Genomic DNA, 144179 nt, shown 5'->3' with positions numbered 1-144179 from the left:
TTAGCCTAGATATTAGTAGTGCCTATAACAATATACCTTATAAGCGTCTCCTATATATCCTTAGGGTAAAGGGCTTCCTAGAATGGATTATATAATTTATCTAAGGGTTTATAGGCTAGAAAGAAATATCACTAATCTTTAGCGGATACTAGAGCCCCCCTATTGCAGTTATAATAGGAATACTATAAGGATTACCCCTCTTGCCTATACTTTTCCTTTTCTTTATAAGTAACCTGCTTAACTCCTTTAAGGAAGGGGCGACCTAGGAAATAGGCTTCGTTAACGATATAAACCTAATTATATACGGGCCAACAGCCGTAGAGAATTGTAGAATACTAGAGAAAGCCTATAATACTTATATAGAATGGGTAAAACGTTATAAAGTCTAATTCTTACTAGAGAAATACCAGCTAATCCATTTCATAAGAAAACGTAACTAATTTACAGATCTCTAGCATATAATTTGCATCTAAGGCTTTAGGGGTTAACTAGTTTAGGGCCTAAGGGTATTAAGAGTATAGGTAGACAGCAAGCTCCGGTGGAGCGTATATGCGGCGTAAGCGGCCTATAAAGGCCAAGTATAGTTTATTGCTTTATCTAGGATTATTAATTCTATATAGGGTCTATACTTCTAAAGGTCACGCCTACTATATATAGCAGTCGTCCGGCCAACCATAACATATAGATCTAGTATTTGGGCCATTAGAGAAACTAAGAAGGGCCCCCCTAAATTACTCCTTAAACCACTTCAAAAGGTTTAGATAGCCTGCCTTTGGAGTATTATAGGCGGGTATAAGCAAATGGCTACAGCACTGCTTAAGAAGAAATCTAATATTCCCCCCCTATAGTTATATATTAAAGCCGCTGCAATATAAAGGACGTAAAATAAACGTAACTCTAATATTATAAAGTATATTAAGACACGCCTAAGTAAACTATGGAGGGACCTTAGGGTGCCCTATAGGAGAACAAACCAATAACCCTAAAGTAGGGAAGAGATATTAAAGAAACAGGTAAAGAAAGTAGAAGAAGAATGGTGCCGCTTTAGGGCCTAGGCCTATATAGAGGAGGAAGGGAGATGTATAAGAGGTTAGTAAAGATAATAGTAAGACAGAGAAAGGAGCTAAAGTAGAACACGCAAGAACGCTAGGAAACTATCTACTATAATATAATACTGGTTAGACTAACACTAAAGAGGTAAATAGGAGTTAAAGGTATAGAGGCTAACTTAGGCAAGACGAACCTAAGCTATAGTATAGTTAACGCTATAGGGGGTAAATACCTAAGGGCTCTAAGAAGGCCTAATAAAGGTAAAAAATATAATAGCAACACTTTTAAGAACAGGAATAATAGGACTAAAAGATTGGCTTTACTGGGCGGGTGTTCTAGTAGGTAGCCTAAGATGCGAATATAGCTGGCTAAAACAGACACCAAAATACGTAATACTGCTATGCCCCCTATACACCAATTAAGAAATAATACTCTTAGCAGCTGGTATAGAGAACTATAATACACTGCTCTTAATATAAAAAGGCCTTAAGGCGGTTACCTAGTGGCTTATTAGTTAAAATGTGCTAAATTAGTTCCGGGTTGTAAGGGAAATGGTAATAAAAGGCAAGGGGGCGAGTAGCAGGTGCCCCCTAGTAACTCTATAGTAGTAGAGTAATAGTTTATAATACTAGCGCGTCCGTAGGCTTATTACGGCAGCAGTAGTTTCCAAGGAGGTTAAATAGTAAGGTAGTAGAGCACTATAGGCGACTCGTAGGCGCTAAGTAGGCGAGTCCTAAAAGGCAGGGAGATAGATCACGGGGTTTTCTCATTTTTCTTAAATAGAGTTTTCTCCCTATATGTAAATAAGGAGTAGTCCGCGTGGGCCCAATAGAGATCCAAATCGGACGTTAAGCAATAAATTATTATTATTATTATATAAATACACTTTAAGGTTATATAAAAAGGGGTAAAGCTACTAATACCTATAGATTGAATAGTATATACGGGACTATTCCTATTAGGAAGGGCACTTAAGTAGTTTAAGTTTTACCTTACGGAAATATAAGTAAATGGCATAATAACCACTAATTAAGAAGTACGGTTTATGTTTATAAGCTAGGAAGAGTTTATAAAACAACTTATATAGATATTTAGAGACCTAGAGGCGGTAACTATAGCGGAAAAAAAACTCTAAGACATTATGTAATAAACCTTAGTAATTAAGTATATAATGCAGTTTTAGACGTTAGCAATATAAGTTAAGTGGAATAATAAGGCATTTATAGCATAGTATAAACAGGAACTTAAGGCTAAAGTCTAAGACGTAATTATCCTAATAGAAGATGTAGACACCCTAAGGGAGTTAATAGATTAAGTAATTAAGATTAATAATTAGATCTACCAAAGGGAATAAGCTAAGAGAGGTTAAAATAGAGTTCTATAGTTATATAAGGCGTAAAGTATATAATAACTAAAGCTAAGTTAAAAACTATAGTATAGCGCAGAGCTAATAGACCTAAGTGGTATTAAAGAATCCAGAAAATAAAATAAGAAATTATAGAAACCTAAAGGATAAGGATTAAGTAATTAAAGGTCTAAGAAGTAGAGGCTAAACTAGGGATCTTAGCAGCAGAAGATATTTAGGCGGACTCTATAGCAAGAAAAATGGTTTAAAGAGGGAGCTTATATAAATTACAGAAAACAGGGTTATTATATTAGAGACTATAAAAGTGGGTAGAGTTACTATATAGTAAAAGAGATAAGACTAGCAGACGATATATATATATAGAGGGACAATAATGTGCTATAAGGAATAAAAGAATATTTAATTAAAAGTTTTACGTTTTATTATAATAATATATACCAAATTTATAAGGACGCTAAGTACGGTATAAGCTATTAGCCGTAAGAGCTAGTACCTATAGGATATAAAGGAACCAATAAACTAGTTTATAGATCGGATATTAAGGATAATAAATTCAATATAGGCGAAACATTTTATAACAATAAGGCGATAAGGGCCGCTTACTAAGAGTAAGTAGACCTCGGAAATGTCATACTAAAGGTAGAGGATAATTCCACTATAGAATAGGGAATATTAGTAGGGATTAAGACCCCACTAGATATAATATCTATTGCTTTATAAGACGTAAGAGAAGTAGGACAGCGAACTACTTCGGCACTTAATAAAGGCAAAAGGCCAAAAGCTTAAGATTCTTAAGATGAGATATAAGATAACTAAGATTCTTAAGACAAGATAAGGCAAGCTTAAGGACCTATAACGGACAATAACCAATAGAGCAGAGTAACGGCTTAGTTTAGCAATATATAAATAAGCTTAGGACGAAGTTTCCTAACGGCATAAAACTCTTAAGATAAGGTAAGTAAGATTTAAGATTCTTAAAACAAGATAAGAACACTAGTAAAGCCTAGTAAGACTAAGGCTAGAGTAAAGCTTAAGAAAGAAGCAAGCTTAGGATTAAGAATTTAAAGTATAAATAAGGACACCTATAAATAAGAGGTAAGAGGCTTTTTTATAGATTAGAGAATCTATAGCGTAAATAGCAATTAAACTAGGAGACAGATATATAAACCTAAAAGACTTACTAGGAGAACGCAGTATTCGGCCTAAAGATCAAAATGTTAATACTAAGATTAAGAAGTAAGAAGACTTTAAAAATCCTAGCGTAAGACACAAACTAAAAGAAACCATAGAAGAATTTAGATAGAGAATTATCGCATAGCAAGAACAGAAACTAAATAAGAGATTTAGTATATTAGGACGTATAAGGGATAAAGCGCTAGTATAAAAAATCATTAATAGGCCTAGGGTAGGCATACTAAGAGCTAAGTAGCTTACTAAATTAGAAGACAAAGAGGATTTAGGGATCCTTATTAGGTTTAAAGAACAACATATAAAGGGCTATTATAACGTAGTAATAAGAAGATACTTCCTTACGGACAAGCCGTATACACTCTAGCAGCTATACTAAAAGTAGTATAGGCAGCGACATAACAACGAGTAGGAAGATTTCTATATATAGTTGGATAAAAGAGTTATTTAAGACCATTTAATTACAGAGAAGGCCATAACGTATATTAAAAGAGCCTTAATTATAACGTTAAAGGATCTAAAGGGATAATTAGAGGATTAGAAAAGCGAAAGACGTATCTTAGTGCCTATAAATAAAGTCGCAACGTTTAGATCAGTATAATAAAGGTTTAAACTTAAGGACGAAAATAAGCTAAGAGTTAACCTAAAGCACCTAGTATACTATACGCTATTATAGATTGCATACGTAGATAAAATATACAAGATACACAAAAATCTAAAAGAAAAGAATTGGAAGTACCTTATAAGGATATACTAGATAATAGATAAGCGATAGTATAGGAATGCTAAGTATATATATAGATGGCATCCAGCAGAAACCTAAGAGGAAGGAAGTTTAATATTTTAACCAGGAAGATTTCTTATAGAAGAATGCTTAGATGGATAATAGTAGTAGAAATGCCTAGAGAATACGTGTCTATAGTATATTAAAGACAAAAAGTAAACTAGGTATTAGCTAAAGAATAAGCTAAATATAATAGGATTAAGCAGCTAATAGTTAGAAAAAGTAAAGGCCTATAAAACTAGAGGAAGCTAGTAGTAGAGCCTTAGACCCTTAAAGGAATTTAAGGATAACACCTAAATTTATAAGTTAATTAGTAAGATTAACAGTTTAAAGCGCTAATAAATAGTAGAGTAACGCGAAACTATATCTTACTAGCAGTAATTAAGAGAATAGGATTACCTTATAGACAGAAGGAATAATCTTACCTATTAGTTATAATTTTAGGAGATCTAATAGCCTACAGAGGAAGAATTATTAACCTTAAAATAGGACCTATTTAGATAACCATTAAAGGAAGACAAATTAAAATATCTTTTAATATCCTACTATTGGGACGGGATAAAGTAGTATTAGGAATGCCTTAGTTATAAAAATACAATCTAAGAATTAATTAGATTATAGGTTAGGTTAATATTAGAGATACTTAACGCTATAAAATATAACAGCAAACTAAGTTAGTATAGTACTAGGTCGGAGCAATATATAAAGAAACTAAGCGAGGCTTAAGTTATATACTAAAGAGATACTATAAATATAGCAAAAAACTATAGAGCCTAAAAAGTAAAAAGCTAGTAGATTATATAGCATAGGACTATAAGATAGAGTTAAAACCAGGAATAAGTCTAAAGTTCTTTCTAACCTATAAGCTTACTTAAGAGGAGGCGAGCGCACTTAAAGAGTTTATCTAGGAAAACTTATAAAAAGGATATATTAGACCATTATAGTTATCGGCAGGATATCTAGTATTATTTATACTAAAGAAAAATAGAAAGTTTAGGTTATATTAGTATGGACCTAAAGAAGATTAAAGCTATAGTAAGTTAGTAAGAACTAGAGAATATAACGCAGTTAAGGTTATTTTTAAGGGTTTTCAACTACTATAGAAGGTTTCTAGTATAATGGTTAAAAAATATTAAACCGTTTACTAGGCTTATAAAGAAAGAGAAACTATAAGCATAGGGAGACAAATAAAAGAAGTTATTTAAGGAACTTAAGGAATTGTTTACCTAGGAGCCAATTTTTAAAATCTATTAACTAGAACTAGACACGGTTATAGAAACGGACATATTAGACTATATATTAAAAGCATATTTGCTATAGAAGTATAAGAATATATAGCATCTAGTAGTATACTATAGTAGAAAGATAATACTACTAGAGTTAAACTATAACGTATATAACAAGGAGTTATTAGGTATAGTTATAGTACTTAAGAAATAGAGAGCGTTCTTATAAGGCGTAAAGAAACTATTTATAGTTAAGATGGATTATAAGAACCTAATGGGGTTCCTAATAATAAAAGAACTTAATTAAAGATAAGTTAAATAGGCAGAGATGCTTACGGAATACTATTTTAAAATTTAGTATACTAAAGGAACTAAGAATATAAGAGCAGATATACTTAGCAGAAAGGCTAAACTATAAAATAATAAGAAACTATTAGGAGTAATACTACATAAAGATAAGGATAGATTAATTAGATACAATCACCCTAAACTAGTAGTAACTTAAGAGGATAATAAACTAGAAAGAGTCTATAAAACACTAGAGAGCTTTTAGGTATAAAGAATTCTAGAAGTATAGCTAGAAGATCTATAAACGGATATATACGAAAATTAAGAAGTAAAGTACATCTTAAGAAGTATAGTAGAGCATTTTATAGAAGATTTCTATAAGGAAATAACTTAAGGATATAATAGAGCAATAGGCTTAGTATTAAGACTTTAAGAAGAGTATATTATTAACGAAATCTAGAATATCGTAAGAAGAGTAACAAAAGAGTATCTAAATTACTAAAGAAATAAACTAATAAGGTATAAGCTATATAGAGGGCTACAACCTATTAAAATACTAGAGAGACTATAGGAGGTTATATTATAGGACTTTATCATTAAGTTACTAAAGTTAAAAGATCCTATTACCGGATAAGATTATAACGCGATCTTAGTAATAGTAGATAAGTTAACTAAATAGGGCTAGTTTATAGCATACACAGAAGAAATCTCAGCAAAAGATATCGCTAGAATCTATATTAAGGAAGTATTTATAAGATATAGAGTACTAAGTAAGATTATATCGGACAGAGATTTAAGATTCGTAGTAGTATTCTAGAAGGTATTCTTAGCGGAGCAAGGAGTTTAAGTAGTAACTTCTACCGTATATTACCCACAAATAGACAGTTAAACGGAAAGATTAAATTAGACGCTAGAATAGTATCTAAGATATTATATCAATTATATATAGAATAATTAGGTATCACTATTACTAGTTATATAGTTTATATACAATATAATACTATAGAAAGGAATAGGCATATTACTATTTAAGGCAAATTATAGATATAAGCTAAGAATATTATTACTAATAAGATAAGCGAAAAAAACGAGTAATATAGCCAAAAAAAGAATAAAGACGTTAATAAATCTTTATGTAGACCTTATAGAATTAGTAAAGAAAGTATAAAAGAGAATAAAAAAGTACTATAATACTAAGAGATCTAAGGGACTAGATCTTAAGGAGGGAGATAAAGTATAGCTACTACACAAAAATTTTAAAAGTCGATAACTAAGTAAGAAGTTAAACTATGTTAGACTAGGACCTTTTAAAATTATATAAAGAATTTCACCGGTTACGTTTAAGTTGGACCTACTAGCTAAGATAAAGATCTACCCTATATAGTATATTATAATACTAGAGCTAGCATATAAGAATATTAAGCTATTAGTTTATAAAGCAGACATATATAAAGGATAAAAAGAAGATAAATAGTAAGTTTTAAAGATTACTAGTTATAAGGACATTAACAATAAAATATAGTATAAGGTTAAGTGGATAGGCTATAATAAAACCACCTAAAAACTATTAAAAGATTTAAAGAACGCTATAAGAAAGGTACAGGAGTATTAGAAGAGATTAGGTTAGGTAGTATTAATAAAAAAGGATCGCTAAAAAATAAATTACCTAAGGGGGACCTAAGAAGAGCAGTTACTAAACTACTTAAATCTATTTCCTTCTTAGTTAGAAGAGAATCCGTTTTTTTATTACTAAGTTCCTATAAACCCTATTCTATAAGTTTCTACTCCTTAAAACGGACCTTTTTATAAACTTTCTTAAGACGGATTAACTAAGCTAACGCAGTAAGACGAGAATTAAGGGCTCTTTACTAAGCTTTAGTAGCCGCTTATTTAGCGTTATAGGAATAATATAACTTAGTAAGGGCAATAGACAGTTTATTATCTAGCCGCACAATAGCAGATTAAATATAAAACTTGAAAATAAATTGGTTAAGGAACTAGACGACTATTAAAAGTAATAGGTTATATATATTTAGTATTAGAGACGGAGTAAATGTTATAGGACAAACGAATATTTACTTTAGTGCACTCTAAGTAAGAGGACGGTTATCGCGAAAATAGACTTACTAATGTAATATAGACTAACCCCTCTTTTAAACAGCAAGAATATAGAGACGGTATAATCTCACTAAGAGATAATATCGTAGCAATAGTATAAGTACGACGTTGCGCTTACGAAGAGGAAGGAGCCTTAAGTATAATAAGCAATAATATTAACTAAATTAATTAAATAGATATTATACCTCTAGTAAATAACTTAGAATTATTTTAAATCTTTAAGAATAAAGATAAAAAGAAGGGAGATGGTGTTATGGACGCTTTAAGTATAATATTATAACTACTTAAAGAGGAGTTGGAAGAAGCTAATTAGTTAATTTAGGCACGGTCTAAAATAGAACTAGTAGAGCTATATAATAAGGAATAGTAGCTAAGGTTATATAACGTTATACGTAATATACGCAGTATATAAAGGGAACGTATATATAATATATATAATACGTACCTTATATATAAAGGGGATTTCTTANNAGTANGGTTGTGTATTTAAAGGACTATAGTCCCTACCTAGATAGTTCTCTCCTTTGTAGTAAATCTTAGAATATAATTAGAGTTAATCTATTAGGCAACTACTCTACCAGTTATTATTACGTTATTAACTTCTTATTTACCTATATACCTAGCCCATTAATAAGTCCACCGTAGTTCCTACTATAAGGCTTTGTTATAGGGGTAGCAGAAAAGCACCTTTAGGTAGGAGAGCACCTCCTAGTAGAAAAGTACCTCTAGGTAGGGGATTAGCATTTTAGGGGTTTTAATATAAATTAAAGTTGCCTTCTAAAGAATATAGGTTGTTTTTAGGTTTCTATAGTTAATATATAATCTTAGCTTCCGTCTATACTAGTTCTTCTATACTAATAATAACAGCCTAAATATTACTATTTTTAGCAATATATACCCCATTCCTATAAAGGAAGTCTTAGAAATCCTAAATAATATTAATATTACTAAGTGCCTAAGTGTTGGCGGTCCATCCTATAAAATCCTCCCTAAAATATTCCCACAGTTATAAATTGGCGTAATGTCTACTTTAGTAAAATAGGATATAATATAGGAGAAAGCTATTAACTTATTTTGCGGTATAAGTTGTTATATTAATAGTAAATTCATTCCAATTTTCATTAATAAATTTCGCATACGCAGCTACCCCTAGTAGTAAGAAGTCTTCCCAGTTGTTTAAAGTAGGCGTAGCCATGTTTTTAGAGGGAGGAAAGTGTTATTAATATAGGGATTATCATTTAGTACGCGTTTGTAATATATAATTATTATTTAGTACGCGTTCGTCGTTTGGTACGCGTTTATAACGTATATTTACAATTATAGGGCTTAGGACTAGTTCTAGCCTTAAATTACAAAAACTTATAAAGCGTATTGTTTTATATAATAGACGTAAGAATCTATAATCTTAAAAAGGCTTAGGACTAGTTCTAGCCTTTAAATCCTTAGATTTATAAAAGAGTTCTATTTAAGGTTTAGGACCAGTTCTAACCTTAAAAGACAGCTTCCTCTAGCACGAGTAGTACTGGTATAGTGGCTTTTTCTTCTTAGTGGAATACCTAGCTATTCTATAGTATAACAGTAAAGTTAACTACTAATTAGTGTTAGTTATATAAGGTAATATCACATAGCTACGGTTCGTAGATAGTATAATAATTGTTATTTTTTTTCCTTACTTAAGGAAGGGCGAGGAGCTTAAGGCTCCTCGCCACGCTAGTGCCGCGGCGACACGTAATGGTAACGTGCCTTACGTGACGGCAACTTACCTATATTCCTAACACAATCCTTAATATTATCTAGCTATATATTATTAAACTCTATATTATATAAAGCTAGTACCTATTTTCTAGGTCCTTAGGTATAGTTATAGCCTAAATATATTAAGGTTATATTATAGTTATATACCTATTATAATAACTTACCATTATTATCTAATTTTTCTTTTCTATATTTTACTACTATATAGGTTTCTAAGGTACCCTAATAGCTTTAATTAAGTAAATCTCTTAAATATTAAAAAAAAAGTATCTTAAAACTAAAGAAAGAGACTTGATAAGCTGTTTACTTTATATATTAAGCTATAAACCTAAATAGGCTAGCCGTTTTCTCTTTAAGATTATATTATAGCTTCCTAGGTCCGTAATAAGGAAGGGGATATTATACTACCTTTATCTATAAATATAAAGGTAAATCCGCAATATAGTTGTAATAGGTAGCCCTATCTGTCCGTTATACCTATAAATAAGAATTAATTTAGGTAGTTCTTTAAGGGGTATATTTAAAAAGTTAGCCAGCTTTATAACGTACTAGGTATCTATTAAGGTAAAAATATTTACTTTATAGTTCGCTAAAGTAAAGGTTAAAACTTAATATTTATTACAGAATAAAGTGTAAGGGATAGTACAGCTTTTTCTACTAACTAGCTAACCTAGATTAATATATAATATATTAATCCCTTTTAACCCTAGAGAGAGGTCTTTCTTTAGGGTTCCTCTTTTTTTAACTTCATACTATTCTCCTAAATTAATAAAACTTCGTCCCTTTTTATATTTATTAGGTAGTCTTTTATAATATAGCCCTTTTAGCTATAAGAGAAGTAGGCGTCTTAATTACTAAGGGCCTATATATAGGGGCCGCTATATATAGGCTAAGTATTTACTAGACCTACGGTAGGACTGGCCGCATAGCTAGTTACTATATTAGCGGTAGGCTATATAGCTAGTACTATAGGAGTTGCTAATTATGCTAGGGCACTATAGGACATTCTTATATTATTTATCGTTTAATTTAGAGGGTTTCTAGCTTTATACCATTTAGCGCATATCTTAATTTAATAGAGGCCTTAGTTAATAGCCAAGTACTAATCTATAAGTTCCTTTAGCGTCTATATAGTAGTAAAAACTAGTAATGCGGCCCGCTATAGGTCTAGGGTAAGCTTATTAAATAGGTCTAGCATTAAATCTTCTTAGAGAATTTAGGCTTAGCTAGTAAAGTATAAAAAGCGGGTCTAAAAGACTAAAAAGGTCTTCATTGTTTTTATATTTAGGCCTTTATAATTAAGGCAGGTATTTTATACCTTAAAGGGGTCCTTATAAATAGAAGATAAGTAGTTAATTATTTCTTCTTTAAAGGCAAAAGGGTTTATTAAGTCCTTGGTGTATTACAGGCGTAGGTACGTTTAGGTATCCCTACTAGTACGGCTAAAGATATAGGCTATTTAGGCCTAAGGGGTAGGAAAGTAGTTAGTATTAACTTTAAGCTTATCTTATAGTTAGAGCTTCTAGTTATTAAATATAGAGTATATTCTATCTATAAGTAATAAGGGATCCGCGATCTTTATAGACCGCGATAGTGCTATATAGGGCTTAGTGGGTCTACTAAAGCACTAAGATAGGGCCTTAAGGACCGTAGTAAGTCTTTAGGTATTTAATAATTTATTACTAAATATAGAAGTAGGGGTATCTCTAGCTTTAAGCAGCTCTTATAATTATTTAATCTTAGTATTAGCTGCTGCTAGCTCTGCCTAGGGGTTTAAGATATTAACTATTTTATTATCTAAGGTATTTAAAGGTCCTATAGCTGCTTTACTAGCTATTGTATTTCTTAGCATAGTGGTAGAGGTATTAGATAATTTTACGTAAATTCTTTAGGGGTTTTAGTCCGTGCTTATCCGATTTTAAAGGTTTATATTCTTTTTATATTTTTTAGTTCTAGTTCTTATTCTAGTTCTTAATCTAGTTCTTAGTCTAGTTTTTAGTCTTTAGATATATTTAAGTTCCTTCTTAAAAAGAAAGGGTAGATAAGCTTTAGATAATATTAGCAACTTATTTAATTAAGGCACCAGTTGTCACGGAGTGAGCATAAGCGGTAATAATATATAGCGAAGTAGGTATTATTAAGCTATGTATATAAACTGCGTAATAAAGTCAAGACGTTGCGTAAGGAAAGAAGGTAGGAAAACGGGAAGAAAGGGTATATATTGTTAACTTAGTTGCTTAGTTAATACGTATATAGGTAGAATAGGGTTCAGGTCGTGGTCCTAGTAGAACTTAGTAGAATTTGGTAGAACTTGGCAGAATATGGCAGAATGCTGTAGATTGCCGTTAGATTGCCATTTCGCGGTTAGTCTTTAATTGCTAAGTTGGTAAAAACAGGTAGACGTGTATAAGGTGTTATGGGGGTGTCCCATAACAGTACCCCCCCTTTAAACTCAAGCTTCTGCGAGATGGGGCTGTGGTAGTTCTAGGTAGAGTTTATAAAAGTCTTCTACGGCTTATATAAGTCCTATAGAGTTAACGGGTTCCCATAAGGACTTAGTAAAGCCTCTCCATTTTATAAGATATATATATTAGCGTTTCCGTTTATTATACTTAATATCGTTAATTCTTTTAACAAAGTACTTGTTCTTATCATCCACTTCAACTAGTAGGGGAGGGTCTTATATCTGTCTAGGCAGGGCGTCTAATATAGGGGTAGTAGGGCGGAGGACTGACATATAGAATACGGGGTGGATTTTAACTGTATTAGGGAGCTTTAGTTAGTAGGCATAAGGAAAGATAACCTTTTTAACCTTATAAGGGCCAGCGTTCTTCTAATTAAGTTTCTTAATAGGTCGTTTTATATTTAGATTTCTTATATTTAGCTAGACGAAATCACCAATTTGGTAGGCTAGTGCTAGGGTTTATTTCTTATTTGCTGCGGCTTTATAAACAGATTAAGCCCATATTATCTCATTAGTAAGGAACTGTTGTAGTTTCTCTATCTTTTTTATAAATTTATTTGCTTCTATAACTTATAAGGCGTAATAAGTAGGGTAAGGGACATTACTAAAGGGTTTAAAACCTATTCGCGGGTGCTAGCCGTAATTGGCTAGGAATAGGGAGACTTTCGTAGTTTTTAAGACGGAATTATTTATAGTAAACTCGGTAAATGCGAGCTAGTTAATCCAGTTATCCTATAAATACGACGTGTATATCCGAATATACTGTTCCATTATAGCATTTACGCGTTCTATTTAGCTATCCGTTTTTAGGTAATATATGGTAGACAATAGTGCTTTAATACAGAGTTAAGTAGTTAGTTCCTTTTAGAATGCTAAGATAAACTAGCTGCCTTTATTAGAGATAATCGTTTCAGGGAGTCCGTAGAGTTTCTATATGTAATCTAGGAATAGTTAGGCAATTAAGTGTCTTATTTTAAATAGTCGGTCTATAACTACCATAATATTCGTATAGCCTTTACTCTTAGAAAGGTTAATAATAAAGTTAATTAAGATATCCTTCTATCTTCGGTCCGGAACGGGTAGTAGCTTTAAAAGACCGTTATACGTCTTATATAAGGCTTTAGCTCATCAGCAGGTATAGTAGCTAGAGACGTACCTTCGTGTTATATTATATATATTCGGCTAATAATACTCCCGTTAGAGTAGTTCTAGGGTTTTTTCTTAGCCTGGGTGGCTGGCGACAGGTAGATTATATACGTATTTAAGGAGTTTAAGCTTAAGCTTATTATAATTAGGGATAACTAGACGGTTCTAGTAATATAAGCGATTTCCGCGGGCTTTATATTTACTTAGAAAAATCTTTTTAGAGCGTTTAATGCTATTTTATATTAGCTTAAGCGTCTCTTAAATAAACTTATTATTTAGGTATTCGTTAACTATAATCTATTTAATTAATCAATTAGTTATTTTAAGGATGTGTACCGTAAGATCTTTAGTGGGAGGGTTAAATAGTTTAGGGCGAAGCAGGGTCTGATTTCGGTAAGAGCGCGCTTCTTTTAGGGCTGGCGCGTCTTGCGAGCGTTAGGTTAGGGTATTAGGCTTCTAACCTTAGATGCCTAGGCGGTATATAATTAAGAATCGGAAATAAAACAGATATTCTAACCAGCGGGCCTAATAATAACTTAGCTGTTTTGTGGTTGTGAAGTACTATAGGTTCTTATAGTCGCTAAGGACCTTAATTAGAAATCTAGCGCCTTCTAGTTTGGGTTGCTATTATTTAAAACACCTAATAATAGCTAATAATTCTTTATCGTAGATCTCGTAGTTGTATTTAGCTGGGCTTAGTTGTTTTAAGAAGTATGCTATAGGGTATAATACTCCATCCTTATTATACTAAGACAGGATGCCTCCGGTAACGTAGTTAGATAAGTTGGCTTTTATAACACTTATTTGGTTTAGGTTAAAGTATTAGAGTACAGGCGCAGTAGTAAATATAACCTTTAGATAGGTAAAGGCCTTCTTATATTCCTTATTAAAGATAAAGACTTTATCCTTTTGGGTTAGAGCTATAAGGGGTAAAACTAGGGCGGAGAAGTTATTAATAAACCGTTGGTAGAAATTAGCAAATCCTATAAAGGCTCTTACGTCCTTAACGTTCTCGGGTTCTTACCAGTTTATAATTGCTTCGACTTTTTTTAGGTCTATTTGTATACTGTTTATAGAAATAAGAAGTCTAAGGTATAAGACTTCCGTTTTATAGAACTTGTATTTATCTATATCTAATTATAGACTAGCTTTATACAGGGCTTATAGAATAAGGTTAACGTATTTTTGATATTTGGTCAGATTATTACTATATATTAAGATGTTGTTAATATAAGTAGTACAGAAGATGTCCAGGTAGGGGCGTAGGGTGTTATTTATATAATGTTAAAACGAGCTCGGAGCGTTTGTGAGGCTAAAGGGTGTTACTAAGTACTTAAATAGTCCATATTGGGTACAAAATGCAGTAAGCTATTTGTCCCCTTTTGTAATGCGGAGACGGTTAAATACAGAGATAATATTAAGCTTTATGTAGTAACGAGCCTTACTTAGTTCGGTTTAGCATCTCTTATATTAACGGGATTGGATATTAGTTCTTAACGGTAACGGCGTTAAGAGCTTGGTAGTCTATACAGAAGCGCAAACTACCGCTGGGTTTCTTAACGAAGATTACTAGTACGGCTATAGGCGACGAGCTTGCTCTAATAAATCCTTTGCTTAAGTTCTTGTCTAAATACTTTTATAGCACTTAGAGTTTATTTTAAAATATTCCGTATAAGGGTTTAAATCTAGGCTGCTTTCCTTCTTCGAGTATAATCTTATGGTTGTATAGTTGGTGTTCTAGTAGCTTATCGGCTTCCTTTTGTGAAAATGCATCTAGGCGATAATAATACTCTATTGGTACCTTCGTAGCAGGGTTAGTATACTTTTTTAATGCTAAGGCCTTCTTAATATTGGCCATTATAACAGCGAAGATTGTATACTCAGGTTTCTTAGTAAGTTGCGCTAGTGGGGTAGCTCTAATTATGCGGATATCTAGGGTGCTGAACTCGCTTAGGTTGTCTATAGTTTTTTATTCGGGTTTAGGTTTAGTATTAGGTACGGAGTTAGTATTAGATTTAGGTTTGGGTTCTTTAAGAATCCTTTTTATAGTGAAATACTAGTCCTTTTAGTATTTCCGTGTATAGAGCTTAAGCTTTTACTTAGCTCGGGGCGGTGTAGTACTTAGTAATAACTTATAGAATTTAGTGAAGTTTTCGGGTCCTTGGTGGATGTTAGTAGAATTCTTAGGCGTAGAGTAAGCATTGGTGGAGATCTTACGTTAGTGGAATTTAGTGGAATTCCTAGGTTGGTGGAATTTAGTAGATTCCTTAGGTACGGGGTAGACAGTTGTGGAAATTTTAGACTAGTAGATTCTAGTGGATTTTTTAGATTTTAGTTTTGGGTCTAAGTGGCGAGTTATAAGGCACTTCTACTTATAATAGGAGGCAGTAAATAGAAGCTTAAGATTGTCTTAATTAATAGTTACCTTATATAGCTTTATCTAGGGTTATTTTAGGATTACTAAGTAACTAAGGGTAGTAATAAAAAGTTTAATTAATTCTTTATAGTTTAGGTATTAGAGTTTTAGGAATACTATATAGGTAATACGGCCTAAGATGGTGCGTTTGCCATTAAATCTAAATATATTAATATGCCGGTTAAGGGGGGTTAAGGTAAAATTATTATTTTATATAAAGATCTTATTAATAAATCCTATGCCGCTAGCTCCTATGTTGATTAGGATTTAAGTATTAGCCTATTAACTATTTTGCCAAAGACGGCAGTTAATAGTTATGCTATAGTTCCAAGAGTTGGAGTTTATAACGTTAAATGCGTTTAACGAGATCCTATAGCAGAGCTGTCCTAGAGAGCGACTTAGCTCTAAGACCTTCCTTTTAGAGGTAATTGGGGTGGGGTTCTTATAGGACGTCGGCTGTAGCTTCGTCCTTATAAATGGTGCTTACTAAATATAGGGGTAGAACTAGATAAAGATCGGGGACGGTAACTGGAAGATTAATGTGGTAAATAGCTGCCAGTGCTAGCCGTTTATAAATCGTTTCGGGGTATAGAGATGAAGTAGTAGTTTAAGAGGTAGGAGCCACTTCTATATTTAAAGTAGAGGCCTAGCTTAATGCGTTATTTTTATTTAAAGGACCCTAATAGGGCGTATTTTAGGGTCCTAGTGTTAATATCTATGGCGTTAGGGTGCTTAGGTTAAGATAATAACTTAATAAATATTCGCGGGGTTATTGTGTTATACTAATAAACGGGCTTTAGTATAAGGCGTAGTATATCGTTATACCGTTTATTAATAACGTTTATATAGGCATTAAGAGTTTCCGGAAGGTCTACGCCTATTAGGGAGGTTTTTAGTTTAGGGCTTAAAAATTTAATAAGGCTGTTAATTAGTGCGGAGTTATTCCAGCCTGTTTCCTTTATGTAGTAGTTAAATTTAGAGAAGTATACTGGGAAACTTTTCTTTTCTTAAGTTATTTGGTTTATCTTTCTTTAAGCGGTAGCTTAGCGGTTTAGGTTACTATACGTGGCTTTAAGAAGTGTAACTAGGCTTTATACTAAGTTTGGTTAAAGAGGTTTAATAAGGTTAGCTGCGTCTTCTCCTAGTTAACTTAGGGCGTAATAGAGTTAGTTAGCTTTAGTTAGGTAGCGATTAGCATTACTAGTTAGCTTATTCTTAAGCCGGCTTAAAAATAACTAAAGCTCTTATTATTTACTGGTAAATACTAGGGGGTCTAGTAGTTTCTTAGATTATTTTAGTGCAGTAGTCGGCTCTATAGGGTGAGTAACTACTACTAATTCGGGGCTTATGTTCCGCGTATTCATCTCTAAAGATGGCGTTTAGTCTTAAGGCCTTAATATAGACATCTTAAGGATACGGACTTCTTCTTAAAGTGCTTTAATTAATTGTTATTATCGTGCTTTTTATTTAGCTTGCTATTAAGTTAAAGTAGCTTAGTACTGTGCAAGGGCGTCTATAAAGGACTTCTGTATACCTACTAATTATTCTTAAAGTGCAGCTATAATAGCGTCGGCCGTTGCGGGGGCTTTAGGGTCGTTCTGCATTTTCGGAGGGTAGTGTAAGTTTTTAATATAACGTAGTATTACGGAGTAAGCATAAGCGGTAATAATATATAGCGAAGTAGGTATTATTAAGCTATATATATAAACTGCGTAATAAAGTTAAAACGTTGCGTAAGGAAAGAAGGTAGGAAAACGGGAAGAAAGGGCATATATCGTTAACTTAGTTACTTAGTTAATACGTATATAAGCAGAATAGGGTTCAGGTCGTAGTCCTGGCAGAACTTAGCAGAATTCGGTGGAACTTGGCAGAATATGGCAGAATGCCGTAGATTGCCGTTAGATTGCCATTTCGCGGTTGGTCTCTAATTGCTGAGTCGGTGAAAATAGGTGGACGTGTGCAAGGTGTCACGGGGGTGTCCCGTGACACTAGTACGGTATAAGGGACACGTAAGCCTATATAATTAGATTGTCTATAAACAAGGATCTGAAGCTAGGGAAAGGGAAGGAGAAGAAGAGTAGCGCCGCTTAATGTTTTATAAGATCTTCGTGTTACGTGACCGTAATATGTGGTAATCTATAGCAACTTGCTAGTGTAAAGTTCTGCTAAGTTCTGCCATTTTCTGCCAGTGCCGTAACACTTTAAGCCTAGCTTAAGTAGGGCGCCTTAGTTACTATAGGAGATCTTTACCTAGCAGTAACTAAGGCGCCTTAATCTTACTACTACTTCTAAATTAAGCAAAAGCTCTATATAGAGGGGTTCTAGGGGATCTCTTCTTAGAAACCTTATCTCTATATATATTAATTAAAGTCTATATAATAAAGCTCTAAATTAAAGCTTTGGGTTAATTGATTGACTTATTACTTATAAACTCGGGTCAAAATTTTCGTTAGGGGGTACTATCGATCCGCATGTTCTATCTAGGGGCTGGGCTACTGCAAATTTTGTTGTGCCAAGAATACACTACAGTCATCACCGAAATATCGGTAACTCGCATCTCCCACCTTATCAAAACGATATACCCCCTATAACCCTACCAATATAGCTTTATATTTTATAATAGGACCCTATTTTTAAAATATAAAGCTATATTGGTAAAGTTATAGAGGGTGTATCGTTTTGATGGGGTGGGAGATGCGCGACGTTCGGCTCTTCTCGCTTGCAAAAGTGTTTAGAAAAATCGGGGGCTTGGCGCCCACAAAAAAAAGTCGAGTTCGACAAATTTAAAGCTCACCACCTATATTACGCACTGGTAAACCGTTGCAGGGCTTAAATAAGCTTAAAACTTAAATACCTAAGCATTAGAATAAGGGCAAAGCGTTACTATAGAAGGTAGTACAGCCTTTGGCCAATTAGTTCCCTAGCAGTAGCTAGCTCAGAATGCTTGAACTCTGCGAGGGATAGTCAGCGATACGAGAAAACCACGAGCCTCGCTAAGTGATTTGACTTGACGCTGCCCCCTTCTCCAAGTGCGACTATCCCGTGGGTTTTTCTTACACGACCAAATAATTTTGCTCTCATCTCCTAAACTCCACCAGCCTCTCCCTCCAGCCATATATATCTTCGATCTTTGATCGAAGGATGCCTGCATTTCAGCGACACGTTGGGTTTCTTCGCCTGCAGAAGCCGATGTGTGGGGAGTCTCCCAAGGCATTTGAAAGGTATCCCACTTGTTGAGTCGAGCACGATCCCACATGACATATCCCCACTCGCGCAGTGGTTTTTGTGAGTCAGAATTCAGGAAATGTGCGCACGTCTCGTCTTGATGTGCCCAGCGCCATGCGTCAGTCGGGCCTGTGTCAGAGTCCTGGACGAACGGGGATGCGATATGGGCGAGCTCTTCGTCCTGAGTGTAGTCGGAGAGATAAACTCCGTCGTCGTGTTCATTGGCCATTTTCAAACCTTCGTAGAGGAACTTGCTGTTATGCGGTGGGTAGTTGGAATACAAGAGCTTGTATCGCGCTTCATAGGTTTCCGCTAAGACGATTCGATGGAGATGTGCTAAACCAAGGGACAGAAGGTGCTGGATGAACTCCGAGTCGATTCTGTCACCGTATTCAACAGAGAACTCGCCCCATGCGATGTCGTGCTCGGCAATATCGTTGAAAGCTAGTCTAGTTAGCAGTAAAGCATAATAGCGACTGTAACTAGTTGCATACCTGGAGATACGACTCGGAAGAGATGGTCGTGAATACATGCCAGCTGTTCGTTCTCCCAGGGTGAGAAGTTAGAAAAAAATATGTCCCGCTGCTCTCGGACGTTGACAGTGCGCTTTAAATCGCAGAATATGTTACAGTATATCTCAAATCGGTAGAAGGCGCGTATAATGCGAGTCATCTCATTTTGTGACAGCGGCGCTTGGTCAGACTTGAGATATGTCGAGATAGGGGGTTTGACCAGCGTTTTAGAGGCAAGATCTGCCGCAAAGTAATGGACATGATCGTAGAGCTTGCTTATAAGGAGAGCGTCAGATAACGTCCACTTCCGCGGTGGAGGTCCTCGACTATGGAGATGCTGAAAGACGAAATCTTGTATGCGTTGTCGGGTCCAGGGCTTTAAACGAGAGGTTTCTAATGCTGCAGCGGCTTCAGGAAGCACGTCGAATTCCACTTCGTTCAGGAGGACCCGGCTCGTGATTAGCACCTCAGCACCGGTGAAGGCACGGTACAACGGGGAACTAGTCAGGGCTATCGACTTCAAGGACCAAACGTCTGGGAGGGTAGACATTATAGCCTGCTTCACCTCAATAGGAAGCACTTCCAGCGCGGACTTGGGATTCGCAGCTTTTTGGTCCATTGTACAAATGCCATGATGAGGTTGGGTTGGAAGCAGATCGAAGTTGGAAGGAATCAGGATAGAAGAATGGCGAGTTACAGTCATCACTGAAATACTAAGCGAGCCCCGCTCGCACAGCATTAAATTTGTCGTTTTCGAAACGAATGACAATCCTTGGCATGCAGATCCCCAATTTTTGCGCCCAAACTTACCTGTAAAACCGTGAGATACCCCATTTCCACGTTTAACGCGCCTTATTGTTAATATAACTCCCTACCGTTAGTCAGTAAGTTAAAGCCGACGTCGCCCCACTATTTGCCCTATCTTAACGCGTTTCCTGGTATTATAGTACCCGCGAAGAAGCCCATAAAGAAGCCCGCGAAGCAGGCCTTAAAGTTAACGCCAGTAACGTTAACGCCATTAGCAGCTCCTTTAGCTAGCAGTACTCGCTCTATTAGCAATACCCGCGCTTATTTATATACTGCTAGTATCGCTCCTAAGGCTTCTGCTATAAATAAATATAGAAAGCCGTCTACTTCTTTTCCTCTAGGGCCGCCTAAGCCTGGCTAGCGCGCTAAACTAATAAAGGTAACTCGGGTAACTCGTATAGAGCCACCTATAGACCGTAGTTAGCGTATACGGTTTTAGAATAAGGAAGTTAAGGAGGTTAAGGAGGTTAAGGAGGCTATACCGTATTAAGCGTTAGAGGGCTATAGCCATCGCAGGCACTATTACAATAAAACTAAGGAGGAGGTTAAGGCGAGGAAGGAGCGTAGGAGGGATAAGCTTTATGCTAAATGGGCGCACGATATTAAAAGACTTAAGGGCCTAAATTTAAAGGTTCCGTTAGATCTAGAGAGGCTTAATTTAGGCCCTTATAGTTTAAATATTATTAATTAGAATAATAAGGACTTTAATATTAGAGATGCGTTAAAAGGGTAGGTAAAAGATCTACGTTAAAGGCGTTAAATTTAAGGTTAAGGTGTTTATCTTAAGCGTTAGACTAAGTAGGTAACCGTTAACTATCCTATTTACGGTTAGTTTAGGCTCTATATTAATGGTTCTAAGGTTACTATAGACTATCTAGTTAAGTAAAAATAGCAGTTATATAACCTAAGCCTTGTTAAGAACGCTATTACAAGTCAAATTAACCTTTAACTTAGCGGTAAAATCTACACCTAAGTTAAACGTCTTATAGTTATATAGTACGTTTCTAGCCGCGGCAGATGAGCTAACTACTCTATTAACGACTTCTCTATTAAACAGAGTGATCGCCTGCTTAAAGTCGTTAATATCCAGCAGGCGCATAACCTTAATAGCGACATTTAGTTAACTTTTAAAGTTAAGATTAACTATAAGGCGTTTACAAAGTTAGGAATAAAGAGGAAGGTTATTAAGGATATTAAGGAGTCCGTTAAGATTCCATTTTCCCTACTAGTTACCCTATAGTCTAAGAGTCCTACTCTTATATTAGGCAAAGGCGCGCCTATAAAATTACGCCTAAAGCTATTACTATAGCAGAATTTAAGCCGTTAAGTAGTATATAAGAATATTACTAACTTTTAAGCTCGCCTAGGGAAATAGATTAAATGTATAGATATAAACTGCGGTAACTATTAGAACTTCTATTATATATTTAATGGTTAATACTATGCTATTAATGCTGCTTAGCATAAGGCCTGGGCGAACTCTATTATCTTTAGTAACGCTTAGTATAAGGAGCCGCCCATAAAGGTTTTCCGCGCTCTTATAGCGGACGGTTTAGTTAGCTGCCTAGGTTAACGATCTTATAAACCTTTAGCTACAGCTAAGCTTTGTATAGCAACTAACTGTATAGCTAAGCTTTAAGAACTGTAGATAGAGGCCTATAGACGTTAATTAGAGGATAGAGAGGAAGAAAGGGAGGAGTGCTATAAAGAACGACATAAGAAATAAGAGGAGCGTCGCCGTCTAATTACTATATAGAAATAATAGTAGTAGATAACAATGTTTCCATATAGCTTTAATTAGCAGCCGCCTACGTATTCTTAACACTACGCCGGCCCTTCCTATACACAGTATCCGTAGAATTAAGTGTCTTATTATCTGCCACCGTAGTAGCTTTAACTACCTATACCGCCGCCTACTTAACTGCCTATTTAACCTTAGATCCGAGCTGCTGCTCCTACCATTAGCCCTCTACTACTACCGCCGCCTCCTTCTACCCCTATATATAATATTAACAATCACCCACGCTTAAGTCCTATATTAGTTAATAAGGAGGATACGGATACTATTTAGTATCTATTTATCTAGAAGCTAAAAAGGGCATATAACGCTATAATATAAGAGAAACTAAAACAGTTTAGGGATATTATATTAGAACAATAGTAGAGTCTAGATAATCTACATACTATAAAAAATAAAAACTTACATAAATTTTATAGGGCTTTAGAATTAAGTGCTGCTAACGGCTTTATTAGTAATATAGCTAGCTAGCTCCATAAGTATAAAGTGTACTATAGGTAATAAAAGGCCGCCATAGCGGTGAATGCCCTTATAGACCTAGCGGGAGGCTTTATATATAGGTAAAGGGTATATAAGCTAGGTAGAAGGGGGTGTTTTCTATAGTAATTTAATATTAGACGATTTCCTAATTAGGTAATTAAGTGCCTATAGCAATATTAAATGCCGTAGTTAACTCCTCTAACCCTTAAACCTTAATACTACGCTTAAATTACTCTAATTAACGCCGTAAACGCTCTAGCTCAGCCTATTCTATATATATTCCTTCTACGGCGTATTAAAACTACTCCTAGGCAAAGAAATCGCACCTACTCTTACGGATAGCTTATTTAAGAAACTTACTATAATTATAGTGGAATTCTTAAGTATATAAGTGCCAGTGACGGATCTACGCCTTTAAAATAGCCTATATAAGCTTAATTAGATTAAAGTCTAGTAAGTATAGCGGCAGGTAGCAAACAATATAGCCCTCCTCTTTAATAGCAGCTGGAATTCGCGCGTTAACGTAAACCCTAAGGTTATCTATTATAATTACTATAGTTTAATTTAGATATTGCTTATAAAGCGCAGAAAATAGGTAGCCGTATAGCCACCTAATAAAGTCGTTAATATTAAAGTAGCCCTTACGGGCTTAATGGTAAACCTAGCTATTAATTATTATAGCCGCGCAGATACTCTAAGTATTACCTCTTTAAAGATCGCCCTAATAGCACGCCTCCTTACTAACTAGAGCTCGCCCTCTTATCCACCAGCTAGTCTTCTTATTAAAAATAGCCTTATTAAGGAATACTATAATATTTACCGGAAACCATCTTATATTATTATAATAGAGCTCCCTTAGCTATAAGTTACGGCCCTACGCTATACGCCTAATTACCTTTTTAAACTACCCTTCCTTCTTTAAGACACAGTGGATTATAGTATAAAAAACGTTAAGATTACGTTTATAATAGAGCCAGTATTAAATTTTATCTAGATATTTCCAACTATCGTGGAGCAGGAGTTTAAGGAGGGCCTCTTTATTAGCTTTTGTTAACGCCGCCAGCTAGCTAGTCTTTTATACATAAGGCCTAACAGGCTGGCCATATTGTATAAGGTAACGTTCGGTTCTATATATGGTAGCTTAACTAACGTGTAGCTATTCTGTAATAGCATTTAGCCGCTAGCCCAATTTAAGCAGATGGACTATATCCGTGTGACGAGTAGGGTTAATACGAGGCACTACAACACTAGGAAACGCGTTAAGATAGGGCAAATAGCGGGGCAACGTCGGCTTTAACTTACTGACTAATGGTAGGGAGTTATATTAACAATAAGGCGCGTTAAATATGGAAATGGGGTATCTCACGGTTTTACAGGTAAGTTTGGGCGCAAAAATTGGGGATCTGCATGCCAAGGATTGTCATTCGTTTCGAAAACGACAAATTTAGGTGATCTCATCATACAAATCGTATGACTACCACGCATATTACGCTTGCAACACTTATATCTGCCTCTAATGCCTAAAAGGATTCCTGAATAGCAGCTCCATCAAATTTTAGTATCTTTTCTATTTAATTAAACAGTTAAATATATCGCGGCAGCTACCAAGTTACACCTTTTAACTATATACTGTATCCAGCTTAACTTAGACCTCTATAGAGAGCTATACCCCCCACTAAATATTAAAGATTAGGCAACTAAGTAATATATAAGCGGAATATAAGCGAGTTCGTAATATATAACATTATAGTATTAGGTATACTAATCTCGTACATAAGCGCTTCTTACCTACTTAAATAATCGCCCTACTGCCTACTTTAATAAAATGGCCTAGTTCCTATAGGACGATTGCAATATTATAGTATTAATATCGTTAATATAGAGGGCTCTTAAGCATAATAGGCGGAGTAGGAAGGTTATATAGCGTAGAGCGCAGGAGTAATCTAAAGATCTTTATACTGTTTAGAAGAGACGCTAATATATATAGGACTCTAATCGCCCTATATTTATTAATAAGTTAGGCGCTAATAAAAGGACTAGCTATAGGAAGTTTAGTTAAAGTTTTATAAACCTTCCTGCAATTAATATAGTATTAATTAAGCGCTTAGAATAGTGGAGTATTCTACCTATATATTTACTTAACAGCTTTCTCCCTAAGACTCTTATATAGTAGGGCTTAATTACTTTTAAAATATTTAATGCCTAGATTAAGTCTTCTATTCTGCCGCAATATATACCTAGTTATACAGTCTTAGTATTAGATAACGCCTTAATATATAACAGAGCCTTATAGTAGGAACTACGGTAGACTTGTTAATGGGCTAGGTATATAGGTATTGCCGGAGGTCAATAACGTAATAATAACTAGTGGAGTGGTTGCCTAATAGATTAACTCTAATTATATTCTAAGAATCACTATAAGGAAGGAACTATCTAGGTAGGGATTAAGGGTCCTTAAATACACAACCATACTCCTAAGAAAGTCGTTACTCTATTTACTTTGTCTACTCTATTCGCTCTATTATAGATCTTATAAATTACATAGATTACACAGATTATATTACATAACTCTGCTTACTATTCCTTATTATATAGTTCCACGGGTTCTATCCTAAACTATGCTTATATTAACTAACTAGCTTCTTCTAACTTCTCTCTAAGTAGTTATAACATTATACTTAAAGCGTTCGTAACACTATCTCCCTCCTCTCTATTTTTGTCCTTAAAGATACCTAATATCTTTAAGTCGTTTACTAGAGGTATAATATCTGTTTAATTAATTTAGTTAATATTATTACTTATAATGCCTAAAGCACCTTCTTCTTCTTTAACTCTTTATTATACGCGTACAGTCTCTTCTATACTATTACTTAGTAAAGTAATACTATCTCCGTGTTCTTATTGCGCGAAAGAGGGGTTAGTTTATATTATGTTAGCAAGTCCTTTATCTTAATAGCCCTCTTTTTATACAAAGTGCACTAAAGCAAACGTTTAATCGTCCTATAATATTCGCTTAATTTCTAACGCTAAGTATACGCGTCTTATAACTCTTAATAGTCTCTAAGTTCCCTAAGTAATTTATTATAGGGTCTTGTATTTAATCTACTGCTATAAAGCTTAATAGTAAGCTATTCTTAGCGCTGTTTGCGGTCTAATATGCCTTAAAAGAGTCCGTATATATTCTTAAAGCTTAGCGTCTAGCTTATGCCTATCTTTAGCGTTTAGAACATATTTATAAAAAGGTTTATTTAAAGAAGTAGAAACTTGTTTAATAAGGTTTATAGGAACTTAGTAATAAAAAAACAGATTCTCTTCTAATAGAGAAGGAAATAACTCTAAGTAGTTCGGCAGTTGCTCTTCCTAGGTCCCCCTTAGGTAACTTATTCTTTAGTAATTCCTCTTTATTAATATTGCCTAACCTTTTTTCTTTTAATACTCTTATACCTTTCCTATAGCGTTTTTTAAGTTCTCTAATAGCTCCTAGGTAGTCTCGTTATAGCCTATCTACTTTACTTTATACTATATTTCGTCGTCTATATCCTTATAATTAACGATCTTTAAAACTTGCTATTTATCTTCTTCTTATCCTCTATATGTATCTACTTTATAAACCAGTGGCTTAATATTCCTATATACTAGCTCTAGCATTGCGATATACTATATAGGGTAGATTTTTATTCTGGCTAGTAGGTTTAACTTAAATATAACTAATAAAATTCTTTACGTAATTTTAAAAGGTCCTAGTCTAACGTAGTCTAACTTCTTGCTTAGTCGTTAACTTTTAAAATTTTTATATAGTAGCCATACTTTATCTCCCTCCTTAAGATCTGGTCCCTTAGATCTCTTAACATCGTAGTACCTTTTTATCCTTTGCTATACCACCTTAGCTATTTCCGTAAGGTCTATATAAAGATTTATTAAACTCTTTATTCTTTACTTAGCTATACTACTTATCTTCTTTACTTAACGTAGCAATAATAAGGTTCTTAGCTTATATCCATAATTTGCCTTAAATAGTAACGTGCCTATTTCTTCTTGTGGTATTATATTATATATAAACTATATAACTGGTAATAATAATACCCAATTATTCTGTGTATAATTAATATAATACCTTAGATATTATTCTAGTATCTAATTTAATCTTTCCGTTTAACCGTCTGTCTATAAATAATATACGGTAAAAGTTACTACTTAAACTTCTTACTCTGCTAAGAATACTTCCTAAAATACTGCTATAAATCTTAGATCTCTATTTAATATAATCTTGCTTAATACTCTATATCTTATAAACACTTCTTTAATATAGATTTTAGTAACATCTTCCACTAATATTTCTTCTAAACATGCTATAAAGCATTCCTACTTCGTAAGCTTATCTACTATTACTAAGATTATATTATAATCTTACCCGGTAATAGGATCTCTTAACTTTAGTAACTTAATAATAAAGTCCTATAATATAACCTCCTATAGTCTCTCTGGTATTTTAATAGGTTATAGCTCTCTATATAGCTTATGCCTTATTAGTTTATTCCTTTAGTAATCTAGATATTCTTTTATAACTTACCTGGCTAGTCCCTAGATTCCATTAATAATTTATTAATTTATTAATTCTTCTTTGATTAACGTCTGATACGGATGCTATCTAGCCCCACGCAGACTACTCCGTACATAAGGGAAAAGTAATATTGACGGGAAAAAACCCTTGCTGCTGGGGGGAGGAAAAACCCTATGAGCCACCTCAGTAGGATGAAAAACCCCGTTTGCTATATCCGCACATAGCAGCGGCCCTGCGGGCCTATAGCTATGTCCTGTCCTCCTTAGATGTTTAAACTCCTTGGGAACCACTACTTCCTTCTCTAGCTTATCTAAGCTAGGGTTTACTACGTCCCAGCTAGGCCTTGCCACTTAATTGCTATGTCTTGCTGTTGTCTCCTATATCTTGGCCATCCCCTATATGCTATCTCTTATTTAACCATTGCCATATACGCCATGCCTCCCCCCCCCTAGGGCCTATCGAAGGCGTAAGGGGGATTTATCCGTTCTAACCACTATAATACTGATAAGCGAGCGGGATATTATGTATTTGGGTATCTTTTGTGCCTAGGCCCCAGCTAGGCCCTTTCTAAGGGTCACCACTCCGTTGAAAGAAGATAGGGAAAACCGTAGGTCGCAATCCAGGCTACTAGGTAGTATTTGGTAGAAAAAACGGCGAGTGACCGCATGCTCCGCGGGCGATCGCCCTAGGGGTTAGGAGGGGCCGTATATTTACTCGTTGCTCGTTCGTTCGCGATCGCTCGTTCGTTAATATAAGAGGTCATTAATGCTTTCTATTGGGGGTCGGGGGATGCTATTAAATGCCGTTTATCCACGTTGGATTGTATAGGTGCCTTAATAGGAGAATAGCGTAGCTAAATTGTAGAGGGCCATAGTAGTGGTTTTTAAGATCTCACTATCTGAAAATTTTTCACTACCGCCTATAACGCTCACAACCACGACCACCAGGTCCTATCGCACGCTGTACGACGTCTCTGCGTTAGCTCTAAGTCTGAACTTCGAAGACCTAGGTTTGTAGCCGTCACCACGTACAGGTGCAGAGTCCGTTTTCGACGGCCTTTCCATTAATAATATACTTCTCTTAAAGTCTTAACACTAAGCCTATAGCTCTGTTGTGTCCTTAAGTTAGTCCTTTATAAAATAACTTAATAAACTCCTTTACAATAGATCTTGGTACATACGTCGCTTCTTAATTCTTATACTACTTTAAGTCTAGATCCTCTGCCTATATATCTTAGATCTTTTATATCCAATTACTCTCTGGTAATTTATAGGTCTTTTCTTCTCGTATTACTGTAATCTTTAGATAATTATACCTAATTAGTTTATTTATATCTTTTCACAACAAAGCCCCTAATGGCTTTTTATTGTTTTATAGTTTAGCCTTTTTACTTAGAGCGTCTGCTCATACATTCTCTATACCCTTAGTATGCTAAATCTTAAAATGGTATTCTATAAGCATCTCCGCCTATCTAACCTATCTATAATTAAGTTCTTTTATTATTAGGAGCCTTGTTAGGTTCTTATAATCCATTTTAACTATAAATAGTTTTTCTATACCTTATAAAAATAATCTCTATTCCTTTAGTGCTGCAACTATACCTAATAACTCCTTATTATAGATGTTATAGTTTAGTTCTAGTAGTGTTATCTTTTAACTATAGTATGCCACTATATGCTATCTATCTTTATATTTTTATAAAAAGCACGCTCTTAGTGCATAGTTTAATATATCTATTTCAACTACTGTCTCTAATTATAGTTAATAGATTTTAAGAACTAGCTCCTAGGTAAACAACTATTTAATTTTCTTAAATAGTTCCTTTTATTTCTTTCCCTATACCTATAGTTCTTCTTTCTTTATTAATTTTATAAGTGGCTTAATATCCTTTAACCATTAAGCTATAAACCTTCTACAGTAATTATAGAATCCTAAAAATAACCTTAACTATATTATATTTTCTAGTTCTTGCCAATTTACTATAGCCTTAATCTTCTTTAGATCTATACTAAGTTAGCCTAGTTTAATAATAAATCCAATAAAATCTATCTTCTTGGTAAAGAATTCGTATTTCTTAATTACCACTAACATCTATTCTTCTTATAGTCTCTTTAAGACCTATTTAATATATTTTCTATATTCTTCCTTACTTATCAAGTAGATAATAATATTGTTAAGATATACTATAATAAATTTATCTAAGTGTTCTCTTAATATATTGTTAATACACTTTTAAAACATTGCTAATGCGTTTATAAGCCTAAATTATATAACTAATAGTTTATACAGTCCTTCCTTTAACTTAAAGGCTGCCTTTTATTTATCGCCTTCCTTAATCCTAATCTAATAGTACACCTATCTCAGATCTATCTTTATAAAGATTTGCGCGTTACTAATCCTATTTTAAATTTCGCTAATTAAGGGTAAAGGATACCTATCCTTCCTAGTAATGCTATTTAACTATTTATAGTTAATATATAGCCTAAGTTTTCTATTCTTCTTTAGTACGAATAGTACCGAATATCCCACTAATAACTACAATGGTCTAATATATCCTTTTTAAAGATTTTCCTAGATAAACTCCTTAAGTGCCTATAACTCTTTTTCTGTTAACTTATAAGTTAGGTAGAACCTTAAACTTATTTCTAGTTCTAGTTCTATTTTATAATCCTATACTATATAATCTAACAGCTTTTTACTTTTTAGTAACTATAGCTTCTTACCATATTTGTAGTATCTCTTTGGTACGTAACTTAATCCTTAATTAGTCTCCTTATATATCGCTCCAACTTAATACTATACTAACTTAGTTTATTATTACATCTTATATTATTATATATCTTTAATATCGACCTAATCTATAACCTAATTAATCTTTAAATTATATTCCTATAACTAAGGCATTCCCAATACTGCCTTATTATTCCCTAATAGTAATATATTAAAAGACATCTTAACTTATCTTCCTTTAATGGTTATCTAAATTAGTTCTATTTTAAGATTAATAATACCTCCTCTATAGGCTATTAAATCTCCTAAAATTGTTACTAATAAATAAGGATGCTCTTTTTGCTTATATAGTAGCCCTATCCTTTTAACTACTGCTAGTAAGATATGGTTTTATGTTACTCCACTATCTACTAATACTTTAAACTATTAATCTTGCCAATTAACTCTTAGGTTTAGGTGTCGTTCTTAAATTCCTTTAAGGGTCTAAGGCTCTACTACTAGCTCCCTCTAGTCCTATAGGCCTCTACTTTTCCTAACTATTAGCTGCTTAATCTTATTATACTTAGCTTATTCTTTAGCTAATGCCTAGTTTGCTTTTTATCTTTAATACACCATAAATAGGTATTCTCTAGATATTCCCACTATTATTATCTATCTAAGCATTCTTCTATAAGGAATCTTTCTAGTTAAAGTATTAAACTTTCTTCCTCTTAGACTTCTGCTGGATGCTAGCTATATATATACTTAGCATTTCTATACTATTATTTATCTATTATCCAGTATGTTCTTATAGGGTATTTCTAGTTTTTTTTTCTTTAGATTCTTATGCATTTTATATATATTATCTATGTATATAATCCATAATAGCGTATAGTGTGCTAGGTGCTTTAGGTTAACTCTTAACTCGTCTTTATCCTTAAGTTTAAACCTCTGTCACACTAATCTAAACGTTATAACTTTATTTACAGGTACTAAGACGCGCCTCTCGCTTCTCTAGTCCTCTAATTATTCCTTTAGATCCTTTAATATTATAATTAAGGCTCCCTTAATATAATTTATCGCTTTTTCCGTAATTAGGTGTTCTTAAATAACTTTTTCGTCTAACTATATATAGAAATCTTCCTACTTATTATTATGTCGTTGCTTATACCACTTTTAGTACAGCTGCTAGAGTGTATATAGTCTATCCGTAAGGAAGTATCTTTTTATTACTGCGTTATAATAGCCTTTTATATATCGTTCTTCGAACCTAGTAGGAATCCCTAGATCCTCTTTATTTTCCAGTTTGGTAAGCCACTTAGCTCTTAGTATACCTATCTTAAGTCTATTAGTAATTCTTTATATAGGTGCTCTATCCCTTATATAACCTAATATATTAGATCTCGTGTTTAGTTTTTTTTCTTGCTATAAAATAATTCTTGCTCTAAATTCCTCTATAGTTTTTTTCTTTTCGTGTTTTACAAGTGGATTTTTAAAGTCTTCTTGCTTCTTAATCTTGGTATTAAACTCTCGATCTTTAGTCTGAATATCTTATTTAACTAATAAGTCCTCTAGGTCTATGTATTTGTCTCCTAATTTAACTGCTATTTATATTATAGATTCTCTAATCTATAACGAAGCCGCTTACTTCTTACTTGTGGGTGTCTTTATTTATACTCCAAATTCTTAACCCCTTGGATTCTTTAATCCTAAGCTTACCTCTTTCTTAAGCTGCGCTCTAGCCTTAGTCTAACTAGGCTTTACTAGTGTTCTTATCTCGTCTTAAAAGTCTTAAATCTTACTTATCTTATCTTGAGAATCTTATGCCGTTAGGAACACTTGTCCCGAGCTTATTTATATATTCTTAAACTAAGCTACTACTCTGCTCTATCGGTTTGCGTCTATTATAGGTCCTTAAGCATGCCTTATCTCGTCTTAAGAATCTTAAGCCTTTGGCCTTTTACCTTTATTAAGTGGTAAGCTAGCACTAGCAGTCGTCTGCTTGCTTAATCGTCTTTAAATATTACTTCTTCCGTCTTATAAAGCGATGGATGCCGTATCTAATGGTGTTATAATACCCGTTACTAAACCTTACTCTATAGCGGTCTCAGTCTCTACTTCTATTACGTTATTGAGGTTTAGATACCCCTAATTAGTTCCTTTACTATCCTCGTCACTATTAATTAATAAGTACTCCAACTCCATTATTATTATTACTAATCATTATCCGTATATTGCTGTAATATCTTAATCTAGCTTATAGAGTCGATCTTATTCTTTATCTAACTCTTTAGTTCCTTTAAGTCCTCTTAACTCTAGCTCTTATAGCCAATAGCTTACACCATACTTAGTATCTTTATAAATTTAGTATACGTTATTGTAATAAAACGTAAAACTTTTAATTAAACATTCTTTTATTCCTTGTAGTATACTATTATTCCTTTATATATATATATATTTTTATATCCGTTGTATTATACTACGTACAATACTGCGCATGCAGCCTCTGGGCTATGGCGCTATAGTTCTATATACATGAATCCTTTCTAGGCAGCTTAACATGTACTAGTAGCTATGTCCTAATAGTTTATAAACCCCTAAGGGTTTATAGCTCCTTAGTAAGATACTAAGTTGCTACAACTACTAGGGAATGAGAAAACTGTAGGAAAAAACCATAGGAAATCCTAACACCTGTCCCTGTCCTTTTGCAATTTATTTCTTTTCTTTTGCTCTCTATTATCTTTTCCAAGAGCCTAGTAGGAGTTACCCCCTTCTAGAATCCTATCTGTTTTATTCATGTACTAGTTTAGCTACTTTAAGATTCTTGCAGTCTTTACTATTAGCAAAGTGTTCTTCCTTANAATTAATGCAAAGAGGGGTAGTGTGCTTGNAAGGCCTGCCTGATATTAAACAGGTAGGACAGCAGTGGTCTTTAGATAAATGTGNAGCCGCACAGAATCTACAGGCTCTAGTAGAGCATCTGTCTCCTATATGGCCAAATTTTTGGCAGCTAGTGCACTGCGTAGTAGGAGAGACTTCGAGGTATTTTACTACCTTAGTAGCTGTACCTGCAATTGAGATCTCTTTTTGCTTAAGGATTTCTTGTCTTTTTTCCTCGTTCTCTATAGTAAAAACTATAGAGCCAAATCTAGTCTGCGGATCGTGTCTTTTTACACTAGATGAGATCCATCTAGGTAGTCCTTGTATCTTTATAGGATTAAAGGTCTCAATTTCTTCTTTTAGAAGCTTAGAGCCTCCCTCTCCTAGAAAAGGTAGGGTGGGATTTATATATATATATTACATACTATTAGTCTAGTTCCCTTTATTACGTAATAACTCTAACCACTTCTACAGTCTCTAGCGAAATAATTCTATTTTCCGTAATTTATGCAAGCTCCCTTTTTAAACCATTGCTTTTGCTATAGAGTCCGCTTAAACGTCTTCTGCTATTAAGATCCTTAGTTTAACCTATGCTCCTTAGTCCTATAATTACTTAATCCTTAACTTCTAGGTTTCTATAGTTGCTTTCCCTATCTCTTATAGGTTTCTTTAGTACTACTTAGGTCTATTAGCTCTACGCCATACTATAGTTTTTAATTTGGCTTTAGTTATTATGTACTCTACGACTTATATAACTATAGAACTCTATCCTAGCTTCTCTTAGCCTGTTCCCTTTAGAAGATCCTATTATTAATCTTAATTACTTAATCTATTAATTCCCTAAGGGTGTCCGCATCTTCTATTAGAATAATTACATCCTAGACTTTAGCCTTAAGTCCCTATTTATACTATGCTATAAGCGCCTTATTGTTCCATTTAACCTATATAGTAAGTATTTAAAACTATATCATGTACTTAATTACTAAAGTTCGCTGTATTAGGTCCTAAAGCTTTTTCTTTACTATAGTGGTTGCTTCCGGGTCCCTAAATATTTATATTAATCGTTCCGCGAATTCTGCCCAGCTAAAAAACACAAATTATACCTCTTAATTGGTAGTAGTTATTCCGTTAGTCTATATTTCCGTTAAGTAGGGTTTAAACTATTTAAGTGCCCGTCCCGTTAGGAATAGTCCTGCGTAGGCTATTTAATCCATTATTATAGCTAACTTGGCCCCTTCTTATATGACTTTAAAATACATTTACGTTAGGAATCCTTTAAGCTTTAATCTCTCCCCTAAGAATTGTTTAATTAAAGGTAACTTAACCTTTACTGCTCCGATCCCATTAAGTCTTTCTTTAAGTATTTAGTTGTTCTTATTTAACCTATTAACGATTTCCTATAACTGCCTAACCGTAACTGGTTGTGAGTTAGTATCTTATATACTTGTATCTCCACTTAACCTTAAAGTAGTTGCTGCCGTTAACGGCGTTATGGTAGCTGCTTTTAGTAGCATGTTGTTTAACTTCTTAAAACCGTAACTATAGTAGTAATTATATAACGGAGCCTTATAGCAGAAACTACGGTGGACTTGTTAATAGGCTAGGTATATAGGTATTGCTAGAAGTTAACAACGTAATAATAACTGGTGGAGTGGTTGCCTAATAGATTAACTCTAATTATATTCTAAGAATTACTACGAGGAAGGAACTATCTAGGTAGGGATTAAGGGTCCTTAAATACACAACCGTACTCCTAAGAAAGTCGTTGCTCTGTCTGCTTTATCTACTCTATTCGCTTTATTATAGATCTCGTAGATTATACAGATTATACAGATTATATCACGTAACTCTGCTTACTATTCCTTGTCATATAGTTCTATGGGTTCCATCCTGGACCGTGCTTGTATTAACTAACTAGCTTCTTCTAACTCCTCTCCAAGTAATTGTAATATTGTACTTAAAGCGTTCGTAACATAATATATAAAAGTTAAGTAAGAGAGGAATTATATATATATTATAACTAGATAATTTAACTAGGTATAAAAATTTATAGAGCTCTATACCGCCGCTAACGTCTCTATTAAGTATCTTCCTTTATACTACCTAGAGTTTAACCTAATTAAGCTTTCCTTTCACGACTTAAAGGCGTAGATTTAACTAAATATTTACTTAATTTAGAACTATAAGAGCTTTAGTACATTTTTATAATTTAGGGTATAGTGTATAGGAATCCGTCGCTTAGCTTAAGGACATTTTTAATAGGCTAGCTACCTAGTAGAAAACTAGTTAGGAGTGCGATTTTTTAGGTTTAGGTAATGCTCTTATAGAAATTAAAAACTTACTATCTTTTTTAGTTTGCTTAAAAGGTCTTAAGCTTATGCCTTAATTAAGGTAGGAGGCCTACTATCCCTTAACCCGTTAAAATTCGTCCACACGTTATCGATAAGGGCTAGCTAATAGAATTAATAAGATTAAGGCTCCGTGACTATACGCATACTTTCGATTCTATTATTCCGTACGGATTACCTACTTTATAGACGTTAGCGGGTTAATATAATAAAGCCTTGTAGGAGATACTACGGTAGACTTATTAATAGGCTGGGTATATAGGTATAAAATAGTTAATAACGTAAATATAACTAGTAGAGTGGTTACCTAATAAATTAACTCTAATTATATTCTGAGATTTACTATAAGGAGAAGAAAACTATCTATAGAGACCGTACGTCCTTAAATATATAACTCCTCCTATAGTAAAGGTTAAGTACGTTAATACGTTAGTACGTTAATACGTTGCGTTCCTACGTTCCTACGTTCCCACGTTTTAAACTTATAATGTAACTGGCTATATAACTTAGCTACCCCTTATTCTATAGCTTGATTAGTTCTAGCACCTCCTATACTATCTTAACTAACCCATTTATATCTATTCTTAGTAGTTGTACTACTGCCGATATAAGGTCCGTAACACTATCTCCCTCCTCTCTATCTTTATCCTTAAAGATATCTCCTATCTCTAAATTGTCTATTAAAGGTATGGCATTCCTATCTTTAATTTAATAACCTTTATTATTCCTAATGCCTCCTATTAAATCTTCTGCGTCTAATTGTTATAACCGGCTAGTGACATTTATTTTATCACTTGGTAAAGTTATACCGTCCTATTCTTGTTATATAAAGAAGAAGTTAGTATATATTACGATCGCGTCTCTATCTAGTCACCAACCTTCTTCCTATACTAAGTATACGCGAGTAAATATACGGTCTTTCTATAATATTCGATCCGTCTCTAATGCTAAGTATATACGTCTTATTATTCTTTATAACCGTCTAGTTTCTTATCTAATCTCCCTTAGGGTTACGCGTATTAATAGCGGCCGAAAGACTAAAGGGTAAGCTAGCTAAGGCTTTAGCTAAAGTTTAGCGTTATTTTAATAAAGCGTCTTAAGCTCTAAAGGCTTAACTAGATACTTATACTCGTCTAAGCTATTTAATAAAGGTTTATAAAAAGGTACACTTAAAAGAGCTTTACTTAGTAGAGTAAGGTTTATTTAAGCTTAAGGCTAAAGAAGCTAAAAGGGATTTTAATTAAGGTGAGGCGGAAACAACTAGTACGCTAGTAGTAAATCCTTTAGATAACTCAGCTTGTTTATTACCTTTAACTAATTCCTTTATCTTTAGCTCTTTTTTAATATTACCTAACCTATTTTCTTCTAATACTCCTATACCTTTCCTATAGCATTCTTTAGATTTTATAGTGGTTCTTAGGTAGTCTTATTATAGCCTATCCATTTAACCTCGTACTATATTTTATTGTTAATGTCCTTATAACTAATAATTCTTAAAACTTGCTATTTATCTTCTTCCTATCCTCTATACGTGTCTGCTTTATAAACTAATAGCTTAATATTCCTATATACTAGCTCTATTATTATAACGGTGCTATCGCACATTACCTGCCAAATTCTGCCATATTCTGCTAACCTATAATTAGCCCACCTAAAGCTAGCGCCTTGGCGGCTCACCCTATATATTTGTTTATATTGGTTTTAGCAACCCCTTTTCCTTCTTTTTAGCTTAGTATCTTTGTAATATAGCATTCTATAAGCTTTGGTTTAGAGGTATTTATACAAGCCGTAATATTATACTAAGCTTACCCTACCTTGCCTGGGAAGGCCTTAATAATATTCTACCCTAAAAAAACTTCGTCTGCAACGACGTATTAACGCGCTATACTTAGACACTAAAACAACTCTATATTACCTGGGAAGGCCTAAATAATATCCTACCTTATAAGCTAGACAGGACTAAACCTATACCCCCGAAATTAAAACTAAAGCATATAATACTGATAAACCTTAGGAAGCTAACAATGGCACCTAAAGTAAGCTTATTTAAGAGAGCTGCCTTTACCTAAGAGGAACCTAAGATCCAATTAGGATTAGAAATTAAAGACAATAATAACGTTATAGATATACGCGAGTAGATTTATACCCTCGCAGCTAGCTAGGAAGCCGATTATCTTAAAGCGAGAAATATATAAGAGACCCTATAAGAGATCCTAAAAAGCCTCGCGGCCCTATAAAATAGCCTAGCTTTCCCTTTTTAAAGCCCTAGCTGACCTATTTACTCTACTAAATATAATATACTAGGGAGTATAGATATAATAATAAAGTAATTAAAGTCCGTTAAGCTCCCTAACCCCCTACTACTATTTAATGGGATAGACCCTACCTTTAAAAATTAGAGGATTTAAGTATAAGGAAAGCTCCGCGTTAACTATAACTATTTCCTTTCTAAAGAAGCCAAAAGACTCTACCTCTTTAGTTAAACTACTGGGGACGCCTAACGGCACCTTTAAGCTAAGTTTAAGGATAACTCCCCTATTTAATTTATATCTATTAATAAGATAATACGGCACCTAGCGGCTATTTATATTAACCCAAATAAAGTACAGGATACCTATTATAACTATAATCGCCTAATAATAAAACTAAACTAACCCTTTACCAAATTCTAGACTTAATTCCTATACCTTATAGGAGAAGGCTAGGTTCCCCTTAAGAACTACTAATTAGACCTATATAATAAGCTAATAATCCAGCTATAAGAAAAGATTATTATAACCTTAAATAACCTACTAACCTACAAAAGACTTATAGCTTATTACCTATTATTAGACTTAGAACTAAAGCGGATTAACGCCTACCCTAATTAGTAGAAGCGACTCTATAGTGATTAGAACTCGCTAGCTATACCTATAGGAGTAGAAGCAGGAAGATAAGCTATAACTACTCTTATACTAAAGGCGGTTATAACTACACACCGGTAAGCGACGCCTAACTAGCTATATACCACGCTATTAACTAATATTCGCTATAATACTCTAATTAACCCTACCTTGGCTACGTGCTATAACTGTAATAAGGAGGGTTACTTTACCTTATCTTACCTGGAGCTAAAGGATATAGGTAATATTAAGGAAATAGAGGAAGAAGAAATGTCTAATAAGTTGGGAAAAAAAGAACCCTAGAAAAAGACTCCCCCCTAGGGTACCCTATTAATCTTAAAGAGATTAATCTTAGTTAGTTAATAGGTGGAAAGTATTTTATAGTTCTATATATAGTATCTTAAAATAGATATAGAGTTAATATAACCGCCCTTATTAATACTAGAGTAAATAGCTTTGCCTTTATAAATACTACCTATATAAATAATATTGCTAAGTTTCTAAATGCAGAAGCCATCTGACTAGAGAAGCCTGTTTAGGTAAAAGGCTATAACGGCTAAGCCAGTTAGCCCATTACTTATATCTTAAAGTTATATATTGCTCTTAACGGACGACGCTAATATAGTATCCCCTTTTATATCCTAAACCTAAGGTCCTATAATATAATCCTTAGACAAAAATGGATGTTCTATTTTAATATTTAGTTAAATATATAATAAAGACAGTTTATTTAGCTGGAGGATAAACCAAGGTTGCCCTCCTTTATTAGGGAGATCCGAACTAACTATAAGGGCTAATCTTACCTACTAGTAGGATATCCTAGCCTATAATCTAGCCTTTACCTAAGAAGACGCCCGCCGCGAAGCTAAAAAGAACTCTATACTAATAAAGATACTCTCCTAAAGCGCTACGTTTAAAGAGGACTCTATATATAAAAGTAGGACATATAGTGACGTAAATAATATCTAAATCGCGTAGATCTAACCGGTATGGAAAATAACGCATTAATAGGATATAAGGGATAACCTCCAAAAGATGTAATAGGAGTTAAAAGGAGTAATAATAACGTTAATACCCCGGAAGTTTATAAAGTTACTTACGCCCCTATTATTATATAACCCCTCTGCCGTAAATATCACCGTAATTAGCGCTATAGTATTCCACTTTAATATATACTAAAAGGATAATAAGGTCTTTATAATAAGCCTATATAAAATTAACTAAATTATTAATAATAGGGAGGAAGAGCTAGCTGCGGAAACTAATAAGGAACTAGTTAAATACCTCCTTCCTACTATTTATATAAATTATAAGGATATATTCTCAAAGGCGGCTTTAGATAAGTTACCCCCTTACTAGACGTATAATTATAAGATTTAATTAAAAGCCAATAACTTGCTAGGTTATAGCCACCTCTACTAATAATTAATAAACAAGCTAAAAGCAATAAAGTAGTACTTAATTAATAACCTAAATAAAGGGTTTATCGAGCCAAGTTAAGCCCCTTTTACTTCCCCTATTCTATTTATAAAAAAGCCTAATAGAGGCCTCCGCTTTTATATTAACTATTAAAAGCTAAACACTATTACTTAAAAGGATTAGTATCCTATTTCTTTAATTAATAAAACCCTTACACGTTTAAGCCGGGTAAAGATCTTTACTAAACTTAATATTCGTTAAGCTTTCTACCAAATTAGGATAGACCCTATATCTAAAGATTTAACCACGTTCTGTACCCGTTATGGCTCCTATAAATATAAAGTTCTTTCCTTTAGACTAATAAACGGACTAGCTATATACCAAAGGTATATAAATAACGTTCTTTTTAATTACCTAGACGAATTCTATACAGCATACCTAGATAATATTCTTATATACTTAGATAACGAACTTAAGCATTAAGTTCATATTAAGAAGGTCCTAAAGAGACTACAAAACGCGGGCTTATAAGTTAATATTAAGAAATATAAGTTTAGGGTAAAATATATAAAATACCTTAGGTTTATTATAACTATAGAAGGAATTAAGGTTAACCCTAAGAAGGTAAAGGCAATCCGTAACTAGAAGCCCCTTTATATAGTAAAAGGAATCCAATCCTTCTTTAGCTTTTATAACTTCTACCGCCGGTTTATCTATAACTATAAAATTATAGCAAAACCTCTTATATAATTAACTAGGAAGGATACGCCCTTTATCTTTAATAATAGCTATATAGAAGCCTTTAAAGAGATAAAGGATTAGCCTATCTCTTCCTTAATCCTTTATTACTATAACCTAGACCTTAAATTAATGCTAAAAACGGACGCCTCTAATAGGGTTATAGTGGGAATCCTATTACAATTATATCCAGACGGTAAATAGTACCCTACAGCTTTCTTTTTAAAGATAATAGACCTGGCTAAGTATAACTATAAAGTATATAATAAAAAAATACTAGCTATTATTTAATTACTCTCCTAATAGCGCGTAGAGCTTAAAGGTATAAACTCCTAAATTAAGATATATACAGATTATAAAGCCCTAAAGTACTTTATAACTATAAAGCAGCTTACTAAATAATAAGCCTAGTAGGCTAAAATACTCTCCTAATTTTTCTTTATAATTATATCTCGTTTTTAGTAAGTAAAACTCTAAGGCTAATGCCCTAACCCAAAGAAAACAAGACGTAGGACCCTAGGATAAGCTAAAGACCTAATATTAGACGCGCGCCCTCTTTTATCTAGAATAGCTTAACCCATAAATCCTTAAGGAGCTAGACTCCTAGTAAAACAAGCTAGCACTAATAAAGGAATCCTTAGATAAGCTAATAGGGCTAATTAACCGCCTCCTAACTATAAACCGTACGGCTAACGCCTTAAGGGCCCTTTATAAATAAGCTGTAAAAGAAAACCCCAATTTTAAGATGGAGGAAGGATTGCTCCTATACTAGGAGCGGCTTATAGTCCCTAATATTAATAATCTATAAACTAAACTAATCCGCAAAGCTTATTACTAAGTCTCTATAGTACACCCTAGTAAGAACAAGACCTATAAAATTATTAACTACTGCTACTACTGGCTAAGAATAGTTGCGGATATTAATTAATAGTATTATATTGTATATAAACTATATAACTAATAATAGCGATACCCAATTATTCTATATATAGTTAATATAATATCTTAGATACTATTCTAGTGTCTAATTTAATCTTTCTATTTAACTGTCTGTCTGCGGATAATATACGGTAGAAGTTACTGCTTAAACTCCTTATTCTGCTAAGAATACCTCCTAAAATGCTGCTATAAATCTTAGGTCTCTATCTAATATAATTTTACTTAATGCTCTATGTCTTATAAATACTTCTTTAATATAGATTTTAGCAATATCTTCTACTAAGATTTCTTCTATATATACTATAAAGTAGCCCTATTTAGTTAACTTATCTACTATTACTAAGATCGCGTTATATTCTTATCCAGTAATAGAATCTCTTAACTTTAGTAACTTAACGATAAAGTCCTATAATATAACCTCCTATAGTCTCTCTAGTATTTTAATAGGTTATAGCCCTCCGTATAGCTTATACCTTATTAGTTTATTCCTTTAGCAATTTAAATACTCTTTTATTACTTTCCTTATAATATTTTAGATTCCGTTAATAATATATTCTTCTTAAAGTCTTAATACTAAGCCTATTACTTTATTATATCCTTAAGTTATTCCCTTATAGAAGTCTTCCATAAAATACTCTGCTATACTCTTTAGGATATACTTTACGTTTTAATTTTTATATATATCTATCTATAGATCTTCTAGCTATATTTTTAGAATTCTTTATACCTAAAAGCTTTTTAATATCTCGTAGACTCTTTCTAATTTGTTATCCTCTTAAGTTACTACTAGTTTAGGGTAATTATATCTAATCTATCCATTCTTATCTCTGCGTAGTATTACTCCTAATAGCTTTTTATTATTTTATAGTTTAGCTTTTCTACTAAGTATATCTACTCTTATATTCTTGGTTCCTTTAATATACTAAATTTTAAAATAGTATTCTGTAAGTATCTTTGCCTATCTAACCTATTTATAATTAAGTTCTTTTATTATTAGGAACCCTATTAGGTTCTTATAGTTTATCTTAACTATAAATAGTTTCTTTACGCCTTATAAGAATGCTCTCTATTTCTTAAGTACTGTAACTATCCTTAATAACTCCTTATTATAGACGTTATAGTTTAACTTTAGTAGTATTATTTTTCTACTATAATACGACACTAGGTGCTATACGTTCTTATACTTTTATAGTAAGTATACTCCTAGTATATAGTCTAATGCGTCCGTTTCCACAACCGTATCTAGTCCTAGTTAATAGATTTTAAGGATTGGCTCCTAGGTAAATAACTCCTTAAGTTCCTTAAATAGCTTTCTTTATTCGTCTCCCTATGCCTATAGTTCCTCCTTCTTTATAAGCCTAGTAAATGGTTTAATGTTTTTTAACCATTATACTATAAACCTTCTATAGTAGTTGTAAAACCCTAAGAATAACCTTAACTATGTTACATTTTCTAGTTCGTACTAACTTACTATAGCTTTAATCTTCTTTAAGTTTATATTAATATAACCTAGTTTAATAATAAATTTAACAAAATTGGTCTTCCTAGTAAAGAACTTATATTTTTTAATTACTACTAGTATCTGTTCTTCTTATAGTTTTTTTAAAACCCATTTAATGTATTCTCCGTGTTCTTCCTTAGTTATTAAGTAGATAATAATAATTATTAAGGTATACTATAATAAACTTATCTAGGTGTTCTCCTAATACACTATTAATCCTCTTTTAGAATGTTATAGGTGCATTTATTAACCCGAATTGTATAACTAATAGTTTATATAGTCCTTCTCTTAACCTAAAGGCTGCCTTCTATTTATTACCTTCCTTAATTCTAATCTAATAGTATACCTATCTTAGATCTATTTTTATAAAGATTTATACGTTGCCTATCTAATCCTAAATTTTGCTAATTAAGGGTAAAGGATACCTATCCTTTTGAGTAATGCTATTTAACTATCTATAGTTAATGCATAACCTAAGTTTTCCGTTCTTCTTTAGTATAAATAATACTAGATAACCTGCTAATAACTATAATAGTCTAATATATTCCTTTTATAAGTTCTCTTAGATAAACTCTTTAAATACTCTAGACTCTTCTTTAGTAAGCTTATAGGTTAGGAAGAACTTTAGACTTATTTTTAGTTCTAACTCTATTTTATAGTCCTATACTATATAATTTACTAGCTTTTTACTTTCTAGACTCTATAGTTTCTTGCTATACTTATATTATCTCTTTAGTACGTAACTTAAGCCTTACTTAATCTCTTTATATATCGCTCTAACTTAGTACTATACTAACTTAGTTTGCTATCGCGTTTTACGCCGTTAAGTATCTCTAATATTAACCTAACCTATAATCCAATTGATCTTTAGGTTGTATTTCTATAACTAAGGTATTTCTAATACTGCCTTATCCCGTCCTAATAGTAGGATATTAAAAGACATCTTAATTTATCTTCCTTTAATGGTTATTTAAATAGGTCCTATTTTAAGGTTAATAATCCCTTCTCTATAGGCTATTAGATCTCCTAAAATCGTAACTAATAGGTAAAGTTACTCCTTCTATCTATAAGGTAATCCTATTCTCTTAACTACTGCTAAAGAGATATAGTTCCGCGTTGCTTCACTATCTATTAGTGCTTTAAATTACTAATCTTACTAATTAACTCTTAAATTTAGGTATTGTTCTTAAATTCCTTTAAGGGTTTAAGGCTCTACTACTAGCTCCCTCTAGTCCTATAGGCCTCCACTTTTCCTAACTATTAGCTATTTAATTCTATTACGCTTAGTTTACTCTTTAGCTAATACCTAGTTCGCTTTTTATCTTTAATATACTATAGACACGTGTTCTTTAGGCATTCCCACTACTATTATCTATCTAAGTATTCTTCCGTAAGGAATCTTCCTAGCTAAAGTATTAAATCTTCTAATTCCTAAACTTCTATTAGATGCTAGCTGTGTATATACTTAGCATTTCTATACTATTGCTTATTTAGCGCCTAATATATCCTTATAGGGTATTTCTAATTCTTTTTCTTTAGATTTTTATGCATTTTATATATATTATCTATATATATAATCTATAATAGCGTATAGTATGCTAGGTGCTTTAGGTCAACTCTTAATTCGTTTTTATCTTTATGTTTAAACCTTTATTATGCTAATTTAAATGTTACGATTTTACTTATAGATACTAAGATATATCTCTTACTTCTCTAGTCCTCTAATTATTCCTTTAGATCCTTTAACGTTATAATTAAGGCTCCTTTAATATAAGTTATGGCCTTTTCTATAATAGGGTGGTTCTAGATAACTTTTTTATCTAACTATATATAGAAATCTTCCCACTCGTCGTTATATCGCTGCCTATACTACTTTTAGTATAGCTGCTAGAGTATATATAGCTTATCTATAAGGAAGTATCTTCTTATTACTGCATTATAATAGCCCTTTATATATCATTTTTTAAATCTAGTAGAGATTTCTAGATCCTCTTCGTTTTCTAGTTTAGTAAACTACTTAGCTCTTAGTGTACCCGCTCTAAGCCTATTAGTAATTCTTTATACTAGCGCTCTATCCCTAGTATAACCCGGTATACTAGATCTCTTATCTAATTTTTACTCTTACTATGCGGTAATTTTTTATCTAAATTCTTCTATAGTTTCTTTTAGTTTGTATCTTGTAGATAGATCCTTAAAGTCTTCTTACTTCTTAATCTTAGTTTATTTAATAGTCCTTATTTATATCTAGAAATCTTAATCCTATAGGATTCTTAATCCTAAGCTTGCTTTTGCCTTAAGCTTCGCTCCGGCCTTAGTCTAACTAGGCTTACTTAATATTTTTATTTCTTCTTAAGAGTCTTAAATCTCACTTATCTTATCTTAAGAATCTTATATCTTTAGGAAACTTTATCCTAAGCTTATTTATATATTACTGAACTAAGCTATTACTCTGCTTTATCGGTTATCGTCCATTATAAGTCCTTAAGCTTATCTTATTTTATCTTAAGAATCTTAGTTATCTTATATTTTATCTTAAGAATCTTAGTTATCTTATATCTTATCTTAAGAGTCTTAAGTCTTTAGCCTTTTACCTTTATTAAGTGCCGAAGTAGTTTACTATTCTACTTCTCTTACGTCTTGTAAAGCGATAGATATCGTATCTAGTGGGGTCTTAATCCCTACTAATATTCCCTATTCTATAGTGGAATTATCCTCTACCTCTTATATAATATTTTTAAGGTCTATATACTCCTAGTAAGCTGCCTTTATTACCTTATTGTTACGGAATATTTCGCCTACATTAAATTTATCGTCCTTAATATCCGATCTACGAACTAGTTTATTAGTTCCTCTATATTTTATTATTTTAGGCCCTTATAGCTAATAGCTTGCGCCATACTTAGCGTCTTTATAAATTAGTATACGTTATTATAACAAAACATAAAACTTTTAACCAAATATTCTTTTGTTTCTTATAGCATATTATTATCCCTCTATACATATATATCATCTACTAGTTTTATTCCTTTTACTATATAGTAACTCTAACTACTTCTATAGTCTTTAATATAATAACCTTATTTTCCGTAATTTATATAAGCTCCTTTTTTAAACTATTTTTCCTACTATAGAGTCTGCCTAAACGTCTTCTATTACTAAAATCCCTAGTTTAGCCTCTACTCCTTAGACCTTTAATTACTTAATCCTTATCCTCTAAGTTTCTATAGTTGTTTATTTTATTTCTTATTTTTTTTGTACTACTTAGGTCTATTAGCTCTGCGCTATACTATAGTTTTTAACTTTAACTTTGCTGTTACGTGCCCTGCGCCTTATATAACTATAAAACTCTATCTTAACCCTTTTTAGTTTACTCTCTTTGGTAGATCCTATTATTAATCTTAATTGCTTAATTAATTAACTCCCTAAAAGTATCCGTATCTTCTATTAAAATAATTACGTCCTAGACTTTTGCCTTAAGTCCCTATTTATACTGTGCTATAAGCACTTTATTGTTCTATTTAACCTATATTACTAATATTTAAAACTACGTCGTATATTTAATTGCTAAAGTCCTTTATACTAGGTTTTAAAGCTTTCTCTCTACTATAGTAGTTACCTTTAAGTCTCTAAATATCTATATTAAGCGTTTTATAAACCCGTTCTAACTTAAGAACATATATTATACCTCCTAGTTAGTAGTCGTCATACTATACTCCTATACCTCCGTAAGGTAAGGCTTAAACTACTTAAGTGCCCTTCCTATTAAGAATAATCCTATATAAGCGACTTAATCTATAGGCGTTCCTAGTTTTACTCCTTCCTATATAACCTTAAAGTGCATTTACGTAAGGAATCCTTTAAGTTTTAACTTCTCTCCTAAGAATCGCTTAATTAAGGGTAACTTAACCTTAGCCACTCTAATCCCGTTAATCCTTTCTTTAAGTATCCTATTATTGTCTATTAATTAATTAACTATTTCTTATAGCTGTCTAACAGTAACTAGTTGCGAGTTAGTATCTGCTATACTAGTGTTATTACCTATTCCTAAAATATTCGCCGCTGTTAACGCCGTTATAGCTGCTGCTTTTAGTGGCATATTGTTTAACTTCTTTTACTATAACCTTAGTAGTAAATATATAATTAAGCCTTATAGGAGATACTACGGTAGACTTATTAATGGGCTGGGTATATAGGTATAGAATAGTTAACAACGTAAATATAACTGGTGGAGTAGTTACCTAACAGATTAACTCTAATTATATTCTAAGATTTACTATAAAGAGAAGGAAACTATCTATAGAGATTATACGTCCTTAAATATATAACTCCTCCCATAGTAAAGGTTGAGTACGTTAGTACGTTAGTACGTTAGTACGTCGCGTTCCTACGTTCCTACGTTCCTACGTTCCGAACTTATAATATAACTAGCCACGTAACTCGGCTACCTCTTATCCTATAGCTCGATCGGTTCTAGCGCCTCCCGTACTATCTTAACCAACCCATTTATATCTATTCTTAGTAGTCGCACTACTGCCAATATAAGGTCCGTAATAGTTAAGGGATAAGACCTAACTTATCTACTTATACCTGCTTAGATATTCCTAAGTAGAGCGCCTTTAAGTTATAGAAGTTATTAATAAGTATATTAAGAATAGTCTTAAGCTCTATTATAAACTTTAAAGTTACTTAGCTAAGTTACTTTTTTACCTAATTAAAGAATTTATAAAGCCTCTTTTTAGAATCTAAGTTACTATTAATAGGGCTAGTTAGCGGCGCTGCTAATATTACCTATATAGTAGCTATAGGTATTAGAGTTACCGGAGGTTATTAAGGTGCTTATATAGGTACCTAGTATAGATTTTGTTACACTCCAATAGTTATATAATAGGTAGGTAGTAGCCCTTAAGGGGGGTAGCTAGGTTGACTATAGGGAGAATAGTAGCTAAAATTATTAGCTCCTGCTTAAAAATACCCCCTAGGCCCATACGCTTACCATTCCCCCCCCCCCNCTACTACTACTACTACTACTACTACTGCTGCTACCTCCCGGGGCTCCATTCTTAGTTAAAAGGCGTATAGTAAGCGGCGTAAGAGGCGTCTTTTTAGAAGCCTTGCTATCCTTAATTTACTTACCCTAGGCCTTTAATGCGAAGTAGTTAACTAGGTAATAGAAATAGGGCAGCTTTACGTTCCTATTTACCCAGTAGGTACCTCCATTATTTAAATAGATCTTTAATTAGTAGGGCTACTAAAGGCTATTAAAGGAGCTAGATTTCCTATAAAAACTTTTAATAAAATATTATTAGGTAGAGAAAGGTATTAGGCAATAGTAGTACTTAATCTACCCTTCTTCTTAGGTGTACTAGATATAGCTCTAGCCTTAAAAAATTTAATAAAAGTATACTTACTAGTAAGGCTCTCTAAAGCGTCTTAATACTAAGGGTGTAAAGAGAGGCGTATATTAATATAGTTTCCGGTATAGGCTTTTTAGTTAATATAACTACTACTTTTACGCGTAGCCCTTTCCTACCCTCTATATACCACGTTCTTGTAATTTAACTAAGGTTATAGATATACCTAGTAGAGTAACTGTCTTATAGTACTATATTATAAGCCATAATGCGATTATAGGAAGCTGCTGTCCTAATAGAATACTTACCCTTAAAGGATCTACCTACTATATTGGCTTTAACCTTATTAATCTAAGAACCAATTTTGTTAAAAAGCTCTTTACTAACTATATGCTATGTAGAAGTAAAAGTAAGATCTTTTTCTCCCACCCAAGCTTTCCAAATTGCTATATAGTATTAAAATACTACCTTAAACTCTAAGGGAACTGGCGAGCTTAAATCTATTATAATAGCTTCCCTAGGTGCATTCTTTTGTCTTAGTAAAGGCTTTAAAGCCTTTACTAATTTAGTAGGCTTCTTCTTAGAGGTTAACTTTAAATTTAAACCCTTTTAACTTAAACGCCTAGTAGGCTTCTAAATACGCCAAGTCGACTTAAAGGCCTTAGTGGCTCTAGTAACTTATATAATTTCAACAGCTTTAGGGGCTTCGGTAGCTCCTTAACTTAGTTAAATAATACGCCCACTTACTATTCTAAAGCCCACTTTATTATCCAATAGCTCTTAAAGTGGCTGGTAAATATTTAAATTGACTAGGCCTATATTATCTTCATCTTTATCGTCTTCGCCTTAATCTAAATCCTTATCCAACTCTTAGGCCTCCTCCTCCTCGTCCTCTTTCTCATCCTTATCCTTATCCTTATCCTCTTTCTCCTTACTAGAACTAAGTGGCTAAAGTAGGTAATAAGCTAGAACGGTACGGAGGCCTATAATAAGGTAGTATTGCGCTTAATTACCTAAGGAGACTCTATAGATTAACTGGCAGCTTGTTTCCGAAAGCTATTACGGTTTACTATTATGCCTATAACACCAGAGAATCGAGCTATATAAGCGATACAATGTAATACTTAAGCCTTATAAGTAATTAAAGAACAGCAAGCGTTGTATACGTGGTAGTTATTACGGCACTAACGCGCGTAACCTGGATAGGGCCTAGTCAGGGGGGTTCGCTTACGTCTTGGCTCCATGTATATAGACGTGTCCTTTCCACGACCTTCTTCTTCTCCTTATCTTGATATCCGGGTCAATAGACTACCAATTGTACAGGCTTGCATACGTTCTACGGCGCTCGTGCCTCGATTAACTGAGTCGCTGTGACATTATATCAAGATCCCTCAACCGATCGCAGGCTGTTGTATCCCAGGTCAAAGAAGCCCTGTAGCCTAGGGTAGTTAATAGGTGACGGAGCCCTATATACTAGCAGGCAAGGAAGGAGAGCCTAACTTCTATAATAAAGAAGGCAGGAGACGCATACTCTAAGACAAAGTAGGAATCATTGTTATTGTCATTAAAGCCCTATAATCGTAGGAATTATTAAAGTTCTACAATCGTAGACACACTCACCGTGGTCCTGTGGTGGCTGGGTATGGAATCCCTACACTTATAGGTACCCTCCCTTATATTCTCTTCTTTTTTTCTTTTCTCTTTACTAAACGGCCGCCTATGCTATGGGGAAGCACGTGCCGAGCGGTAACCTCTTTCCGACCGTACGATCTCGTCAACCGACCGAGCAACGCGTATATCTGTCAACCGAACGCGTATACCTACCGACTAATTAATCAAACGACGACCCTTTAAACGACCACCGTACGTCTCTATCGGACGCTTGCACCATACTGCTACCTAAATAGTCCTTTTTAATAGATACTAAGCTACGTATACTGTGAGGAACGAAATCGGTTAATACTGAGACTAGTGCTATGCACTAGCTGCGAAGAACGACCCCAACTAATACTAAGTTGTACAAGCTGCGAGGAACGAAATTACCAGGACTATCAACGCTGGCACTACTCTGCCACTGACCACAACTGTGCTGATACGCCTACAGTCCCACCGACCGTACGATCGTGCCGTTACGCCTGCGATCCATAACTTCCGCTTACATTATACTGCTACAACAAATGACTGCCCTGCCATAGTCGACGAGACAATAATCGTGCCTCTACGCCTACGATCACTCAACCAATTAATAGCCCGAGCTCTACGTTCGACCTGCTATCACAAGACAACTAATAGACGAGCTCTGTGCTCGACCACTATCGTTACCGCCGCTAGTACCGTACTACTACCCGAACATAGCTGCTCATGCCTGCAGCTAAACCTTAATTCGACCACTACTGCTCCTGCCTACGTACCACAATTGACTTCTGCTGCTACGCCCGCAGCACTACAATCGACCCTCGCTGCTCTACCTGCAGCATTCCAACTAACACTCGCTACTCTGCCTGCAGCATCTCATCGACTACTGCTGCCCCACCTGCAGCAAATAACTACAACTATACAAGAGGTAGAAGACAAGCACCTAAGAATAAAGCTTAAGGGCAAGCTTTTTTAAAGGGGGGGGTAATGTTACGGCACTAACGCGCGTAACCTGGATAGGGCCTAGTCAGGGGGGTTCGCTTACGTCTTGGCTCCATGTATATAGACGTGTCCTTTCCACGACCTTCTTCTTCTCCTCATCTTGATATCCGGGTCAATAGACTACCAATTGTACAGGCTTGCATACGTTCTACGGCGCTCGTGCCTCGATTGACTAAGTCGCTGTGACAGTAGTCATACGATTTGTATAGTAAGATCACCTAAATTCAATACTATGCGGGCGGGGCTCGCTTAATTGGATTTTCGCAATACTTTCGAAAACGGTACTACTTGAGTAAAAATCGCCAGGCTGAAAGAGCCGCATCGCACCCCACTAAAATTTGTATGTAAGGTTATACTTTTAATTTTAAATACCTATAATACGCTAACCACCTACTATAAGTGCCTAAATATTAAAGCTAACGTCTTACCTGCTTAATTTGATTGTATAGAACCGTTAATATCACTGTTTATAGCCGACCCCCTTCCTCCCAGTAGGAAGTTAAAGTAGGAAGTATATATAAGCAGATTAGCGGATCCGGCTAAAATGACCGTGGGCTAGCCCCTACCACTCTCCCGTTTTCCTAATGTGGGCTATACTTTAGGCCTAATAAGTTAATGGCCTAATAATTAAACGTAGAAGGACTAAACTAAAGGAGCCTATATAGCGGAGGACGTAAAAGGGCAGAGAAGGGCTAATAAAAATTTTCCCGTAATTGGGGGGGTTTTTTTTCATATCCGTTGTATTGTACTACGTACAATACTACGCATGCAGCCTCTAGGCTATAGCGCTATAGTCTTATATATATGAATCCCTTAAGGCAGCTTAATATGTACTAGTAACTATATATTTAGGTTTTTTTATATATATAACACGACACCTTATAGGAGCTCGGAAGTAAGAGGGGGGTACTATTACAGAAGTCACCCGCGTACGTTTATCCCGTAACACCTACACACGTCCTATAACTACCCCTATTTCTTTAACCACATTAACTTAACCTATTCTATTTCCTTATCTAAATGTCTTTATATTAACTACGCATAGTTATACGTATATAGCCTTCTTAACTACTACCCTATTTAGTATATTGTCTTCTAGGTTATGCCTACTTCTATAACATCTACAATCGATACTTATTTATAATTATTTAATAAGTATATAAACGCCTTCTTTTTAGGAGTATCTTTTATAATTATTTAGTTTATATATATACTTAATATAACTCTAAATTTATCTATATTCTAGGTATTTTTGCCCTAAGCTCGGACCCCTAGAACTCGGTCGCCTCCCGAACTCAATCGCCTTACTAAAATTAACTCTCCGACTTACCGATCTATTTTCTTTATAACTAGCCAATTAATACAGACTAAACTAAGTAAAATTTATAAATAGCTATTATAGATTTAAAATCTAGTGCTTATAAGTTTGCGCGAGAAGCTATGCTTATATATAGTGTCCCTTTATTAATTTTAAGCGATCAATTAAATGGCAAGCTACTATAACAATTTACACACTAGTATAAATAGCAATTAACTCCTAAATAGAGGGCCTTACTTATTAATTAGGTACTTAAATAGGACCTATAAAGATTTATGCCCTTATGTATCTAATTATGAAAAAATAGTAATCTAAATCTTTAATTAAAATAGTAATACTAAGCCCATAAGCAAAATATAGGTAATTAGCTATTTTAAATAAAATTTTTATATAAAATTTTTATTTATATAATTAATAGAAAGTATATAAATTAATAAGGTATAACTAAAGTAAATTTTAAAATCCTATAACCTTTATAAAAAAGCATAAAGGGAAGTTAATATATAATTAAAATATACCTAAAATATAAATTAATTTAGAGTTATATTAAGCATATATATAAACTTAATTACTATCTTAGATGCTTTTAAAATAAAAAATTTTATACTATTACTAAATAACTGTAAATAGGTATTTATTATAGAGATAATATTTACTCTAAATTAATTGGTTAATTTCCTTACAGTTTTTAAATAAAAGCACCTTTACTTAGTGTAGTTCTACTAGGGCAAAATAGTTTATTAATGTTTGTATTAACTTAATAATATAAGTGAGTTATATCCCGGGGCACGAAATACGTATAGTATCGTATGCTCTTTGGGATGGTGGTGACTGTCGATTCTATTGAGGTAGACTACGTGGTCTATATACTGACGCGCCTCCCCCTAATTAGTTAGCACCTAAGTGGTTGGTGCACCAAACGCGTAACCACGCGTTTGGTGTACTACGTGCTATAATCATATACTGGCGGTACTTAGAAATGACTTAATTGTATCTAACCTCCGTAATTGCTTTAATAGAGCCGTAAAATACAAAAGAAATATATAGGAAATCCCTCCTAAGGTGCCTTCTGGGCTGCCTTCTAAACGGTGCTCTAAGCTGGTCGTAAGTCCTACTTACGGTCCGTAAAGTAGACCGTACGGCCTTCTAACGGGCCGTAAATAAACCATAAGTGCTCCGTTAGTCTCGTTCCACCTATTTTATAACCCTTAGGTTAAGCTTATTTGTGTTAATTAGGGTTTTAAGAGCTTAGTACGGCTTTACCTTAGTTATAGCGTCTGCTAGGTTGTCTTTAGTGCTAATCTATTTGACCTCCGTAATCTCACGTCGTTTATAGGCCTGATGTAAGCACATTAGGTCGACTATAAGCCTCTTCTCCTATGTCGTACCTAGTTTAACTAGGCAGTCGTAGAGGGACTTTAAATTGGTGTATAAAACTAGGGGTAGCTGCTCCAATTATAGGATCTTCTAAATTATTGATTTGATTGCGGCTGCTATATTAAAGCTATAGGCTAGTGTATATAGTTTAGAAGCTAGTACGCTGCGGGTTACTCGTTTGCATTTAATTAAAGACTAATATAGTATATTTGCGTCCTAATTATGGTCTATAAGTACAATTACGAAGCCGATTTGCGATAATAGGTCCCTATTATTAGCAAAGGAGGCGTCCGTAAATACTATTACGCTAAAGGAATTTAGGTCCAGTGGTATAAAAGTAAGTCCTCTTATTGTATTGTTAATTTGCCACTAAATACGCTTATTTAGCTGCTTAATATTTTCCTTTTACGGATCTATTACCTAGGCCGTAAAGGATAAGTTATAAGCAGATTTAGGTTAACAGACTATAGTAATATAGGCACCTCTTACACGCTGTGCGACGTATTAGTCCTTTATATTTACGGTCTTGCAGGTCTCTCCGCGGGAACTAGTAAGGTCCGTAGGCTTTGCTATAACGAGCCTTAGGTTTTAAGTTTAGCGTTCCTAAGTTAACTAGATTAGGTTGCCCTTTTGTGTAATTAAGCCTCTATTAAACTTAACTAGGGTTTACTTAGTTAACTGCTCTCGCGGCTTTACTAGGAACTTAGCCTTTTATAATTTATTCTCTTTAGTATCTATAAAAGTCCGGTCCGCTATAAAGAGGGTATTATCCATTTAGAGTCCAATAATACTAAGGCCGTTTAATAGTGTATATAGAAGGTAGGGGTTATAGGTTAACTATTCCGTTTTGAGTTTACGGATGTAATGCTAGTGGTATGTCTTAAACCAGTGGTTTCTAGCTTCTGGCACTCCATAAAGGGGTTTTATAGCCTATAAAATTATTCCTAGTTATAAGTTAAGCTTAAGGGGTGGTCGTATAAAGATGTCCCTACTTAGGTAGGTATTGGATTGTATATAGGCTTGTGAGATATCCCGTAAGTAGAGGGCTATAGGCTTAGTTTGCTGTAGTCTAGGCATAAGTGCAAGTATAATCCGTTGACTAACTTATTGAATTATAGGCAATTGCGTAAGAACTAAGCCCTTTCCCTGGTTGTTGTAGGCTTGTATAATAAGCCTTAACTTCTTAAAGGCTTTGTTAGTATTAGGGTGCTTAATCTTGTTAACGAAGCGTAAGTTAAATATACGGACGCCTTGCGAAACGTCTTTCTCTATTACAACCGCAAAGACGCCCTTCTTAAGTAGTCCGTTAATCTCTTTACGTCGTGAGTCCGTAAAAGGGGTTTCCTGTACTAGAACTAATATATCTATAGGCGGAGATTGCTTTACGGATATGCCTACGGAGGTTAGGTAGTTCTTCGTTATAGGATTCTCCATTATAGGGTGCTTTTAGAGGCGTCCTCGGCTACGCTTTATAGTAGGTTTAGTAGGTTTACGGGGGACTTCCGAAGTAGGTAGGGGTGTTTCTAGTTTATCTAGTTCGGCAGGTGCTTCTAGTTTATCTAGTTTAACAGCATAGGTATTTTTGGACCGAAAATAGGGTTTTACGGACGTGCTTCTGAAGTTAGTTAGTCCGCTAGGGAGTTATATGTAATACGTTTCATCTTCTATAGCTAGTAAATGGTAAGGTCTAGTCCAATTACCGCTCTTACGCTATATGAGGACTTTAGAATTAAGCGGGAGGTTATAAACTAAAGTCGTATTAGGTCCGTTGCGGTAATATAGAGCGCTATTAACGGCTTATTTGGCCCATAATTTAACTATTTCAGCCATTGCCTTCTGTATTGTAGCTACTCGTTCCGTAATAGACGGGGCAGTAGGGCCTAGGTTGCTTATCCTTGGGTAGGCTCCATAAACTAAGAGGGTAGGTACTAGTCCGTTAGGGCCAGCGGTGTCATTAACGGCTTTTACGGCTATCTATAAAGCCAGTTCCTTTTAGATATCCTTATACTCGTCCGTAATAATCTGGTAAGCTCTTTATAGGGCTAGGTAAGCTCGCTTAATAAGCCTAATAGACTAGTGCGCCTTAACTGGAACGGCTTTTATTAAAATAGCCATGGCCGTAGTATACTATTAGAATTCCTTACTGATAAAGTTCCTACTAGCGTCGTGGGTAATATACTTAGGAGATTTAAGGTATATATTAATCCAGCAGGTCTATAAAATATCCTAAGTATGTTTTATGGATATATTTTGCAACTAATGGGCGGCTTAATAGCGGGTTGCCTTATTAATTATATATAATACTAGACTGCCGTTAATATACATAATGTCCACGTATACTAAGTGGTTAAAGTTAAGGTCCTTATAAAGGGTGAACTTAAATCTACTTAGGGAACGTCCGTATTTCTGGTAAAAAGAGCAGTATTTAGTTAGGTGGTTAATTGCCTTCCTATTAACATCATCGTGTTTAGAGTATTTAAGGACTCTATATAGCTTTTTGGCTAATAGGTGGCCAAAGCGGCGGTGTAGTTAGTGAATTTTAGTACTAGTAAGGTAGTATAGGTTATAGTTAAAAGATTCCTAAATGTAGGTCCGTAAAATCTCTCCCTATATAAGGAACGGGTGTCCAAATCGTCGTATAATTGGTAGGGTGATATGCTTGCTTCCTAGGGCAGTTGCGGGGCTAATTACGGTGTCTGTAACATTATTATAGTAAACTTATAACCTATCCATGTCCGTAAGATAGAGTAGAAAAGGGGTGTCCGCTTTTACTATATAGAAATTAACTAGGCTAATTAGGGTCTTAACTGCCACTAATCTAATTAATATGGTTGAGCCGATGCCAAGTTAAACGTTTACGGCCCCAGTTTGCATAGTATTAATGTCCGTATTATTATTTATAGTGGTCTTATATACAAGGTATTGTCCGTAACCTACAGTAGATTTCTTAAAGGCACCTATATTAATTATAACGCCGTAGAATTCTTTAGGGGTATAGCGTTTAGTAGTGATATATGCAAATGGGTCCTGTTTACGGTCCGTGACGTCTATAATGGGTCTAACGGGTATATTTACGGGCTAGTTTTCGGGTGCAATTAAGTATACAAAGGAGCGGTTAGCTAATACGGTCGTAATATTAAAGGCTTAGCTATCCGTAAAAGGTTTAAAAGTAGTTAGGAACGTCTCTAAGGTCTTTTATTCCTAAGTATTTAAGTTAAAGTTAATTATAAGGGCTTCTATTAACTTATTAGGAGGCTCTTCCGCTTCCTTTCCTTTATATTCCAAAATGAACTAGTTAATACGGTTATTAAGTCTCTTCCTAGACTTGGTACGTTCTTCCTAGGTATGCCTTATAGACTAATATCCTTCCTTGCCGCATATAAAGCACTTTTGGCTAGTTTATCTACGGGGGTATACTTTCGTATAGGAGTTGCTATGGGGGTTACGGGTAGGACCTAGTCGATGCGGGTGCTGCTGGCGGTAGCGGCGGTCCGTAAAGTAGGCGTCTGAGTTAGTTTATGGGTTTTGCAGGTCTGTGATGAAGGCTTAGGTACTATTTAGCGGGTTTAAGACTTTATACGTTATAATAAAGGACCGTAAATTATTAATAAGACTAGCTACGGTGTCTGCGGGCTTATAGTAGGCGTATTTATAGGGTTCTACTTCCTGGTAAGCTGTAATAAGCTTGTTATATAGGAAGTCGTCCGTTTAAAGCTTAATGTTAAGGCCGTACTATAGGTGCCGGAGGTCTTTAATAAGAATTTGCAGGCACTCTATAGTCGACTTTTCGGTATTTTTATTAATTACAGTCCGTAACTTAATCGCATTCTATTAGGTAAAGATATTACGCCTATATTCTAGCCCTTTAAAGTAATTATATGTAGCTTCGCATAGCTTATTAAAGGAGACACTAAGGGGGTTGTTTTTAAGGTTAGTGTAATAGTAGTTAAGGGCTAGGCCGCGCAGTATAGTGAAATAGGCTTAGCTAAATTCCTATTTAGGAATATTAGCCTTTTAACAGAGGTCCGTAAAGATAGTAAGTTTAAAGTTAAAGTTATTATTTTTACCGCTATACTTAGATTTGTTGGTATAGAGCTTAGCCAAGTTAGCTAGTTCCTTACCGTAGGTCTTTACTTAAGTGGGTTGCGGATCTATAACTTAGGCGGTCTATAGATCTATAGCTTGGGTAATAAGAGGGTTTTAGTCCGTATTTTGGTTTACGGGGGTATTATAGTCCGTAATTTAGGTTACGGGGGTATTATGGTCCGTAACTTAAGTACTAGGTGTGCTTTAGCCCATAAGATTAATTCCGAAATCGCTTAGGTTTATAGGACGAATTTAGTTAAATAGGTTAGGTATAAGGCTAGTAATGCCATTAAGTTTGGGAGAAGTAAAGAGTTTATTAGTGACTTTAACCTAGTTTAGGATTTCCTTTTTAGTCTATTCTGTTTAGTCTTCCTCTTATATTATATTGTATAAGGACTATATAACAGTAACTTATTTATCCTTTTTAACCTATACACCTTAGTGACGTAAAAGGGTTCGTAGGTTACGGATAGTAGTAGGGTTATAAGTCTTAAGAATATCTTCCGTAAAGTCCACAAAGTCTTCTTTGTATTGCTCCTACAGGTTGTTATTTATAAGCTTAAAATATCCGTATTTAAGGATTTTATACTTAATGTAGTTGTTAACGTCAGCTATAGACGTAAGGTTAACTCCTTGTCTTTATTTCTCTTGACCTTTATTAATCTACTTACTTGTGTCTGTTATACTATATAGTATAGTACGTAGTAGGTGGTAGTAGCTTATAACGGGTGGGGGAGGTCTTATAACGGTCCGTAAAATTAATTAAAGGGTCCGTAATAGTTCAAGAGGTCTTATAATAGTCCGTAACGGCGATTAATAGGTCTGTAATAGTTCGTAGGGGGGTAGAGGGTTTCCGTAAAAGGTCCGGAGGGGTTTAAGGTTTAAGGGGTTAAGGATAGGGGGTTCTATAAGGGTCTGTATTCGCGTCTATAAACTTCTGGTAAATTATACTAAGACTTAAATAAGTATATAGAGTTGGTGATAGTTCCGTAATCCCTGGCTTCCGACCTTCTAGTAGGTCGTACTAGGAGTCTAAACAAGTAGTTGCTGTCGTGTATTGCTTGGGGGGAGGTGTTAAGTAATTGCTGATCTGTGCGCGCTCACTAATTAGTGTTTATATTAACTTAATAATATAAGTAAGTTATATCCCGGGGCACGAAATACGTATAGTATTATATGCTCTTTGGGATAGTGGTGACTGTTAATTCTATTGAGGTAGACTACGTGGTCTATATACTGACGCGCCTCCCCCTAATTAGTTAGTACCTAAGTAGTTGGTGCACCAAACGCGTAACCACGCGTTTGGTGTACCACGTGCTATAATTATACAATTAAGTATATATAACTTTAAAAAATATTTAAATGGTTAATTATACTATATTTAAATAATTTATTACTATATTCTTATTTAAAACTAAATTATTTAGTAATAAAGCTTAATTATTATTCTTTAATAGTTATATAAGCCACTATATAATTAATTTTTTTATTAAAACATAAATACTATAATATGTGACTTATTTTTATACTACTTTACTTAATATAATAACCCTTAAATCTAATATACTTCTCTTCTATAAAATTAAAATATTAGGACTAGATTATAAAGTATATATTTTTAATAATATAGCCTTAATTAAGAAGCATTATATTTTTTTAATATTAATATAAGGCCTAAAAAAGAAGTCTAATAGCAAAAATAATTAAATTTAAATAATATACCTTTAATATTTATTTGCGAAATCTATATAAGAGCTTTATATTTTTATAGGCTAAAAATAAGGCTTTAATAAAGGCTTAAGGCCTTAAATAGGCTAATAGTAATTAGCTTAACATTATAGATACCCTAAAAAGGCTTTATTATATATATTAAGTAGTTTAAAGCCTTTATAATAAGTATATACTTAATTAAAAGATTTAATTACTTTTATTGTCACGGGACGGGGTAGTGGCTATAAGACGTATGTATTTGAGGAGTCTATAAGACATTGCGCGATCGATTGTAAGGGTTGAGGGCGTAAGGAGGTGATATACCTACGCGTAGCTGACATAAGCTGTACGCGAGGTGTACGCGAGAGCACGGGGCTCTCCTATGGAGGCCCCTGCGGTAGGGTTCTATAACACTACCCCCCCTCCTATAGAGGCGGAGCTCCGGCGACGCTGTGGTTACTATATATATATAGAAGGGACACTTAGGGTATAGAAAAGAAGAAAGGGGGATATCGCTAAAGGCTTAAAACAACGTTATATAATAAGGCTTGGCATCTAAGAATCCGACTAATTAGACAACTTTAACCGCTAGTCGAAGTTCCTAGACATCTTAACAATATTCCAGTCACGTAATCGCACTTTACCGCAATCTAACGGCAATCTAATAGTAATTTGCCCCTACGTAATAATATATAACGGTTTAACTCTATAAGGGCTCCCATAAAGGATTAGGTATAAAATCTCTGCTTAGGCCCAGTTTCTATAAGTTCGCGTAGTAAAAGTCGCTAATTAGATCCTTTACATTTTTAAAGTCTTCCCATAGTTGCCATTCTGGCTAATCTATGTCGAATCCTGTGTATATAGCTCTATAGTAGAGCCGTCATCCTCTACCTTTATTAAAGTATTTAGAGTTAATAATTCGTTTAATAGTCTACTCCTCGTGGTTCTCGTCTTCGTTCTTGTCTTGGATTAGTACTAGTAGGGGTTTAGGCTATATCTGCCCTAGTAAGGGGTTAGGCTAATAAAGGTGTAATAGCTATAGGTAAAATACAGGCCATATCCCGCGGGTAGCTAGGGTAGGCGGGAGCTCTAGCTCGTATACAGCTCCCCTATTAATAACTCGTTTAATTAAATAGGGGCCGAGGTTCTTATAATCGAGTGACTTTATAGGCCTCTATATAGAGATATTACGTGCATCTAGCCATACCTAGTCGCCAACACGCATCTCCGGTGGTGGCGTTCTATAACGGTCGGCAAAGTAGGCCTACTTTGCTTAAGCCTAGGCTATTTCTCCCTTATAGTAGTTAAGTAGATTTTTTATATAGTCTGTATACTGGTCGGCAAGTAATATCTTAAGGCGTTTTCTATATAGCAGTTTCTTATTAATAGGTTCTGGTGGTTCTATGCCGGATTAGGGGTGATATCCCTTGTTCGCGAAGAATGGGGTAAGTTCTGTAGTAGTTAAGACGTAGTTATTCACTGCAAATTCACCTAGTAGGAGGTAATCTACCTAGTTATCTTGACTATAGGCGACTACCTGTCGTAGGTACGCTTTTATGCTAGCATTAGCGTTTTCTAGTTACCTAGCAGTTTCATAGTAGAAGGATATAGATATCTTGACGGAGATGCTAAGGCGTTAGTAGATTCGTCTCTATACATTAGAGCCGAACTATATGCCTTAGTTGGACGTAATCGAGTTAGGTAACCCATATAATCGGTAGATTTCGTGAAGGAAGGCGTTAGTAATGTTACTAATGGCTACGCCTTCGGTTAGGACGTAGTGGCGCTCTTTTATAAGTTGGTATATTATTATAAGGATGTTCTTATAGGTACGGCCATATCGCTTATAGGGTGGTAGGTTAATAACGAAATCTATAGCGATATCTGCCTATCGTTATATAGGTACTGGTAGAGGGTGCAGTAGTCCTTAGTACTTTGTATTAAAGGCCTTAGCGCGCTTATAACTATAGCAGGCGCCTATAAAGCGTTTAACTAAGTCTATTATTTTAGGCTAGAAGTAGTATTGGCTAAGAAGCTTATAGGTTCCTTCTCTACCTAGGTGGCCGCTTAATCGGAGGTCGTAGGCTATTTGGATTAGTTGCTGTTATAGATTTTCTAAGTTAGGGATAAATAGACGGCCTATATAATAGAGCCTGTTCTCTTTTACTTCTAAGGCTACTATATTAATCTGGCCTAAGCTTTAGAGTTTAGTTGGTAGCGTATAGGCGCCGACAGTCTTTACGGTAATAAGTTAATGCAGTAATAGGTTAATAGAGGTGTTATATGCCGTAGTAATAAGCTTGTTAATTTTGGGAGGTAATTTTAGTTCTATAGTGTGGAGCTGAGGTATAGTTGGCTTTATCGTAGGTAGCATACCTGGGGCTAAATTCTGTGCTTTTAGGATTATCTGTTGTTGGAACTAGTTATAGGGGTTATCTTTAGACTAAGGAAGGTCTTATAAGCGGCGTATTAGGCTATTAGGCTTAGTACCTTATACTCCTGGCCTATATGCGATTTTAAAGTTAAAACTAGAGAGGAACTCGTTCCAGTATACTTGGCGTTAGTTTAGCTGTTTTATAGTTATAAAGTACTTAAGGTTGCGATAATCTGTAAGGACTTTAGTTAGCTAGTTAGGTTCTGCTAAGGAGAGTTCCGGTTAGAATTCCTTAAACGCTTATATAATTGCGAGAAGTTCCTTATTATAGATCTCGTAGTTATATTCTTATAGTGTAAGCTTAAATAAATAGAATGCGACTAGGTGGAGGAGACCGTCGTCGCCTATTTAGGAGAGGACGCCTGCGTTAACGTGGTCTAAGGAGTTAGTCTTAAGATAGAGTTGTCGTCCTAGTATAAAGTGAGCTAGGATGGGTGCTTTAGTAAAAGTATCTTTGAGGTCTTAGAACGCCTTCTCGTATTTAGGCGTCCAGATAAAATATAGATGTGTTTTTCTTTCTTTTGCAGAAAGGCCCTTTATTTATATTATTGCTGTAAGTGGTGCTATAACACCTAAGAAGTTGTATATAAATTTTTAATAGAAGTTAGCGAAACCGAGGAAAGCTTATACGTCTTTAATATAGTTAGGGGTTTACTATTCGGTAATTATATATACCTTCTTAGGGTCTATACGGATACCCTTAGTAGTGATAATTAGTTTAAGGTATTTTACTTCTGTAACTAAGAATTTGTACTTCTTTAAATTAATATAAAGTCCTACGTCCCTAAGGCGCTATAGGACCTTTTAAACGTGCTTAGTATGCTTAGAAGGGTTATCGCTATAAATAAGTATATCGTCTAGGTACGCAGAGCAGAAGTCGTTAAGGTAGTCCCGTAAGGCGTTATTAATATAGCTTTAGAAGCTGCCTAGGCCGTTACATACGCCAAAGGGCATAACGGTATATTTAAATTGGCTAAAGCGCGATACAAATGCGGTTTTCTATTTATCACCTTCTCGTATTTAGAGGCGGTTAAAGGCGGCGATGATATCGAGCTTGGTATAGATTTTAGCTTAGCTAAGCCGCTTAAGAGTCTCACGTATAAGCGGTATGGGGTATCAGTTTTTAATCGTAATAGCGTTAAGTCCTTTATAGTTAACATAGAATTAAATACCTCCTCCTAGCTTCTTAGTAAGGAGGATAGGGGCGGCTACTGGGGACATACTAGGGCAAATAAACCCTTTATTAAGGTATTCGTTAATATACTTTTTAATAACTAGAAGTTCGTCTTTTAATATTAGGTAGGGTCTCTTATAGGGTAGCGTTTTTCCTTATTTAATATTAATGGTATAGTTATTAGGTCGATGTGGGGGAAGTATATCTACGCTCTTTTATAAGCACACGTTAATAAAGTTATAGTACCTCTTAAGGAGGAGCTTATGGAGTTCCTTATTAGTAAGTCCTTTTTTAAGCTTTATAAACTTCTTAAAGTCTAAAGGTGAAAGTCCGTAGAATTCTGCGGGGGTATTGTTTTCTAAAAGGTCGACTATATCTATCCTATTACTATAAAGGACGTAGTCCTGTTCTTTATTAAGCTTATATAATTATAATTAGGAGGCTGCGGTAACGGTCTAGCCTTTCCTACGTACTATACGGTAGAAGGCCGCGGCACTTACGTAGTGGTAGTTGGTCATAGGTAGGGTAATAAGGGGTTCCTTAGGTTGGTATCCTAGGGAGTAGATAGAGGCGGCTAGGCCATGTTCTAGGCAGGTCTCTCTACAGTATTTAGAGTTAAAGGTTACTTCTCTCTTTTTCTAGTTAATGGTGGGGTTGTGTTATTTAAGCTAGTTTATTCTAAGGATAATAGGGTAGTTAGTAAGTAGTGTAATATAGGCCCAGAGTTCTTCTTAGTGCCCATTTATATCTAGGTGAAGTTATACTATATAGGTGATCTTTTATGCGGTATAACTACTATTAGCGAGTTGTAGGGCGCGGGCTTTGGTAAGGGGTAAGGTAGGTAGGTTATAAGTGCGCACGAATTAGGTATCTATAAATTTATTAGTAACTCCGCAATTAATTATAGAACGGCTTTTATATTGTTTTTTAGCAGTAGTTCCTATTACGGGTAAAACTATCTATTTCCGTCTATTTATCTTTACTAAGTTATCTATTAAGCAGGCCGATATATAAATCCCCTTATTATTAGGGCGTCCTAACCTGCAACTTAGGGCTAAGACTTAGCGTTTTCCGTTTCCGTATCTAACTTTACCGCTATTACTGCGTCTTTGTCTTGTACGGTAGTGGTATATAGCAACGTATTTAGTGTTTAAGGTACTAGGTTAAGTATTAGGCGGTAGCTACTAAACCTAGCTATTAGGTAGTTTGGGCTATAGCTATAATAGCCTTCTTAACGATATCTATAGCAACGCTTTAGCTTTTAGAGTAGCTCGCGTTTTCTATCTAGTAGCTTTTGCGGGAAGGTTAGTATGGAAAGGTCGATATTAGGACTAGTAGTGTTACTTAGGGTAGTAGGCGTCGGTGGTTTAGTAGGTCCGGAGGGCTTCTATAGGGAGGTCTTTAGGCGGGGGTTTATAGTAGCAATCTAATTTAGTTGTTATTTAATCTTCTATATAGCTGCTACTATATTATAAATATTATTATAGTTATAGCTGGCGGCTGCGTGACTAAGGCGATAAGTGACTTTTTTAAGGAGATCTTCTTAGTCTTTAGTATCGTCTTAGGTAAGGGCTTTAGTATATTCCTGGAATTTAATATAGAACTTATTAAATAATTCGGTAGGGCTTATCTTTAGGGCACGTAGTTTAGCTTAGTTAGTGGCCAGTAGGTTATAGTTACGGTATATTAGGTTAAGATTATTAAGGACTTCTTAGTAGGACTACCACTTCTAGGGGCTATTAGTCTCCTATTAGGTAAAGAGTCTATTAAATAGTATACCCTTTATTCGCCCGATAATATAGCCAATCTTAGTATCTTCTATAGGAAAAAGGTAGGCGCTCTAAGTTAGTTTCTTACGGATTTATATCTTTTAGTGGCTATATTCTTTGCGGTCTCCCTAGAAAACTAGGGGATTAGGGTAATATATATTAGACCCTACGGTAGTAGCTTAGGTTTAGTTATTATAGCTTTTGTTATTGCTTTAGTAGGGGTTTCTATTAGGTAAGGCTGCTCGGCGCTGACCCTCTGTTAAGCGTTAAGTAGGTAAAGTTGCTGGGGGCGTAGAGACTTAAGTAGCGTTATATACAGTAGAGAGGTGTTTAGCGTTGTTATAAATGTGCTTATTAAGCTGAGATTATAGGTATTTAATTGTGCCTTTTCTTTTAATGACTATAGTAATAAGTACAATCTCAGCCTTCTTTAACTATTGGACGTCGTGTTTAGACACGCGGAGGTTATCTTTAGTTTCTTAACGCGTGTTATCGGCGAGCGCCTCGCGAGCTTATAGGTCTTGGATGATATCGCGATCTTAGGTAGCACGCATCTCGGCTCATATAAGCTTTAAGTAGTAGTTCTGTAGAAGGCAGTAGTATTTATTAGGTTCTTATGCTACTATTTTTACAAATATCTTAGCGTCTCGTATTTTAATTTCAATAGGTAGTAGCCCTTCCGCTTACTTGTCCGTAGTTATATAGTTAATAAAAGATAAGATATTATTAGTGTCTATTTCCTTAGAGGTTAAGGCTAGGGCTAATAAATCGAATTCTCCTGGGATTAATTGGCGTCGTAGGTTGAGTATAGGTATTGGATTATTCTTTAGGTTTAATATAGTGGCTAGTAAGGAATATCGTCTTACTATTATGGGTTCCTTAGAAGTATAAAGTGAGGTAACTTATAGGCACGCTGCTTTTAGCAGCGCCTATAGTATTGCAAAGACGTAGAATTNGTTATAGGCTAGGTNTTGGTGGTAAAAAGGCNNAACGTAATGTTANGGGACGGGGCAGTGGCTATAAGACGTATGTATTNGAGGAGTCTACAANACGTTGCGCGATCGATCGTAAGGGTCAAGGGCGTAAGGAGGTGATATACCTACGCGTAGCTGACATAAGCTGTACGCGAGGTGTACGCGAGAGCACGGGGCTCTCCTATGGAGGCCCCTGCGGTAGGGTTCCGTGACATTTATAAAAAGTAAGTTAATAACTTAAGCAACTTACTATAAAGGCTATATATAAAATTACTTAAATATTTTACTTATAATTAAAGCTTAAGGACCTTAAAAGCCCAAATTTTTATAGGTAGGTAGCTATAGATTTAAATATATAATTTATAAATATAGATTTAACTAAGTAAGTAATAAAGAAGGTAAAGAGAAAAAAGGCTAAAATAAAGGTAAAGGAGCTAAAATCGAGACTTTTAAAGGTAATAGATCGAAAGGCCAAGGCCAATATATTATATAGCATACAAGGGTAAATAATCAATTTGATTTAGTTGGGTGTGGTTAGCTTCGTAGTTATAGGTCGGCTAGGCTACGCTAAAAGGTCGGCCTACCATAAGCGCTAATGCACAATCCCTATACGGGGCAGCCTTAACTTAAAATATAAAGTCATGTAGTTAACCAAGCCTAAATCGCTTATCCTACCACACAACTTACCTCTTAATTAAAATTAACTATTTTAAATAACTAGTTATAATATATTTAGAACATATTTAGAACATATTTAGAACATATTTAGAATATATTTAGAATATATTTAATATATATTCTAATTTAAAATACTTCTTTTTAGTAATAATTAAAGTAGAAAATTTTAAGCTATAAAATAGTATATTAGAGTTAAATATAGCTATAAAAGTAAATTAAGTTTTTAATATATTTTAATCTAGTTCTAAATATATTCTAAATTAGTTCTAATTTAGTTCCAATTTAGTTTTAATTTAGTTCTAAATATATTCTAATTTATTTTTAAATATATCTAGTTTAAAGTTCTTTTTATTATATTTATAATTAAAAATTATTTAAGCTCTTTAGGTATTAAATAAAGTTATATTTATTATATTAATTTAAAAAGTATAAATATATATTCTTAAGCTAATAATATTAGTCTTTTAAATATAAAGAGTAAAAAATATTATAAATACCCTTAGAATTTATAATAGTTTTTATAAAATATAAGGTCTAATATAAAGAGAGTAAATAGCTTTTAATAAAAGTAAAATTAATATTTATAGATATAATATAATAATAATTCATTACTTAACGTCCGATTCGGATCCCTATTGGGCCTACGTGGACTACTCCTTATTTACATATAGGGAGAAAACTCTATTTAAGAAAAATAAGAAAACCCTGTGATCCATCTCCCCGCCTTTTAGGACTCGCCTACTTAGCGCCTGTGATGGCGCTGGGGCGCGTCACCTAGTCAGGGGTTCGCTTAAGACTTGGCATGTGTATATAGACGTCGCCTCACCACCTTCTCTTGCTCCTCACCTTGATATCTTCGTAATACAGCATTTGTTCGCTTCGTCTTAGAAGCATTTATTCAAGTCTACGTCAAGACATTTATTCGTTGGTTCGAGCCGTTACATTATATCAAGGTCCCTAGTTATACACAGGCTGCGGTATCTTAGGTCTCTGGTTTGCATAGGATCGTGTATGCGTGCGATAGCGACACCCTATAGCTTCTCTTAGGTTCTTAGGTCTTAGGTTACTTAGGCTCGTGTATCTTTTTACTTATCTTACCTTCTTTTATAATGGATCCGCAGTAGGCTTTCAAAAGCTTATAAAACTAGATCGTGTACCTGCAAGCAGAGATCCAGTTTTTACGTTCTTCTATTTCGACTACCCCCTCCCGACTGAAACCTTCCCTTCCTGATCCAGAAAAGTTCAACGGATATTTTTATAAATTTGATACTTAGCTGCCATCGATTAAGGCAAAGCTACGGGTTGATGGTACGGCTATTGGCGATACAGTTGCGCAGTTCTACTACGTATTCTTAAACCTCGAGAGCAGCGTATAGGTAATGGTTCTCCCCTAGCTTGGGCAGGCAGAGAAGTTAAATATATGGGATTACAATTCGATTCTAGACTAGCTGATGTGCGTCTACGATAATCCAAACAAGGTTTAAGAGGCAGAAGATAGGCTGCTGTCCCTACGTTAAGGCAACGACTCAGTACCGACCTATATATTAAAATTCGAACGCGTTCTGTATGAGGCATGTGGGTAGGATTAGCCAGACATTAATAAGATATCAATATTTAGGAACGGGCTGAGCTCTACTATCTGTAGCAGGCTTAACTAGCAGCTTAACCTACCGCAAAAATATTCCGATTTTGTTTGAACCGTATAATAACTAGCTGGCCGTTCGTCTTCTTATTCTACAGTACAACCTTCAAGTAATGGCAACTACCACCGTGGATCGGAGCCTATGGATATCGGTGCTATTGGAATTAATGCAATTAGCATCCCTAGTCCTCGATCTACCCTACGATCTACTAGTCCTCGATCTACCCCACGATCCACTAGCCCCCCTATAGGGCCCCGCGCTCGATTAATGTTACTAGCTTACCGAGAACAATGTAGATTGGAAGGATAATGTACACGGTATAGAGTATATGACCACTGGGTTGCAGACTGTTTGTTACAGCTATATAGAAAACAGATCGATATAGCAACCCTCTGTAAGCAACGATTGGAATCAGATTTGGATATAGATGAGGAGATTGGTCGGTTATAAAGGGGTGAAATTTAATATATTAAAGCCTAAGGGCAGGCTTCTTTAAAAGGGGGGGTGATGTGACGGCGCTGGGGCGCGTCACCTAGTCAGGGGTTCGCTTAAGACTTGGCATGTGTATATAGACGTCGCCTCACCACCTTCTCTTGCTCCTTACCTTGATATCTTCGTAATACAGCATTCGTTCGCTTCGTCTTAGAAGCATTTGTTTAAGTCTACGTCAAGACATTTGTTTGTTGGTTCGAGCCATTACAGCGCCTACGAGTCGCCTATGGTGCTCTACTACCTTACTGTTTAACCTCCTTAGGAACCACTACTGCTATAATAAGCCTACGGACGCGCTAGTATTATAAACTATTACTCTACTACTATAGAGTTACTAGGGGGCATTTGCTGCTTGCCCCCTTACCTTTTATTACTATTTCCCTTATAACCTAGAACTAATTTAGCACATTTTAACTAATAAGCCACTAGGTAACCGCCTTAAGGCCTTTTTATATTAAGAGCAGTGTATTATAGTTCTCTATACTAGCTACTAAGAGTATTATTTCTTAATTGGTGCGTAGGGGGCATAGCAGTATTACATGTTTTAGTGTTTGTCTTAGCTAGCCACATTTACATCTTAGGCTACCTACTAGGACACCCACCTAGTAAAGCCAATTTTTTAGTCCTATTATTCCTGTTCTTAAGAGTGTTGCTATTATATTTTCTGCCTTTATTAGGCCTTCTCGGAGCCCTTAGGTATTTACCCCCTATAGCGTTAACTATGCTATGGCTTAGGTTTATCTTGCCTAAGTTAGCCTCTATACCTTTAACTTTTATTTACCTCTCTAGCGTTAGTCTAACCAGTATTATATTACGGTAGATAGTTTCCCAGCGTTCTTATATATTTTACTTTAGCTCCTTTTTCTGTCTTACTATTATCTTTACTAACCTCTTACGCGTCTCCCTTCCTCCTCTATATAGGCCTAGGCCCTAAAGCGGCACTATTCTTCTTCTGCTTTCTTTACCTATTTCTCTAATATCTCTTCCCTACTTTAGAGTTATTGGTTTGTTCTCCTATAGGGCACCTTAGGGTCCCTCTATAGTTTATTTAGGCGTATCTTAATATACTTTATAATATTAGAGTTACGTTTATTTTGCGTCCTTTATATTACAGCGGCTTTAATATATAACTATAGGGGGGAATATTAGATTCCTTCTTAAGTAGTGCTATAGCCGTTCGCTTATACCCGCCTGTAATACTTTAAAGGCAGGCTGTTTAGACCTTTTAAAGTAGTTTAAGAAGTAATTTAGGGGGGCCCTTTTTAGTTTCTTTAATAGCCTAAATACTAGATCTATATGTTATGGTTAGCCGGACAACTACTGTATATAGTAGGCGTAACCTCTAAAAGTATAGACCCTATATAGAATTAACAATCCTAGATAAAGCGATAAACTATACTTAGCTTTTATAGGCCGCTTGCGCCGCATATACGCTCTACTAGAGCTTACTATCTACCTATACTCCTAATACCCTTAGGCCCTAAACTGGTTAACCCCTAAAGCCTTAGATATAAATTATATACTAAAGATCTGCAGATTAGTTGCATTTTCTTATAAAATAGATTAGCTGGTATTTCTCTAGTAAAAATTAAACTCTATAACGTTTTGCCTATTTTATATAAGTGTTATAGGCTTTTTTTAGTATTCTGCAATTCTTTACGGCTGTTAGCCCGTATATAATTAGGTTTATATTATTAACAAAGCCTATCCCCTAGGTTGCCCCTTCCTTAAAGAAGTTAAGTAGGTTGCTTATAAAGAAAAGGAAGAGTATAAGCGAGAGGGGTAATCCTTATAGTATTCCTGTTATAACTATAATAGGGGGGCTCTAGTATCCGCTAAAGACTAGTAATATTTCTTTCTAGCCTATAAACCCTTAGATAAATTATATAATCCATTCTAGAAAGCCCTTTACCCTAAGGATATATAGGAGACGCTCGTAGGGTATATTATTATAGGCACTACTAATATCTAGGCTAAGTATTAATACTATAAAGTTCTTTCACATCGCCTATACAGATTTAATAGTGGTAGCGAGTAGCGTAAGTACTAATAGTGTTAAGCGGTTCTTTCTTACCCCTATTTAGCTTTATAGTAGTAGGGCGTATTCCTTTACTATATCTGCTATGCGTTCCGCTATTACCCTTTCTAAGATCCTGCTAAGGGTGTTTTCTAAGGTAATAGGGCGGTAGCTTCCTGGGATTAAGTAATCTACTTTACCTTCTTTTTATAAGATAACCGTCGTTATAGATCTTCTAAGTTATAGGTAGTAGCCTATAGTAAAGTATACTCTAGCTATATCTATAAGCTAAGGTGCTATAAGTAGCCTATAGGTTTTTAGGGCCTTATTTAGAATCCTATCTAGTCCTAGTACTATATTATTTAAAAGGCGGCTAATAGTTCTAGCTATTTCCTCTATTGTTATATCGCTGTTAACCTATAGGCGAGTTACCGGTGTTTCGCCTGTAATATTACTAAGGTCTACTAGAGCCAGTTAGGGGAAGAACCTTTCTATAAGGATCTTTACCTTTTTATTATTGTTATTTATAGCCTATAATTCTCCTACTCTTTATAGGGGTGGTGGGTATAGATCTTCTACTAAGCGCCCTACCTTTTTCTTTACCTATTTTGCTATAGCCTAAAGGCCCTTATTATAGGGGAGGCTCGGGTTAAAAGTATACTTATTTATAAACCGTCTCCAGTTATTTCTTACTTCCTTTTTTAGGGTATTCTTTAGCTAGTTTCTTATATCTTTATATTATCTCTCGTCTTTAGGGTTATAGCTACTTATATATTTCCTTCTTACTTATTATTAGCTAGCAACTAGAACTGCGCATTATGTAGACCATACGTATTATATATAGGGGCCCGGTTTTAAGATCGGGCAGTACTTTTTTAGCCTATTTTTAATCGCTACCTAGATCCTTTCTAGTCTTCGGTTAATTTCCTTAGGGGTGGCCAATAAGCCTTACTTATTTAGTATTAGGTGGATTTCTTCTAGGTCTTAGAGTTATTATTTAACTGTATTAAGGAAACTATCTATCTTAAGCTTCCTTATTGCGTATCTTTTTCTATTTAGTTGCGCTTTAGTATTTAGGTCTAGCTATATCTAGATAGGGATATAGTCTAGGGTAAGTGCCCATTCTTCTTTAGGGTTATACCTTTTAAGTCTCTAGTATAGGCCTTCGTCCATAAATATAAGGTTAATTATACTTTTAGCGGTGCCTTATTGCCATATAATTGCTCCTAGGAGGGTAGCTAGCTTAAGGCCCTAGATATCTATAGCTCTTAGTAGGCACTCTAACTGTTAATCTATAGCAATATAAATACCCCCCTACTATAGGTGGTAGAGGTTTATATCTCCTAGTAAGATAAACTCTATACCTTTAGTTTCTAGTAAGCTTATTACCAATATAATATTCTCTGTTTATAGGACCCCTTTAACCCTAGGGTTATATACATTAATAATTTATACCGGTCCCCTATATGTTTAAATTATTATAACTGCAATATCTAGGTTAACTGCCTACTATAACTATAAGGATAGGCTAATAGCCTTACTAATTATAAAGCACACGCGTATAGCTGCTTTTAGTTTATATAGGAGCTAGAATCCTTAGGGGCAGTATATTGATTATATGAAGGTATTATAATACGGTTCTTGTATAGTAAGAATATAGTATTTCTTTAGGTTTAAACTATCTAGTAGGGGCCTTATAAGGCAGTGGTTTATGTTGCCGCAGTTATACTATATAATGGATAGGTAGCGGACCCCTGGCGAGGGTCCTTTAACTCTCCTTCGTTCCTCGCTTCTTCTATTTTTACTTTCTCTAGGATATTTAGAGCTTCTATCTCTTATATCTATACCCTAGTTACTACTTATTTTATATAGAGCTTTCCATTCCCATATCTTATATTCCTATTAGCGCTTTTATATCTAAATCTATTATTATTACCAGTTCTTCCCCTATTCTTACTGGTCGGCTATATGCCCCCCATAGGTCAGCTGCGAATATTATATTTGCCGCATTAAGTCTAATTCTTAATTATCCTAGTCTTAAGCCTACTATTACTATCTATAGGGGTCTTCCTACGGGGCGTCCTCTCCCTTATATCCCCTATAACCCTTATATCCCTAATTGGTCTAGTAATATTATATAGCGTCGCTTCTAGCCCATTAAGGCTTAGGATAGCTAGCCTAGCCCTCTAGTATTAAAGGTAGGAAACGCTAAGAAGGCACCTATGTCCCCCTAGCTTATCGCCTGTTGTTTTTATTTATATAACCTAGTATATAGTTATTCCTATAGCTATTAAGCCCTTACCTTCTATCTCCTGTATTTAATGTAGTCTTCTCTCTCCTACGCCTTATATATACTTTAGTGGCAGTTTACGCATTTTATTTAGTCTTAATTTAAGTAATATCTCGTATTATAGGGGCCTATATAGTGGCCGTAGCACACCTATACTGCGTATATAGATTAAGTATATCCCTATTATATACAGCAATAGCATTATTCTAAGCGTAGTCTATAATTATAGAGCCTTATATTGTATATAAGGCTATTTATAATTATTCCTTTTTAGATAAGGAGTTTTTATATTCCTAGTGTATATATGCTAATAATAAGGGAGCTATATATTTGTCCGGCGTCTCCCTAGCAAGTCTTCAGCGACCCTTATATCCTTTTATTGTTCTTATTATATACTTAGTTTATATTTTTCTATTAAAGCTATTAAATTTAGGTGATTTCAAGTCCTAGTATAAGGCGTTCCGTTTATCTTACTATCTCCTATATAATTACTGTGTTATCCACCTAGCGTCCCTTTTCTACCCTAAGGCTTATAGGAACCGCTAGGACTTTGACTAGGTAATCCTTACGGAGTACTTTTATGCCAATATATTCTCCTAGCCTATCCCCTACCCTTACGGCTCATTCCTTTGCCTATTAGTCCTTTAAGGTGACTTTAATATCTCCGCTCTTAAGGTATTGGACTATAATAGCGTTGTGGACCTCTTTACGTATTTTTATAAGAACTTCTGTTTTTAATTATCCCCTAAGCCCCTCTACTTATTCTATATTTAGTTATATTATAATTATATACCCGGTTATTAACTTAAGGGGGGTAGGTTCCCTATGTTATAAAAGCGCAGCTATAGCGGCCTAGGTACAGTTTACCGGTAAAGGGGAATTATACTTATTTTTAATTTTACTTAGCCGTTAGAGGATTTAATTAAGGGTTTATTAGAGGGGCGTCTAAGGTTCGCTAGACTAGCGGAGCCATTCTACTAGCTATATTAGTTCGTTATAGCTAACGGTTACTTCCCTATAATTTTAGATACTAGATACGTCTAATAGGCTTTATATTTTATTAGATGCCTTCTTAATAGAGGTATTTCCGCTTTATAGTGTAGTATTCGCCCATCTTTATTATGGAGGGCCATTGCTAGGCGTAGTTCTAGCGGTCGCGCGCGAGTGCGAGCTACTGTTGTTTAACGTGTGCCTCCCCTGCGATGTATGCATCTTAGGGGGATTCTCTAGGTATTTTTTAGGGTTCTTTTGGTTGGTTTTGGTCTTTTTAGGCCGGGTGCAGCAAGAGCTCCTTTTTTGATATTTAATTAATAGTAATTATAAAAGGAGTAAGAGCAGTTATATAAGAAGAGTAATTATATAGATATAATATAAATAGGTATAGAACTGGTTTTAAATATATTTAATATTTAAAAGAGCTATAATCTAAATCTGTATTATATTTTAAGTTATTCTTTATAAAATAAAATAAAAATTATAAAGTATATTTATATTTTAGTATATATATAGTTTTTAGTTATAATAAAGCAGCTTAAACTACTAAAATTATATTTAATAATAATTTTTAATATATTTTAATTATATATAGCTAAAATAGGTTCGTAACTAGTTATAAATATATTCTAAATATATTCTAAACATATTAGAAACATGTTTTAAATATATTAGAAAAAACTTATTATTTACCTTTATAGGATTTTTTTAATAGGCTTTATAAATAGCTTAAACTATTAAAATTACTATAAAATAGGCTATAAATAGCTTATATAGCTCTTTAAGGTAATAATTATTATATTAAAAAATATTTTTATAATATTTTTAAGATATATATATAAGAAAAGATAAGGTAGAAGGTAAGGTCAAATTGAGAGAGGTAGGGTGGGGTTTGGTGTGGTAGGCGGAGGTTTCGCCTATCGGGCCGACATTTTAGCGTGGTCGCGCCGACCTGTACGCACGTTAGCTTCTTATCCCATAAGCTGGTGGAGGCCACCTCGGAATGTGGCCCGTGCGCGAACACCAAAACATTGATAATCTTATCTCAGTAAGCGACTCAGACGGCAAACGAGACAGTAAATCTCGCTAGTACTTAACTAGTATAGCTTGTATATAACCCCTACTAGCTTTATAAAACCCCTGCTAGTGTTATATAACCCCTGTATTTAGGCTTACTGTCTCATTTGCCGTCTGAGGGCCTTTGGTGCGAAAATGTATGATGGTCGACTATTAACGGGAACGCGATGCTACTAAAGAGTAATATATCTCTACTAGTTAACTAGTTAACCACTATAAAAGGTAATCGATTATATTTTAAGGGTCGCTTTATTTATCTACGTACTTATTTATGTATTTTAGCTAATATAAAGTTCTAAAATTACAGGTCGAAAATTTTTAACGCATCTTTGTGGTCCAACTACGGCGCAAATCCTCTCTTAATGCCCCCCCCCCCCCCCCCCCCCCCCCTCCCCTCCCCCAACACCCAGTTATACATTACCTAAATAAAACGTATACCAACCCTAACTACCCCACAGCTCCGGAGCCACGTTAGATGGTCCCAAACCCTAGAATGTTAAGCACCAGACGGATTCCATAGAGCTTCGATAGAGCTTCGAGCAGAGCTCCGAGCAGAGCTTTGATAGAGCTTTAAGCAGAGCTTCAAGCAGAGCTTTGATAGAGCTTTGAGTAGAGCTTCGAGCAGAGCTTCGAGCAGAGCTTCGAGCAGAGCTTCGAGCAGAGCTTTGAGCAGAGCTTTGAGCAGAGCTTTGAGCAGAGCTTTGATAGAGCTTCAAGCAGAGCTTCGATAAAGCTTTAAGCAGAGCTTCAATAAAGCTTCGAGCAGAGCCTTGTGTAGAGCCTTAAAGTAGAGCTTTGTGCAGAGCGTCGCGCAGAGCTTTGTATAGAGCTTTGTACAGGCGTTTGTGCAGACGTTCGTGCAGATGTTCGTGCAGACGTTTGTAGAGACGATGGTGGAGACGTTCGTACGGACGATTGTATGGGCGATTGTAGCGCCGTTTGTAGAGACGTTCGTAGAGACTTTCGTAGAGACGTTCGTAGAGACGATTATAAGACTTCCTAGTATATTAGTGCTGGGGACGCGTCGGTGTCTACCCAAATACTAGAAGCGCGTAACTCGTGAGAAAATGGTATTCCTATCGTAAAAAAGTAATCAATTGTGGAGGAGACTGGTCTAACTTAACTTATCAGCTTATTAGGTTAAAAAGGTATTGTTAGGGAGTCAAATATACAGGAGGAAGTGTCTCTTATACAAAATTGCGAAAATTGAAGTTGAGCACCATAGAGTTCCGCACCAAAGGCCCTCAGACGATAGGGCAAACTTAAGGTCGGTAGATAGCTGATTGGTTAAAAGAAAGTGGCGTTTATTTAGGCGGAGACTAGTAATAATTTAGTATTAGTGAGTGCGCCTTCAGTTTGCCCTTGCCGTCTGAGTCGCTTACTGAGATAATGATAATCGTCCTCCAAGGACGAGAAACGGCTGCCCTCTATATAAAATACTGCTTTGCACGAAAGGAACCTGCTAGTAAGACTACCTTGATTAAACGCCGTGAATATACCATGGAATATATACATTATTCGGGTGTATTAAGCTTTAAAGTCGCGATCAATCTAAAGCTTTATCGCGATAATAAGGAAGATAATTTAGAAGGATCTATTTTAAAACGGAATAACTAAGCGTAAGCAGCTAATTAAGCGTTAAGTATTTAAGACTCTTTAGTATAAAGTCGTTGGAACTTAGCTAAAGTATACTCCTACTTACTATATAAACAATTAAAATTACTATAGGCTTTAAAGAGTTAGTCTTTTAACTTCTTAGTAGTAAATTAAATCTAAAACCCTATAAAGAATAACAAGACGCGTATACTTAGCGTTAAAGATAGATTAAATATTATAGGATAATTGTATATTCGCTTACGTATACTTAGCATATAAAGAAGGGTAGCAACTAAATAGAGCCGTAATTGCAATATATACTAACTTCTTTTCTATATAGTAAGAATATAATAGTATAATTTTATTAAGTAAAAAATAGTTATAATAATTAGAATATCAAAATCTAATAGATGGTGTTTAAAATAATAAAGGTTATTAAATTAGAAATAGGAATACTATACCTCTAATAGATAACTTAGAGATAGGAGAAATCTTTAAGGACGAAAATAAAGAGGGGGATAGTATTATAGACCTTATATTAGCAGTAGTACGACTACTAAAAAGAGATATAAATAGGTTAGTTAAGATAGTATAAAAGACGCTAAAACTAATTAAGCTATATAATAAAGAATAACTAAGTTATATAGCTAGTTATATTATAAGTTTAATACGTGGGAATATAGGGATATAAGGGATATACTAACGTACTTAGTATATTTCTTAAGCATAGAATTCTATATTTAAAGGACTATAATCCCTACCTAGATAGTTCTCTTCTTTATAGTAAATCTTAGAATATAATTAGAGTTAATCTATTAGGCAACCTACTCCACTAATTTTATTTATATTATTGACTTCTTATTTACCTATATACCTAGCCTATTAATAAGTCTACCGTAGTATTACCTATAAAGCTTTATTATAATTTACTTAACTAATATACGCTTAGTTAATATGCCTATAGGTACTAATAAGCTTCTATCTAATCTAAAAGAAGCTTTAAAATAGGACACCTATATATACTAAAGGATAATTAAATTACTGCTCTATATTACCTATATAATAAGGCCTAATATATCTAGAGCTTTAGGTAAGCTATTAGAGTTCCCATATAATTCTTTACCTTTATATAACGCCGCAGCTTAATAAGTAATTACCTACCTATATTGGACTAGGACTTTTATAATAAAATACTTAGAATAAAATATAGAAAGCTAAGCCTTTATAGAGGGAAGCAATATAGTGTCTAGAGATAATTTAATAAGTAAACATAGTATAGAGGGATATTTATTTACCCTATTTAGAGAAGTAATTAATTAGCGCCTTGCTAAATAGATATTAGTAATATAGTTAAGTATAAAGGTAAAGCTTACAGCTCTATCCTATGCAGGAACTATAAGGTAAGGATATAGATAGGGAGTCCAATAATAGAATAATAGGTATATTATATAGACAGACGAATCCTTAAGGGAAAAGGAGGAGTCTATATGCGAGGTAGGAAGGGGTTTCCCTAGGTATATATAGAGTACGTGCCTTACGGGTAAGTTACCCCTAGGTTGCCCCAGGGTCGCCTATACCTTACGGCTATATAACTATCTACTTAGGTTTTACCTAATAATGCCCCCCCCCCCTTTAAAAAGGGTCGTCCCTAATCCTTTATATACTTAAGCCTTGATAAAACCCTATAAAAAACCTTAGTAAGAAAAAAATTTAGAGGGGAAAGAGCGTCTTAATTTTGCGTATAGAGAGATGGGTATATGTACGTGGCGTAAAGATGTTAAGGAACTTTAACCGGCGGTTAAAGTTATCTAATTAGTTAAATTTGCCTTACTAAGACTCCCCCATATTTAACTAAGCTAGTAGTAATTTTATATACCTGGTATAGAAAATCCTAATTAGTCCATTTAATAGGTAGAGTTAGTGGAGCTTAATACTATTGCTTAACTTTAGTAGACCAGAAATATTCTAAAGCTTACTTATGTAGGTAGGTCGCTAGTACTTTATAGGTAGGTTATAGGTTATTTATATGCAGCTAGATTCGTAGACGGTAAGGCTATATACCTATTAAATCCGCTACTAACCCTGCTTTAGCCTTACGCTATACTGGCGTAGCGCCGTATATACTTCGCGGATAGGTTATAGGTTATTTATATATAGCTAGATTAGGACGGTAAGACTATATACCTATTAGACCCGCCGCTAACCTATATTTTAGTCTTATATATTATTTACGTAGTTATATAATTATAGCACCTGCTGTACTAACCGCGTGCTTACGCGGTTCGATACACCAAGTACGCGTTTACGCGTTCGGTTCGCTTACGCGTCTGGTGCACTCCTAAAACACTAGCTTAGGGGGGAGGTGCGTTAGTATATAGACCACGTAGCCCACCTTAATAGAATTGACAGTTACCACCGTCTAAATAAGCATACGATACTATACGTATTTCGTGCCCCTAGATACAACTTACTTATACTATTAAATTGGTACTAATACTAATTAGTAAGCGCGCATAGATTAGGAGATACGCACTTACTTAGAAGATGTCCAACGCTCCACCTTATAAGCCCCTATTTTAGTTGAAGAGAATTAAAGTACTTTAGATTTGGAAGACGTCTAACGCTCTATCTTACCTAGAATTACCTTAAATCTACCCTGGTTTTAGAAGACGTTTACGCTCTACCTTAATTAGAGATATTAACTACTGTACTAGTAGTTAACGTAACTACATTAAGAACACGATTATACTAAGAACGCGACCACTACACCCTACTAAAATACCCCGGCCTCCTCTCTGACCCCTTACGGAGACCTCTTACCCTTTTATGAACCGTTATGGACCCGTTAATTACTTTTACGGACCGTTACGGAGACCTCTTACCCTCCTACGAACTACTACGGACCTGTTAAAACCCTATGGAGACCCCCTTACCCTTCTACGAACCGTTACGGGCCCGTCAACCGATTTTACGGACCCTTACAAGACCTCTTCTACCCGCTATGTACTATACTACACTATATAGTATGGCAGACATTAGTAAGCAGGTTAATAAAGGTTAAAAGAAGTGAAGATAAGGAGTTGACGTTACGTCTATAGATGACGTTAACAACTATATTAAATTTAAAATCCTTAAGTACGAATACTTTAAGCTTATAAACGTCGACCTATGGGAGTAATACTAGGAAGACTTTGCGGACTTTACGGAAGCTATTTTTAAGGAATGTAACCCTACTACTATCTGTAACCTACGGACCCTTTTATATAACTAAGGCGTATAGGTTAAAAGGAATAAACGGGTTATTATCGCACAGTCCTTATATAATACAATATATAAGGAGGACTGAACGGAATAGACTAAGGAAGAAATCTTAGACGAGTATAACACTACTAAGGAACTCTTTACTTCTTCTAAACTTAATATAATCGCTAGCCTTATACCTAACCCTCTTAACCAAATTCGTCCTATAAACCTAAGCAGTTTCGGAATTAATCTTACTGGCTAAAGTACACCTAGTACTCATATTACGGACCGTAATACCCCTGTAACCCAAATTATGGACCATAATACCCCCGCGAACTAAAATACGGATTAAACCCCTTATGTTGTTTAAACTACAGATCCGCAACCTATATATTCGCAACCTATAAATCCGTAAGCTATAGACCCGCAAACTACCTAAGTAAAGACCTACGGCAAGGAGCTAGCTAACCTAGCTAAGCTCTACACCGACGAATCCAAGTATAGCGGTGAAAACAACAACTTTAACTTTAAACTAACCATCTTTACGGACCTCTGTTAGAAGGCTGATATTCCTAAATAGGAGTTTAGCTAAGCCTACTCTACTATGCTGCGCGGCCTAGCACTTAACCACTACTACATTAACCTTAAGAGTAACCCCCTTGGTGTTCCCTTTAATAAGCTATACAAAGCCATATATAACTACTTTAAAGGACCGGAATATAGGCGTAATATCCTTACCTAATAGAATGCGACTAAGTTACGGACCGTAATGGATAAGAATACTAAAAAATTAACTATAGAGTGCCTATAAATCCTTATTAAAGACCTCCGCCACCTATAGTATGGTCTTAATATTAAGCTTTAAACGGACGACTTCTTGCATAACAAACTAATTACGGCCTGCTAGGAAATGGAACTCTATAAATACGCCTGTTATAAGCCCGCAGACACCGTAGCTGGCCTTATTAATGATTTACGGTCCTTTATTGTAACGTACGAAGCCTTAAACCCACCAGGTAGTACTTAAGCTTTTATTACGGACCTGTAAAATCCATAACCTGATTTAGATGCCTACTTTACGGACCGCTGATACCGCTAGTAGTATCCGCATCGACTAGGTTCTACCCGCAACCTCTATAGTAACTCCCGTACAAAAGTATACCCCCGCAGACAAACTAGTTAGAAGTGCTTTATATGCGGTAAGGAAGGATATTGGTCTATAAGGTATACCTAGGAAGAATATAATAAGTCTAGGAAGAGACTTAATAACTGGATCAACCAGTTTATTTTGGAATATAAAGGAGAGGAAGTAGAGGAGCCCCCTAACGAGTTAATAGAAGCCCTTATAATTGACTTTAACTTAGATGCTTAGGAATAGGAGACCTTAGAGACATTCCTAACTACTTTTAGACCTTTTACGGACAGTTAAGCCTTTAATACTATGACCGTATTAGCCGACCGCTCCTTTATACACTTAATTATACCCAAAAACTGGCCCGCAAGTACACCCGTTAGACCTGTTATGGATGTTACGGACCGCGAACAGGACCTATTTGCATATATTACTATAGAACACTATACCCCTAAAGAATTCTATGGCGTTATAATCGATATAGGTGCCTTTAAGAAGTCTACTATAGGTTACGGACAATACCTTGTATATAAGACTACCGTAAATAATAATACGGACATTAACACTATGCAAGCTGGGGCCGTAAACGTCTAATTTGGCATTAGTTCAACCGCATTAATTAGATTAGTTGCAGTTAAGACCCTAATTGGCCTAGTTAACTTCCATATAGTAAAAGCGGACACCCCTTTTCTACTCTGTCTTGTAGATATGGACAGGTTATAGGTCTACTATAACAATATTATGGACACCTTAACTAGCCCTGTAACTACCCTAGGAAGCAAGCATATCACCCTACTAATTACACGACGATTTGGACACCCGTTCCTTATATAGGGAGAGACTTTACAGACCTATATTTAGGAATCTTTTAACTATAACCCGTGCTACCTTACCAGTACTAAAATCCACCGTTTGTACCGCTATTTCGGCTACCTGTTAGCCGAAAAGCTATATAGAGTTCTTGAACGCTTTAGACATGACGACGTTAATAGAAAGGCAATCGACCACCTGACCAAATACTGCTCTTTTTGCCAGAAATACGGACGTTCCCTAGGCAGATTTAAGTTTACCCTTTATAAGGACCTTGACTTTAACCACTTAGTGTACGTAGACATTATGTATATTAACGGCAGCCTAGTATTATATATAATTAACGAGGCAACCCGCTACTAAGCCGCCCATTAGTTGCAAAATATATCCATAAAGTATACTTGGGATATTTTACGGACCTGCTAAATTGACACGTACGTTAGACCTCCTAAGTATATCACCCACGACGCCGGTAGGAACTTTATTAGCAAGGAATTCCAGTAGTATGCTATGGCTATGGCTATATTAACAAAAGCTGTTCCAGTTAAGGCGTATTGGTCCGTTAGGCTTATTAAGTAAGCTTACCTAGCTTTACGGAGAGCTTATTAGATTATTATGGACGAGTGTAAGGATATCTAAAAGGAACTGGCTTTATAGATGGCCGTAAAAGCCGTTAACGACACCGCTGGCCCTAACGGACTAGTACCCACCCTCTTGGTTTACAGAGCCTACCTAAGGATAAGCAACCTAGGCCCCCCTACCCCGTCTATTACGGAACGAGCAGCTATAATACGGAAGGTAATAGCCGAAATAGTTAAATTACGGGCTAAATAAACTATTAATAACGCCCTGTACTACCGTAACGGACCTAATATGACCTTAGTACACAACCTCCCGCTTAACTCTGAAGTCCTTATATGGCGTAAAAGCGGCAGTTGGAATGGACCTTACCGTCTACTAGCCGTAGAAAATGAGACGTGCTGCGTATAGCTTCCTAGCGGGCCAACTAGCTTTAGAAGCACGTCCGTAAAACCCTACTTTTGGCCTAAAAATATCTATAACGTCGAGCTAGACGAACTAGAAGCACCTGCCGAATTAGATAAACTAGAAGCACCCTTACTTACCCTAGAGGTCCCCTAGAAACCTAATAAACCTGCGGAACCTGCTGTAAAGCGTGGCCGAGGACGCCCCTGTAAGAATCCCGTAACGGAGAATTACCTAACCTCCACAGACATATCTGCAAAGTAATCTCCGCTTGTGGATATATTAGTTCTAGTATAGGAAACCCCTTTTACGGACTTATAACGTAAAGAGATTAACGGACTACTTAAGAAGGGCGTCTTTGTGGTTATAATGGAGAGAGACGTTCCGCAAGGCGTCCGTATATTTAACTTACGCTTTATTAATAAAATTAAGCACCCTAGTACTAATAAAGCCTTTAAAAAGTTAAGGCTCGTTATATAAGCTTATAATAACCAGAGAAAGGACCTCGTCCTTACGTAATCGCCTATAATTTAACGGGTTAGTTAACGGATTATACTTGCGCTTATGCCGGGACTATAGCAAACTAAACCCGTAGCCCTCTACTTACGGGATATCTCGCAAGCCTATATACAGTCTAATACCTACTTAAGTAGGGATATCTTTATACAGCCACCACTCGAGCTTAATCTGTAACTAGGAACAATTTTATAGGTTATAAAACTACTTTACGGAGTGCCGGAAGCTGGAAACCACTAGTTTAAGATGTACTACTAGCACTATGTTAGTAAACTTAAGATGGAGTAGTTAACCTATAACCCTTACCTCCTATATACCCTATTGAACGGCCTTAGTATCGTTAGACTCTAAATAGACGATACCCTCTTTTTAGCGGACTAAACTTTTGTGGACGTAGAAGAGACTAAACTATAAGAGGCTAAGTTCCTAGTAAAGCTATGGGAGCAGTTAACTGAGCAGACTCTAATTAAGTTTAACGGAGGCTTAATTATATAAAAGGGCAACTTAATCTAGCTGACTTAGGAACGCTAAGCTTAAAACCTAAAGCCTATTACGGTAAAGCCTACGGACCTTACTAGTTCCCGCGGAGAGACCCGTAAAACTATAAATATAAAGGACTAATACGCTGCATAGCGTGTAAGAGGTGCCTATATTGCTATAGTTTATTAACCCGAATCTGCCTATAACTTATCCTTTACGGCCCAGGCAGTAGATCCATAAGAAGAAAATATTAAGCAGCTTAATAAGCGTATTTAATGGCAGATTAACAACGCGACAAGAGGACTTACTTTTATACCGCTAGACCTAAATTTTATTAGCGTAATGGTATTTATGGACGCCTCCTTCGCCAATAATAGGGACCTGTTATCGCAAATTGGCTTCGTAATTGTACTTACGGACCATAATCAAAACGTAAATATACTATATTGGTCTTTAATTAAATATAAGTGAGTAACCCGCAGTGTACTAGCTTCTAAACTATATGCACTAGCCTATAGCTTTAATATAGCAGCCGTAATCAAATTAATAATCCAGAAGATCCTATAACTAGAGCAGCTACCCCTGGTTTTATACACCAATTTAAAGTCCCTCTATAACTGCCTAGTCAAACTAGGTACAATATAAGAGAAGAGGCTTATGGTCGACCTAATGTGCTTATATTAGGTTTATGAACAACGCGAGATTACGGAGGTTAAATGGATTAGCAGCGGAGATAACTTAGCAAACGCTATAACGAAGGCAAAGCCGTATTAAGCTCTTAAAACCCTAATTAACATAAATAAGCTTAACCTAAAGGTTATAGAATGGGTAGAGCGAGACTAACGGAGCATTTACGGTTTAGTTACGGCCCGTTCGGAAGGCCGTATAGTGCATTTACGGCCCGTTAAAGGGTGTATAGTTTATTTTACGGACCGTAAGCAGGACTTACGGCCAGCTTGGAGTACCGTTCGGAAGGCAACCCAAAAGGCACCTCGGGAGGGATTTCCTATATATTTTCTTACGTCTTTTATAGTTCTATTAAGGCAATTACGGAGGTTATACGCAAGTGGTTCCATTTTCCAAGTACCGCTAGTATATAATTACAGCACCTGCTGTACTAACTGCGTGCTTACGCGGTTTAATATACCAAGTACGCGTTTACGCGTTCGGTTCGCTTACGCGTCTAGTGCACTCCTAAAACACTAGCTTAGGGGGGAGGTGCGTTAGTATATAGACCACGTAGCCCACCTTAATAGAATCGACAGTCACCACCGTCTAAATAAGCATACGATACTATACGTATTTCGTGCCCCTAAACACGACTCACTTATACCATTAAATTGGTACCGACAGTAGTATATATATAGAATAGTATATAAGTTGTTGGTATAGGTTACCACTAGCGGGTCACTAGTAGGTTATAAACCCTGGTTAAATAGACCCCAGTTATAAACAGGCCTATTCTCTAATATATAAATAATCTGCTTAGCTAGTATAGAGTAATAGACTAAGTTTAGGAAGGGTGCTTTCTAAATTAAGGCTATAGTTCTTATAGTAATCGTTACTTATTCTTTAATCCCTTAGGACGTCCTCTACTCCGCTTTAATACAGGTTATATTTTAACAGCGGCGCTTACTTTTCGCCTGCGCTTTAGCTATAAGGCTAGGGTATCCCGCTTGTGGTACTTATCTAGTAGTTATTAATAATTCTTAAGTTCTATCTCGTATTTCTATTTATTATACTTATTTAACTATCCTAGCCATTTAATAAGGTACTATGGTTATTTAGCACAATCCTAGTAGGCAATAATTACTTCTACTTCCTAGCTGCCTTCCTTAGGCTCTTTTACTGTTAGGGGTTAAAACCTAGGGCGTAACCTATAAGGCTCTAGTAGGGAGATATAGAAGACTAGGTAGAGCCGTGCTATAGTAAATAGAAGCTCTAGCTTATATACTTACTACCCTATACGCTCTAGGATCTAAAACGGTTTTATAAACTTGTAGTTAAGCTTTTTATAGGGACGTTTTATATGGATATTCTTAGAGGAAAGCAGGACTCGTTTACTGACGGCGAAGTGCTTAGCTAGGTGGTGACGATTGTAGTATTTTACCTAAAGCTTTTAGGCGTATATTATTGACGCCGCCGCTACCTTATATGTAAGGCGCAGGCGTTATAGGTACGTCTCTATAAGTTAGACATTTGTTAACTTGGACTCTTTCCTACCTTATTAAGCGTCTTAGATGCTATCTAGGACTCTATTTAGGACGTTTAGTAACTAGCTATAGGCGAGCTTAATAGGGGAACGCTTTATTATAGTATAGACCTTAGAGTTATAGGTAAAGGCTGCTTCTTTAAGTAGGGAGGCCCAATTAGACTATTTCTAGTTTATAAATATATATAGGTATATCTTAAGCTCCTAGTTTTAACGCTTTATCTAACTATCTATCTACGGGTAAAATATAGTGCTAAGTTTACGTTAAACGCGGAGATAGTAGCATATAGTGCTTTAGTACTCGCTTATAAATATATTACCCCTATTAGAGATAATATTATCTAAAGGCCCTATTTATATAAAGACTCTAAATAAGAGTTCTATAAGTTTTATAGCATTAATTATCTTATATACTAGATAGTAGCGCACTAGCTTTATAAAATGGTCTATAAAAATAAGGATAGAGTTATACTCTACGCTATTAGGAGTCTTAAACTCTAGAAGATCTATAATAAAGTTAAGTAAATAATACCGCTAGGCTCGGGTAGGGGCCTAAAGAGGCTGCAGCTTACTATAGGGTTTATAGTAGCGCGATTTAGAGCGTTAGTAGGCATTATAATTATCTAGGTATTTATAGAGATCCTAGGTAAGGCCATTCTAAGTATACTTTTACGCGATTACCTTAAAGGTATAGTTAAAACTATAATAGCCGCCCGTAGGATCGTTATAATTTCGCTTAAGGATCTCTTATTATAATAGTATATAATTTAGCACCTAGACCTTATTATTTTACCTTAGGAGTCCTTAATTATTAAAGGTATAGTCCTTATTACTAGTAGGAACTTATTTCTAGGTTAACTAATTATATATAGAGCGTATAAAGGCGTCCCTTTTTTATACTCTATAAATAAAATTAACTAGTAACTTAGGGGGGTGTTCTATAAACGCCGTTTCGGCTAGGGTAGCTACTACTACCTCTTACCATAGTACAAGACTTTGTATAAAGTTGGTGCTAGCGAAGTAATATATAATGTGTAGGTAACTTACTAGGTTATTACGGGGGACCGTAGCCTAGGCTAAGGGGTCTTCCCTAGGGTTAAGCGCTATTAGGCTAGTTAAGGTAGTCTTAAAGAGAATAGTAGGACGCTCTAGTCCGCCGGCGCCAAGTTTATAAGGGTTACTTGCATACTATACGCATACTACTTACTAGTTTAGTATAGTAGCACTAGGGCCGCCCATAAGGCCTATAACCTACAACTTTTACTATAATATAGGCAGTATAGCATTAAGGATTGTCCTCTTACTGCCGTCTTTAAAGCCTTTAGTATAATCTAGGCGCCGGGATAGTATATTAGTGGGATTTACTTTACCTAGCTTATATTTAATCTTAAATTAAACTTAGCTAGTTCCTTAGTATACCGGGCCTAGTAAGTAAATAAGCTCTTAGTAGTTATAAAGTACTTAAGATTATTATAATTATAGAGCACGCGCGTTATATACGCGGCGTATTTAAGGTAATAGCGCTATATCTTAAAGTATTACACTATAGCGAGTAGTTCTTTATTATATATATTATACCGTACTTTTAGGCTAGTAAGCTTCTAACTATAATAAGCAATTAGGTGCTAGTAGAGTTAATCTTCTTACCTTAAAGGCTGTAGAAGTATACTACTATAGGTATAATTAGAAGCGTTAGTAATTACTATTAGGGGTAAATTAGGGTTAAAGTAGTAAAGTAGAGAAGCCTATATAAATATAGCGCGTAGCTTTTAGAACGCCTACTACGCGTTATTAGGCCAGAACTAAGGTTAATACTATTTAGTAAGCCCTTTTAACTTACGCTTTTACTTCTTCTCCCTATCTAACGTTAGGTTGTAATATGCCTATATAAGATATACGTATAGGGAGTATACGGTATCTAAGTAGTTCTAGATAAATCGCCTATAGAAGTTAGTAAAGCTAAGGAAGACCTAAATGTCCCTATAGGACTTAGGCTTAGGCCATTCCTTAATAGCTTTTACACGGTTAGGGTCTATTATAATACCCCTAGGGGTAATAATAAAGCCTAGGAACTTAACGTTCTTAGTATAAAAGATATATTTTAATAGTTTAGTGTATAGGCCTTAAGCGCGGAGCTGTTATAGTACCTACTTAACGTACTTAATATGCTTGTCCTTATTATTTAAGTAGATAAAAATATTATCTAGGTAAACTATATAGATAGTATCTACTAGGGTTTTTAGAGCTTTATAAATATAGCTCTAGAAAGTTATAGGGGCGTTAGTAAGACTAAAGGGTATTACTAGGTACTTAAAGTAACTATAACGTGTCTTAAATGCGGTCTTTTATTCGTTTCCCTTTTTAATATAAATCCTATAGTACGCATTATAAAGATCTAGCTTTATAAATATCTTTATATAGCTAAGCCTATTAAAGAGTTTGCTAATCAGCGGTAAGGGGTACTAATTTTTAATTGTAATCTTATTTAGGCGTCTATAGTTAATACATAGCTGCATTATACCGTCTACTTTTGGTATAAAGAGGATAGGCGCTTTAGCAGGCGACTTACTAAGCCTAATTTAGCCCTTCTTAAGAGCACTATCTAGGTACTCTTATAAGATCTATAACTCTTTCTATAAGAGGTTATAGAGGGGCATTTATAGTAGCGTTTTGCCTTCTTTTAAGTTAATCGCATAGTTGTACTTAGAGTTCTACGGTAGCATACTTACTAGCTTATTAAAGAAGATATTAATTTCCTCCTTATATATATTTAGCAAGCCAGGGGCTATAGAGGTTAAAGCAACCATTACGTAGTAGTGTGCTTCTAAGAGCTAGTGAAAAAAAGGATACGGCCGATATATATTTCGCAGGTATACTTAATAGTTTTAGGGTTTTAATCACCTCCCCCTTATATATAGGCGATCTGCGCTAGCACCGGAGGGTCTCTATAGGTGCTCGCTACTAGTGACGGCAGGTCCTCTACTATATTTATAATTAGTATCTCTATATTTGGAGGGTCTATATAGGTACTTACTACCAGTAATAACAGGTCCTTTATTATATTTATAACCGGTATAAAGAAGGAGTCTTCTAGCTATAGCGAATAGACTGTTTCGCTAGCCTTAATATCTACTAGGAGAGTATTAAGAGTAATTATTTAGAGGCGTCTAGGGTCTAAAGTACCCTAGATAAACTATCTAAAGCGGAAGCTAATTAATAGATCTGCTTCTGTAAGCTAATCCTATCTAAAAACTATATTATAATTATTAAATAAGCCGCCCTAAAAGGTCTGCGGGCTAATAGTATAAGGGGTACCCTAGGGGTTATTAGTAGTAACTATTAGATTATAGGCATCCTAGATTGTTATCTAGTTGCTATTAAGGAAATATATAATAGGTTTATGTAAACGTAATATATAGCGTATAGGCAGGTTAAACCTATAGACGACGTCTTAATTAATAAGGTTAATTTAGCACCTATTATTATATAAAGTATATAGGCGGACTTCGCCCTAGGGCGTATCTATTATAATATATACTATAATGCGTTTCTTTTCTCCCTCTATATTAGGCCCTAGTTATAGTTAAGAGAGATACGCTACTAGGGCTTTAGGTTTTCTAAAGCCCGAGCTAACTTCTCTTTATTAGCCTACTTTTAGTGTTCTTTACGGTATTTACCTACGGTCCTTTAACTTATATATATAGCACTAGCGTTTAGAAGGTCCCCTAAGCCATCTAGCTTTTAGGTAGTCTCCCTAAGAGTTTACTTAAAGCGTTACCCTTTTTAGGTTCTATTCCCTAAGCCTAACTCTATAAAGCCTATACTGCAACCGCGCTTTATATACGATAATTTACTACTACTACTTATGCGATCTTCTGCGAGCTTTGTAGTATTAAGTAATTACTTTACACAGCGGATTTCGTTAAAGAGGTCTTTAGCGGTTCTTACCTATTAGGCAAAGTTTTAGCGAAAGAGCTCTGCTTATAGGTAGGCTAGGAGATATAAAAACTAAAATTCTACCTATTATTTAGGATTAATAAAAGGGGTATAAGAGAAGAGGTCCTCTAAGCTACACATATGGGCTAGAAAGACATTAAACCTCTAATTCTCCTTTATAATAGCTATATAGTATATTATAGCGTTATTAAAGCGTCTTACTATAGGGTTTCTGATCTAGTCTTAGACTATAGTCTTAAACTTATCCTATAGTAAAGGACCCTTATCCTTAGTACCTAACCGGCAATAAACTAATTAGGTAATTATCTTTTCTTTTATAAGACCTTTAATGGCCTAGCGCATGCGTCGCTTATAGTTATAGTTAGCGTTATTAACCTTAAATTAGTTCTTAACTGCGGCAATCCACCGGTTAAAATACTGTTAAGTAGTATTGCTAATATTAGGTAGTAACTTCTTAATTAGGGCGTTAAGATTTAATCAGCGTATATATTCGCCACATAACTTATACTTTTTACTAAAGAGGTAATAGGAGGGCTTTATTAAATTAATAATGCTTTATAAGTTAGCTATTTTCTTAGCTAGCTTATCTAGCTCCTTTATATTAGCGGTATTAGGTAGGACGCTAGTAACCTTACTAAGCTCCTATTAAGCCTAGGTATATAAGTTAAACTAGTTTTTAGCATTTATAGATATCTAATTATTTTAAGATTTAGAAAATGGCTTAGATGCTACTAGTATGCTTTTAGCGGTTTTGTCTACACTAGATCCTAAGGCGTTCTATAGTTATATCGCCAGCGTATTACCGTTAGGTATAGGTATCGGTTTTCTTTTTAGAGGCATTATAGAAAAATTAAACCGGCTATCCTCCTAAGGGGATTGGTAAGGATTTAAATATAAGGTAAGGATATAGATAGGGAGTCCAATAATAGAATAATAGGTATATTATATAGACAGAGACGAATCCTTAAGGGAAAAGGAGGAGTCTGTGTGCGAGGTAGGAAGGGTTTTCCCTAGGTACGTGCAGAGCACGTACCTTACGGGCGAGTCACCCCTGGGTTGCCCTAGGGTCGCCCATACCTTGCGGCTATATAACTATCTACTTAGGTTTTACCTAACAGGAACAGAGTTAATTTAGTAGAGATATTACGGACGCTTTAAGTATAATGTTACGACTATTAGGAGAGGAGTCGGAAGAAGCTAGTTGGTTAATTTAGGCACGGTCTAGGATGGAACTGGTAGAACTATATGATGAGGAATGGTAGCCGAGGTTATATAACATGCTACGTATTAAATAAGAGGAATAGGAGGAACTTATGTACCTTACGTATAAGACGGATATTATATACAGGAAGGATTTTATAGGAGTATAGTTGTGTATTTAAGGACCCTTGTTCCCTACCTAGATAGTTCCTTCTTTATAGTAATTCTTAGAATATAATTAAAGTTAATCTATTNGGCAACCACTTTACTAGTTATTATTACGTTGTTAACTACTGTCTTTGCATTTCCTATATACCTAGCCTATTAACAGAACCCATCGTAGTTCTTGCTATAAGGTTCCGTTATATAATTACTACCCGGTTATAGTATTAAACACAGAGTTGAATAATATGCTACTAAAAGCAGCTACCATAACGCCATTAACGGCGGCAACTACGTTAAGGTTAGAGGGTGATACTAGTATAGCGGACACTAACTTGCAATAACCTGTGACGGTAGGATAATTATAAGAGATAGTTAACCAGTTAATAGAGAATAATGTAATACTTAAATAAAGGATTAACGGGATAGGCGCAGTAAAGGTTAAGTTACCATTAATTAAAAGATTCTTAGGAGAGAGATCGAAGCTTAAAGGATTTCTTACGTAAATGCATTTTAAGGTTATACAAGAGGGAGTAAAGCTAGTAATACCTATAGATTAAATAGCGTATACAGGGCTATTCTTAATAGGAAGAGTACTTAAATAGTTTAAGTCTTACTTTATAGAGATATAAGTAAACGGAATAATAACTACAAACTAAGAAGTATGGTTTATGTTTTTAAGCTGGAACGGATTCCTAGAATAACTTATATAAATATTTAGAAACCTAGAGGTAGTAACTATGGCGGAAAGAAAACTCTAAGATATTATACAACGGACCTTAGCAATTAAGTATACAACGTAGTTTTAAACATTGGTAATATAAGTTAAGTAGAATAATAGGGCGCTTATAGCATAGTATAAATAGGGACTTAAGGCTAAAGTCTAGGACGTAATTATTCTAATAGAAGATGCGGACACCTTAAGGGAACTAATAGATTAAGCAATAAAGATTAATAATAGGATCTACTAAAGGGAACAGACTAAGAGAGGTTAGGATAGAGTTCTATAGTTGTATAAGACGTAGAGTACGTAATAACTAAAGCTAAGTTAGAAACTATAGTATGGTGCAGAACTAATAAACCTAAGTGGTACTAAAGAAGCCTATAAGAGATAGAGTAAGAAACTATAAAAATCTAGAGGTTAAGGATCTAGTAATTATAGGACTAAGGAGTAGAGGCTAAACCAGGGATCTTAGTAGCAGAAGACGTTTAGGCGGACTCTATAGCAAAGTTAATGGTTTAGAGACGGAGCTTATATAAATTACGGAAAATAGGGTTACTTCGCGAGGGATTATAAAGATAGTTAGAGTTACTATGCAATAAAGGGAACTAGACTAATAGTATATAACACACACGTATAGAGGGACGATAGTGTACTGCAAGGAACAAAAGAATGTTTAATTAAAAGTTTTGCGTTTTATTACAATAACATATACCGAATTTATAAAGACGCTAAGTATGGTGCAAGCTATTAGCTATAAGAGCTAGAGTTAAAGGGACTTAGAGGAACTATAGAGTTAGACGAAGAATAAAATTGACTTTATAAGCTGGATTAAGATATTATAGCAACGTATAGATAATAATTAGTAATAATAATAATGGAGTTAGAGTACTTATTAATTAATAACAACGAGGACAGTAAAGGAACTAACTAGGGGTATCTAAACCTTAATAATGTAATAGAAGCAGAAACTAAGACCGCTATAGAGCAAGGTTTAGTAACGGGCATTATAATACCATTGGATACGGCATCCATTACTTTATAAGACGGAAGGAGTAATATTTAGAAACAATTAAGTAAGCAGACGACTGCTAGTGCTAGCTTACTACTTAATAAAGGCAAAAGGCTACAGGCTTAAGATTCTTATAATAAGATAAGAGACGACCAAGATTCTTAAGACGAGATAAAGTAAGCTTAAAGACCTATAACGGATAGAAACTGATAGAGTAGAGTAGTAGCTTAGTTTAAAGATATACGAATAAGCTTGGGATAGGAATTCCTAACGGTATAAGACTCTTAAGACGAGATAAGTAAGATTTAAGATTCTTAAGACGAGATAAGGACACTAGATAAGCCTAGTTAGACTAAGGTAGGAGCTAAGCTTAAGTTAGAAGCAAGCTTAGGATTAAAGAATCTAAGGGATTAAGAATTTAGAGTACGAATTAAAACATCTATAAGTAAGAGGTAAGGAGCTTCTTTATAGATTAGAGAATCTACAGCGCAAATAGCGATTAGGCTGGGAGACAGATATATAGACCTAGAGGACTTACTAGGGGAATATAGTATTTAGCCTAAAGATTAAAAAGTTGATACTAAGATTAAGAAGTATAAAGACTTTAAGGATTTACTCGTAAGACGCGATATAAAAGAAACTATGGAGGAATTTAGAGTAAGAATTACCTTATAGTAAGAACAGAAACTAGATAAGAGATCTAGTATATTAGGATATATAAGGGATAGAGCGCTAGTATAAAGAGTTACTAATAGGCCTAGAGCAGGCACACTAAGAGCTAAGTAGCTTACTAAACTGGAATAAGAAGAGGATCTAGGGATTCCTACTAGGTTTAAAGAATGATATACTAAAGGCTGTTACGACGTAGTAATAAAGAGATATTTCCTTACGGATAAGCCGTATATACTTAAGCAGCTATACTAAAAGTGGTATAGACAACGATATAATAATAAGTAGGAAGATTTCTATATGTGGTTAGACGAAAAAGTTATCTAAGACCACCTAATTATAGAGAAGGCTATAACTTATATTAAGGGAGCCTTAATTATAATATTAAAAGATCTAGAGGAGCAATTGGAGGACTAGAGAAGCGAGAGGCGTATCTTAGTACTAGCGAATAAAGCCGCATTGTTTAGATTAATATAAGAGAGGTTTAAACTTAAGGATAAGGATAAGCCGAGAGTTAACCTAAAACACTAAGTATATTATATACTATTGTGGATAGTATACGTGGATGATGCGTGTAATATGCATAGAGTACTAAAAGATAAAAACCGGAAGTATTTAATAAGGATGTATTAGATGATAGATAAGGCAAAGTATCGAAATACTAAGTATATGCATAGTTAGCACCTAGTAGAAGTTTAAGAATAAGGGGACTTAATACTTTAACCAGGAAGATTCCTTACGAAAGAATGCCTAGATGGACGATAATGGTAGGAATGTCTAGAGAATACCTATCTATGGTATATTAAAGACAAGAAATAAACTAAGTATTAGCCTAAGTTAGACCAAGTATAAATAGGATCTAGTAGCTAATAGTTAGGAAAAGTAGAGGCCTACGGGACTAGAGGGAACTAGTAGTAAAGCCTTAGACCCTTAAAGGAATTTAAGGACGACACCTAAATTTATAAGTTAAATGGTAAGATTAACAGTTTAAGGCGCTAATAGATAGTGGAGTAATAAGGAACTATATTTTGCTAATAGCAGTTAAAAGAATGGGATTACTATACAGACAGAAGGAACATTCTTACCTATTAGTAATGATTTTAGGAGATCTAATAGCCTACAGAGGAGGCATTATTAATCTTAAAATAGGACCTATTTAGTTAACTATTAAAGGGAGACAGATCGAGATGTCTTTTAATATATTACTATTAGGAAATAATAAGGCAGTATTAGGAATGCCTTAGTTATAGGAATATAATCTAAAGATCGATTAGGTTATAAGTTAGGTTATTATTAGGGATACGCGACGCTATAAGATGCGATAATAAACTAAGTTGGTATAGTACTAAGTAGGAGCAACCTACGAAGAAATAGAAAAAGGGCTAAGCCATATACTAAAGAGATACCATAAGTATAGTAAGAAACTATAGTTACCTAAAAGTAAAAAGCTATTAGAGTATATAGTATGGGACTATAAAATAGAATTGGAACTAGAAATAAGTCTAAGGTTCTTTCTAATCTATAAGCTTACTGAAGAAGAAAGTAGAGCATTAAAAGAGTTTGTCTAAGAAAACTTATAAAAGAAATACATTAGACCATTGCAGTTATTAGCAGGTTATCCAGTACTGTTTATACCAAAGAAAAATAGTAAACTAAGGCTGTGTATTGACTATAGATAGTTAAACAGCATTACTAGAAAGGATAGGTATCTTTTACCTTTAATTAGCGAGATCTAAGATAGGATAGGCAACGCGCAAATCTTTATGAAGATAGATCTGAGATGGGCGTACTATTAGATTAGAATTAAGGAAGGCAATGAATAGAAGGCAGCCTTTAGGTTAAAGGAAGGACTGTATGAACTATTAGTTATATAATTCGGGCTTATAAACGCACTAGCAATGTTCTAGAAGCGTATTAATAATGTGTTAGGAGAATACTTGGATGAATTTGTTATGGTATACCTTGACGATATTATTATCTACTTAATAAATAAGGAAGAGCATGGAGAATACGTTAAATGGGTTTTAAGGAGACTATAAGAAGAATAAATGCTAGTAGTAATTAAGAAATGCGAGTTCTTTACTAGGAAGACCGATTTCGTTAGATTTATTATTAAACTAGGCCAACTTAGCATAGATCTAAAGAAAATTGAGGCTATAGTGAATTAGCAAGAACCGGAGAACGTTACGCAATTAAGGTTATTTTTAGGGTTTTGTAATTACTGCAGAAGGTTTATAGCATAGTGGTTAAAGGATATTAAACCACTTACGCAATTAATAAAGAAAGAAGAACTATGGGTATAGGGAGAGGAATAGTAAGAACTCTTTAAGAAAGTTAAGGAGTTGTTTACCTAGGAGCTAGTTCTTAAGATCTATTAACTAGGACTAGAAACGGTTGTAGAAATAAATGTATTAGACTTTGCACTAGGAGTATATTTTATATAAAGGCATCCAGATAGATAGCATTTAGTAGCATATTATAGCCGAAAGATAATACTACTAGAGTTAAACTATAACATCTATAATAAGGAGTTGTTAGGTATAGTTGCAGTATTAAAGAAATAGAGAGCATTCTTGTAAGGCATAGAGAAACTATTTATGGTTAAAATGGATTATAAGAACCTAACGGGATTTCTAATAATAAAGGAACTTAACTAAAGATAGGTTAGATGGGTAGAGATACTTATAGAATACTATTTTAAGATTTAGTATACTAAAGGTATAGATAATACGCAAGCTAACGTATTAAGTTGAAAGGCTAAACTATAAAACGACAATAAGCTATTAGGGGCTTTACTACAAAAAGATACAGATAGACTGATTAGGTATAATTATCCGAAAATTATAGTAACTTAAGAAGATGAGTTAGAGAAAGTCTATAAGACACTAGAAAGCTTTTAGGTATAAAGAATTCTAGAAGCATAGCTAGAAGATCTATAGTTAGATATATACGAAAATTAAGAAGTAAAGTATATCCTAAGAAGTATAGTAGGATAGTTTATAGAAGACTTCTATAAAGGACTAACTTAGGGATACAACGGAGCTATAGGCTTAGTATTAAGACTCTAGGAGGAGTATATTATTAACGGAATCTAAAGAATAGCTAGGAAGGTTACTAAAGAGTGTTTAGATTACTAAAGGAATAAACTAATAAGGCATAAGCTATATAGAGGGCTATAACCTATTAAAATACTAGAGAGACTATAGGAGGTTATATTATGGGACTTTATTATTAAGTTACTAAAGTTAAGAGATCCTATTACCGGATAAGATTATAACGCGATCTTAGTAATAGTAGATAAGCTTACGAAGTGGGGATACTTTATAGCATATACGGAAGAAATCTTAGTAAAAGATGTTGCTAGAATCTATATTAAGGAAGTATTTGTAAGATATAGAGCACTAAATAAGATTATATTGGATAGGGATCTAAGATTCGTAGCAGTATTCTAAGAGGTATTCTTAGCAGAGTAAGGAGTTTAAGCAGTAACTTCTACCGCATATTATCCGCAGATAGACGGCTAAACGGAAAGATTGAACTAGATACTAGAATAGTATTTAAGGCATTACATTAATTACGTACAGAATAATTGGGTATCGCTATTACTAGTTATATAGTTTATATATAATGCAACACTATAAGAAGGAATAGGTATATTACTATTTAAGGCAAATTACGGGTATAAACCAAGAATATTATTATCGCTATATTAAGTAAAGAAAATGAGTAGCAGAGCTAAGTAAAGAATAGAGACTTTAATAAATCTTTATATAAACCTTACGGAAACAGCTAAGGTAGTACAGTAAAGAATAAAAAAATACTATGATGCTAGGAGATCTGAGGGACTAGATCTTAAGGAGGGAAATAAAGTATAGCTACTACACAAAAATTTTAAAAGTTAACGACTAAGTAAGAAGTTGGACTACGTTAGACTAGGACCTTTTAAAATTATATAAAGGATTTTACCGGTTATATTTAAGTTAAACCTACCAGCCAAAATAAAGATCTACCCTATATAGTATATTGCGATACTAGAGCTAGTATATAGGAATATTAAGCCACTGGTCTATAAGGTAGATATATATAAAGGACAGGAAGAAGATAAATGGTAAGTTTCGAAGATTGTTAGCTATAAAGATATTAACAATAAAATATAGTACAAAGTTAAGTGGATAGGCTACACTAAGACTACCTAGAAGCTACTAAAGAATTTAAAGAATGCTATAAGAAAGGTATAGGAGTATTAGAAGAGAAAAGGTTAGGTAATATTAATAAAGAAAGAGTATTAAAAAACGAGTTACCTAAGGGGGACCTAGAAAGAGCAACTGCCGAACTACTTAGAGTTATTTCCTTTACCATAGGAGGAGAGCCAGCTCTCTTATTACCTAGTTCCTAAAGACCTTATTTTATAAGTTTCTACTCCTTAAAACAAACCTTCTTACAAACCTTTTTAAGGCGAAGTAATTAAGTAAACGCCGTGATGTAAGTATCTAGAGCCTTCTGTTCCGTATTATAAGAATATTCCAACTTAGTAAGGGCTTAAGACAGTTTACTATCTAGCTATATAGTAGTAGATTAAATATAAAACCCTAAGATAAATTAATTAAGGAACTAGACGACTATTAAGAGTAATAGGTCGCGTATATTTAGTATTAGAGGTAGAGCGAACGTTATAGGACAAACAAATATTCGCTTTAGTGCACTTTAAATAAGAGGACGGTTGTCGCGAAGAAGGACTTGCTAGCGCAATATAGACTAACCCCTCTTTCGTATAATAAGAATATAGAGACGGTATAATCTTACTAAGAGATAATATTGCAGTAATAGTGTGGGTACGACGTTAGGTGTGTAAAGAAGAAATTGCTTTAGGTATAATAAGTAATAATATTAACCAAATTAATTAGATGGATATTACACCTCTAATAAACAACTTAGAGATATCTTAAATCTTTAAGGACAAAGATAAAGAGGAGGGAGATAGTGTTACGGACGCTTTAAGTATAATATTATAACTACTAGAAGAGGAGTCAAAAGAAGCTAGTTGGTTAATTTAGGTATAGTTTAGGATAGAACCGGTAGAACTATATAATAAGGAATGGTAGCTAAGGTTATATAATATACTACGTATTAAATAAGAGGAACGGGAGGAACTTACGTACCTTATGTATAAGACGTACATTATATACAGGAAGGATTTCATAGGAGTACAGTTGTGTATTTAAGGACCCTTGTTCCCTACCTAGATAGTTCCTTCTTTATAGTGATTCTTAGAATACAATTGGAGTTAATCTGTTGGGCAACCACTCCACCAGTTGTTATTACGTTGTTGACTACTGTCTTTGCATTTCCTACACACCTAGCCCATTGACAGAACCCATCGTAGTTCTTGCTACAAGGTTCCGTTACAAGAGATACTTCTTTAAGAAAATTAATTATCCTTAGATAAAGAGTAAACGATTTACTATAATAATCTATAAATAATTTAACTACTTATAAAGGACGGACAAGAACTATTTATAAGGCTTTAATACGTTAATATATACCACCACTAGCTACGCTAAGAAGTACGCGATAATTGAAGTAGAATTAATTAAATACCTATCGCTGCTATAGTCACAGACGGCTTAACAAAGGCCCTACCGCGTTAGAAGCATAAGGCGTTCGTTTAATAATTAAATCTTATTAATATTAAGGATCTAATTTAATTTAATCTAGATAATATTAGATAAGGTAACTCTATAGAGGATTTCTTTGACTTAACACCAAATTGCCTATATTAACTTTTTGTTCTATTTTCTATTTAGCTGCTTAGTTAAGACAAGTAACTAGGGGGGTATATCGACCGTCGAGGTCACTGTCAGGTACCACCTTATGACTTACCACCCTATTTCTTGCCATCTTACCTACCCTTTGACTCGGTCATCGACTCGGCTATCGACACGGTCACCGACTTAGTCTACTACCCCTTCCTTATATATATAGAGAGCTTCTAGAGCTAGCTTCAATCAACAGAGTTCTTATAAGGACTTGTCCGTCCGACAGATACCCTTTAGACCATGATCTGGATTGGGGGCCCTCTTATCAGACTGACGCTATAATTACCAGGGTAGCAGCAGAAACCAAAGGACCACAATAAGTGTTAGGAACAGCGAAGGAGATAAAAGGAGTCTAATGTGACGGAGTTAAACTACTTCATCTGATGCAGATATTCTACCTTAGAATCCCGGCCAGGTCATAGACACCAACGACATGTCTTTACCTCATAGCTGTTATCTTCCAAAATGTGCATAAGGCCTTCCGCAAACTCAATTACCCTCATGAGTCGACCTCCATGCCTTCTCCAACTTCGGGCGCACTTTCCCGACTCTCGAACGTCGTTTCCAACCATCCCGCGATCTCCTGGCCCTCATACAACTTGAAGTTCTCATCGACTCCTCCGACACCAATGCTCGTGTTGTCAATTGTTAGCTCCTTATCCTGGCTCAAGCTCTCCTTAAGGGCCCTCAGAGCATGCTTAATGAGTTCTTCCCTGTTCGCACCCTCAAACTCATCCAAATTCCGCTCAAGATACGTCCTTGCCATCTGGCTACGCGCACCAATTCCACAGGCCACCATTTCCTGTGTAACACCTGACGGTTGGAATTCAAAAAGGTGAGGACCCTTAGCATCGACACCGGCGATTAGGAGTCCAACACCATATGGCCGCCTCCCGTATTGTTGCGTGTTAGTCTGCGCGCGGTCGGCGATCCGTGTCGTGATTTCGGAGAGCGGAATGGCGCGGTCGTATGTTAGACGGCTGGCGAGAGATTGCTGCTTCATGAAATTGGAGAGGACACGGGCATCGGATGCGAGGCCGGCGAGAGCGATACCATAGTGAGAATCTATTGGGATAATTTTCTTCTGGTAGGAGGAAAGTTCTTCTGCATTTCGCTGGGATCCAATGTGAGTACTTTAGGAATTTAGGAACTGGGTGAGAAGAGGTGCGAGTTTGAGTACTTTTATTGCGGCCAGTACGGCATGCGTTTTGCTGACGACACCCACAACAACCGAGCCTTGCTTCACAGCTTCCTGTGCATACTCGACTTGGAATATTCGGCCCTGGGGTGAGCTAAGAGCTTTTAGCTTGTGAATTCATGGGAGCGCTTGGAACACGTACAAGGTTACTGAGTCGTTATCGTAGTTATTGCGGAACATTGTGATTATATTTCGAGGTGATCTAGAGAGTGTTGGGAGAGTTTTGTGTAAGTAGAGGCCTCGTTGCGGATATAACGGTGAAGTTGAGGTTGAGGCAGCAAAGTGGACGCGGACAGGGATGCCACTTGAGCCGCAACACCCAACCTTCTAGGCGCTAACCTCCGCAACGTCAGCTTGTGGGCAATATCAACTTCCTTATACGACACCATTCTACTACTCTATAGTGCATTTCCGTTTCTGCTCTCTTGCCAGTAACATAACGCAAAGTTCTGCATTTGCTCCAAATCTCCCAAAACACCCAGCGCCTCCCGACCATGGCAGGTCTTAAGACCATCATAGCACTATCCTTCGTAGGGCTCTCCGCAACCGAAACCCACCCTTCGCCACTTGTATATACTAAATCGTTCATACCTTAGGTTCTAGCGATTGGCTTCCTCCTTGTCATCCTCTCCTCAGCCCTATGGCACAACTTCTACCCCCTCTTGGTCGTGGCTACCTACGTAATTGCACCACTCCCCAACTGGATATGCGGACGTGCCGCGAACCCAGATGACTTTATGGAGAGCTCAGGCAGTGGTGTTCTTGACTTTGGAAGATTCTTAACGGGCTTCTTGGTCGTTATGGGAATTGGTATGTTCTACCTGTCTTGTTTGCCGAGGTTGCCAGCCACGTGGTGGAGTGGACATGGTAGTTGTTGATCGGTAAACGTTACGAATGGGAATGAATGCTAATTTAATGGGAACTTATAGCTTTACCCGCGCTTCTGGCCCATTGTGCTATCATTCAGAACCCCGCAATGGTCATGTCGATCATTGGTGGACTGTTGATCTATGGAACTATTATCAGTTTCACCATGTTCTTCCAGGAGGAACAGGAATTTTAAATGGTGTAGTGCGTGATGGTGTTGTAGGGGAAGTGAGGGGGTGGGGCTCAGGTTGTGAAATGTACAGTAGAGCCAGTCATGTTAAGAAGTTTTGTTAAATTCCAGGGTAATGCTGCGCTATTGTTTTCGAGTTCTGGTTGCACGGTTCAAGGAGTACTTCCAGTTTCGTGTAGCATTATGCCAAGAATATATTGCAACCATCAAGTCCACCCACTTCCGAGTGGACGGCCTGATGTGTACATGTTAACATGGATTTATGTAAGATCGAATACTCCCAGGCGCCAGCTATTTTACATGTAAATAAGGGGAATACGCTTATAAGGAAATACAATGCCCAATTCCCACTCTCTCCGCCTGTTTGGCCTTCCCAGGTATCAAAGCGCTAAATTATATGTATATTCATCCTCCATATTTTGCGAAACCCAGAGAACAACAGAACTATAATAAAAGTGGTTAGCCGTCCATCTTCTTATAAATTCCGTCTGCTAGATAATAGATGAGTCTACGAGCATGAACTTACCTCAGCATAATAAAGGCATTCGCAACGACATTCGCAACTCCCATCCACAGTGTGGGAAACACATACTCCGGCACCACATATTTCAACGCCATAACAGTCACAGCGCCTGCTAGTCCTCCTGCCATCAGCGCAAAGCCGAGGAACAGTACCAAGCGGGCTTTCCAGGCCACTCCATTCCCACTATACGAGAAGCTATCGGCGGAGAGCCGCGACTTATCGATCGAGTTAATGACTAGCATGCCCAGCGCACTGCAGATGCCGGGAATCCAGTCTACGAAGGTGATGTGCACAGCTGGATCAGAGCCGTTGAGTGCTGATTTTGAGTAGGCGGCAGCGTCGATAAACATATAGAAGCCGAGGGAAAACTAAAGGATAATTAGATTACTTCTGAAATGGCGAGGTATATATAGGTCTGTGACTATGCTCGAGCGAGGGTGGGTGAGGCATACCAGTGCGCCGGCTGTGTAGACGCCTGCCGTACGGGTATTGGCGCTATTAAGCCATTGTGGCTTCGGGAAGCGGAAGAGCCTATGAGAAGACATGGCGAAAGGATGTAGTAGGGACACTGTATCGTGGTGGGATTTGGAGTGCTGAGGGGAGCTGTATAAGGCGTTGTTGCAGGCAGAGCTAGGTCGTCTCGTAAGCGCCTAGCGCGACCCTAGAGCAGCCTGCCAAGGCTACACGGACTAAAAACTCGCGACTTTGTCTTCGAAACTTTTTGCGGCTTGCACTCGCGATTTCGAAAATATACAAGCACTTAACAATGGCGCTCACAAAACCATCAAAGCCGAAAAGGAAAGCTGGTGCTAGCAAGAAGACATCAAAGCCCTCCACGAACGGCGGTATATCCAAACGCAAAGCCAAACAAGCAGCTTTGGCAAAACCTGGAGGACCGCAAAAGACAAAGCCTTCGAGTGCAACCCAACCAAAGAAAAAGAAAAAAATCTATACCGAGAAAGAGCTTGGGATTCCGAAGCTGAATATGATTACTCCAGCAGGCGTACAGAAGCCCAAGGGAAAGAAGAAAGGCAAGATTTTCGTGGATGATCAGGAGAGCATGATGACAATTTTGGCTATGGTGAACGCGGACAAGGAAGGCCAGATTGAATCAAAGATGATGAAGGCGGTTAGTTGAATGTCTATCATAGCACAATTTCTATAGTTAATATTTCCTCTCAGAGGCAAATGGAAGAAATTCGGGAGGCCAGGCGGAAGGAGGCAGAAGCTCGTCAAAAACAAAAGCATGCTAAATTGGTAATCGCATGACTATATATGAGTGCATGGAAAGGGCTAATATCCGGTTAGGAGGAAACCAAGGACTCTCTCCGCAAGAAGCGAAAACACAAGAGCGATACTTCAGCATTGAAAGAGGATGTTGAGAACATGCCACCGAAGCCCTCGAAGGGTAACCAAAAAAGGGTTTCCTTCGGTTGATTCATATCTATCATATCTATATCCGTCTATGGTCTCTACGGTCATTACACTGGAAAAGTAGTCATGAATTATTCATGATGGGATATGCAGCCTTCTATGCATCGGATCGAATACTGGCTTCTTCCCAGATGGAACTAGAGTACCATTGGAGCCGATATTCTCACTACTTGAAGATTCGAAATCGATATCATCCGCTATCTTCATCAGAAAGGCGACGACCTACTCGCTATCAGAAAACATCCAGGAATGAGTCATAGCAAATAAACCTACAGCCTTCGCGAACCACCTTTGGCCTCCCAGCTGGAACCAACTTAGGTGACCGCCGAGTGATGTGGTGCAGAGAACTACGTACGGGTTCTGCTTGAACTCTTCGTAGGGAATCGCTTCGTTGACGGCAATCTTCGGAGAGCGCGTTTAGGAGAGCATCAATCCTATGGGATTAGAAACGGTACTTACAGGGTCATCTTCAGCGTTGATAGCAAAGAATGGTATCTTAACAGCAAGCAATGAATCTGTGGACGCCGCATCACGGTAGTATGCACCTTCTGTAGGGTATCCCCAAGTTGGTCCTTGAATATATCTACAAGAACGAGTCGTGAGCAAAAGATGACTCGACCTTACAGCCTTGGAACTCACCTGTCAAACTCGTGAAGGTATTTTATTTTATTGACCTTATCCACGTCAATATTGGGGATTTTCAGAATCTGGTCGGAATGTCTGCACTGATTAGCCTCAATCTCGGTAAAACACTAACCTGTGCAACCTACGCTTCAAAAAGCTTCTTCATATTCCCACCCATTATCCTAGAATATACCTCGAGACCAATCCATGACCTCTGCAACGCTAAAGAGCTAACCTCTAAGTTCCATGGATTCGAGCAGACGACAGCAGCCTTCAACTCGCAACTTAGCCCTTCCTCACCAACATACTGAAGACTTTAGTGAATATGATTTTCATATTAATGACAAAGCCGGAAGTAACCAATACTTACGTTAGTCAAGATATTAGCTCCCAATGAATAGCCAATCCCAAATAAGGGTCGATTTGGAAATGCCTTACGCAGCCATTTGACCGTCTGCCGGACATCCCAGGTTGCCCGGGCATTGTAAAGAAAGGGAGTGGTGGTTTTAGACATAGCACATCCCCTTGAGTTAACCACGCACGCTTCCCATCCTCCCTCTTTAGTGACCAATTGTGCCAGAACATGCCTCAAATAAATTTCGTGCGAACCGCCGCTCAATCCGTGAAGCGTGACTAGCATAGGCTTGCTATCAAGTGATCCAATACTTCCAGACTCATCTTCAGTGAAGTAGGTGGTCCTCTCCGGTAGTGTATCATCTTTCGCACTTGGCGAATGAACCACGAAGTCGACAGCAAAGGTTCCTGGGCATGTCTGCTCATCCGATTCGAATATTTTCCTTTTGTAGATGATTGGAGCGTCCCGATTTTTGACTGCCGTCCAGGCAGTTTGCAAATGCCCATTAAATAATAAAGGGTTCAAATAGCATGGTGGCGTAGTCTTCTCACATAAGTCGGAGAGCAGGACGTGGGCACCAGCTTTGGTTGTAAGTTTGATGGTATTCGGAGCATGGGTGAACGAGATTCTGGCATGTCCAAGGATCCAAGATAGGTCGACCATACTGTAGCAATGGGTTTGAAGGAGGCCAAAAGCTTTTACGGTTACCACATGTTCGAACAGAAGATATATAAGATCTGAGCCTCGGTCCGCCAGTCGCGCCTCTTTGTCCAATCAATGAGCTACAAGCCAAGACACTAACCACGCCTCGACGCCGCGAGTGATTCGACCGTCTTCATCGTCTTTCACCATTAGCATGGAGTGAATAGAGGAAGGGGTCTGACGACCACTTTACCTCCTCCCTAGAGCCCGCTATGGATTACCGATATCAGTACTCCCAACAGCCGCCACCGGTTGGCCAGTACCCGCCTCCTGCTTCAGCACCAGGGTATCCTCCGAATGCCTATGCCTTACCCAATATGCCACCTCAGATGGTGCCACGACCATATCCGCAGCCTCGGCAAGTACAGAATCATCCGATGGTTGTTATTCCGCAGCGCTCAAGTCAGTTCAACCAGCAGAACCAGCAACAAAATGCGAATCGGCACCCTCAATACATACAACCTCAAGCACCTGTACCAAGACCGCAACCTCCGCAAAAGCCACAACATCCGCAAGCCCAGCCGTATCCTCAAGTCGTGATACCGAAGCTATCTTCTCCTACTCTGGCCACCCCCTCTATTTCCACACCTGCGACCGCCGCAACTACCGATGCAGCCTCACCTGTTAGCTACCAATTTTTATTACTTTCACTGGCCGAGGAATATATTGCTGCGGCGCATTGGATGGGTTCTACCGCCGCGCTAGCCCAAAGGCCAAAAGATCTAGGGAAATACTACAAGCTCATGGCGACGGGGCTAGGATGCATGGAGTCAGTCCTAAAGGTTTGATGGCTGGTTCCCGTTGGGGATCGACGGTATTGATTAGAAAACAGAACTGGAGGTTACATCCCCGTATGGAGGCCACTCTAAGTCTGCGATATGCAAGCTTGCTTCACGACGAGACGGATAATAACACTGTAGCAGAGACTGTACTAAGTAAAGGGGTATGCTATCAATCCTACAACTTCGTCTGCAGCGTGCTAATATAGTGAAGATTACATTATGTCAAAGGGTAGGTAGTGGCCATCACGCAAGGCATAGATATGTCTAACTTTCACAGAACCGATTGCTAGACTTGAAATACAGCATGCAACACCTCCTTGCCCGTGTACTGTTCAAAACCAGCCCTAGAGCCGCTCTTAAGACACTAGATAATGTCATACCGGAGGCCGAAGCGTAAGTATGTTCGTATGTCTTAGTATGTGGCTAATAAACTGCAGATATCAGCACGTTGTGTGGATATATGCGTTCCGCTTCTTGCGAGTCTCGCTATCATTACAAATGCCTTCACATCCTGAGACTTCATCAGTACTTCAAAACCTCCATAGCATATCTACGCTCGCCGAAAGGCAGGGAGACAAGGCCATATATGTCACGTGTGCAGCTCTCGAAGCAATGGTACATTTACGAACTCCAGGATCAGATAGCATTGAACAAGCCCAGCGAGCAATTGCCTCGGCTAGGAGCCTCCAGCTGGAGACGTCTGTCAGAGATCTTGGACAGATTGTAGCCTTACTCGACTTTCTGGACCTTGCATGCAGCTTACAACACTATATTCCGGATCAAGCATTAGCGAAAATGGCAACCATGCAGGCAATAATGGATCAAGCCGTGCTACCAAATAAGGATAAAGATATGGATAATGGAACTTTTACCGTGCTCCTCGACCGAAGTTCTGGTGGACAGTTAACTGCATCAACGGGCGGAATTTTCCAGAGAACCGTAGATGGTCGGGATCGGCTCACTTTTTCCTGGATTCACCGGCGAGATCTATACTCCCTAGCTTACTATTTAAGTGGGGTGACATCACAGTTTAAACATGAAGGGAAGGCTGAGAGCTACCTCCGAGAAGGACTCAAGTTGATTCGTGGTAAATAATTTCTATATTGCACTAGTGTCTTCAGATAACTGACTAGGCTCTAGAGAGTTTTGACCTTCGCGAAGGGGCGCCTGAATCCATTGCAAGCGCGTCAAGTCGAATGAGCTGGAGAACTGTAATTGAATGGCACATCAGATTACACCTAGCATTCATGTCCTGCAGCCGTGCAGATTGGTCTTCTGCAGAGATGGCTCTGGAGTCATTACGTGAGATTGCTACGAATCCTTCAATTGACAGCTCGGGCACATTGACGCGATTCGCAACCTACCTCAGCGGCGTCATTGAGCAGGGAAAAGGGTCAACAGCCTCTGCTCTATCGACCTATCAGTCGCCTATACTTAGTCTTCCTAATTCGAATGTACGTACATCTGATGCACGTACTGATGTCTCAATCCTTGCCGCTATGAACTCACTACTTATCATCCGCGATGCTTCTCACCCGCAACACCACATTGCGGAAAATCTCCTTGCTGGCATTGAACCGCTTTGCCTCACACATCCAAACAAAAGCATAGTCTCCGCCTTCCACCTTATCAAAGCAACTACCAACTCCAAGGACTCGATCGTGAAAACCAAACAGTGCATTAAGTCAGCCTTACAAGCAGCCAAGAGTATCTCCAATCAACAACTACTTTGCATTTCGATGAACCTTATGACAGCTATGTTCTTTACAGATATTATGGGCGAGCAAGCTGAAAAGAGCGCGAACGCCGGCAGGCTGTTGGCGAAAAGATGTAAAGATGACTTGTGGATCTGTGTTGCCGATGGAATGCTAGTGGACACGCTAGAAAAGCACGGCAAAGTGCAAGAGGCGCAGGTTGTACGGCAAGAGATGCTGGAGTTGAAGGATAAGCTGCCGCATAATCTAACTGGTGCTTAGAAGAGCTGGATAGCAAGCTGGGCTTTTTTGCCGGAGTAATTTTAAAATCTTATGTCTGGGTTTAGCAATGGCTTGTGGTGTATTTCGGCTATCCTGTGGCATTAGTGGCGTATGTGTTGTCAAAATTACCTACTAGGGTTGGCGGATTATGTGGCGTTTTCAACCCGGTGTTGGTGGTTCATTATATGGTGTTGATGATATGTAAGAGTATGGTGCATTGCGGATGCATATAGGGAAATTTTGCTAGGCGAGAACTTCAAAATTCTAAGTCGTTTTGCGAGGCGTCTTGGTCACGTCTACGTACATAAGGTACCGCCATAGTAGGACTTCGCGAAAATCGCGAAAATCAAAGTTCCCTATATGCATCCGCAATGCACCATACTCTTACAGTATCTATCACATATCGGGGGGGCTGATTTGGCGCGGTTACGACCCGGGTTAATACGAGGTTAGGGCCACCCCTGCTGATAACGCGCCCGAACCCCGCACGAGGTCGCGCAGTGACCGCCCCCAAGTACTTTCGCACGCGATTTTGGGCGAAAAGGTACATAATTTGTGTTAGATCGGTACTTCTAGACGGTCGCGTAATATTACTCTAAATTTATAACACCTAAACGGGCTCTATTCCTACATTAAGGCGTCTTAGTTACTATAGTACAGTCCTATATTAAGACGTCTCAGTTACTATAGTATAGTCCTATATTAAGGCGTCTCGGTTAATACAGTGCAGTTATATATTAAGGCGTTTTAGTTACTATAGTGCAGTTCTATATTAAGGCGTCTTAGTCACTACAGTGCAGTTATATATTAGGGCGTCTTAGTTACTATAGTGCAGTCCTATATTAAGACGTCTTAGTCACTATAGTATAGTCCTATATTAAGGCGTCTTGGTTAATATAGTACAGTTATATATTAAGGCGTTTTGGTTACTATAGTACAGTTCTATATTAAGGCGTCTTAGTCACTACAGTATAGTTATATATTAGGGCGTCTTAGTTACTACAGTATAGTCCTATATTAAGACGTCTTAGTTACTAGTATAGTCTTATATTAAGGCATCTTAGTTACTATAGTAAAATAGGTATTATCTACTACTTAAAAGGGAGCCTCCCCTACTCTAAATATTCTTATAAAGCTAATCTAAAAAATGCCGGCCTTATAGCTGTTCTAGCTAGTTAATAGCCTATCTCTTATCTCTTACTATACTATCTTCTACGCGCTATCTTATATCCTTAATTATTCTGCGGTAATAGCTATAGAATATAGCCTCGCTATTAACCTACTAGCGCGCCCCCTAGCAGTAATTAAAAGCTTTAATTAACGGCCCACCCGCTAGCTCTAAAGTCCACTTAGCCCAAAGCTAAAACACTAAATTACTGCCCTAAAGTATCTTATATTTCCTTAGCGGCACCTATAGGTTAAGGATAAATAGGAGAGGTAGTTAAGTATTTACTTACGCCTACGTTAGCGGGGGTGGTATAGATATAGTAGATAGCTAAGTGGGGGATGCGGATATTAGCTAAGCAGGGGGTGCGGATATAGTAGATAGCTAAGTAAGGGGTGCAGATATTAGCTAAGCGGGGGGTGCAGATATAGTAAATAGCTAAGTAGGCGGTATAGATATCATAAATAGCTAAGCGGGTAGCGCGGATATAGTAAACGTTATAGTAAATAGCGTGGGCCTACCTAAAGGTAGATATATGGACTCTATAGGCCCTATCTAAATACCTATCTTTTCTTACTAGATTTATATAGGTATAGGTATAAATAATACTAATAACCTTTTTATCTCATTAAGGCGTTCTAAGATCATATATATATATAATTAAACACCTTTAATCTCTAAGATTGCGGCCTTATATTTTAGCTTAGCTACGGCCTTATAGGCAGGCCAGTATTTCCGCATTATTAGCTTATTTAGCATAACTACGTTAGCTAGCGAGCTTTCTACCCGCGCAGTAAACCTCTAGTACTCCTTATAGCTAAAAAGGGAATCCTTTTATAGGGGGTAGAGCGGGAACTACTTATATAGGATTACTAAGTCCTATAATAGGATTACCCTAAGCGCGTAGAGGAGGCGTAGAAATCCTAAGCCTGTAAGGTTAAGCCGTATAACCTTATTATCGGCCCTATCTAGGTAGTAGGTCTCTATACATTTTAGCTAAATATTAGTCTTAGGCCATATCTTTAAATAGAGGGCCTTTTCCGGCACCTCCTACGCGCGGGGGAAAAAGTAGCTCTTTTTTTCCTTTAGAAAGCTAGTAATTAACTATATAAACGTATAGGGTAGGTAGCAAAGGTAGGCTCCTATTATTATATCTATATTTTAGCGTCCGGCCCATCTAATTTAGGTCTCCTTAACGCCGCTAAGCTTAGCGTACTAGACGCTCTACTTATAGGCGCTATAGGTCTTCTCTTTTAAGTAAATCCCTACTCCTTAGAACATCTTCTTATTCTATTTAAACTGCGTATAATAGCTTAACAGCCGTTATAGTACTTTAACACTGCTAGGGAAGATATATAGGTTATAGTAGTCCTCTAGCTACTAAAAGGATGGGAAGCTCTTAGCACTATCCTTACCCTAGCGGTTAAAGAAGTAAAAGGCTATTATAGAGAAAGGGTAAAGGATAGGGTCAGCGTTCCGTATATAGCCTATATACTTAACCTTACTATACTAGTTCTACTTCCCTTATATTATTAACATAATTATATACGGCGCTAGCTTATCTAGCTTAGGCCCTTTATTCTCTAGTTTAATAAAAATAAGGTTAGTAAGCTAAACGTCCCGTTTACTCTCACCCTAGGTAATAGTAGTATAGCCTAAGAAACGGGTTAAAAAACGGTAGCTGTATAGACTAAATAGGGTATATAGTAGTAGTAATATATAAACCTAATAAATGCTTAGCCATAGTTTAAAGGTAAGACTTAACTAAACCTAGTATCTTAGAGCCCGTCTTCTAGCACTAAGTAATTGCCCTTTTAAGCCCTTTAATATCGTAGCCGCCAGTAATTATAAATAGGCCTTAGTTAATAAAGTTAACGCGTTAAATCCGGTCCTTATCACGGCGGACACTATCTAGTATTGCTAAGAGCTTCGCCCCCTATAGCGGCTATAAGGCCTTACCTTTTAATTACTATATATAAAGCTTAGTAATAGCGGAGACGTAGCTATTTATAACTAAGTATTAAACTATCTCGTTAAATAGGGCGTCTAGGGCCTCCTTATCCTATATCTCTTCCTTATTCTTTATAGCTTCCTCTACGGCTACAGCTGCCCTTATAGCTGCCTTCCCCCCTAGCTACCCTCCCGCCGTCTTTTGCCTCTTCTTTACTCGCTTACTATTTTTCTATATCTCTTTCTGTTTTAACTTCCATTTTTAATAGCTAGCGGCCTATAATTCTTAGTTAATAACTTACTGCTTTAGAAATAGGTAAAGCTTATCTTTCGTTACCTAGGCGCCGTCTATATTACCTTTTAGTTTTATATACTAGTCTTTCCACTCTTTTTACTTTGGCTTATACGCCCTTATAGTATTTTTTAAGCGCTAGGCCTTATAAATATCCTATAGCCGCGCCGTTTAGGCCTTAAATTCGCTCTAGAGGCTATAGAGGGGGAAGGCTAAGGGGGCTTCCTTTAACCGTAAAGTGGACTATAGGGTAAGAAGATTTTTAAAAGACTCTATATCTATAAGAGGTAAGGGGAAAGACGTATAAGCGTAGTATAGGTAAATAGAGCTACCAAACGCGTAAATATTAAAGGAGAAGGGAGAAGAGGGCTCTATATTATAGAATTAGAATTATAGTAGGCCTTTCTATATAAAATCAAAAGCCCTATATAAGCTAAGAGCTAACGCAGGCATAAAGATAGAAGAGGGTTAGAAAATAGGATTGTTAAGGCAATAATAAGGTTAAGGGCGCGCGCTAAGGACTTCTATACTAACCTAGTACTAACCTAGGCCTTAAAAACGCGTCTAAAAAGTAGGGGCCACCACCAAAGGGGGGGGTAATATTTGGACGATATATCGCGGACCTTAGGGGCTCGTATATAACCTGAGGTTATGCTAAGCCTAACCCAGACCTCTAATACCTATCACATATTAGGGGGGCTAATTTAGCGCGGTTATAACCTAGGTTAATATAAGGTTAGGGCTACCCCTACTAATAATACGCCTAAACCCCATATAAGGTCGCGTAGCAACCGCCCCTAAGTACTTTCGCACGCGATTTTGGGCGAAAAGGTATATAATTTATATTAGATTGGTACTTCTAGACGGTCGCGTAATATTACTCTAAATTTATAACACCTAAATAGGCTCTATTCCTACATTAAGGCGTCTTAGTTACTATAGTGTAGTCCTATATTAAGACGTCTTAGTTACTATAGTATAGTCCTATATTAAGGCGTCTTAGTTAATACAGTATAGTTATATATTAAGGCGTTTTGGTTACTATAGTATAGTTCTATATTAAGGCGTCTTAGTCACTATAAGTGCAGTTATATATTAGGGCGTCTTAGTTACTATAGTATAATCCTATATTAAGACGTCTTAGTCACTAGTATAGTCCTATATTAAGGCGTCTTAGTTACTATAGTAAAATAGGTATTATCTACTACTTAAGAGGGAGCCTCCCCTACTTTAGATATTCTTATAAAGCCAATCTAAAAAATGCCGGCCTTATAGCTGTTTTAGCTAGTTAATAGCCTATCTCTTATTTCTTGCCATACTATCTTCTACGCGCCATCTTATATCCTTAATTATTTTACGGCAACGGCTATAGAATATAGCCTCGCTATTAACCCGCTAGCGTACCCCCTAGCAGTAATTAAGAGCTTTAATTAACGGCCTACTTACTAGCCCTAAAGTCTACTTAGCCTAGAGCTAGAACACTAAATTACCGCTCTAAAGTATTTTATATTTCCTTAGTAGCGCCTATAGGTTAAGGATAAATAGGAGAGGTAGTTAAGTATTTACTTACACCTATATTAGCGGGGGTGGTATAGATATAGTAGATAGCTAAGTAGGGGGTGCGGATATAGTAAACAGCTAAGTAGGTGGTGTAGATATCGTAGATAGCTAAGTAGGTGGCGCGGATATAGTAGATATTATAGTAAACGGCGTGGGCCTACCTAAAGGTAGATATATAGACTCTATAGGCCCTATCTAGATGCCTATCTTTCCTTACTAGATCTATATAGGTATAGGTATAAATAATACTAATAACCTTTCTATCTCACTAAGGCGTTCTAAAATCGTATATATATATAATTAAACACCTTTAATCTCTAAGATTGCGGCCTTATATCTTAGCTTAGCTATAGCCTTATAGGTAGGCTAGTATTTCCGCATTATTAGCTTATTTAATATAACTACGTTAACTAGCGAGCTTTTTACCCATATAGTAAACCTCTAGTACTCCTTATAGCTAAAGAGGGAGTCCTTCTATAGGGGGTAGAGCGGGAACTGCTTATATTAAATTACTAAGTCCTATAATAGGATTACCCTAAGCGCGTGGAGGAGGCGTAGAAATCCTAAGCCTATAAGGTTAAGCCGTATAACCTTATTATCGGCCCTATCTAGGTAGTAGGTCTCTATACGTTTTAGCTAAATATTAGTCTTAAGCTATATCTTTAAATAAAGGGCCTTCTTTAGCACCTCCCACGCGCGGGGGAAAAAGTAGCTCTTTTTTTCCTTTAGGAAGCTAGTAATTAACCATATAAACGTATAGGGTAGGTAGCTAAAGTAGGCTCCTGTTATTATATCCGTATTTTAGCGTCCAGCCCGTTTAATTTAGGTCTCCTTAATGCCGCTAAGCTTAGTATGCCAGACGCTCTACTTATGGGCGCTATAGGTCTTCTCTTTTAAGTAAATCCCTACTCCTTAGAACATCTTCTTATTCCATTTAAACTGCGTATAATAGCTTAACGGCCATTATAGTACTTTAATACTGCTAGAGAAGATATATAGGTTATAGTAGTCCTCTAACTACTAAAAGGATAGGAAGCTCTTAGTACTGTCCTTACCCTAGCAGTTAAAGAAGTAGAAGGCTATTATAGAGAGAGGGTAGAGGATAGGGTTAGTGTTCCGTATATAGCCTATATACTTAACCTTACCGTACTAGTTCTGCTTCCCTTATATTATTAACATAATTATATACAGCGCTAGCTTATCTAGCTTAGGCCCTTTATTCTCTAGTTTAATAAGAATAAGGTTAGTAAGCTAAACGTCTTATCTACTCTCGCCCTAGGTAATAGTAGTATAGCCTAAGGAATAGGTTAGAAAACGGCAGCTATATAAACCAGATAGGGTATATAGTAGTAGTAATATATAAACCTAATAAATGCTTAGCCGCAGTTTAAAGGTAAGACTTAACTAAACCTAGTATCTTAGAGCCCGTCTTCTAGCACTAAGTAATCGCCCTTTTAAGCCCTTTAACGTTATAGCCGCTAGTAATTATAAATAGGCCTTAGTTAATAAAGTTAACGCGTTAAATCCGGTCCTTATTACGGTGGACGCTATTTAGTATTACTAAGAGCTTCGCCCCCCATAGCGGCTGCAAGGCTTTACCTTTTAATTACTATATATAAAGCTTAGTAATAGTAGAGACGTAGCTATTTATAACTAAGTATTGGACTATCTCGTTAAATAGGGCGTCTAGGGCCTCCTCGTCCTATATCTCTTCCTTATCCTTTATAGCTTCCTCTACGGCTATAGCTGCCCCTATAGCTGCCTTCCCCCCTAGCTACCCTTCCGCCGTCTTCTACCTCTTCTTTACTTACTTACTATTTTTCCACATCTCTTTCCGTTTTAACTTCCGTTTTTAATAGCCAGCGGCCTATAATTCTTAGTTAATAACTTACTGCTTTAGAAATAGGTAAAGCTTATCTTCCGTTACCTAGGCGCCGTCTATATTGCCTTTTAGTTTCGCGTACTAGTCTTCCTACTCTTTCTACTTCGGCTTATACGCCCTTATAGTATTTTTTAAGCGCTAGGCCTTATAAATATCCTATAACCGCGCCGTCTAGGCCTTAAATTCGCTCTAGAGGCTATAGGGGGGGAAGGCTAGGGGGGCTTCCTTTAACTATAAAGTGGACTATAGGGTAAGAAGATTCTTAAAAGACTCTATATCTATAAGAGGTAAGGGGGAAGATATATAAGCGCGGTATAGGTAAATAGAGCTACTAAATGCGTAAATATTAAAGGAGAAGGGAGAAGAGGGCTCTATATTATAGAATTAGAATTATAGTAGGCCTTTTTATATAAAATTAAAAGCCCCGCGTAAGCTAGGAGCCAGCGTAGGTATAAGGATAGAAGAGGGTTGGAAAATGGGATTATTAAGGCGACGATAAGGTTAAGGGTATGCGCTAAGGACCTCTATACTAACCTAGTACTAACCTAGGCCTCAAAAACGCGTCCGAAAAGTAGGGGCCACCATTAAAGGGGGGGGGTGATATTTGGACAATATGTCGCGGACCTTGGGGGCTCGTGCGTAACCTGAGGTTATGCCAAGCCTAACCCGGACCTCCGATACCTGTAGGTATGGGTAAAGGCACATATTATATTACATTTCGCGTCTGGAATTCCTAAGGACGCAATGGGGCCGTCGGACGCTATATATTCATTTGCAATCAAACTACTTAAATGTACTCGAATGCCATTGCGGGAATTAAAATTTGCCCACTCTCTTTGACTTCCCTTTCTTCTCATCACAACCCGCGGACGCCGGAGAAAAGTCTCCGGAAGCTTGTATAGACCTGTATAAAAGTAAGATTTCAACGTAGGCTGAACCAATCCCCAAACTTTCCCCTAGCATTTATTCTCGTAGGGATTTCTGTTAGTATGCTCTATTTTTCATCATGTTGATATAGAGGGTCGCAAGAAAGACTGTTACGAAAGGAGAATACTCAAGAATTTAGCCAAACGAATTTCTAAGAGATTCAGAGCAGCTGAGTTTTGAATTTACCATATATGGAGGCAGATGAAGGTGTAAATGGTGGGATTCTAGGAACCACGTTTGTCAAGGTGCCGTTATGTCAATAGACATCTACGACATTTTGGAGGGCAATGATATAGGGCAAACTCAACAACTTAGTTGATGCGCATATCCACTACTTGATACACGACGTCAACAGTGTGCATTAGACATACCAAGTTGGCCATTTGACTACCTATATCAAAACCCAATCCCCCTTTAGATCTCTAAGAACATTTAATCATCCGATCAAGCACCAGCCTTCTCAACCTCGGGGACCCGCTCCACAGTCGCCTCCACCTTCTCCGTCATCAACTCCTTCACGCCCTTCAAGAACGTCACCGCAATCAACGCCAGTACCACAAACGGAATCACGCTGGCCCACGCCAACCGGTACGCATGCGCATACGACCAATGGCTCGCGTCCATCGCGGCCGCCCACACCTCCGGCGTCGCGCCGGGAACGGGCTCGACGCCCCCCGCCGCAATCGAGGTCAGCAGACCCGCGACCGAGGACTCGGGCAGCCCCGCGGCGATGGCGGCCGAGGCAACGGCGCTCGCGTAGTGCGAGTTAATGTACCCGCCGACGATGGCGTCGATGACGGCGGAGCCGAAAGCGCCGCCGATGGCGCGGGCGGAGAAGGCTAGGCCGGTCGCCGTCGAGAGGAAGGCGTGGGGCGCGGTGAATTGCACGTAGGCGACTAGCAGCGTCAAGGGCCCGGACTGTCCGATGCCAGAGATGACGTTGAAGCCGATTTGCGGCTTGTTCCAGGTCGGCTTGATGGTGGCGTAGCAGATTGACACGATGAGGAACATGGCGAAGGTGACGATGAGGGGGGATTTCATGTCCTTGAAGTGGGTCGCGTAGAGGGTGATGGGGATGGAGACGGCAAGAATAGTGACGGTGAAGCTGAGTTGACGGACGGAAATAGCCCAGGCGTTGCTTTCGAAGCCTAGGTTGAGCACGATTTGGGGTGTCACCGAGTTGACGGCGGAGTAGAAGATCCAACTGCAGGACAGGGGTTGTCAGCAATATCCCGATTTGGCAGGCCAAGAGGTTTTTTTTTTTCCTTACCCTTCTACGGCGAACGCAAAGACCGCGAGAGCAAAATTAGGGCTACCCTGGAAGAAGACGTGCGCCACTAGACCATCCTTACGGCCTTTCCATTCTGCAACGTAGCATGATTAGAAAGGGTATATCACAAGGCCTATATTAGAAAACTCACCGTAAAGACAAAATACAAGCAGGAGAACAAGGCCAATGCTAAGAGGAGCGGCAACATGTGGATTTGACCATGCATAAGCTCCGCTGGCCCAGTCCAAGGCAAGGAGCAGAAGCGTCGCGGCGCTGATAAATAATCCAGAACCGATTGGGTCGCATGCCCAAACATAGTCCGCGAAGGACATTTTTGGGTAATCTGAGGCTCGCGGTGGCCAGTAGAAAGCCAAAAAGCCTACAGCGGTTGCAAGGTGGAAAGCTGCTTGCATCCAGAAAATATTCCGCCAGCCGGATGCATTGGCATTGGTAACTCCTCCAGCTCCGAGGCTACCCACTCTACACAAGGTGTCAGTCAGCATTTGAGCTAAATTGTGGATAAGGCAAACCGTACAGGCCACCAATGGCACCACCCAGAAAAGCGAAACCATTCGCGAGAGTACGATATTTCAATGGGAGAATTTCTGATAGAATGGCTTGCACTATCGATATGCTCGAAAGAGTGGTTCCGATCAGAATGCCACCACCGATAAGCATGCTCATCGACGTTGCTTTTGCTGAAATTACAGCGCCAACAAATGCAATAACAGGCGGTATTGATGCAAGGTACTTTCGATCAAGGACATCCGACAGGCGTCCAATAATGGGAGAAAGCACGCTCTGCATGAGCAATGGGCCCTAAGCGGAGGAGTAAGTTTACAGCCGGTATAGAATGCAGGACAAACTTACCTGAATGATCCATCCCGCCAGCGAGGGCTCACCAAGATCTCGAATGATGAAGGCAATTACGGATCCTGCTGCTACCACAACAAATACCTGTGCCATAATGCTAAATTCAATTAGATATGATTGAAAGCCTGGACTGAATCATTTGGGGTTTTATACGCGAAGCAAGTGATAAACACGACAAGCCACGATCGCCATGATAGGTTTATATGCCTAGCATCCTCTACAGCTTCCTGCTGGATAGGAACTATACGGGCATCATGTCCATAGTGATGATGATCGTGGTTGTCCTGGTTAGGGGCCGATTCGATTTGCACATCTTCCTTATTATCCATGGTAGGCGGGAGGATAGAAATAAGAAATAAGAATGAAGAAAAAAAAGAAAGGCGAGGTGGGAAGAAAGAGGTAGAGGGAGAAGTAGAGGGAGAGAGAGGTAGAGGTAGAGGTAGAGGTAGAGGAGGCTCAAGTCAAGGCGAGGAGCTCCCCAGGGGACCCCAGCAGGGTAAAGTCAACATAATATATGTGCGCATGGTGCGCATGGTGTGTATACCGTGCTGCCTCAGACTTCACGCTCTCAATTACCGACGCTATTTTTCGGCAGATGAGTTTGAGACCGGGGCAACCCTCCAATGAATCCTCGAATGAACCCCTCAATGGAACCTCTAAGATGTAGGCTTTGATACATAATGAATTGTATCCCTTGCGGGGCCCCAATTACCCGCTGACTTGCTAACCTGCAGAGCATGATTCGGTTATCTCATGAATCAGAACTCCGTAGTAGAATTTTAACCAAACTTAGTCAGACCCTCGGTGGAAAATTCGCTGGGTGATAAGGAGCAGTATGCCCGCACGTGCGCGTAGTGCACGTACCAATGGTCCACCGGGGTCTGATTCATGAGATAAGATTCGGCGAGTTGTTGGAGCACCTTGACTTGCCGAAGCGCGTGCCAAGGTTCGTGCCAAGGTTTTCCGTATCCCACAGGCCACACTCTTCTGACTCGCGCGTCAAATAGTCTGTACTTTACAATGTCATGAAAACACCGCAACTCGTGCAAGATGAAGTCTTCAATGGCCCTTTGGGGCTCCGGGAGCTCGCCATCGCCCCGATACCAGGTCGGCTTGTTGCCCTGAAAACCAAAGATGAGCTTCGAGCTGTTCTGGAAACAAGTAAGTCATTCCACTGCAACCTAGAGCAGCTTCTAATCTACACCTCAGTCGACGTATATGTGATTGAAGTCCCCGCTGTATATGCTGGAGCAACCTTAAAGTATGTTTTGATTTTTAATTTTGCTTTCTTATACTTATGCCCCTCAGCATAGTCAAAAATGCTATTCCCGACTTGAAAACTGTGAACCTCCAACATCTTCGCCGAGTGGTGCAGCTTGATTTTCTTCCTGTGTACCTGCAGGATAAATTTAGGTCTTCCACTCAGCCATGGGATCGCCACTCTACTACAAGCCATGTCGTCGGTGAGCAAGACGAGGACGGTGGCAAACGCGCAATTGAACTGCGATATCTCCTCATCGCCCCAACGTCTCTCATCTCCCCGGCTGAATTGCAAAGATGTCTGGCGCAAAATCCCCCTTTCCTGAACTCTACAATCTCCCTTCATGTTCATACAATTCCTGTTCCAGCTTTTGCGCCCACATCTGCCGAGCAAGCTGCTAAATGGACTGAAGACTACTGGTCGATATCCTATAAGAACACCAACCCATATGGTCCGCATCCAAGCTTTCTAGCTCGCGCTGTGGCTGACATCGAAACCCATGCTGGAACCTGGCTTGCGCTTGCTCGAGTTGCTGGCCAACAAACAAAATTCCACGCCTTGGGAGAAGAAATAGGTTGCGTGATTATAGAAAAGGCCGGAAACGAACAGAAAGTTATAGCCGTAGCTGGAGACGCGCGCTGGTGTTCTACAGATAGTACTGTCGTCCAACGAAAGGAGGGCCCTGGAAATGTCATGGCACATGCAGTTATGAGAGCCATTGGAATGGTAGCAAAGAAGAGATTGAGAGCGGAGCCTGAACCTAATCCTAGCAGCCTCGGTGTGGCTTCGGAGAACGCCTTTTGCGACGCACCGCTAACGCCTATAGAGAGGCGCGTCTTCACCGCCGACAACATAATACCGGGAGGATATCTTTGCGTGGACTTCGATATATATGTCACCCATGAACCATGTGTTATGTGTTCAATGGCAATGTTGCATTCCCGCTTCAGACGATGCGTATTCGCCCGCCGGATGTCGCTTACGGGTGGGTTGACAGCCGAAATGGCCAAGGATGGGCGCACAGATTCAGGAGATTCAGCCAGTGGACTCGGATATGGTATGTTCTGGCGGCCTTCCGAGCTCAATTGGAAATTCCTGGCTTGGGAGTGGGTGTCTGAAAGTGAGGAAGGAGGTGATGCTCCAAGCGTCGATGGTTCCATACAAGCGTGAATTGGACAGATTAGCAGGATAATAAATTTCAATACCACAAATCGTCCATTTACTTGGTATCTTAAATAATACATGGTGTGTATTCAATATTGCGAGACAAACACGTGACACCGAGAACTCGACCATCGCGTCTTGGTTCAGCATCGGCTCGCGAACTTCGCATACTTCTCGAAGGTAAGACCCACGCGCCAAAATGTTGCCCGAAGAGGTCCTTCTTGGAACTTTAAATGAGCAGTATCCGTGCAGAGAGTTACAGATCCGTCAACTCCTTGCTTTGTACTCAGTATGCGCCCTAAAGTCACATCTCAATACTCCAGCTAAAGAACTTCAGCCCTTCTTACCCAGCCCACCGGCCATTGTTGTGCACGGCCTCGAAGCAACCGGCAAGAGCTCAATTGTCAAGAGTGTCCTTGAAACTAGCAATCTTCCACACACTATCATCAATTCTCGAGAATGTATCACTGGTCGACATCTCCTCGAACGGACTGTCGCAAGTTGTCTAGACGCGGTCGACGAGTGCTCTGACATCAAAGTTGACCGGAAACCGTATAGTCGCTGCGAGAACATTAGCACCCTAGCTATACATTTACAGCGACTCTTAGACGGCAGGGAGCGCTTCGTTTTAGTATTTGATGGAATTGACCGACAGCGAGAGGCCCCTCCAACGTTACTGCCTGCGTTAGCGCGATTTGGGGAAATTGTAGGCCTAATAATGAATCTATGAGATAAATTCCGCTAAATGTAATTTGTAGATACCCAGCCTCAGCATAATATTCATCATATCTGTGCCGCGACCTCGGTTTCTGCATGCAACTGGCATACCATACGTCCACTTTCCCGCGTACACCAAAGACGAGTCTATACAAATACTATCTAAATCACCTCTACCTATTTTTCTCGAATCTCCAGACCAGTCCCCAGAATACAGCGAGGAACTTGCCGAAGAGGATAATGCCTGGGTATGGACGCGGTTCCTCGCTGCGGTGTGGGACGCATTGGCGAAAGGTGCGGCAAGAGATATCCTGAGCTTTCGCTCTGTGGCAGAAAAGCTATGGCGGCCTTTTGTTGCACCGATTGTTGATGGCACGTTTGGAACAAGAGATTTTTCGAGGCTTATGGTTGCGAATAGGGCATTGTTTCAGAGTGAAGATGTGCTACTAGACAGGGTGGTTCCGAAGGTCGAGGGGGCGACAACAAGTGCTGTATCAAAAGGTAATTATTTACTTATTCTCTCGAGGGCAATATCTCAAGCTTTTCTCACATGCGTAGTTACTCATGACTTACCATACTATTCAAAATACCTCCTCTGCGCAGCATATCTCGCATCATATAACCCAGCTCGCCAAGACGCCATTTATTTTATGAAAGCTAGCGAGAAGAAGCGAAGGAAGAAAGGTGGCGGCACTGCCGCAAGAAGAGCGGGTAGGGGAGCTAAACATAGAAAGGTATTCAGTCCGACTCAATCCATTTACTGCATACCGATCTAAGAATCACTAGATACCCCGTCATCTTCTTGCGCCCTCGCCATTTCCCTTAGACCGTCTTCTTGCAATTTTTCACGCCATACTGCCGCACTCTGTCACTCCAACAGCAGATATATATACTCAAATCGCCACCTTATCATCGATCAGACTCCTCGTTAGAGCCGGAGCAGCAGGAGTAGATGTGCTGGACCCGGGATGTAAATGGCGCGTTAACTTTGGGTGGGATTATGTAGCAACTCTTGGCCGTAGTGTTGGATTCGAGATAGCTGAGTATTTAGGTGGAGGAGCTGAGTAATTACATCTCTTCCTCATTAAGCTAGCTATGCCACTTATTGGAGATTAGTGATACACTATGATACATCAATCCTCTAATCTACGAGCTACAGCTGCACTGCAGCATCCCTCTATATTTTGGAACATCGCCGCAGAACCTTTCTTCCTCACTTTCATCCCAACCCCAGTGTTCTTCAAAGGGGTTCAGCGACATTTTCATGACGCCTTTCAAAATGTCACGCTCGTCTTTTTTCTCAACCCTTTCAATCACCTCGTCGAGGACCCAAGAGCGGGGTATAAACTATAGCTCTTAGTAAAAGTTCACTACTTCTCATCTGGGACATACTAACCTTGGGGTTTACCTTCCTCATTTCCTCCCGCCTCTCCTCGTCCTTTCCTTCGCCCCAGTCTTCTCTCACCCTGCCTCCCCACTTCTCCAACCACTTCCCGATTCTTTCTCTCGCCGCACTCTCCTGCGTCGGCGGCTGATCCTTCGCGAAAAAGACGCTCGCAACCTCTTTCCTCCTTTCTTCGCTCTCCAAATCCCCCAACCTCACACCACCCAACCGTCTAAAACAATGATGGAAGTCTAAATCATGTGCTTCCATCAGATCCAGCCACTCCGAAAACAGCACCTCGAAGTCCTCCTCTTTAAAGTTCTTCAGGCCCAGCCTCGCCGTCATGAGCCGCTTATACTCGGCCATGAAGACGGCCTTGTACTCTTCCCCAGCCCGCTCGATGATCCCCTCAGCCCGCTTGACCAGCTCCTCCGTCCAGTCCTCCCGCACGCCCTGCTCCACGAACTCTTTCTCATCGACCCTCGCCCCCGCGCCCAGCAGCTCGCCTAGCGCCTCGCCGAACCGCACGAGGTTCCACCAGATGATGGACGGCTGGTTACGGTACGAGTAGCGCAGCGTATGGTCGTCGTGGTTAGGCGTGTACGCCGGATCGAACGTGTCCAGAAACGCGAAGGGCCCGAAGTCGATCGAGAGGCCCATGACGGACGTGTTATCCGTGTTCAGCACCCCGTTCATGAAGCCGTACGCCTGCCACGCGGCGACGGTGCGCGCATTGCGGCGACATACCTCGCGGTACAGCCGCGCGAAGCGGTTCTCGGCCTCCGCGCCCTCGCCCTCACCCTCGCCCTCGATAGTGGCGGCGGGCACGCCGCGCGAGACGGTGGTGGGGTCGCCCAGGGACGGTTTGGCGGGTAGCGCCTCCCATCCGCCTAGCACGTGCTCGGCGACGTAGGTGGCCAGCTGCCGTAGGAGGCCCCGGTCGCCGCGCATGCGCTGCAGGTCGAAGGTGCCGAGCCGCAGCCAGCTCTGCGCGAAGCGGGCCACGATTGCGCCGGGCTCAACGCGCTCGCGCCGGACGCGGGCGCAGGGTGCGAGGACGAGCGATAGGGCGCGGGTGGTGGGTATTCGCAGGCTGTCAAGGTCTGTGTGGTTGGTGGTGGTGGTCAGCAAATATCCAGGGGTGCTATCGGCACTGCAGATAAAATGGCGGGCTGTGTTTGGCAGGATTTGGGGGGAAGTGGAGGGGTTCTACATTCGGAAACTATGAACTCGCGGATGCTGGAGCGCAGGACGGCTTTTCCGTCTCCGAAGCGCGAGTAGGGTGTTTTGCCGGCGCCTTTGAGCTGAGTTTCGTAGCGGGTGTTGGTGGCTGGGTTGGTGGTTTCGAAGAGTGATATTGCACGCTGAGAATATTAGTACTTACTCCAACTCATAACGCAGTCCTAATTGAACTCACGCCATCCCCCAGTTGTCCAGCCCATTGACCACTGTTTTCGTCAATAGTGTCCGATGATAGTAATTTATGGAGGATACAATTGGTAGCCTGAATTCGTTAGCGGAAAAAGCGGCTTTCTAATGTTTTCATATATGATTCTCACCCCCGTAGCATTGTGCCCACGGATATATCCCCTTCCTGGTTTTCTCATCCCAAGCAACTATCAAGTTTCCTGCCATGACTTGCTTGAATTCCTCCGTCTGTTCCTCTCCAGGCTTCAATCCCAAATCCTTAATTGCTCGTTCGCTGACAGCTAGTAATTCTGGTGACTGTGTGATCTCCGGTCTGACGTATGTATACAACGCTCCTTTTACCAGCCGCGGTCCTAGAGTTTCTCGTGGGGCTTTGTGGGAGTCGGCTGGGGTAGGGAAAGCAGGGTCTGGAGGAAGATTCGAGGTGAAAACATTTGATTTAGGGAGATCCCGTAAAGTAAAGCCTGGGGATGTGCCATTCGTAGCAGTATTACTGCCATTACTGAGGTGACTTCCCATTTTGGCGAGGCGCATGAGGGAGGGTTTGGAGTGACGGGGGAGTGCTCGGGAGAGCATATACAAAAGAACGGAAAGGAACCAGGATATCTAGAAGGAGGGAGGAGTGGCAGGACGGAAGAGAGAAGCAATAGTATGGAGAGGTTTGGTGTTGAGCTTTCGTCTGTCGTCATGCCGAGGATACTGTAAGCAAGTATATGTTATCGATAAGAAAAATATCCGAAACGGTATTGTGTAACTTCGCCGGAATGTCAACCTTTATTTGCACCACATCTCACAGACAGCCATGGATGGAAGAAATATTCCTGGCTTTTACTACGGTAAGTGAATCCCGTATAAATATATTGTAGGATCATAAGCTGACCCCGAAGAAGACCAGGAACGGAAGAAATACTTCAGAATCCTCCCAAACCATCACGCGCCTCCCTCAGGATCTAAGTATGCGAAGGAGAATATCAAGAAAAGAGCCGAAGAATCAAAAGTATGTAGACCATTTTGCTAAGTTTCATTTTCCTGGGCTATGCGCTGCTATCTAATTTTATTTCATGATTGTTTCGTTTCTTCACAATTGTGCACTTGGAGCTGAAAGTCGTGGAGCACGTCAGTACACGGATAGAAAAAGGACCGGTGGTCTAATAAGTGCATCCTTCATAGCAATATTTTTCCAGGGCATTTGAAATTTGATTTTAGTGTTATTTTTGATGTAGTCAGAGGTTCTCAAGTTTCTTGGGGTTCGTATCGGTTGTTTGTGAGAGAAGCCAGGTGCTTTCACAGTTCCTCCTCCCATTACCATAGCTCTATCAAACGAAAACAAAATTGCGCTTTAGAACATACACCTTTCTGTAGTGCCTGTAATTTGCTAATTCTGGAACTAGAAGCGCAAACTCTCAGAAGCCTTCGCAAACCAGAAACGCCAGCAGCAGGTTCAGCAATCAATCGTCCTCCAGTCACCTATCGCTAGGTCTCTAGAAAGAGAACTGGGGAGGCGTGGACACCATAGTCAAAGAAAGCATGACTGGGCCAAAGCTTCTGCTCATGGACTTCAAAGCCGTGCAGTAACTGACGAAAATGATGACGACTCTGAGATCCTCCATTTTGACGTGGACCCTGTAACAAGATCTTTGGTGGTTGGAAGAACAAATGACCGGATAGAATCTATGTTCCCAAAATATAACAAATATCCAGACTTAACTGGTTCAGACGTGCTCGAATCTAATGAACGGTTAACAAGCTCCGTCAACAGCCCACCAAGCTATTATTGTCATACCAAACGCATATACCCTTTGAACTCAAGGATTTCCTCCATGAACGTATCGCCAGTCTCCGGAACGCTCGTAACCACAACCATGGGATCCTCAAGACCCCCCATAATCCACCTCACCACGCACACCGACCTCACCGGCATCTCCGAACTCTACGCCCCGCACGACATCACGACCATCTGGACCTCCGCGCCGTCTCCCTCCGCGGCCCCCTCCGAAACCATCGCCGTCGGCACCTCCAACGCCCTCCTCACCCTCACCCGCACCTCCAGCACCGGCTGGACAACCGCCAAGCCCCTCGGCCTCCCCAGCGACGCCCAAGCCCTGACCTGGCTCTCCCCCACGACCCTCGCTCTCGGCCTCCGCAACGCCTCCATCCACCTCTGGGACGCGCGCAGCCGGGGCCACCGGCTGTGCCTCGTGAACCGCAGCGCGGTGACGGCGCTGCGCCGCGCCGACGACGCGACGCGCCTCGTCGTCGCGGGGCTGCGCAGCGAGCTCGCGCTGCTGGACCTGCGCATGCCGCGCGCGGAGCCGACGGCGCGGGGGCCGAGGCCGCCGTCGCTGCCTGTCCTGGCGTTCGACTACGCGAACGAGGCAAATGCGGCGCTCGGGCTGGATGTGCAGCCCGAGCTGGGGCTGGTGGCGGCGGGCGACGAGAATGGGGCTGTGCGCGTGTATTCGCTGCGGACGGGGGAGACGCTGAGGGAGTTTGCGGCCCAGGGGGGGAGGGATGGGGAAAGGTTTCGGAGTCATTGTGTGCGGTTTGTTGAGGATGAGCGGGGGGAGATGAGGATTATGGCCGCTTTGGGGAAGACGGTTATGGAGTTTGCGTGGTGAGCTGGGGGTTCTGGTGTCTGGAGTCGGTCTGGGTGGGGACGGGGTCCCAAAAGTGGCTTTGATGGCGTTGTTGGGAGTTGGTAAGACGCTATAAGCATCATGTACGATTTCATGAGCGTGAGGTGTATTAGAAAAGGGTTCTTGATTTATCATGGCTAAACTAAGGAGCTTTAACATATAACACGAGTGTGGAACTCATCACACAAATCTTCGCTAAACAGTTCAGGATGCCGAAAGCTCCTCTCCTCTAATTATTCCACAAGCCTTCTTACCTCCTCCGCCCACCTCGCCATGNACTCCTTGCTCTTCTGCAGCATCGGGAGCATCCAAAAGAAATGCGGATACCCATCCCACACCGCAAGGCTTACATCATTACCTAACTTCTTGAGCTTATCGTGCAGAATGAACGTCTCATCATACGTGGCGTCTTTCGTGCAAGCGGCCAGATAGGTCGGCGGCAAGGCTGAGAGGGATGGGTGGAGGAGAATCGACCAGAGCGGTTCGTCAGGGGCCGCGCCGTACGCGTCTGGTAGGGCGTGGATTAGCAGAAGCCCGTTTATTCAAAAGAGCGAAATTATACGTGAGGCATGAGAATGTGTTTGGCTGAAAACCGCAAGAAAAGAGATATAAAAAAACACAGGAAACTCGGAAATGGAGGGCGCATCAGTTGCATTAGTGGATAGTCAGGGTAAGGACGCACCCATGCATGGCGTCATCGCCTCTCGGTTCAGCATCGCAGCGTCCAGATATCGATCCGGGTGCCACCAGCCCTTGTACTCCTCCGGCAGCTGGCTCGGCTCGATCGCAAACGGGCACGCCATGATGAGTCCCTTGGGCTTCAGCTCCTCGTCGCCGGCAAAACTCAGCGCTATGGCGCCGGAAAGATTCCCGCCTGCGGAGCCGCCCATGATGATCTTTTTGGACGGGGAGGCGGAGAAGGAAGACGCGTTGGCGTGCATCTAGAATGGTTTGGTTAACTGCTAAAGATGGGAGGCGGAGAGAGGGGTGGAGTGGAGGGGTAGAGGTGAATTACCCATTTATACGCTGCTATGCAGTCGTGCAGTCCTGCGGGAAAGGGATTTTCTGGCGCAAAGCGGTACGAGGTTGCAACCATGACCATGGGAACGCGCTCCGCGATGTCGCGTATAAGATCTGAGGTTTTTCAATTAATGCCAAAAGAGCTATGAGTTGACGTAAACGGGGCGGGTACGCACGATCTTCACTCTCGACGGAGCCTGCCATCCAACCACCGCTGTGAATGCTTATGAACTTTTAGCTTCAGGCTTAAATAATTCATTTTATAGAGTTGGGGGGTGCACTATAGTCCGATTGGTAGATCCTGTGCATCTTGCTTGGGTTTATAAACCCGTACGCGGGGGCCGCCGTCTGGTAATTGAACATCCTCTAAATGCTCGGCCATACATCAATTGATGTCCTAAGCATACTAGATATATATAGATAGTGAATTAGCGTACCAGCAGTTACTGAATCTGATGGAGGCGGTAGCATGGGTGCTAGGCCCTGCCAGAGGCCAGTGAACTGCTCCCGCATGTCATGCACAGAACCGGTGAGGGCGAAACGGCCGCCCATCATTTTTTCAACCTAAATTGTGTGAAAGAAAGTAGTAAGCCTTTACGTTCTAAGTGATGTAAGAATGTGTGGGTATACTTGGAGCCATTCCTCGGCGTAAGAGCCTGCATCTGAAGGCCTAGGATCAGACATGGTGAGAGAGTACACAGAAGGCAGAGTGCGTAATAAGATGGCAGACTAAGTAGTAGACTCTCAAAGTTGTGCTTTTGGATGCATTCCGACCTGTGTACATCTCAGAAAAGGAACGAAAGGAAGAGGGCGAGTGGGGACGAAGTAGCTGGCGCAGCGCAGACCCCTGCAGGCATGCATGAGGCGAAAAGCCGCTTGTGTGATTTCCTTTAAGTGGGCGTATTTGCTCTAGCGTACGGATCGGACAACATGATCTTGTAGGTCTAGGGGCAGTGGAAGGAGGAGCAGATGTCGATAGACTTTGAATCAAATATTCGATTGACCAATAATTGCACCTGCAAGGATTGAAGGATTATCAGCATGTCTTGAATGGACGAGGCGAGGTTAGGGGTCCGCGCTTGTGCATTCAAATTACTATCAGCTATTAATCTAGTCATCACTGCCCAAAGCTTCCTGCAACTTGTTGAGAAATTTAAAGGGTGAAAATCCATCACCCTAAAAGGTGAGCTTTATTGAAGATTAGCAGAAAGCAGGTTTCCCTTGTCAGCCCTAGTTAGCGGACCTGACATTTTCTAATCTTCCAAAATTTGCACACGAACAATTTAAATGTTTAAGAAACTCATCCACCGAGCAGAAAAAGCTGCAGGTATTTCCACACGTTTTACGCCGAATTTATAAAACATTAGTCACACTTAAACTTCTGGTTTCTGCCCGTAAGCAACATAACTTCTCCACATTAGCGTTCTCGAGCCTTAGCGCGTAAAATATAGTACTTACAAATCATACTGCCCATGTATTCTTGGGTTGCTTAGATCCTGCCTCGCTTTTGCTACGAGGACTTGCACTTCCTCAGGTGTCCACTCACCAGAGCGGGTTAGCGTGGCTAGTCCAATACCTTCAAGACCCTGCTGCATTTGGAGAAAGTTGTACGCTCCTATTTGTTTCTGTAAAATCCAGATCGACGAATTAGTCTCGCCTAACGAAAGCATTGGAGGGATAGGAATGGCCGAAAGGGCGGTACACTACAATATCACAAATCGTTAACACTTACGTAATGCTTGTCCTTTGGCCATGTGCCCAGTGGTAAGATGAATTTGTGACACTGCACGTTCGTAAACCCGGCATCGATAAGCCACTGTTCCAGGTATGGGCCTGGGCGCATATTGTAACCCTTGTTTTCCTGCGCTTCGGACGTGGTTTTGTGGAATTGGTATATCGAGTGATTCGGGTTCAGGCTGCCATCTGGGGAGTATAAAGCCGTATCCCAATCTTGAAATTCGGCCCAGCCGCCTGGCTTGGTGCATCTGACCAGACATTCTGATTAGTTTGCTAGCAACATAATGGCATTGGGGGGCTAAGGGTAGAGGCCGAACTTGAAAGCTTGATGCATTAACCTTGGCCAATCTAAAATTCCGCCAGCAAGGAAACGTGCATGGATATAATCCAAGGGTGTGTTTTCGTAGCCCCATTCATCTTCAATGTCGTCGACGTAGAACTGAAGGTTTGGCGGGATACTATGAAATTTTAGAATCTTATGGACGGAAAGAGAGCAAATAAACGTACAATGGCGGTTGGATAGGACTGAGATCATTACCTATGACCTGCATGGGTTTTAGTAGGTTACTCATAGGGTTAGGGGAGATTATATATTTACCTCCGCGGAGGGGTATTGGTCGGCTATTTTGAAGTAAGTAATTCGTGCTTAATTGCGCTGATCAATTGAACTCACCAAAATCGATCGCCCATATTCCTGTGCCAGTTCCCAAGTCAATTGCTTTTTGAAGGTTTTCTGGGATTGGCGCCAAATGCAGCTTCCCGTTTAACACTACTAGCATGAGCTCGTGATGTATATCGAGTCGCTCATTTTCGATATCGTCGTTTGGTAACAAGTATCCTGGAAAAGCTCAGCTTACCCTATGCCGAATTTGGTTTGAAATTGAGAGTTTGCACATACGGCCTCTTCGATATGCGTGATAACGACGTCCATTCTCTTCTTGAAAATCAACGACACTGGAGGTTATGGATGCAGAGAACAGCGATCTGAGCAGCGACTGTTAACGCGGGTGCTAGAACTGAGAAGTCCAAGCTGTACATTTCATCTCCGTATGCAGAATCGGATTCGGTATTCTTAAGGGGTTCAAGGGATTAACCGCGGCGAGTAGTCAGTTCGGATGAGCAGGGCATACCTCGGAATCAACCTCGAGGAGGGTATTGGAGTGGGGTGTTTCAGTTTGGTGAGTGGACTGAGTGTCTATAGCGGAATCGGGGAGAGAGGGCGCAGGGCGCGGTGGGGTTGCGGAGTGCTTTGGTGAAGAAGTTGCACTACGAGAACGAGTCTCGGCCATTGTGGAGAATGAGCTGGGGTTTACAAGTTCATGTGGAGAAGCAACGGGAGAAAACCAAGGAGGCCAAAGGAGCGGCATGAAACCTTGTAGACTTAATAAGATTTGCTAGAGCCAAGGTGGAGGTTCGACATCTAGAAGCTGACTGGAGGGCGGCACAGAGGCAATTGCTCCCGGTGCCATGGCACCACGCGACCGAGGTGAGACCATGCCGTTAACAACTAAGACAACCTGGAATCTAGCCTTTCCCCCGCCAAAATCATGCCACTCCACATCTTCAAACGGTAACAACTCGCAGCACACCACCTGCCGCGCACCATGCACCTGGCTTGCACCCGGCTACCTGGCTTTTGACCTGTTCAAGAAGGGATATTTCTGGCGTCACTATAAGGCTATTGCAGCATTACAAAGTGTGAATCCAAAATGAGTTGGCACATCCTCTCAATCCTCGCATCCTTCGTATCCAATGCACAGGACGTGACGGGATGTGTCGGATTGAAAATCCATGGTCCGTGCGAAGCGGGTTGTGAGCGTGGCGCACGACATCTGCGAAGCATATTAAACGTGGGACTTTGGATGCATGATTCCTGAGCACACCTGGCTCATTCATGCTTAGCCCGGAGCCGCTTGCAGGAGAGATATATCCGAATCTTGTGAGCTAATGCGAAGCTGTAATGCTCGTAGAAACTGTGTGTTTACACCTGGAAGATTGAAGAAACAATCATTCTGTCTTTAGATAGGAGCAGGCATTTAGCTGTGTGGCATTTCTGGTGCTGGTCGGCCACAGGCACTATCGCCCTTCCTAACATTAGAAATGATTATCAGTGACAGATAGTAATGCAGGCACGGCTGTACTAGAGCCCACTACAAACCCAATGCAGTATAACTGAGAGTTTTAGAGAAATGCTTTCTTCCTGTCTTGATGCCGTCATCAAGAAACGGACTGGATTGCAGGCGTAAAATGGAGTAAGACATAAAAGAACAGGCTTTTTCATAAAAAATTAAAATTTTTTTTTATGAGATGAAGCTACTCGGTACACCAAGAGCCATAGTGAGAAGGTGTTGGTGTAAAGGGCTATAGGGGAAGCTGGATTGAGTGTTTGGATGATGAGAAGCCGCCCAGCCCGGAAATTCTTGTCTCAGCATGCTCAGACCACAATGGGAGGCCGGATAAATCCGGCCCGATGGCACTAAACCAGTTTAGGTTATCTGTCCCGTTGTGGTCTAAGACACTTTAGCCGACATTTATAACGCATATTATAATATCCGCATAGCTAATATTACGGATATTTACTTCTTATTATTTCAATAATTTTAGGCAGCTTAAAAAATCTATTAATTATACATTAAGCTCTGGCGAATTAAATAGTCTATATAAGAAGTCTCCCCGCCTTTCTGTTCCTAACATTAATTTTAAAATAGCTATAATACGGATTACTAAAGTAAATAATTAGTAATATCTGCACTAATAACGCGTTAACCTTAACCACCTACTCTCTATCTATTATATCCATAGTCTAACAATTAAAACCCATTAAGATCTATCTATTATAACGTATTTAAGCCCTCCCTACCTTTATCCAACCCTCTACTCTCCCTCCGCTGCCTTTAAGCGCTATCCGCTAATACCTCTATTAAAGCGGATAAGGTAAAGAGGTCGTAAATTATAAGCCGGTTAAGCAGATTAATAAGCTAGTAATATATAATAGGCTAGGGATTATATTAAAATAGATCCCTAGTAGTTTCTATGGCTATATAGCCTATAGAGGGAGCTACCCTAGCTTATAAGTAGCTCTTATAAGCTTTAAATAAGCAAGCTAGATAAAGCTATTACAGAGATATATCCATACCGCGGTTATACAGAGCAGCTTAAGGCCCTAAGGATGCTAATATTTAAGCGGCAAGATTTTATGCTTATAGCAAAAACATCCTTTAGCAAGAGTATAATAATGCAAGCACTACTATATCTTATACCTAATATAGTTATTATTATTCTTCTTCTACTTAACGCAATTAAATTAAAGTAAGTAAAAAAGATTACAAAGCTACCTTATGTTCGACCTATTTATATATAAGGGAAGACAATATCCGCTAAGCTAATTAAGGATATCCGTACGGGTAGCTACACATATATCCTTATCTCCCTAAAACTTTTAATTAGTAATAAGCTATATAAGGTTCTAATAGACCCAACGTTTCGTTCCTATATTGCCCTTATAGTAGTTAATAAAGTATACCTACTTGCTAATTAGGGAGAGACCTTCCGTATAGCGTATACACAACTCTTTAAAGTACGTTTAGTTTTGGTTAATAAGCCTTAGTTTATATATACCGNAANNCTAGANCNNTNTACNTTTNGGACTATATATAAGCTAGCTAGGTTTAAACCTAATATATAAGTTATTAAAACCCTAATTAATTGGCTAGAGCTAAAGATTATATAGAGGGTTATAACCATATAAGAGAAGAAGGACTTTTAAGTTCTTTACTTTACTATTACTGCTACTTTAGTATATTTATATACTGCTAGTAATAGTAACCAAGGAAAAGGTAAGCAATTAAGAAGCCGCTTAATATCCGCATAGCGGATATACTACCAATAGTTTAATTAACTTCAGCTAATTTTAAAGACAATCATCTTCTTTAATTCTAAGGAGTGGATAGCTTCCTATTATAATACTATTCGCAGCTAGTTAATCCATTACGGCTATAATACTACTATTATTAGAGAAACGGTGCAGAGCTACTATATAACGCTTACGGATATTAATAAAGATCGCTTATATACCGAATATACGCGCCTAATGTCTTAAATTCGAATTCTACTTACATTAGATGCAGTAGCATACGGCACAGATATCCTAGATATCTACTATTCTATCCAATATAGAATACCTCGCCATAAATCCTATAATATACTAATATAGCGGTTTAGCTGGGTAGGCCAAGGAGAAGGCCTCTTAGGCAAAGCAATCTTTATAGTTAAGAGCCGCTAGTAGGGTCCTTACGATAAATTAGGTAGTTCTAAGCATATATAACCTTAGCGTATAGGCAATCTTCGCGTAAGCGCGCTGCGTAATAATATCCGCGGGCGATAAGATATAGAGACTGCGGATATTACAAGTAATACTTTATCTATAGCGTCGGTTAGTACTAAGCGGTTAGTAGATATAAGAAGCGGGCATAAATTAAGCCTTAGTAGTTCTATAGTACGCCTACCTAAAGAGCTTATCGTACTAACCCTACGCCTAAAGAAGCGGTTAACTAATACGCAGTTACGTAGTAAGCTATTATTTACCCTATGGCGGCTAATTAATAAGGATTAGGTATACTTATAAGTAATATAACTTATACACTATAGAGACCTACAGTCTACTATTAGTAAAGACTTATGTTATAGTAACTATAACCTAGCAATATTTACGGATTACAAGTATAATATCCGCACTATAGCTAGTACAGATATCGCAAAAACCCGCTAGGAGCCTATATTAAGCAATATACGGGGGTGGTTTACATAATAGGCGGAGGCTAGGTATTAGGATACACTATAAACGCCTATAGTTAATTACATTATACTAAATAAGCAGCTCTATTGCCTTTATAATATAGGGTGGGTTCTAAATATAGCATTATTAAGGCAAGTAATGCCTAAGTGGGATCCCAATATCCTTAGTAAGGATCTTCTATCCCTTATTAAGCTTTTAGCAGATAAGAAATAAAAACAAAAGTAGAAAGAAATAGGGCAACTCTTAGGTTCTTCTAGGTTAATTATATAGATATTAAAGCGGTTTTCCTAAGCATTAGAGCAGCACGCTACTATAGATAAGCACTTATTATAGGCTCTTATATAGGCTTTATAGGTTTTAAATAGGAGATTTAAAATATTAGCACCGTAGCAATTAGCGCCTCGCCATAGCGCTAATATATTATAGGCTAGTTAACAGTTAGCTATAAACCTCTTACTAACAACTTAGGAAGAGGATATACCTATACCTTCGCCAACTCTCAGGTCTCTAGCTCCTACTCCTCCATTATTACCCTTATACTAGCCGTTAGATATATCTATACCGCTAGTAACCTACTAGTTAGATACGTCTATATTAGTACTATAGAGGCGGTTAGCGCAATTAAATAAAGGCAAATATATATAAAGAGCACTAGACAAAATTAACGGCAACGCTAATTAGTATACAGCGGGCTAATATTAGGCGAGGTTAGCTAATATTAGGCGGGGTTAGCTAATACTAGGTAAGTTTACCTTATATCCGCTAAGCGGATATTATAACCAGTAGCTAATATCCATTAGAATAACAGCTCCCCTCTTCCTCCTACCTTATACCCCTAGCAAGCGCGGCCCGGAACTAGATAGATTAATTAATTAATAATATTAATTACTTAGGAATATATACTAGTGCTACTAACTATAGCGGATATTAAACGGCTGTAGTAATAGCTTACGGCTAATATCTTATATTACTCATTAAGCAACTCATATATAGGCTAAAGCTAGGTTTAAGCAAAGTTAATAAGTAACACAAAGCTATTGTAACGGCGCTATCGCACGTTACCTGCCAAATTCTACTATATTCTGCCGACCTGCAATTAGCCCGCCTAAAGTTAGCGCCTTAGCAGCTCACCCTATATATTTGTTTACATCAGTCCTAGCGACCCCTTTTTCCTTCTCTTTAGCTTATTATCTTCGTAATACAGTATTCGTTTAAGCTTCGGTTTAAAGGCATTTATTTAAGCCATAACATTATACTAAGCTCTCCCTATCTTGCCTAGGAAGGCCTTAATAATATCCCACCCTAAAGAAACTTCGTCTGCAACGATGTATTAACGCGCTATACTTAGACACTAAAACAACTCTATATTACCTAGGAAGGCCTAAATAATATCCTACCTTATAAGCTAAATAGGACTGGACCTATACCCCTAAAATTAAAACTAAAGCGTATAATACTAACAAACCTTAGGAAGCTAATAATAGCACCTAAAGCAAGCTTATCTAAAAAAGCTGCCTTTACCCGAGAGGAACCTAAGATCTAATTAGAATTAGAAATTAAAGATAATAATAATGTCGTAAATATACGCGAGCAGATTCGCGCCCTTGCAGCCAGCTAGAAAGCCAATCGTCTTAAAGCAAGAAATATACAAGAGACCCTATAAGAGATCCTAGAAAGCCTTACGGCCCTATAAAATAGCCTAGCTTCCCCTTCTTAAAGCCCTAGCCAACCTATTTACTCTACTAAATGCGATATACTAGGGAGTACGGATACAATAATAAAGTAATTAAAGTCTATTAAGCTCCCTAACTCCCTACTACTGTCTAATGGGATAAACCCTACCTTTAAGAATTAGAGGATTTAAGTATAAGGAAAGCTCTATATTAACCATAACTATTTCCTTTCTAAAGAAGCCAAAATACTCTACCTCTTTAGTTAAACCACTAGGGACGCCTAATGGCACCTTTAAGCCAAGTTTAAGGACGACTCCCCTATCCAATTTATATCTGTTAATAAGATAATACGGTACCTAGTAGCTATTTATATTAACCTAAATAAAGTACGGGATGCCCGTTATAACTATAATCACCTAATAATAAAACTAAACTAACCCTTTGCTAAATTTTAGACTTAATTCTTATACCTTATAGGAGAAGGCCAGGTTCCCCTTAAGAACTACTAATTAGACCTATACAATAAGCTAACAATCCAGCTATAAAAAAAGATCGCTATAACCTTAGATAACCTACTAACCCATAAAAGACTTATAGCTTGTTACCTATTATTAAACTTAAAACTAAAGCGGATTAACGCCTACCCTAATTAGCAAAAGCGACTCTATAATAATTAGAACTCGCTAGCTATACCTATAGAAGCTAAAGCAGGAAGATAAGTTATAACTGCTCTTATACTAAAGGCAGTTATAACTATATACCGGTAAGCCTTGCCCAACTAGCTATATACTACGCTATTAACTAGTATTCGCCGTAATACTCTAATTAACCCTGCCTTGGCTATGTGCTTTAACTATAATAAGTAAGGTTACTTTACCTCGTCCTGCCCGGAGCTAAAGGATATAGGCAATATTAAGGAGATAGAGGAAAAAAAACATCTAATAAGTTAGGAAAAAAAAGAACCCTAGGGAAAGACTCCTTCCTAGGGTACCCTATTGATCTTAAAGAGATTAATTTTAGTTAGTTAATAGGTGGAAAGTATTTTACAGTTCTATGTATAGTATCTTAAAATAGATATAGAGTTAATATAACCGCCCTTATTAACACTAGAGTAAATAGCTTTGCCTTTATAAATACTACCTATATAAATAATATTGCTAAGTTTCTAAATGCAGAAGCTATCTAACTAGAGAAGCCTATCTAGGTAAAGGGCTATAATGGCTAAGCCGGTTAGCCTATTACCTATATCTTAAAGTTATATATCACTCTTAACGGACGACGCTAATATAGCATTTTCTTTTATATCCTAGACCTAGGGTCCTATAATATAATCCTTAGACAAAAATAGATGTCTTATTTTAATATTTGGTTAAATATATAAAAAAGACGGTTTGTCTAGCCGGAGGATAGACTAAGGTTGCCCTCTTTTATTAGGGAGATCCAAACCAACTACAAGACACTAGCCGTAAGGGGTAACCCTACCTACTAATAGGATGTCCGGGCCCATAACTTAGCCTTTACCTAAGAGAACGCCCGCCGCGAAGCTAGAAAAAACTCTATACTAACAAAAATACTCTCCTAAAGCGCTATGTTTAAAGAGGACTCTACGTACAAAAGCAGGATAGATAATAACGTAGATAACGTCTAAATCGCACAGATTTAACCGTTATAGAAAAGAACGTATTAACAGGATATAAGGGATAACCTCTAAAAGATGCAATAGGAGCTAAAAAGAGTAATAATAACGCTAGTACCCTAAAAGTCCCTAAAGTTACATACGCCCCTATTATTAGTCAACCCCCCTACCATAAACATCGCCGCAATTAGCGCTGTAGTGTTCCACTTTAATATATACCAGAAGGACAATAAGGTCTTTATAACGAGCCTATATAAGATTAACCAAATTATTAATAATAGAGAGGAAAGGCTAGATAAGGAAACTAATAAGGAACTAGTTAAACGCCTTTTTCCTACTATTTATATAGGCTACAAGAATGCATTCTCAAAGGCAGCCTTAAATAAGTTACCCTCCTACCAGACATATAATTATAAGATTTAATTAGAGGCCAATAACTCGCTAGGCTATAGCCCCCTCTACTATTAATTAATAGATAAGCTAAAAGTAATAAAGTAGTACTTAATTAACAACCTAGATAAAGGGTTTATTAAGCCAAGTTAAGCCCCTTTTACTTCCTCTATCCTATTTATAAAAAAGCCTAATAGAGGCCTTCGTTTTTATATTAACTATTAAAAGCTAAACGCTATTACTTAAAAGAACCGGTATTTTATTCCTTTAATTAACAAGACCCTTATACGTCTAAGCTAGGTAAAGATCTTTACTAAACTTAATATTTACTAAGCTTTCTACCGAATTAGAATAGACCCTATATCCAAAGATTTAACAACATTCTATACCCGCTATAGTTCCTATAAATATAAAGTTCTTCCTTTTAGACTAATAAACGGACCAGCTACGTACTAAAGGTATATAAATAACATTCTTTTTAATTACCTTAATAAATTCTACACGGTATACCTAGACGATATTCTTATATACTTAGACGACGAACTTAAGTATTAAGTTTATATTAAGAAGGTCCTAGAGAGGCTACGGAACGCAGGCTTATAAGTTAATATTAAGAAATATAAGTTTAGGGTAAAATATATAAAATACCTTGGGTTTATTATAACTATAAAAGGAATTAAGGTTAACCCTAAGAAGGTAAAAATAATCCGTAACTAGAAGCCCCCTTATATAGTAAAAGAAATCCAGTTCTTCCTTAGTTTTTATAATTTCTACTACTAGTTCATCCGTAACTACAAAATTATAGTAAAACCTCTTATATAACTAACTAGGAAGGATACGCCTTTTGTCTTTAATAATAGCTATATAGAGGCCTTTAAAGAGGTAAAGGATCGGCTTATCTCTTCCCTAATCCTTTATTACTATAACCCGGACCTTAAATTAATACTAAAAACAGATGCCTCTAATAGGGTCGTAGCGGGAATCCTATTATAGTTACATCTAGACGGTAAATAGTACCCTATAGCTTTCTTTTTAAAGATAATAAACCCGGCTAAGTGTAACTATAAAGTACATAATAAAAAAATGCTAGCTATTATTTAATTACTCTCCTAATAGCGCGTAGAGTTTAAAGGTATAAACTCCTAGATTAAGATATATATAGATTATAAAGCCCTAGAGTACTTTATAACTATAAAGCAGCTTATAGGGCGATAAGCCTAGTAGGCCGAAATACTCTCCTAATTCTTCTTTATAATTATATATCGTTCTAGTAAGTAAAACTCTAAGGCTAATACCCTAACCTAAAGAGAATAAGATATAGGACCCTAGGATAAGCTAAAGACCCAATATCGGACGCGCGCCCTCTTCTATCTAGAACAGCTTAACCCGCGGATTCTTAAGGAGCTAGACTCCTAATAAAACGAGCTAGCACTAATAGAGGAGTCCTTAGATAAGCCAATAGGGCTAATTAACCGCCTCCTAACTATAAACCGCATGGCTGATGCCTTAAGGGCCCTTCGCAAATAAGCCGTAAAAGGAGACCCTAATTTTAAGACAGAGGAAGGATTACTCCTATACTAGGAGCGGCTTATAGTCCCTAATATCGATAATCTATAGACCGAACTAATCCGCGAAGCTTATTACTAAATCTCTACGGCATACCCTAGTAAGAACAAGACCCGTAAAATTATTAACTGCCGCTACTACTAGCTAAGAATGGTTGCGGATATTAATTAATATATACGGAACTATAAAGACTGCTAAAGAGCTACAATCCCACGGGATAAGACCCTAAAACTACTTAAGCCACTCCCAATACTAGAGCGCCCTTAGCAGTATATTTCTATAGACTTTCACAAACTACCTAAGGACCGTGACGGATATAATATAGTTATAGTTATAGTTAACCGCTTTAGTAAACGTCCGTTCTTAATTCCATATTATAAGAATATCAATACTAAAGAGGCAGCCTGGCTATATATCTATTACATCTACCAAATTTACGGACCACTAAATACTATTATATCTAATTATAGGCTATAGTTTATATCAGCCTTCTAGAATAAGTTTACCCGGATCCTAGGCATTAAGCTAAAGCTTTCTATGGCTTATTACCCCTAGACAGATAGTTAGACAGAGATTATAAATTAGTATCTAGACTAGAGGCTTAGGCCCTTTATTAACTATTTCTAAGATAACTAGTCTAAACTACTACCCTTAATAGACTACGCGTAAGTAACCCTACCCTATAACTCCATAGGGTTTGCCCCGATTTAGCTAGAAATAAAATACTTACCCCACACAAGCTTTAACTGGAAAAGGCTAGAAGAACCCCAGACTATATAAGAGAAGCTATCCTATGCTAAGGCCTAACAGTACGCTAAATAATTGGAGGAGGCCTAGACGGTAGCCCGTAAGAACCTAGAAAAAGCTTAAAGGTTAATAGAATAGTAAGCAAACAAACACCGTTAAGAGCCTAATTTTACCCCTAGCGATATAGTCTAAGTTATAATAAGGAATTAGAGAACTAAACAACCTAGCTATAAGCTAGACTACCAGATAGTAGGACCGTATAAGGTTCTTAAGAAGATAGGTAACTTATATAAGATAAAGCTCCTAGACTTAATTAAGGTTTACCCTATCTTTTCGCTAAATAAGTTACGGAAAGCTATAAACAACCTATTGCCTGGACAAAAGAATGAGCCTCCCCTACTAGTTTAAGTAAACGGTAATAACGAATAGGAGGTTAATAAAATACTAGCCTATAAGATAGTATAGGGAGCGCTAAAATACCGTGTCTAATAAAAGGGCTACAATCCTAACCCAACCTAGTACCCTACGTAAAACTTTATAGGCTACCCCTAGAAGCTTAAAGAATTCTATAACTAATACCCTAATACGCCTAGACCCCTAAAGTACCTAAATAAATAAATGGAATGCTAGTATAATAAAGATAATAAGTTACCGGAAGAATATAGGGACAAAAACGCCCTAAAGCCCTAATATAGCTATCTGCTAAATTCTGCTATATTCTACCATTTTCTGCTAATACCGTAAAATTTCAGATATTTAGGAACTTTAACCGCCGGTTAAAGTTGTCTAATTAGTCAGATCCATGCCAAGACTTTTAACGGCTACTCTTTCTAGCCTAGTGCTTCCACTTAGCCCACAATTGCCCTTTATACTTAGTTAGGACGGACTTATATCCCCTTTATCTCCTTATCTTATATTTTTATAATCCTATGTTTATAAGCCTAGTACTACCCTATTTTTTCTAACTAAGCCTAAGGGCAGGCTTTCTTTTAAAGAGGGGGGTGATATAACAGCGCTATCGCACGTTACCTGCCAAATTCTGCTATATTCTGCCGATCTGTAATTAGCCCGCCTAAAGCTAGCGCCTTGGCGGCTCACCCTATATATTTGTTTATATCGGTCCTAGCGACCCCTTTTTCCTTCTTTTTAGCTTAGTATCTTCGTAATACAGCATTCGTTCAAGCTTCGGTTTAGAGGTATTTATTCGAGCCGTGACAGCTATCTAACTCATTATTATTATTATAGAGATTAAGCTTATTAAACATAGCAAAAAGATTACCGCCTAGCTATAAATTAAACTCATTAAGGGCAGATTAATTAAGTTATTTAATACCTAGTTATAGTAGAGGCGGCGCTTTTATCTTTACTTACTATGCCTAACGGCGGATAATAGAACCTACGGTAATTACATTAGCAAGCAATTAAATATCCACCGTAGTAGATTTAACAGTATATTAAGTAGACATCCGTTCGCCGAATATAATCTCAAACTTTACACGTAGTAGCCCTATATAATTAGTTATATAGATGCTCCAGTAAAAGAGCAAGTCTAGGTTAAACGTTAAATTGCCACAAGTATGCATAAGCTACTTTAGTTCCCTATTAAGTAGCTCGTTATTAAGATCTATTAGGTAATAACTATTCTATTTACCGCGGTTATTTACTAAACTATTTACTAGGATAGCTTACTAAAGCTTAGGGGAATAGGCATCTATTAAAGTTAATTAAAAGAAACGTAATATCTTTAGTAGATAGTTTTTATTCCAACTACCTATAAAATAGATACAGATATAGGGGAGCACGCGGCTAAGCAGGCCGATATCCATAGGCTTAATAGCGTGCTTAAGGACCTTATACGTCTCTACTAGTTATAAGAAGCGGACATATATTAGAAACTCTATATTAGCAGGCTTAGGAAGTGTCTGTAAAGATATAGCACTACTAGCCTACTTAGAGTAACCCTTTTGCCGCGGTTCCATAGGCTAGCTGGTATAGTTAGCTACCCAAGAGACTTTCTAACCAAAAACAGCTGTGCGAATATCCTTAATTACCGCTAATAGACGTTACAGAGATAGACTCTTAAGGTACCGCTTAATATCTATAGGCGACTTAGTATTATAGGAGTCTTTAATTTAAGTATAGAGCATCGCTATAATATAAGCGTCGAAGCTATAAAGAATTAGCTCCTCTATATAATAAAACGGCGTATACTCGGCTGAGATATTCCTTTAACCTAGGTGGTTTATATAGGTGTATAGCGTAGAGTACTCTTAGGCTAATTACTCGCCACTATAGTAATACTGTATAACCATATATAGGTAGTTCAGCTTTAGGTACTAAAGAGCTAGAATAGGTAAAGCCTAACACAGGCTATCGTAGGCGGATATTAACTTAGTACGTTCTCCCTAACATAACTAAATAAGCTTTATGGTCTTTTAATTACCATAGATTAGAAACAGTCGCTCTTTAAATACTTTATTAGTGTATTATAAATTTATTTAATAGAGAAAGATATTATCTAGTACCTTATAGGTTTTAGATATAAAGGCCTCTCTAGTTATAATAGGTCTTAGGTTAAGCCTAAACGTCCGCGCAGCGGGTATTATATTAATAGTAGGCATATATAGATGTTTAAACCACGGGTTTTTGCTAAGTAATATATTAAGGCCTAGGTACACTTCTATAATAGCTTTATAAATTAAAGCTATTAAGATCTGCTTCTATATCTCGTCTTATAGATTACCTAGAGCCTCTATAATATCTAAGAACTTAATTAGAATATCTGCACGAAGCATACTCTATTAAAGCCTACAATTAGGTATATATACGCCAAAGACAAGCTTACTAGTTATACGCAAATAGAATATCCTAGTATCCCTAAGTATTTAATACTAAACTCGTTAGAGGTAGTTAAAGTTATTATAGACAACAATTATATTAGAAGCCACACCTATTAAGTGGATTTTTACCTATATATAGGTTAGTTATAACGGAACCTTATAGCAAGAACTACGATAGGCTCGTTAATAGGCTAGGTGTATAGGAAATGCAAGTACAAAAGTCAACAACGTAATAACAACTGGTGGAGTAGTTGCCCAACAGATTAACTCTAATTATATTCTGAGAATCACTACAAGGAAGAAACTATCTAGGTAGGGACTAAGGGTCCTTAAATACACAACCGTACTCCTATAAAATCCTTCTTATACGTAATATACGCTTTATATATAAGGTACGTAAGTTCCTCTTATTTCTCTTATTTAATATATAGCACATTATGTAACCTTAATTACCATTCCTCGTTATATAGTTCTATCGGCTCTATCCTAGACTATACCTAAATTAACTAACTAGCTTCTTCCGTCTCCTCTCTAAGTAGTTATAATATCGTACTTAAAGCGTCCGTAACACCATCTCCCTCCTCTTTATCTTCGTCCTTAAAGATTTAAAATATCTCTAAGTTATTCACTAGAGGTATAATATCCGTCTAATTAATTTAGTTAATATTATTACTCATTATACCTAAAGTAATTTCTTCTTTACACGCCCAACGTTGTGCTCGCACTATTACTGCAATATTATCTCTTAGTAAGATTATGCCGTCTCCGTATTCTCATTATTTAAAAGAGGGGTTAGTTTATGTTATATTGGCGAACCTATCTTCGCGACAACCGTCCTCTTACTTAGAGTGCACTAAAGCGAATATTTATTCGTCCTGTAACGTTCGCTCTACTTCTAATACTAAATATACGCGACCTATTACTCTTAATAGTCGTCTAGTTCCCTAATTAATTTATCTTAGGGTCTTATATTTAATCTACTGCTGCGCGGCTAGATAGTAAACTGTTATAAGCCCTTACTAAGTTAAAATATTCCTGTAACGCGGAACAGAAGGCTCTAAATGCCCAAATTACGGCATCTGCTTGTCTGCTTTATCTTAAAAAGGTTTATAAGAAGGTTTATTTTAAGGAGTAGAAGCTTATAGAATAAGGTCTATAGGAACTAGGCGATAAAAGAACGGATTCTTCTCTAATAGAGAAGGAAACAGATCCGAGTAGTTTGGCAACTACTCTTCTTAGGTCCCCCTTAGGTGACTTATTCTTTAGTAATTCTTCTTTATTAATACTGCCTAACCTAATCTCTTCTAATACTCCTATACCTTTTCTATAGCATTCTTCAAATTCTTTAATAGCTCCTAGGTAGTCTTAGTATAGCCTATCTACTTAACCTTATACTATGTTTCGTTATTAATGTTCTTATAATTAACAATCTTCAATACTTGCCATTTGTCTTCTTCTTGTCCTCTATACGTGTCTGCTTTATAG

General features: G+C 37.4%; 15 protein-coding genes across 15 annotated transcripts; 6 read left to right on the top strand and 9 right to left on the bottom strand.

Annotated features, from left to right (window-relative positions):
• Nucleotides 1-18736: 18736 nt before the first annotated feature.
• On the bottom strand, nt 18737-20088 carry K441DRAFT_555743 (uncharacterized protein; the record flags this gene model as incomplete). Its single annotated transcript, XM_067643295.1, has 2 exons — nt 18737-19470; nt 19521-20088. The coding sequence occupies 2 exons, from the start codon at nt 20086-20088 to the stop codon at nt 18737-18739; spliced, it is 1302 nt and encodes a 433-aa protein (XP_067505012.1).
• Nucleotides 20089-32713: 12625 nt separating this feature from the next.
• Nucleotides 32714-33175, bottom strand: K441DRAFT_716371 (uncharacterized protein; the record flags this gene model as incomplete). The annotated part of the gene is made up of 1 exon (XM_067653978.1): nt 32714-33175. A coding segment is annotated over one exon (462 nt), but the record flags the coding sequence as incomplete, so codon positions are not given.
• A 66210-nt stretch (nt 33176-99385) lies between these two features.
• On the bottom strand, nt 99386-100596 carry K441DRAFT_704864 (N-terminal nucleophile aminohydrolase). Its single transcript, XM_067653556.1, has 3 exons — nt 100471-100596; nt 100311-100422; nt 99386-100244 (listed from the first exon to the last, which is right to left on the bottom strand). Exons 1-3 carry the CDS (start codon nt 100506-100508, stop codon nt 99630-99632), a joined length of 765 nt encoding a protein of 254 aa, XP_067505010.1. The 5' UTR covers nt 100509-100596; the 3' UTR covers nt 99386-99629.
• A 226-nt stretch (nt 100597-100822) lies between these two features.
• Nucleotides 100823-101391, top strand: K441DRAFT_555897 (vacuolar protein sorting 55; the record flags this gene model as incomplete). The annotated part of the gene is made up of 3 exons (XM_067643303.1): nt 100823-100858; nt 100925-101138; nt 101258-101391. The coding sequence occupies 3 exons, from the start codon at nt 100823-100825 to the stop codon at nt 101389-101391; spliced, it is 384 nt and encodes a 127-aa protein (XP_067505009.1).
• Nucleotides 101392-101765: 374 nt separating this feature from the next.
• K441DRAFT_555362 (UPF0220-domain-containing protein) lies at nt 101766-102453 on the bottom strand (the record flags this gene model as incomplete). Its single annotated transcript, XM_067643272.1, has 3 exons — nt 101766-101829; nt 101912-102276; nt 102361-102453. 3 exons carry the CDS (start codon nt 102451-102453, stop codon nt 101766-101768), a joined length of 522 nt encoding a protein of 173 aa, XP_067505008.1.
• Nucleotides 102454-102716: 263 nt separating this feature from the next.
• Nucleotides 102717-103345, top strand: K441DRAFT_488102 (uncharacterized protein; the record flags this gene model as incomplete). Its single annotated transcript, XM_067641959.1, has 3 exons — nt 102717-103037; nt 103091-103165; nt 103217-103345. Coding segments are annotated over 3 exons (525 nt in total), but the record flags the coding sequence as incomplete, so codon positions are not given.
• A 72-nt stretch (nt 103346-103417) lies between these two features.
• Nucleotides 103418-105008, bottom strand: K441DRAFT_704860 (hydrolase, alpha/beta fold family; the record flags this gene model as incomplete). The annotated part of the gene is made up of 6 exons (XM_067653555.1): nt 104337-105008; nt 104113-104273; nt 103982-104062; nt 103802-103925; nt 103616-103744; nt 103418-103564 (listed from the first exon to the last, which is right to left on the bottom strand). Exons 1-6 carry the CDS (start codon nt 104982-104984, stop codon nt 103418-103420), a joined length of 1290 nt encoding a protein of 429 aa, XP_067505006.1. The 5' UTR covers nt 104985-105008.
• Nucleotides 105009-105176: 168 nt separating this feature from the next.
• K441DRAFT_658189 (uncharacterized protein) lies at nt 105177-108108 on the top strand. The gene is made up of 6 exons (XM_067648301.1): nt 105177-105805; nt 105856-105966; nt 106017-106034; nt 106083-106198; nt 106243-106892; nt 106946-108108. The coding sequence occupies exons 1-6, from the start codon at nt 105236-105238 to the stop codon at nt 107779-107781; spliced, it is 2301 nt and encodes a 766-aa protein (XP_067505005.1). The 5' UTR covers nt 105177-105235; the 3' UTR covers nt 107782-108108.
• A 7745-nt stretch (nt 108109-115853) lies between these two features.
• Nucleotides 115854-118029, bottom strand: K441DRAFT_608818 (MFS general substrate transporter; the record flags this gene model as incomplete). Its single annotated transcript, XM_067645485.1, has 6 exons — nt 115854-116761; nt 116828-116921; nt 116979-117307; nt 117363-117646; nt 117698-117797; nt 117854-118029. 6 exons carry the CDS (start codon nt 118027-118029, stop codon nt 116002-116004), a joined length of 1743 nt encoding a protein of 580 aa, XP_067505004.1. The 3' UTR covers nt 115854-116001.
• A 677-nt stretch (nt 118030-118706) lies between these two features.
• Nucleotides 118707-120198, top strand: K441DRAFT_658187 (cytidine deaminase-like protein). The gene is made up of 3 exons (XM_067648300.1): nt 118707-118861; nt 118910-118961; nt 119009-120198. The coding sequence occupies exons 1-3, from the start codon at nt 118726-118728 to the stop codon at nt 120129-120131; spliced, it is 1311 nt and encodes a 436-aa protein (XP_067505003.1). The 5' UTR covers nt 118707-118725; the 3' UTR covers nt 120132-120198.
• A 126-nt stretch (nt 120199-120324) lies between these two features.
• On the top strand, nt 120325-121910 carry K441DRAFT_555087 (uncharacterized protein; the record flags this gene model as incomplete). Its single annotated transcript, XM_067643262.1, has 4 exons — nt 120325-120414; nt 120463-120831; nt 120884-121576; nt 121629-121910. The coding sequence occupies 4 exons, from the start codon at nt 120325-120327 to the stop codon at nt 121908-121910; spliced, it is 1434 nt and encodes a 477-aa protein (XP_067505002.1).
• Nucleotides 121911-121988: 78 nt separating this feature from the next.
• Nucleotides 121989-124173, bottom strand: K441DRAFT_555543 (UPF0061-domain-containing protein; the record flags this gene model as incomplete). The annotated part of the gene is made up of 6 exons (XM_067643284.1): nt 121989-122189; nt 122239-123329; nt 123440-123590; nt 123644-123674; nt 123721-123730; nt 123786-124173. 6 exons carry the CDS (start codon nt 124171-124173, stop codon nt 121989-121991), a joined length of 1872 nt encoding a protein of 623 aa, XP_067505001.1.
• A 283-nt stretch (nt 124174-124456) lies between these two features.
• K441DRAFT_716357 (uncharacterized protein) lies at nt 124457-126624 on the top strand (the record flags this gene model as incomplete). The annotated part of the gene is made up of 3 exons (XM_067653977.1): nt 124457-124490; nt 124542-124651; nt 125046-126624. The coding sequence occupies 3 exons, from the start codon at nt 124457-124459 to the stop codon at nt 126270-126272; spliced, it is 1371 nt and encodes a 456-aa protein (XP_067505000.1). The 3' UTR covers nt 126273-126624.
• On the bottom strand, nt 126398-128124 carry K441DRAFT_66705 (alpha/beta-hydrolase). Its single transcript, XM_067649756.1, has 7 exons — nt 127941-128124; nt 127748-127874; nt 127592-127676; nt 127487-127533; nt 127306-127424; nt 126973-127231; nt 126398-126798 (listed from the first exon to the last, which is right to left on the bottom strand). The coding sequence occupies exons 1-7, from the start codon at nt 127992-127994 to the stop codon at nt 126524-126526; spliced, it is 966 nt and encodes a 321-aa protein (XP_067504999.1). The 5' UTR covers nt 127995-128124; the 3' UTR covers nt 126398-126523.
• A 458-nt stretch (nt 128125-128582) lies between these two features.
• Nucleotides 128583-130585, bottom strand: K441DRAFT_66703 (S-adenosyl-L-methionine-dependent methyltransferase). The gene is made up of 10 exons (XM_067649753.1): nt 130178-130585; nt 130084-130118; nt 129946-130031; nt 129721-129885; nt 129646-129668; nt 129555-129592; nt 129386-129505; nt 129043-129295; nt 128769-128935; nt 128583-128717 (listed from the first exon to the last, which is right to left on the bottom strand). The coding sequence occupies exons 1-10, from the start codon at nt 130412-130414 to the stop codon at nt 128684-128686; spliced, it is 1158 nt and encodes a 385-aa protein (XP_067504998.1). The 5' UTR covers nt 130415-130585; the 3' UTR covers nt 128583-128683.
• Between the last annotated feature and the right edge of the window lie 13594 nt (nt 130586-144179).

Source organism: Cenococcum geophilum, assembly GCF_001692895.1.
Source record: "Cenococcum geophilum 1.58 unplaced genomic scaffold K441scaffold_16, whole genome shotgun sequence".
Lineage (NCBI taxonomy): Eukaryota > Fungi > Ascomycota > Dothideomycetes > Gloniales > Gloniaceae > Cenococcum > Cenococcum geophilum.
Note: the sequence above shows the minus strand (reverse complement) of the source record. Positions and strands in the feature narration are given on the sequence as shown.

Coding starts and splice junctions, on each gene's coding strand:
- K441DRAFT_658187 (XM_067648300.1), top strand. CDS start 118,726: ATGAAAACACCGCAACTCGTGCAAGATGAAGTCTTCAATGGCCCTTTG. Junction 118,862..118,909: donor TCGAGCTGTTCTGGAAACAA/GTAAGTCATTCC, acceptor TCTACACCTCAG/TCGACGTATATGTGATTGAA. Junction 118,962..119,008: donor TATGCTGGAGCAACCTTAAA/GTATGTTTTGAT, acceptor TATGCCCCTCAG/CATAGTCAAAAATGCTATTC.
- K441DRAFT_66703 (XM_067649753.1), bottom strand. CDS start 130,414: ATGCCGCTCCTTTGGCCTCCTTGGTTTTCTCCCGTTGCTTCTCCACAT. Junction 128,936..129,042: donor GGCCAAAGGACAAGCATTAC/GTAAGTGTTAAC, acceptor TGGATTTTACAG/AAACAAATAGGAGCGTACAA. Junction 128,718..128,768: donor ATACATGGGCAGTATGATTT/GTAAGTACTATA, acceptor AATGTGGAGAAG/TTATGTTGCTTACGGGCAGA.
- K441DRAFT_658189 (XM_067648301.1), top strand. CDS start 105,236: ATGGATTACCGATATCAGTACTCCCAACAGCCGCCACCGGTTGGCCAG. Junction 105,806..105,855: donor GCATGGAGTCAGTCCTAAAG/GTTTGATGGCTG, acceptor ATTAGAAAACAG/AACTGGAGGTTACATCCCCG. Junction 106,893..106,945: donor AGGACTCAAGTTGATTCGTG/GTAAATAATTTC, acceptor ACTAGGCTCTAG/AGAGTTTTGACCTTCGCGAA.
- K441DRAFT_704864 (XM_067653556.1), bottom strand. CDS start 100,508: ATGTTCCGCAATAACTACGATAACGACTCAGTAACCTT. Junction 100,423..100,470: donor GATAACGACTCAGTAACCTT/GTACGTGTTCCA, acceptor AAAAGCTCTTAG/CTCACCCCAGGGCCGAATAT. Junction 100,245..100,310: donor CCGTACTGGCCGCAATAAAA/GTACTCAAACTC, acceptor ATTGGATCCCAG/CGAAATGCAGAAGAACTTTC.